The 143,761-nt window shown below is 48.2% G+C and overlaps 2 protein-coding genes across 6 annotated transcripts; one reads left to right on the top strand and one right to left on the bottom strand.

The window, feature by feature from the left end:
• Positions 1–55,647: 55,647 nt before the first annotated feature.
• Positions 55,648–106,863, bottom strand: POLR3A (RNA polymerase III subunit A). Its single transcript, XM_081105311.1, has 31 exons — positions 106,698–106,863; positions 103,672–103,807; positions 103,271–103,408; positions 102,653–102,824; positions 102,045–102,199; positions 96,604–96,843; positions 96,343–96,505; positions 96,054–96,190; positions 94,208–94,311; positions 93,654–93,795; positions 91,091–91,231; positions 85,196–85,265; positions 84,558–84,685; positions 84,201–84,339; positions 81,494–81,658; positions 78,554–78,726; positions 77,144–77,255; positions 76,038–76,156; positions 74,308–74,445; positions 72,383–72,553; positions 71,413–71,526; positions 67,929–68,015; positions 67,759–67,841; positions 67,068–67,238; positions 65,281–65,374; positions 63,898–63,990; positions 62,701–62,865; positions 62,063–62,227; positions 61,717–61,848; positions 60,541–60,673; positions 55,648–58,115 (listed from the first exon to the last, which is right to left on the bottom strand). Exons 1-31 carry the CDS (start codon positions 106,739–106,741, stop codon positions 57,967–57,969), a joined length of 4,173 nt encoding a protein of 1,390 aa, XP_080961437.1. The 5' UTR covers positions 106,742–106,863; the 3' UTR covers positions 55,648–57,966.
• Positions 106,864–110,368: 3,505 nt separating this feature from the next.
• Positions 110,369–117,990, top strand: RPS24 (ribosomal protein S24). Of its 5 annotated transcripts, none has more exons than XM_081105306.1 (6): positions 110,369–110,450; positions 111,902–111,967; positions 112,063–112,272; positions 113,531–113,641; positions 117,345–117,366; positions 117,908–117,990. In XM_081105306.1, the coding sequence occupies exons 1-5, from the start codon at positions 110,448–110,450 to the stop codon at positions 117,345–117,347; spliced, it is 393 nt and encodes a 130-aa protein (XP_080961432.1). In that variant the 5' UTR covers positions 110,369–110,447; the 3' UTR covers positions 117,348–117,366; positions 117,908–117,990. The 5 variants fall into 5 exon arrangements, with proteins under 5 accessions (XP_080961432.1, XP_080961431.1, XP_080961430.1 ...); XM_081105308.1 differs by lacking the exon at positions 110,369–110,450 and adding an exon at positions 110,710–111,295; XM_081105305.1 differs by lacking the exon at positions 117,345–117,366 and having other exon boundaries at positions 110,378–110,450.
• Positions 117,991–143,761: the final 25,771 nt, after the last annotated feature.

The following is a 143,761-nucleotide window of genomic DNA, read 5'->3' as shown; positions in this document are numbered from 1 at the left end:
GGCTCAAGCGACTTGGGCCCACAGTGAGCACCTCTGCTCTCACAGTCCACATCTGTGGTGCCCACAGGCCCAGCCTCAGGAGGACAGACACACCCACAGGCCTGACACAGCCTTAGGAAGCAGGGATGGCAGCCACTTCCCCGGGACACCCCACTAATGGGATTGCACCCAACCCTGGCTCAGACCCACACAGCACATCTGACACATGCCCTCGATCCCTCCCTACCCCATGACCCATAAGCAGCCTCCTGGCACCGGCACACAGCAATAAGCCAAAGCAACTTGCGAGGAAAACACTCCCTGGTCATACAAAACAAATGCACTTGTCCCATTAGAGAAGTGAGTGTGAAAAGATAAATATATAGAACATAGTCGGCTCCTCCTGCTCCAGCTGACTTGGGAGCACTTTCAACATAAAGTTTTGGTTGGTGACAGGTGTGTGTTAACCCTCAAGATAACACTGTTTTCATGAAGAACCACAAAATGTAAAAGACAGGGATACCCCAAAAATCAAAATAGTGCAATGCACCCATTGACAGGTGGGGAAACTGAGGCTCCAGCAGGTCAAGACTGCCTACCTGTGGGCTCCTAGACTCCACCATGCTCTGCTTGGACACTAGGCCAGTGCACCGTATGAGCACTAACTGTTTACAAGCTGCCACTCCCCACCAAACTGTGAGGTCCCTGACACCAGGGTGTCACCTCTTTAATTTCTGCAGCTCTAGCATCTCTCACAGGGTCAGGCAACCACAGGTGCTCAATAAACGACTGTTGAACAAACAAATGACCCACAGAGGCATCCCAAAGCCACAGGGTCAGGAGCAAACAAAGCTTCCTGTGTCACCTGCTTCCTGCTCTCTTCTCAGACTGGATGTGGCAGGCGCTCAGTAACTGGGGGAAGAACACGACCCTCAGAATGGCAAGGCCAGCAAGCTGCGTGCTGCAGGTTGAGGGCACTGGCCTGGAGGCAGACCCGCTGCCAGCCTGCCTCTGACACGGGCATGCAGGCCATGCCACCACGGGAGCAGCTCCCTCTCAACCTCGGTTTCTTCCTGTCTCACCTTGCCTACCTGCCAGTATCGGAACAAAGAGAGATAACGGGAATATGCAGGGCCCCAAGACAGTGCATGAGTGGGACGAAATCCCCAATGACGACGACGCCTCCTCCACCAGCTCCCTGGTGAGCAGGGAGGACAGACACCAGCAGCCCCACAGTACAAATGGGGAAACAAGGTCCCGAGGCCTCGCCCATCCCTGCGGTGCCCTGGAAACCCTGGTGCCACTCCTGCTCTACCTGACCAGGCCAAGGAGTGGGGTAGGGTTCCCAGGATGCCAGTCCCCCAGGTAGCAACACCTGCCAATCCCACATCCCTCTGGGCAGCCATTCCTGGCTGTGACCTGCCAAGCTCATAGCCAGTCCCCGATGCCACCAGGAAGCACTGGCTGAGGACCACCCCATGCACTGGGGCAGAAGGGCAGAAGTCTCAGGAGCTCAGACAGCCGAGTGAAAATAACCACGCCCTACGGCCGAGAAGTTACTGGCCTGGAGTAAACATTATTGACAGCAGAGGTGGGAGGAGGAGCAGTTTCAGACCCCATCTGCTCCCTGGCCCGATTCTCCAGTCTCCTCTTCCTGACGTGGCCACAGACGGGTGACCGCTACCTTCAGCCATCAGAGTGAGCAGACAACCCTCGGTTTCTAAACCCCGGGCCACTGACCGGCTTTCACACAGGGAGCTGTGGGGCGGAAGATGGCACAGACTGCCGTCTGCTGGTACCCACTGCGTGTGGCCAGGGGTCTCCAACACCCACTTAGAATCTGAATCCTAATGAAATCTGCCAGGTATCTGAGGGGCGGGCACATGCTGGAGGGGTGGCCGGCGTGGGCTCTGGAGCCCCTTCTGTGTGGCCAGGGCACCTTCCTTAACCTCTCTGTGCCTCACTCTCCTCACTGGTACCAGGGGAACAATACAAGTACCTGCCTCCCAGGGTTTTTGTGAGGATGAAGTGGGACAACGTTGGGGCAATGCTTGGCCTAAAATAAAAGCTCCGTTTTCCCTCAGCACAACGTTAACAGTGTCGCCTCTGGGATTTTGTGTGCTTTCTTTTTCCTTCTTCATTCATTACATTTTCTACATAAATGTGCATGCCTTACTGTCAGCAAAGAATAAAGCTTCACGTTTGTATTTCTGAGATGGAGGAAGGAAAACGACTCAGAATCCCAAGGCACCCTTTCTTCCACACACTCAGAGCTGAAGCCGCCCTCTCACTGCCGCTGTTTTCAGGAACCTCCTTGAGGGCAGGAGCTCTACTGCCCAGGCAGCCCCAGCCTCCTCAGCCCCCTGACCCCACACCTCTTCTCCACCCCTGCCTATCCCATTAAATTCGGCCTGGCCTCCTGGGAGAGGACCTCCCTGCTGGCCCACACCCCAGCCGTCCTCCTTGGGACACCAGCTTCCCTGACCCCTGCCCTCCCCTAGCTGGTGCTTGCCCATCCCCTGAGCAAGTCCGTCGAGAACCAGTGTCTGACAGTTCCAGGGGTGAAAAGCTGGCCAGCCCCACAAGGGACAGTCCTGAGGGCAAGGCCACCTCCTTCCTCTGCAGTTTCAAGGCACTCGCCCAAATTCTCTTCTTGGATCCTCGCTACAACCCCATGAGTGGACGAGAGATTCAGGGAAGGGAAGTGATGAGCCAGTCCCACAGCTGGACCAAAGCCAGTCTGATCAATTCTAATCCAGGGCTCATTCCCGACACTGCTGCCCCGAGGGAGGCACAGGGCAGGCCCCCAGCTAACAGACCTAGGGCCACCTGAGCGCTGGCTCCACAGGGCAGCACTGCACCAGCCAAGGTGGCACCTCTCTCTCTGCTCCCTCCCTTCCACCTCCACTCACTGCTCACTTCCCTCCTCCCTCGCTGGGCTTTGGTCCTCCATGACCCCACAGCAGCCATCAGCCCTTCCGAGGGTGTCCACAGCTAAGGAGGCCAGTGACGGGAGCAGGATGTTTGGGGCTTTGTAGAAGATACTGCTGGTTTTTCTGTTTTATGTCAAATGACCTCTAACACTCCAGGCAACAGTACTTAAAAGGGTTGAGCCCTGGGTACTTACAAGAATTTAGCAGGACAGTTTAAAACGTCCAGACTTGGAGGTGTCAGATTTCATAAATCGAAGCAATTCAGAGCATATATGCAAACCACACACTGGGACTGTGGAGAGGCCTCTCACAGCCCAAGTCACAGACCCTGGAAGAGAGATCTCCAGGCCCTGACCGAGTTCCAGGAATTCTAAGACTGTCTAGGGCAGTGGCTTCCTTAAACCAGCGGTCGCCAACCTTTCCAACCTCACGGACCACCAGTGATCCATGGACCACCGGTTGGCGACCGCTGGTCTAGGGGACACTAGTACATACATGTCTGTATCATCACAATGGGTTCTAACAAAGCTGTGTCAATCACTGGTAACCGAGTTTATAATCCATGGTTTTAATAACATTAGCATAACAACCAAATACATGTTTATCAGAGCCTACATTTTAAGAACCGTATAAAAGAACAGAACGGAGAACCCTGAAATCGATCCAAGCCATTATGCTCAATTAATATTTGACAAAGGAGGCAAGAGCATACAATGGAGTCAAGACAGTCTCTTCAATAAATGGTGTTGGGAAAATTGCACAGATACATGCAAAAAAATGAAACTAGATCACCAATTTACACCATACATAAAAATAAACTCAAAATGGATAAAGGACTTAAATGTAAAAATCTTAGAAGAATCAATAGGCAATAAAACATCAGACATGTCGTAGCAATATCTTTACCGATACAGCTCCTAGCACAATGTAAACTAAGGAGAAAATAAACAAATGGGACTACATCAAAATAAAAAGCTTCTGCACAGAAGAAACCATCAACAAAACAATAAGAGAGCCCACTGCATGGGAGGATGTATTTACCAATGTTATATCTGACAAGGGTTTAATCTCCAAAATTTCTGGGGAACTCATACAACTTCACAAAAGGAAGATAAACAATCCAATCAAAAAATGGGCAAAGGGCCTAAATAGACACTTTTCAAAAGAGGACATACAGAAGGCTGAGAGATATAGGAAAACATGCTCAAAGTCACTAACTCATCCAAGAGATGCAAATCAAAACGACAATGAGGTATCATTTCACACGGGTCAGAATGGTTATCATCAACAAATCAACAAACTTTTTGACAAGTGCTGGCGAGGATGTGGAGAAAAAGGAACCCTCGTGCACTGCTGATGGGAATGCAGACTGGTGCAGCCACTGGGAGAACAGTATGGAGTTTCCTCAAAAAACTAAAAATGGAACTCCCATTTGACCCAGTAATCACACTTCTAGGAATATATCCCAAGAAACGAAAAACACCCATCAGAAAGGTTATATGCACCCCGATGTTCACAGCAGCACAATTTACAATAACAGCTAAGATTTGGAAACAGCCTAAATGCCCTTCAGCAGATGAGTGGATTAAAACAACTGTGGTACATCTACACAATGGAATACTACGCTGCTGTGAGAAAGAAGGAACTCTTATCATTCACAACAGCATGGATGGAACTGGAGAGCATTATGCTAAATGAAATAAGCCAGCTGGAGAAAGAGAAATATCACATGATCTCACTCATTTGTGGAATATAGTGAACATAAACTGATGAACAAAAATAGATCCAGAGACACAGAAGCATCAAACAGACTGTGCAACCTCAGAGGGAAGGTGGGGGCGAGGAGGGGAGGGTGGTAAGAGATCAACCAAAGAACTTGAATGCATGCGTATAAGCATAACCTATGGACACAGACAGTAGGGGGGTGAGGGCATGTGCTGGGGGGTGGGAACCGTCGGGGAGAGGTCAATGGAGGGAAAAAGAGACATTGTAATACTTTCAACAATAAAAAAATTAAAAATAAAATGAAAACTCTATAAAAGGCCTGTTTAGGACAATTAGGGAGACTTGAATGGACTGCACAGATCATGTTATTGTTCCCCCACTGAATTCCTTGGGTGTGGTAGGGTGGTGTGTTAGGTAGGAACACACCCTGGTTCACAAGTGATGCCCGCGTCAGTGTTTCAGGGTGAAGTGTCCTGATGTCTACTTTTTTCTCAATGAATCGGGGGGATGGGGGGGGGGGAATGCATGTGAATATATAGGGAGAGAGTCACAGAATGAAAAAGCAAATATGCAGGCTGTTACCCACTGGTGAATCTAGGTGAAGACTATGCAAATATTTATTGTGCTATTCTTTCAACTTTTCTATGGATCTGAAAATTTACAAAACAAAACATCAGAGAGAAAAATAGTACCATTAAAAATTTGCTTAAAACAAAAATTTAGCCCAGCCAGTGTGGCTCAGTGATTGAACATCAACCCATGAACCTGGAGGTCATGGTTCAATTCCCAGTCAGGGCACATGCCTGGATTGCAGGCTTAATCCCCAGTAGGGGGTGTGTAGGAGGCAACCGATCGATGATTCTCATCACTGATGTTTCTATATCTCTATTCCTCTTCTTTCCTCTCTCTGAAATCAATAAAAACATACTTTATAAAAAAGAAAAACTTTAAAGAAAAATAAAATGGTTCATAATCCCATTGCCTAGATAATTCTTTTAAATTGTTGCGATATAACTGTGAATTTGAAAATAGGTGAGTATGGGGGTTTGGGGGCTTAGTGAAAAAGGTAAAGAGATTCAGAAGTACAAATTTGTAGTTACAAAACAGTCACAGGATGTAAAGTATAGCATAAGGAATAGAGTCAATAATACTGTAATTACTAGGTATGGGGCCAGGTGGGTACTTGAAATATTGGGGGGTTCAAATTGGAAAGTATATGATTGTTTAACCACTATGCACCCGAAACCAATCAAAATATTCAATGTAAATTGTAATTGAAAAATAAAATTTTTAAAAATAAATAAATAAAAATAGGTAATACTTTGTGTCCAGCCATGTCTTATCTGCCCAAGAAGGAAAATGTCCTAAGGGAATTTTTTTCTCTTCATAAACCAATGTATAGGCAATTAAGGAATAATCCATTTTTAAAAGTGTACTGTATCATTTCTTAGGGTAGAATGAATTTTTTTTAAGTATGTGATTCCCAGAATGAGGGCCTGTACAAAGATAGGAGACACAGGGAAGAAGCCAGACAATATTATACCAGAATATTCTGGTCCCCTTGCCTGTGGGTTCACCTGATGATGGTGGTGGAATTTCCAGGCGGAACTCACCCTCCATCTCCACTGCCCACGGACAATGCAACCTCTTGGGGCTCCCAAGGCCTTCACGAGTCCTGTGCCTGCCTACCCAGGGTCCAGGAGTGCGGGGCCACCCACCCAAGACTACTCATGACCACCCAGCTTCGAAGCAGCACCTTCTGCAAGGCGCCAGAACAGCCCCCAAACCAGTGACTGAAGGACATGGCTCCGAGCAAACCCCCACACCTCCTAGCAGGCTGCGGCCCTGCGCTTCGCCCGTGTCCTCATCTCTACCTTGCTCCCCTACACTTAGACGGCAATTCCTGCGGACTTGGATTTTCTCAGAGAGACGGGGAGAAAAGGAGAGAGAATGCTGCTAACTTGCTCACTGCGATTGTTAAACTGTCCACAGAGGGGGGGCTGGTGACAGGGTGAAGGAGACAGAAGTGGAGGGCCACCTCTGCAGGGCTGTCCTGGCAGCTGGGGGGACTAAGAAGAGAGGCAGAGAGGCCAGGGCAGGCGCCGAGAGCTTGCAGAGCCCGGTGGCTGCTTATGAAAGCGGGAGAGGGCTGCTTCTCCGCCAGTCGAGTTATCTTTTAATCCAAACCCCAGACGACACCGTCTGGCAGCAGCACAGGAGCAGCTCCTGAGGCACGGGAGTCACGAGGGGCCCTGGTCTCTCCTTCAGGCCAGGGCTTGCCCGTGCTCCGTGCTCCCGAGGCACTGAGGCCCCTGCTCCTCCAAGGCCTACTTCCCGACAGGCCTGTGCATGCCTGGGACAGCGAGGCAGTGGGGGAGGGAGCGGAGGGAGCTGCCGTGCTCTGCAGGGTCCCCAATACCAGATGCAAAGGCCTGAGAAGGGAAGGCACTGGCCCAAGGTCGCTGAGCGGGCTGGCATCGTGCCAGGATTCCGCTTCTACCCAGATGTGGCAAAGAGGGTTGCAGCTCAAGAACACCCTTATCAACTGGCTGTGGTGAGCTGCCTGGGATCCTGAGCAAGCAGCATTCTGGGGCCCTGGGCAGGCTCAGCAGGCAAGAGCATCGCGGCTGAATGGCCCCAGCCCTGCCACTCCTCCATGAACCCTGACAACTCAGGGGCCAGCCTGGAGTCAAGTGCCCACCTGCAGGCCTGACTTCTGATCCCTGCAGTCACTCAGGACACCGCAGCAGCATTCTCCAAGACACTGCGGGCTTATTCCTGCCCCCATGCAAGGTGGTCTCTGCCTGCCTCCGTGAACGTCCATCTCCACCCCCACCTCCAGCTCAAAATCCGCTCCTGGAGCATGTGAGGGAAGAAGGATGGGAAGGAAGGGCATCTATCAGGAAGTCTCGAGGCGGGCAGGAGCGAGTGGCAGGAAACCCGTCTCCTTAGCAGGAGGTGCGGACTCACCTTTCTCCCTCTCCCACAGCGCCCCTGACAGAGCCACCCAGACCCTCCCGGCTCGGGAGCTCACACCTCCAGAGGCAGCTGTCGCATCGCTGACCAGTTCTCCGTGCACGGTGCTCTTCCTCGCGGGCAGCTGAAATCTGCCAGCAGGAACGGGTAGCCAAGCTCAAATCCAGTGGCCCCAGAGGCTGCTCAGTCTCCCAGCACATCTCCATGGGTGTGCCCTCTGGATCCCAACCGCCAGGGGCAAAATCCTGACTCACTGGCTTGATATTCTGGGCAAGTAACTTCCCTTCTCTGTGCCTGTTTCCTCATCTGTACAATGGGGACAGTAGGCCCTCATCTTTGGGTTTCTGGAACGACCCGTGGGACATCCATGTAAGCTCCGAGGCATCCCGCCATAAGTGGTCATCAATGTCCACCATCACGCCACATTGCTGTCATGGTCTGCTGCCCCTCGCCGGACATGCACCCCACTTCCTCACAACCAGACTAGCACTCAGCACGAGTCCAGTCCTGCAGCCTCCTGTAGGGATGGCTGGCTTCCTGACAACACATTTCAAACTCTAGCCTCTCCCCCAAAACCTCCGACCAGAGCTCAGGCAGGCCAAATGGGAGAGGGCGGACAAGAAAGGCAGCTGGGGACCATGACGGGGAGGGTGCTTCTCATCTCTCCTGTCTTGGCCCATGTCTCTGGCCCCACCATCCTAGACTCCCAAAGTATCCTCCACCAGACCACTAAAAACACACAAACACAGAGGCAAATAGATACAATCGTATGAATCCCATGCTCCACAATTTTCCAGGGCTCCCTGTGACCTACGAGGCCCGTCAGAAAGTCTCACCCCAGCCCTGGAAGAAGGAAACATTCACTGAGCATCTCATTTTGTGGCAAGTTCCCAGCTACGGACTCTACACGTATGACACCATTTAATAACTCCCTCCAAGGTAGGTCTTGTTACTGCATCTCACAGGGGGAGGAAGTCAGGCTCTGAAACAGTAAGCGCTTTGCCTAAGCCACACAGCTCAGGAGCATCAGAAGCGGGCTCCGAGGCCAGGACCACCGCCCACTCCCCTCACCCCCCCACCCCGCCTCCTTCTCCAGCTTGTCCCCTCCAGTGCCTCCCGGACCAGGCCACCGTCCAGTCTCCACAGTGGTCGCCAAGCATGCCTGGCTCCTCCTGGCCCCCTGCTCCTCCTCAGGCTTCTCTGCCGATGGTTGGAATAGAGCTCTCCATCACCTGACAACTCCTCACTCTTCAAAGCCCAGCTTTCCTGTGTCTTCTCCATGAGACCGACCCTCAGCCCAACGACTCCCTTCCACAGACTGAACCAATCCCTTCCACAGATGCATAGCAGAGCACAGCTTACCAGTCCCCACGCCAGCAGCTCCCTAACGTAGACCATTCATCTTGTCACCACCGCAGCCCAGCGTGTTGGCTTGAACGAGTGAATGAATGATCTCCCTTCTAGACTTACAGACCAGGAAACAAACACAGTGAGAGGTGGACTTGACCTTTGCAGGGACAGTTGGTAAACAGCAGGTCTAGAGTAGCCTTCTGGCAAACAGTTTATTCTCGGCTGGGTGCACGTGAGCGACCCCATCAGGACTACCAACTCCGTGGCAGGAGGCAGCACCTCCACATGGTAAAGTGGTGGTGAGGGCAGCAGCATCAGGGCTTCTGGGAGCCACACTGCTGCGGGGGAGCCTCTGGGCCTTCTGCACCCACTCCTGGCACTGGCAGGGGAGCCCACATCAGGCTCAGCCCCGGGCCTCCCGGAACTCTCACTCCTGACACAGAAAGAGGCAATCCTGGGCTCCTCTCTGCTGCCAGGGCCTGGAGGGGCCTGCGCCAAGCACACCCTGCTCCAACCGTGTATCAGCCCTGGGTGCCCTTGGGGAAGAGGCGGAAAGATGAGCTCTGCGTCCTGACCCACTTTTTCCAGAGCTCCCTGGCCGGGCCCAGCGAGCTACCTGTCACCTGGGACATCAGTAGGGAAACCATCACACAGGTATTCATAGAGAGCGCACGTCCGCTCATCACAACCACTCTGAGACTCTCGCTTTACAGATAAGGAAAGTGGTGCCGGGGTGGACCCTGAACTGTGCTCTCCTCCCCCTACTGCCTCCCTGATCCCCATGAGCACCCCAGTTCTCCCTCTGAGGAGACAGAACAAACCTGCTTCCCTGCTTCCTTCCCGGGCAGGCTCGGACCCCGAGGAAGTCCGCACACTGAAGATAAGGGCCTCCTGAGCTGGTGAGAAGTGCAGCTGCTGAGACCAGCCCACCCCCAGCCTCTGCTTCAGGAGACCCGGGGTGGGGCCCAGGAGTCATCGTTTTTTAAGAAACGTCCTAGGTGACTGAAGAAGCCAGTCCAAACACCACACCTGGAGAAACGGGGGAGTGACTCAGGATCAAGGACATCAGCCTGGCAATTTGTATCAACAGCCTTCAAAACATCCACACCCTCTGACCCAAGAGCACCACTTCCAGGAATTTATCCTGAGGAAATAAAGACGTGAGCAAAGATCTATGCATAAGAATGCTCACTGCAGCATGATTTATACTGAAAAATGGGAACTCTCTAAATCCATAGAAGGGAACTTGTGACCTACATCTTGCTAGGGCAATACTGTGCACCCACGAAAAATGACTCCTTTTACACTTAAAAAAAAAAATCTATAGTGGTTATCTCCAGTTGGTAATATTACCTTCAAGTTATTTTCCTTTTGATTATCTACCTTCTCTAAATTCTCTATTGTCAACCTGGCTAATTACATAATATTTTTGAAATCACATAACTTTTTTGTTTTAATTACCAGCATCAAACCTACAATTTGAAGCCCAGTTCAGTTAGAATAGAAGGGATTGCAGACAGCAGCTATTTCAACCATGAAGATGACAGAACTCCTTCCCTGCCATGCCTGAAGTTCTACCTGAAGCCCTGAAGCCCTGCCTGGCTCAGTTGGTTGAGCATCATCCAGCACCAAAAAGTCACCGGTTCAATTCCCGGTCAGGGCACATGCCCAAGTTGCGGGCTCATTCCTAGGTCAGAGTATGTGTGGGAAGCAACTGATCAATGTTTCTCTCACTCCCTCTGCCTTCCTCTCTCTCTGAAATTAATAATAATTTTTAAAAACATATTTTAAAAAATGAAAGTTCTACCTGAATACCTTCAGCAGTCTCTTCCCTAGAGCAGTATCTAGCAATTTAAAAGTTATCCCCCATCCTGAACAGGATTCTACCTTCCTGAAGTTAAAATCTCCTGTTTCCCTAACGCATTTGCACTACATGGCATCATATGCCCAATAAACACAAGGAACAGGGCTGTTTTTTTAATTAACTGACTTACAGGATGAGCACCCATAATTTCCCACTATGGCCAAGATGAAAAAGTGGGGTTTTGCGAGCATGGCTGATGCATATTCACAATGCCATGTTTAAGTCAACTCTTGCTCCCCACAATCACCCAGATGATTATTAAAAACACCTGTGTCCCGACTCCATTCATTGTTCCCTGAACAGTTGCCCCACCCCCACCTCACTAGGCAGTAACTCTTTCCTGAGGCCGTTTTGGGGTGAACAACCTGCTTAAAGTTGCTTCTAGTAGTGAGACAAGCAGATGCCTCACAACTAGAAGCTGAGGGATCAAGTGCCACCCAGATACAAAAGGCCTTCCCTCAAAGACAGCAGCAGGGCAGAAAAGTGATGTTTCTTTTCCTCCGTCTCTTGTTTTATTTCCTTTTATTCCCATTTCCTTCCCCTTCTCCTCCCCTGAGCCCATAAGTGACCATTCTTTGGTGTTAATCTTTTTCTTTGTATTTTTGCAAACTGGGTATTGTCTTGTATTCATCTACACACCAGCACTGCGTACTCTACACCTAACTTTTTCACTGAGCTCTGTGCTGTATGATCCATGCCACTGTCACATGTGTCTCATCAGTCACTTGGAGCTGCTTCAGATGACTGCCAGCCCGTCCACCCATCAGCTCTCCCAGGGATGGACACCTCTGCATACCCATCACCAGGGACCGTCCCCTCAGGGACCTGCATGAGAGCCTGGATGGGGGGGGGGGGGGGCGGGGGGCGGATTTCCAGGCTCTCAAGTAGGGTAGAGCTTTGCAGGAGCTCTGCCAAAGGCTCCAGCTCAGCGGCATCAGTAGAGGGGAGTGTCCAAAACCCCACACACCACTGTCCATTGACATCACCCAGCTTTCTGCCAGCCTAGGAGATGGAAAGAAATAGAGCTCATTGTGGATTCTTACCAAACCTACGAGAACCACACATGCTAGAATGGCAAGAAGGGCATTTGCCACAATAAGCTGAGCTGAATGGAAACAATTGCTCATTAATAAGAATCCTCGTAGGGAGCCCTCCCTGCCTTGAGTTGTCACAGGCTGCTGGAGCACAAACATCACACACTGGCTTGCACAATGCCATGATCCCGCCCGCCTGCTCCGGTAGGCAGAGGCTCCTGCCAAGGAAGCCGACTGCTGGGGGTAGGCGGCAATACAGTGGCGCTCTCATGCCACTTTTATTTGCAATCACACGGTCCCACTACCTGATGACTGTTACGCACAGCGCCTACCACATGTGACTGCCATGTGACCTGACAGCACCTGAAGCAGTCTATACCTGTTCAATGAGTCCCAGCAAGGTCAAATTGCTCTCGAGGTTGCTAACCGCTTCCTCTTAAATTTCTGTGCTAACATCAGCACGGTCCAGAAACCAAGAGCCTGAGCCCAGCACTGATCTGCAGACCTCACCCGGAGTGAGGGATACAGTGCGGAAACAAACCAGTCAACCTCTCCCAGAAATCACAACTAAATGTGGCACTTAAATAGCCATGGGGCTGAGGCACTAAGAACAGTACCAATGACTGCTTATGCTTACACAGCGCTTACTGTTTGCCAGGCACTGCTCCAAACACTCTGCAGATAGTAACTCCTGTAATCCTTACCATACAAGGCCCTATTATTATCCTCATTTCACAGATGAGGGAACTGAGGCACAGAGAGGGAAAGTAACTTGCCCAGCGTCACAGTAAGTAGCAGATCCAGGATTTGAACCCAATTACTTGACTTAGATACAGACTCTTAACCACCCTACTAAACTGACTTCCAAGTGACCTGGCCTCCCCTACCTGTTCCCTCACTTGTAAGGTGGAATAAGGACCCCCAAAGGGTTGCTGATGAGATCAAATGAGAAAGTAAATACAAAAATAAAGACAAGGCATCCTGTGAAATAGAAACACCATCTACACAACACTCAACCGGCTCCATCCACCCACCCACTTCCACACCAGCTCTGAGAAGGAGGTGGTATCATGGACCCCAACAGAGAGGGAAGGATGAGGCTTAGAGAGACTATGGACTATGTGAGCGGCATGGGAACACAGCTAGACTTACGCATTCCCGGTCAGCCACCTTACTCCTCAATCCCTCCCCTTCTCCTCCACAAAGAGAAGGCCAGCAGACGGAAACTGGTCTCAAGTTCCCCAGAGGACTCCTGGACTCTGGTTTCTAAACAGCCCAGCTGTAACTCTCAGACTTGAAAGTTAGGAAAAAGATGGCTCTCCAATCCATCTAACAACTGACAGAAAGCTGATCAGACAACCCCCTCCGCCTCCCCCACCCCGGGACTCTGCAAAGGCCAGTCGGGCTATCCCCTCACCCTACCCTCCGCTGGCCACATCCCATGGATGACCCTCCTACTTCATGCCAACTCTGCCACTCCTCTCCAGCCCCAGCTCAGGCAGCCTCAGAGACCCAATCGCAGGAGAATGACTGGGAGCAGCAGCCGGCCGCCCTGTGTCTGCCGGGGGCTGGTTAGCCTAGCCTTGTCTTCCCAGTGCCTGCTGAATGCTTGCCTCCAGCAGAAGCCTGTACTTCCCAAAAAGACCCACTCTCCAGCCCTGGCCAGTGCTTCTCAGTGATTAGAGTGTCGGCCCATGCACCAAAGGGTCAGAAGTGCAAGTCCCAGTCAAGGGCACATACCTGGGTTGCAGGTTCAACCCCCTACCCCAGTCAGGGCACGTGCGGGAGGCAACCAGTCAATGTGTCTTTCTCACACCAATGTTTGTTTCTTTCTCTTTCTCCTCCCTTCCTCCCTTCTATTCTCTCTAAAAATCAATGGAAAAAATATCCTCTGGTGAGGATTAACAAAAAACAACAACTAAGATCCACTCTTCCGAGAATGGATTATCTCCCAAGTCTCCTCCCTTGTTCTGCGCATTGCCTTGGCCAGGCCTGCCTTCCCCCGTGCACCCATCCGGCCTCCAAGCATCTGCCTGCGCCCAGCTCACTGCGGGCTGTCCGTGGGCTGGCCTCACATGCTCTGCGTGATCTGGACTGCAGGCTATCTGCCCCCGCAGGTTTGGGCTTTCCAATGAGATGATAAATTCCTGGGATGCAAGAATCATCTCCTTTTCGCCCTATGAGGCGAGCTGGCACAGCCATGGCATACTCAGCCCCACATTGGGCGCCTTATGTGCCGCGCCAGCTCAGCCAGGTTCGGTGACCCTGAGAGGGGGCGGTGAAGGATTGAGAAAAGACAGACAAGAGAATAAAAGCTGGGCCTGGGTGAGACGCTGTCCTCTCTGATGGAGAGCTAGCGACAGCGCCATGGACTACAAGCCGTTTATTTTATAGCCAGATTCCACGAGGCAAAGTAAGGGTGTGGTCGAGATGTTTACAACATTCTGGTGGGTTTCGATCCTACTCAATTACATGCACCTGAGCTCTATCAAGCTCACATCACTCAGACACGTGGGGCCAGGTGTTCGGACCATAGGTTCAAGCTTACAACGATAGCTGTTGGCTATAATTGCGCTGGGAGGGCTCTGCCCTCCAAGCTGGGACTTGCACGTGGCCATGAGAGGACGGTGCCCTCTCATTAGTCCGAGGCTTGAACCTGTCTAAACACTGTAGCCGCTCTCCACAGCCCTTCTGAGAATCTTACAGATTTTTGCAACCAAAAACACATGCCATTTGCTATAAACCAAAAAATGGAAGGTGAGGAATAGGAAGTCGGTAGGCGAGGCTGTTTACTTCTGGCAGTGCAGGCAGAACAGAGAGAAGAGAGCAACCCAAAATGAAAAGCTTCGGTGAACCATAGGATACACATTGCAGCAAAAGAACAAATCAAAGTCAGGGCGTTTGGTCCGGGCCTATGGTGTTGATCATGGGTGATGCTAATGTCTTTCTCATCTCTACACACTCAGCACTCAGCAGAGCCACAGACCAGGTATATGCTGGGTGGAGGCTGCGGCGGTCAGACAAGGGGACGGCCACCGGAGAGGCTGTGGAACTTGTGCAAGAAGACACTGTGACCAGCTCCTCTGAGTTTTCAGGACAACCTTAACCACAACCTTTTGGGGCACGGGACAACGCTCCAACCAGCTGAGCCACCGGACCAGAGCTGGGTGCCTAGGACAACCTTAATATGAGGGAGGCTGAGGGCAGAACAAGCTGACATAAAATTCCACAAAGCAAAATTCCCTAGAAAGCAAGTTCACTGTTTTGTTCCCTCTCCCTGGGCTCATAACACGGGGAGAAAATATGACAGGATTTATAACAGTCATCTGCCATTTTCTACCAAAAATTAGGTAGGAGAATAGACAGGCGTATGTAGTCTCTCACACACAGCCCCTAAGTCTAAGCTGCTCCAGGTTCAGGTATATATTTTTTGTTTGTTTGTTTTCTGGGAAAAAGACCGAGAACCAGCACACTTTGGTTTTGTTTACTTGCTTGCTTTTTCCTGGATCCAGTTCCCACTGAGGTTGGCGTGTGGGGGTGGGCCCCAACTCAGTGTCCTAGGGCCTTTACCCTCTGATCTTTATTTCAGGCTTTTTCCTCTGAGGCAAGAGACTCGGTGGCGTCATTTTCCTGCCTGAACTCTGTCCTGTGACTAAGCAATAAGAAGCCGCAGCAGTCAGCCCTGGAAGCGTTTTGCTGTGTCACAACAAGAATGGGACGAGGAGGTACCTCCTGCCAACATCAGACCCATTATCTGACTCAGCACTTAAATTCAGATGTCATGACCTAGGTCTGCGTCAAACAGTGCCCCCTATGTGGCAGGTTCTCAGAACACACCTGCTGAATGAATGAATGCTGTGACAAGAAAGGGAGGGGTGTCCAAGGCTAAGGACATGGACATCTCCACGGGGACCTTCACAGGCTGGCCCAGAGCACAGAACAAATGCGGTCTTTATAAAGAAAGTGACAAAGACTCCAAAACCTGCTCAGTCTCTGAGCAGCTGTCGGCCTTGAGCAAGCTGATGAACATCTCTCGGCCTGGTTTGCCCATCAGTAGGATGTGAAGACCTCTTACACGGATTGACAATAGACTTATTTCAATGGTCAGGAATGAGAAGCTGCAGCACAACTCCACGAGCTGCAATGCCCTGCTACTTGCTCACCCTCACGGGAAAGGCTGGTGCCTGCAGAGCCAAGGCCCGGATCAGGAAAAACCAGACTCCCCGCCCAGCCTGGGGCTGGCATAGATGCCTTGGAAAGAACCCCAGCAAGGGCAGAAACCTGGGTCCTGGGTCCAGCTCTGCCAGGGGCATGTGCAGATCCCGGCGGAGTCCCTCTGTGTCTCTGGACAGCTGTTTCTCATTTGGAAAATAGGCAGTTTGGGCAAAATGGTCTCTAAGACCCCTTCCGGCCCTGATACTAAACAGTCTTAAGCTGCTTAAGAAACATAAACAGGAAATGAAAGTTCTGGCCAGCTAAGATGAAAACGAGGTTACCCTGGGTAAGACGAACAGAGCTTCTCGTAGTATTGAGAAGGTCACTGAACTTTTTTATGACTTCTGACATCAAAATATAAAAATCCAGTTTCTTCCCATTTGTTCTCTTATCACATCACTCACCAAGGGCGGGATGGGTTTTCATCACTTTTGGTCAGCAGACTCACAATGGTCAATGATGTACGAGATTTGTCTGGGGGGTCCCAGGCCATCTGAAGGAGTCAGACAGATAACCATTCAGATAAGTAACCTAAAGCTGACTCAGAAAGAGGCCTGAGAGCCGCCTGAGACAGGCCACACCTGGGAAAATGCTGTGGGCACGGAAAACACACCCTGGCTTCAGACAGCCCACAAGGCAGGAGCAGGAGCCCAGGTGATTCTCTCTGATGGTACAGCTTCCCACGCAGCAGCTCCGCCCACCCCACCTGAAGAGCGCCTGTTGGCGGGGCTTATTTATGCATCCATGGCTAACAGTTCTCTTATGCAATGTAGATGTGGGGCCAGCTAGGGACCATGTATGTTTTTAAAAACAGACTAATTTTTCAAAAAAGGTAACCACTCCTCACTGCAAAAGGACCGTCTGATGGGGTTTCACTCCACTCCTTCCCATATCAAGGCCTTGGGACCAAGAGAATGGGTTTTTTATTAGCCACACTGTGGCCATTTTTGAGAGCGTGGGACATCCTGAAAGGAAACCGACAAAGGTGAACAGAGGAAGCAGAGGAAGACAGGAGTATCTCCTGGAAGCACAGCTGCCACCAGTTGCAGCTGCTGTGTCCACCTGTGACTCACCAACTGCGCTCCGGCAAAGGAAGGTAAGGCTTGGGGAGGGGGATAGGGGAGCCCTGTGGAAGCACCTCACGGAGGCCACAGGAGGGGGCAAGCTCCAGGCCCCCACATCTGGCTGCCCCGGCACCTCCTGGTCTAGTTTACGCAGCTGGCTTTTCTGTCAGAGTCCACTTAATGAAAAGGGTCCAATCATAAAGAACATTTACACTTCACAGGTTCCTTCATTTAACTGTTCACAGCAGCCCTGCAAGGAAACTGAGGCTGAAGAGGCGTCCGGTCAGACTTCACAGCCCTTTCTCAGAATAACCACGCTGTGCTCGCCCAGCGTCCACATGGACTCTCGGGGAAGAAGCGTCACCACCTAGAACAGTCCACTCCAGAGCCGGATGGCAATGGCCATTAAGACGAGCTCTTCCTTAAACAAAAGGCCCAGGAAAGCCCTAGCAGGTTTGGCTCAGTGGATAGAGCGTCGGCCTGAGGACTGACGGGTTCCAGGTTAGATTGTGGCCAAGGGCACATGCCCAGGTTGTGGGCTCAATCCCCAGTAGGGGGCATGCAAGAGGCAGCCAATCAACTGTTCTCTCTCATTATTGATGTTTCTATCTCTCCCTCTCCCTTCCTCTCTGAAATCAATAAAAATATATTTTTAAAAAAGAATAGTGCCTGACACATAGTAAGTGCTCAAAAGATGTTATTTAAAAAAAAAAAAAAAAAAAAAAAGGCTCAGGAAAGGGGAGCTGTTAGGGATTATAAAAGAGGCTCAGAGGGCGACATCAACTAAACGCAATATATGCACCTTATTAAAATCCTGATTTGAACAAACCATCTATAAAAGGACACTTCTGAGACAAGGAAAACTGAACATCAACTGGCCATGAGGTGATATTAAGAAAGTATTGTTACTACTGCTGGTTATAAAAATGGTTTCCTTGGTGATGTTTTTTTTAAGGCCTTATCTCTTAAAGACGCTTAAGTATTTTGGGGGGTCGTGATATGCTCTCTGGGATTTGTTTTAAAAAAACTACAGAAAACAAAAGTTGGAAAGTTGGGTGTTTGTTATATTATCCTCTCCATCTCTACCTATGTTTGAAAATTTCAGACTGTAAAGTTTAAAAGGAAAGAAGGAAGAAAGGCCTTTGCTCAATTCTACCTTCCAGTCAGCCCATGTTCCGCTTTCTGGGACCAAGTGCACTCCTTGAGAAGACAAGAGGCTTAACCATCTCAAAGAATAACCATCACGAAACCAGACTTCATTCTTGTCAAGCCACACTGGGGAAACTGAGGCCCAGAGAAGTCACACGCCTTCAGATCACACAACGAAAAAATCTACTGGCCCCAGAATCACATGTGCCCATTTCAGCCGAATTTAAAAGAATGGGAAAGTTTAAGACTTTGGTTCCCCACGTGAGAGAGCGGAGGGAAAATTCGAAAAACAATGCTATATTTAATGTTCCAGTTCCGCGCACTAATGCTGAAGTTCCCCAAAAATGCATTCCTCAGAGCACCAATGTCGCAAAATGCTCAATGAAGAAGGATTCTGTGGTCAAAGCAGTTTGGGAAACGCTGCATAGCAAACCCACTCCAGTGAAGCCCAAAGCCACTGGCTGGTTGGTGTTCTCAGGAGGCTCCCAGGAGAGGAGCCCCTGTGACCTGCTCAAGCCAGCTCTGGTCAAATGCCTTTGACCACAGAACCCTTTAAACGAGCAACACCACTGACATCCCACCAAACCAGTCTTGAGATGTTTCCTGGGGAAATGCTGATCTAAGCCTTTTGAAGGAAAATCATGAGAGCTAGTTCCCCTGGATCAAGATTTAAAACCAAATCGACCCTGAATGGGATAAGGAGGAGAGTCTACAAAACAGAAATAACTAACATACTTCAAGGCCTTTGGGGATGGAGCTATTAGTACTGAAACCCAAAGGAAATGTGTGAACATCCCTTGGCTGCCAGATATGAATACTGCTGGGATTCTATGGTTAGTAACTTCTGGCCTCGAAAGAGTCATAGAAGACTACTGAAACTAAATCTTTATTTAAAGTCCAAAGGAACTGTGCCAAGACTTCCCAAAATAGGTCGGGGGGGGGGGGGGGGGGGCGGGCCAGGATACACAATTTTAGAAGAAAAAGGAAAGAAAATATTGGAACTAAGACTCCAGCCAGGCCATCACCCCCATGTCAAGGAGCTGTGGACAGTATGGCTTTTCTTTAAAACTCAAAACACACAGTGTGGAAATTCCTCCAAAAATTAAGAACTGAATTGCCTCATGAGCCATAATCACCCCCCACCCCCACCCCCGCCACCGGACATATAGCCAAAAGAACTGAAAGCAAAATATCAAAGAGATATTTGTATACAGCATTATTCACAATAACCAACATAGCCAATAGGCAACAGTGACCCAAGTTGATGGAGGAATGGATAAACAAAATGTGGTCTATACATACAATGGAATATTACTCAGCCTTAAAAAGGAAAGAAATATTGTCACATGCTACAACATGGATGAACTTTGAGGACACTGGTAAGTGAAAGATGCCAGTCACAAAAAGACAAATAATGTATGATTCCACTTATATGAGATACCTAGAACAGCCAAATTCCTAGAAACAGAAAAGTAGAAAGGGTTGTGGCCAGAGACTGGGAGGAGAGGAGGATAGAGAGTTTCTGTTTAATTAGTAGAGAGTTTCAGTTTTGCAAGGCGAAAAAGTTCTACTGATAGATGGTAGTGATGGTTACAACAATGTGAATTACCGCTGAACTGAAAGCTTAAAAATGATTAAAATAGAAAATTTTATGTTATGTATAGTGGGCCACAATCCTATATAATAAAAGCCTAATATGCAAATCGACCAAACAATGGAATGACCGGTCGCTATGGTGCGCACTGACCACCAGGGGGCAGATGCTCAACACAGGAGCTGCCCCCTGGTGGTCAGTGCGCTCCCACAGGGGGAGCACCGCTCAGCCAGAAGCTGGGCTCATGGCTGACGAGCACAGAGGCGATAGTGGGAGCCTCTCCTGCCTCCACGGCGGCAGCAGCAGCACTAAGGAGCAACGAGCTGAGTGGTAAGGAGCAGCGAGTGGGCGGGTGGGTGGTAAGGAGCAAGGTGTCCCAGACTGCAAGAGGGATGTCCGGATGCTGGCTTAGGCAGATATCCCCCGAGGGGCCCCAGACTGGGAGAGAGTGCAGGCCAGGCTGAGGTACTCCTCTCCTCCTGGTGCACAAATTTTGTGCACCGGCCACTAGTTTTAAATAATAGAAAAAAATGGTTCAAATAGTAAATGTTATGTTATGTATATTTTACCACACATACACACAAAAAGCAAATAGGTTATTACCCTTTATATATATAAAAGCCTAAGCAACCAAACAACCGAACGACCAGTCGCTATGACACATGCTGACCACCAGGAGGCAGACGCTTAACGCAGGAGCTGCCCCTTGATGTTCAGTGTGCTCCCACAGCCAACCTCCCATGGCCGACCAAACTCCTGCATCCCCTCCCCCTGGCTGGCCAACCTCCTGCAGTCCTGAACAGCCCCAATCACTGGCCAGGTCAAGGGACCCCACCTGTGCACAAATTCATTCACTGGGCCTCTAGTGTGAAATAAACATCAAGGTCAACAGTCACCTCCCAATTACCCACCAAGGGTTTAGATCTGGATGACTGACATGAAACATTCCAAACAACTCTGTTTAATTTAAAAGGTTTCTGTAGCACTTTCATGAAACGCTCCCAAAAAGATCAACAGAGACACACAATTTAGAGATAAGCAATCTGCCTCAGGTAAAAGATGGAAAAAAGTTGCAATATCCCAACTCAATTCACCTTAAAATTCCTGCTGCACAGACTGACAGCAGCTCAGCCCTCTTGCTCTATGTGGCTCCCATCTTCCCGAAGTTACAGGAAATTACTGAAGAGCCCTCACACTGGCCTGTAGAATATATAGGTGGTTGGAAATGAGGTAGAATTAAAAAAAAAAAAAAAAAAAAAAAAAAAAAAAAAAAACTATGACAAAATATTTCTCTGCTGCTTACTTTTTCAGGAAATAGAAAGCCAGGGTATCAAAAATCATTCAACACTAAGGTAGAAAACAGCAATCATGGTACAGAGCTGGAAGAAGCCTCAGAAATCTAGTCCAACCCTATCACCAAGCCTCCTTGGACCTGATGCCTCCTTGGAAGTGCTGAGGATCCCACAGGACTGAGCCCGTCCTCAGTCATGCTAAACTTCTGGTTTTCCTGTTGTACTGAAAACACACACATATACACACAGAACACAAGGGCCAGGTAGTTAAAAAGCTCATCCAATGTCAAGATATTGCAAAGTTAGGAACAGATACCATCCAAGACTCTTTCGAGGACACCGAGCTGACATTCAAGTTCCAAGTGCAGAAAGGGGAGGGCTCTCTAATCCTACAAAAGGCTCCATGTGGCTCCTGGCAGCCAGCCCCACAATGCCAGTACCTGATGGGTGACCTTGGGAACTTCAGACACCAAAGTCACACCACCTGCTTCCATCACAGACATACTGTGGGTGGTGACATCTGTGTGTGCATCTGGGACTCACTGTAGCCTTCCTGCACTCCCACAGCCTTCTGCCACTGTGAAGTCACCACTTAAATGATTGCCAGGGGGAGAGGGAGGGTGGAGGTGAAGAGGGCATAGAGGGAATAAATGGTGGTGGGAAAAATACAATAAAACAAAAAAGAAATCTGCACATATTTCTGAAGAGGATCGGGTCTTACGCAGGATCACACCACACATTGTACACACAGCTGACTAGTCATCCACTCAATAGAAATACACCGAACACCTATCTTGGGCCAGGCTCTATTCCAGGCATTAGGAACAGAACAGCAAACTCAGCTCATGGAGATGACACTCTACTCTCGGTGACCCACAGCCACAGTTAAAGCATCCCTGCCATCTGTTCAGCACAGTTTACAAGGAACTTCCCATAACCCTCAGAAACATCAGGAGAATCCCGGGTTTCTGGTTCTAAGGCTGGTTCTGGGCTGTATTGCTCACCACAGTAACAAATGTTCCTCCTTTTTTCTTACCACGGATTGTCAAATAGCATAGTGAAGTAGTTATTGTTTTATTTTGTAGAGTAAGCTCAGAAAGGTTAAATGCCTTGCTCAAAGTCTAAAACCCGGTGAAGTCTGCCCACCTCCCCACCGGCTGTTTTACCTGCACAACATCCTTCCCGCTCTTCTTCCTTTGGAGAACTGCTTCTCCCCACTCTAAAGAACCAACCACAGCATCCCGTCACCCAACCCTATTGGTTGGGTCCACTGCTGGGCCAAGCTTAGTCCTCTAGCCCTGGCCACAAGGCCTGGGCCTCATACGGACACATGACCCTTGTCAGGCCAATTGAAGTCCTGCCAGGAGACTTTTCTGCCTGGACTAACTGGATAGAGCTCCCTCCCTTCTCTGGTCAGGGGCTGTGAAGATGGAAGCCCAGAGGCTGGGGACCACGTTCTAGGAAAAGAGTGCGGCATTCAGGATCAAGCACCCAAGCACCAGTTTCCCCAATCCATCCCAAGGTTTTGAAATATCATATAATAAATTTCTCTTTTCTGCCTAATACAGTTTGGGCTAGTTTCTGTCGCTTGCAAGAGGCACCCTGATCTAAACCAGAGAGAGAGAAATAAAATCTGCCTTTCTCTTAGAAAACTCCTCTCAATCACTACTTCCGAGTTCCTCCACCTCTTCCTCTCACATAACACGATTAAAAGCAAAACTACACTGGTTGGAACTTTCATTTATGTCACTGTCCCTGCTGACCCTCCAGGGCAAAGTAGATGAAGAAAAGGTGGCTGGTACCTAAGTGAGTAGGGAGAGAACAAAAGGCCCAGGTAACCTCTAATGAATAATAAATAACCCACACCTGACTATCAGCAGCCACCTGCACCTGTCCTGCTGGAAAAACCTGGCAGGGTTATCCCTTTAAGAAAAATTCCTCCAGCTCTAACTTCTGACAAGTGCACAATGCCTGAATTCCAAGAGACGTCCAAACCCCTCGCTCGGCTAGCCATCGTGGTCCTGCAGATTAGCTCTGCATCCCCTGCGGTACTCAGGCTGGCCTGATTCTGCAACCTGAAAACACACTGCTCCTCTCCAGCTATGCCCACCACCCAGAACATCCTCCTTTCCTTCTGCGTGTCCAAGTCCCCCTTCAACACTCAGCTCAGGCTCCAGTCCCTCCAGGAAGCCTCCCCCAGCATCCCCAGCAGCTGCTGCTGTCTCCATTCTCTTCACTCTGGTGAAGCCAAATCAGCCAGCTCACTAGGAAACTAAAGATGAGGCATCGAGGGGAAGAGAAGAAACATCCAGCTCGGAGCACACACTACAGCGAGCATGTCAAACTTGCAGCCCGCGGGCCACATGCCTCGTGTATTTGGCCCGTGTTAGCCTTTGAGTTTGACTTGCTTGCAGTACAGGGACCAGCGGCAATCACCAAACTCGGCCACTTCTGCCCCACAAGGGAGGCCTGCCGCGGGGAGCCCTCCACATTGAGGGAATTAGAGCCCCTAGGTGTGGAGGAGAGTATTTGGGAAAGCATGTCGCATCCAGAGCTTTAAAAGGAGGAAAAGGCCTGCTTGTATTGTATCACTCAACTGATCTGTCTCATAATGTCACTCTCCTGAGTGTCCCATTCCCCCAACGAGGCAGTGAGCTGCAGGCTGGAATTACATCCTACGCACCCCTGTCTCTAGCTACACCCTCTGGCCTCGCCTGGACCAAGCACAGAGCCAGGCACTGCAGTCCTCTCCGATCACATTCGGCCCTCCCAGTGGCTGAGGCAGGCAGTGTAGTACCCTTAGCCCCATCTCACAGATGAACACACTGAGGCTCACAGCCAGGAAGGCCCTCACTCCAGGAACAGACAGTAAATGTTCCTCAAGTGAGAAAACCCAGATGTTAGTAACTGAATTCAAAGGTGGGGGGGGGGGGAGGGACTGTGTGGGTTCCACGTGAACAAACACGATCCTGGTACAACTGTGGAGAAACCCTCCAGGCTGAGCCACCCAGAGGGAGACAACAGCTCTCTCCTGGCTCTACCACCAGCGGGGCAGAGACATCACTTCCTCCTTGCAGACCCATACACAGGGACAAGGAAAGGCTCCATGAGCCCAGGGGTCCCCAATACAGGAAGTTCCTGCCATTACAGAGGGAAGGCCAAATCAGGTAATAGGAAAAGGTGTCCCCATCACAGAATCAGGAACTGCTTCACCTTGACTCCAGCTCCTCTTTGCCCTGCAACTTCTGTCCTGTCTTCACACTCAGGGATGGGGGCACAGAACCCCGCATAACGCAGGAAGGCATCACTCATCTCACTGGGGTTGCCACAGGGTTAACTGAGATACAAAAGCAGGCAGTGAGATGCCATATGCTGAACAGCAATGTACTGTCTATCTTGATATAGGAGTCCCCCTGCCACCCGAAATAAAACAGCACTGTATTTTCTTAGCCGCTTTCATACTCCAAGCCTAAACATGGTGGGTTATAAATGTCCGGGGCTCTAACTGAGCATGAGCAGAACAGATGGGTTTGCTGTGCTCACCTGCCCAGCTTCCTCCCAGTTCCAGGGCCCAGGTGGGGGGCTGCCAGACATTGTCTGCCTGCAGCACAGCAAACTCCCACAGCAAACAAGTGCCAGGCAGGGGATGGGCACTCTGGGCCAAAGAAGCCCTTAACTGGGTGGTGGCAGCACCTCCAATATAGAGACGGTGACAAAGGGACCTTCCCCTGACGCTTTGGATCCTTACAAAGCCAACTGCTTCCTCTCAGGATCCCACAAGGGCCTTGCTCTGAGGCCGACCCATGGCAGAGCCGTGGGCCTGCGTGCAGAGTGGAACTGCTGGGAGAGCAAGAATACAGGACACAGTACTGGATTCCCCTGACTTTGGCTCCCTAGGGCTGAGACGGGTACATCCCCCACCCCTCAACCGCTTTTATGCACTGAGCTTTGCCCCGTAAGGGCTCCCTGGCTAAAAGAAAAAAAAGTTGGAAAACCACTGCACAGAATGTCATCCTTTACACAGATCCCAACACTCTACTGCAGCGGTTCTCAAGCTGTGGGTCGCGACCCCTTTGGCGGTCAAACAACCCTTTCACAGGGGTCGCCTAAGACCATCCTACACATCAGATATTTACATTACGATTCATAACAGTAGCAACATTACAGTTATGAAGTAGCAACGAAAATAATTTTATGGTTGGGTCATACATGAGGAACTGTATTTAAAGGGCCAGAAGGTTGAGAACCACTGCTCCACTTGCACATCATGTCACTTCTCCCCCGGAAGCTCTAGGTGGCATCTTGTCACACCAAATGCTACCCTATATTTTTTCTAAAGTTTTAACTAAAATAACTTGCCCTTGAAAGTTATTTTTCTGAGGATTCCATGACCCTCTGCAAGGCTATAGAACTCTGCATTGTAGTAAAAGGAGGGTCTGAAATCACTACCCTTGGACATAAAATCCAAACTCTCTTTCATTCCTTCCTCACAGGTTGGGAGCAGCTCCTAGAACTTTGGTCCCGTGAGACCCCATCGTCTCCACCAGGCAAGGCAAAGGGGGGACCTAAGTAATGGCAATTCACCCCTCTACGCCAGATACTACGGCTAGCACCGATTCAAACACACCCCAGCAGGACTTGACTCTGCACTCCGACTTCTTGGATTCCGCGATAAACCTGCTCCTTCAAAGACAGATAAATGGAAAGACAGGCAGAAAGATAAAAGCAATTTAAAAGAAAAAAAAATTACCGTAATGAGATTTCCCTCTGTCCTTATCCTTCTTGGCATCTTCAAAAACACCCTTCCAAGAGAGGGCTGGGTTTGCCCAGAAACTCAGATATGATCATAATTGGGGGACAGAACACAGGTTTGAGGGGTGTAAATGCTAGAGACTCAGCAACCCAGAGTGGAGACAAAAGGGCCACCAATAAAACGATATGCTGCGTGGCCAGCCATTTAGTCCCTCTGTGTGTCAGTTCCCTTCACTAGGAAAGGTTGAGGTCCAGAGGGCCAGTGTACATCAGAGCTGTTACCGAGAACAGCTTATAAAATCATCCCCTTAATAAGCGAGGCATTTAACAGCCTTGTAAACGGGTCTCCTCAGCCTTGGGCCTACAAGTTGCCAAGGGCAGTCTTTTGGTCCTTTCGATTCACTCTTAACACAAGGAGACATAGAAACGGTAGCACTTACCGCTTCCTGGCTCCGAACAAGTTAAATAAAACCGTAGGTCACAACTGGAAACTACTTTGAGCATTTTAACCACTCCAAGCCAGAGTTTTCTCTCTGGCAAGGTAAGAATAATAGCTCACATAGTAACAAACGCGATAAACCAGTGTCCCTACCACAACAGTAGGTGCCTAATAAATGCTCGTTCTCTTCCTTCCTCACTGCTACTACACCTTCCTGGAGCTTCCTTGTCTGAAATACTGGCTTTCCACACTCCCCAACCAGGCCAGTCCAGGCCTACCACTTGTCACAAATTCCCAGCATAACCCCACACACGTGAAAACTCACAAATCCGTCACCCACCACCCAAGGGAACCAGCACCAGCCTTCGCTGTCGCACAGCTCAGCACTCACGGAGGGATCTGAGCCCCAGCAGCCACTACTAGGATTTTCCCATGGTGCAATGCAACTTCCCCAACTTTTCCGGGCCCACAGTTTCCAAAGAAACCTAGCAGGCATTGTGCACAATCAACCACAAGTTTGGGCTAGCAAACGGCTTGCGCGCTGGGCAGAGGGAGCGGAGAGAGCCAGAAAGAGAAAGGGCACCAGTGGTCCCGAAACCAGGGGGCAGGGACCAAAAGTCGGGAATCGGGGTCCTGGCCCCGGTCCCAGTCTTCTTGCCTGTTTCCTGAACTAAAGGCGAACAGAGGCTCTCCAAGGACCGGTGGGTGGTGAGGAGCCTCCGAAATGGGGCCGACAGACACCCCTCCGCGGTCCCCAGGAGGCTGGCCCTGTTGGACTCGGTGGTCTCGGGAGGACCCTTGCAGCCCTGGCCCCCGAGTCCAGGCCTGCCATGCGGGCATTGTTCCCGGCCCGGGAGGAGGTGTGAAGCGGGGTCCCCGCAGCTAAAGGGGGGAGGCTGTCCCCGCGGCCCGCGCCAGGTAGAGCCGTGGCCCTCGGAGGGGCCGGAGGGAGAGGTGGTGGCAGGCGGGCCGCCGGGCCGGGCGGGTCGCACACTCACCGGCGCCCTCGGCGGGCTGCGGCGGCCCGACGACGCCGTTCAGGTAGAGAATGGGCAGCAGGTGGGGCTGTGTCTTCTCCAGCGCCGCCCGCAGGTCCGGGAAGTGGTCTCGCTCCTTGGTCAGCAGCAGCTGGAGCAGCAGCTCCGCCTTGGAGCCGCCCGCCTCCGCGTCCAGCCGCCGCCGCTCGCCCGGGCTCAGCGCGCCCGCGGCCTCGAGCAGCCCGAGCACGGCCTCCACCTCCGTCATGGCCTGGGCCAGGCTCTGCTGACACTGGGCGAGCAGCTCCCGGCGCTGCGGCTCCATGGCGGCGCGCCCGCCCGCCGGGCGGCTCCGGCTCCGAGCGCCCGCTGCAGCCTAGCGCGCCGGGGCCCGGGGGGCGGCGGGGGCCATGCGCGGGGGCGCGGGCGGCGGGCCCGGCGACGGGCGGCGCTCAGCGGCAGCCGCCTCCCGGGCTCAGGAGCGCAGCCATGTTGGCTGCGGCGGCGGCGGGACTGGAGGAGGAGTAGGAGGAGGAGGAGGAGGAGACGGAGGAGGAGGAGGAGAAGGAGGCGGAGGTGGAGACGGCGGCCGGGGCGCGCCCGAGGCCGGGCTCCAACGGGCATGCTCCCTCCCCCGCGCGCCGCCGCGGCTCCCTCTGCCCCGCGAGAGAACTCGCCCGACACCCCGGCTCGGCCCTCCCCAAACCAGCTCCCAGCTCCCAGGCCCCCGACGGCTCAGGCTCGGCCCGGCGCGTGCGCCCCCGCCGGTCCCCCACCCTGTCCCCTACTCCGGGCGCTCTGGCCGGCCCCGAGGGGTGGGCAAGGGAAGGGGTGCTCGCCCCCCGACGGCTCAATCGCCTCCCCTAGTCCCCCAAGCCCAGGTGCCGCAGGGGGTGAGAGACACGGATTTAGGGGCCACGCCCGAAGCCGCAGGAACCCCCCGCCGCTTGGGCCAGGCACACGGCCATGCCTCATACAACTGGAGACCCCCTCAAACAAAAAACCCTGACCCCGATGAAGGGTCTCCTAATATGAGAACTCCAAAATAAAGCCTGGAGACAACTGAGGGTGGATGGACATCTCCAAATTAAGACTCCCATTGAGTCTGTGAGAGTTCCCCGCCTCCAAAGAGCACTTATGTAGAGACTTTCCCAATCTAATCCCCCAAATTTCGGTTCATCAGGATCTTTCTCCTCACCCCCATTTGAGATGGGTTGGTCCCCAGAGTCTAACGGGGTTTGGATGTGGGGAAGAGGAGGGCATGTGTTCCTGGGTGAGGAAGAAGGCGTTGGGGGTCTGCTGTAGAGCCATTAATCTTTTGGGCAACAGAGGTGCTCTCCCTGCTAGATGTCACCCCCAGATTCTAGCTCCTCTGGGGAAGAGGCAAAGCAGTGAGCTATGGAAACCTTGCCGCTGTGATGCCCTCAGTGAGGGTCTGAGGTCCTGCTCCGTGTCTTCTGCCTCCCAGCACATACATACCACTAACTTCAGAGGACAAGGTCCTTAGAAGCTGGAACCCCACTTGCTTGCTCTCAGTCTCCTCACCACACTGGTGTACAGTGGGATCCCAGGGCCATTGCAACCAGGGGTCCTGAGCCTTGGGTTCATAAGCTTCAGAGTGTCAGGGAAGCTTTTAAAGTTATCTGAACTTTTCTGTGGGTAGTTACGTATATTTCTAGGAGAGAGGTCTGTAGCTTTGATCAAACTCTTTAAGGGTCCCCTGACCCCAGATGGACTCCGAAATGGCAGAAGGAAACTATTTTAAGCTGCCTCCCTGCTCAGAGACTCTGGGCTGCTGTGGCTGAGCAAGGCTCCAGGAGAGGAGAGGCTCGTGCACGGGCACAGTGCCTGGAGTCCAGACAGGTTCCTTGGCTCCTGCCTCCTCCCCCTCCTGCCCCTGAGAGACGGTTCCCCCTTCTGGCCGCGACTTCCCTTTCAGCAGCCACAGAGCCTAAATCATCCCCAGAGGCACCCATCCTTCCAGACACACCTGGACCTCTGTTCTTAAATGGATTAACTGGAAATCTAGGGGGTGGGGGGAAGGTGAAAGGATGGGGGGGGGGGTGTTGAGACTAATTTGGTTTATGGTTAGAACCAACAGTAAGTCCCCATCCAAGGCAAAGGGTCCCTGAGGCAGGAGGGGCAGCAGGGAGGCACAGTCCCCAGTAACCCCGAAAAGGAAGGTGGGGAGCGTGTGTGTTGTCCCTGGAAGCCTTCCCAGGAAGCCAACGCTGAGGAAGTGCATTTGCTAAGAGTGCTTTCTCCCAGGGGCTGCGCAGTGATGGACACTACTTTCAACAAACCCTTTATTGGAAACTCTGGGGCTTTATGCAAAACATAAATTCTGGAGGAAATAGTTTACTTTAGGGATATATTCAACTTTAAGGTCCCTTGAACCGGTGATTTTGGTATGACCTTGAATTCCTGTTGCATTTTATACCCTTCAGGGCACCTTTCCACACACTGCATTCTTTGTGCCCTGTTCTGGGTTGAATTGTGCTCCCCCTCTCCCCCTAAAAAAGATACGTTCAAATCCTAAGTCCCAGTACCTGTGAATTTGACCTTATTTGGAAATAAAACCTTTGCAGATGTAATCATGCTAAAATGAGGTCATAGATTATGATAGGCCTTTATCCAATGACTGGTGTTCTTGTAGGAAGAAGGGAATTTGGATTCAGGCACACACAGGGGAACCACGTGAGGATGGAGGCAGAGGTTGGACCACTGAGGAATGCTGGCAACCACCACGCGTGGAGAGAGGCCTGGCCCAGATTCTCCCTCAGAGCCCCCAGAAGGAACCCACCCTGCGAAATCGGGGGGTTTGGACTTTTGGCCTCCAGAACTGAGAAAAGTTCATTTCTGCTGATTTAAGCCCCGTGCAGTTCATGGTCATTGGTTATGGCAGCCCCAGGAACTGAACACAGTCTCATCGCATGGGGGAGGTATGAAGGACAGAGATGGGCGTCTCATTTTACAAATCCCCCTGTCACATCACTCTTTCACTAAGAATGTCTCTGTAGATTTACCCTTCTTTTCTGCTTCCTTCTGCTCTTAGGAAAAGAGGGTCTCTCTTCCTTGAGAATAGCCTTCCCACACTCTGGATACAACCCCTGTACCCTACGCACACTCACACACACACTCTCACACACACAAACACACATTCATTCACTCATACACACACTCACTTTCATACATTCACACACACTCTTGCCGGAAGCCGGTCCATCCTTGCTGCTGGACACAGTCGTTGCAGGGAAGAAACATCTGCACAGCTTATGTTTCAAGGGACCTGGTGTATATGGCATACTGTTCTTAATATGTTTGCTCCCCTTCTTAGCGCTATGTGTTTTAACTAAGCTCACCTCTCTGAAAAAGGTTGTTTCCCCAGGTGAGGATTTTTTCCTGGAGTTAGGGATTAACAGGACTAAGGAAGAGAATAAATCAGTGAAACCCATTAGTGTTACAGAAATACCATGTACTACTTATGAAGAACTTGGACTAAGACTGTTGGCAATAAATTTGGGACTTGTTGGGCCCACATCCCCAGAGGTCTGCCCACCAGGGAAAGCACCAAAGCCTATAACCCTGGAGACTCACTGACACAGGGCAGTCCCAGGGAAGGCAACCTGGGAGGCTGGAAGGACATAACCTTTACTGGGTAGGATAATCTCCTTCAGTCACTTCCTTGTGGTTTATCAGTAGAGCCCTTGGAATAGCCCTTATAATGGAACACAGAGATTCACCTAGACAGGATTAAACTCAACAGAACTAGATTAACAAACGCCCTAACCTTTGGAATAGAATTGATAGGATTAAACTCAACAGAACTAGATTAACAAATGCCCTAACCTTGGGAATAGAATGGATAGGACTAAAATCAACTGGTATAAATACAGATGTAACAGGACAATAAAGAACCGAACCTGGCTGGAGAACCTGGCAAAAGAACCTCGCTATGCTGATCAACTGAACGCTGTCTCCGTGTCATTCCTTCTTCGCCGACTCTGTCCACACCTTTGGGAACCCCTGTGCCGGAAGCCGGTCCATCCTTGCTGCTTGACACAGTCGCTGCAGGAAAGAAACATCAGCACAGCATATGTTTCAAGGGACCTGGCATATATAGCATACTGTTCTTAATATGTTTGCTCCCCTTAGCGCTGTGTGTTTTAACCAAGGTCACCTCTCCGAGAAAGGTTGTTTGCCCAGGTAGGAATTTTTCCCTGAAGTCAGGGAGGGGATGCCTCTCCTAGAAAGGTTGTTTCCCCAGGTAGGAATTTTTCCCTGAAGTCAGGGAGGGGATGAAACTCCTTAACTAAGTGCCAGGCGGGTAATTAATCACTTTAACTACGAATAATCATGCTTAAGCTACATAATCTTTACTCCCTGGAATGGAGATAAGAAACGCCCTAACCTTTGGAATAGAGATTGATAGGATTGGAATCAACTGGTATAAATACAGATGTAACAAGACAGCAAGAGACAGAAGAGAGACAGAAATTGGCACAGAACCTACACAGAATGTTCTCTAGAGACAGAAGAACTTCGCTGGAGAGAACATGGCAAAAGATCCTGGACAGAAACTGGCCTCAGAACCTAGAGACAGAACCTAGCGAGAGAACATGGCAAAAGATCCTGGACTGAACCTGACTACAGAAATTGGCAAGAGGACCTGACTAGAACCTGGTGACTGAACCTGACTGGAGAACCTGGACAGAACCTGGCTGGAGAACCTAGCGAGGGAACATGGCTACAGAACCTGGCTGGAGAACCTGGAGAACCTGGCTGGAGAACCTAGCAAGAGACCATGGACACAGAACCTGGCTGGAGATCCTAAACAGAACTTCACTGGAGATCCAGACCAGAACTTGGCTGGAGATCCTGGCTAGGCTGCTGATCAACTGAACGCTGTCTCCATGTCATTCCTTCTTCGCCGACTCCGTCCACACCTTTGGGGACCCCTGGACCCGCTGGGGTTGGACCCCAACATAACCCTTTGATTCAGAGCCCTTTCTCCACATTTCAACTTAGATGCTCCCTGCGTTAGGAAGCCAGCCATGCCTTACCAGCCTCCTCTCAAAAGATCTAGATGTCTCTGCTCCTTGCTACCATTGCAACTTCTTACCTCCCCTTTATTAACACTGATCAGTGTATATTGTTAAAATAGTTCACTTCTCTATAGCCCTCTAGTAGACAGACAGCCCCCCAAAGATGTCCATGCCCTGGTCCCCATAATCTGCGACTATGAAATATGTTATATGACTAAAGAAACTGCAGATGCTATTAAAGTTACAGACTGAAGGAGGGAGACTGTCCTGGGTTATCCAGGTGGATCCAGGATAATCACATGAGGCCTTAAAAGCAGAGAATTTCTCAAGCTGGAAGCAGTAGAAGCAGAAGTCAGGGAGAGTCCAAGCAGAGAAGGGCTTGACTTGCTCTGAGAGGCAGGAGCCCACAGGCAAGGACCAGAGAGAGGTGCTAGGAACGAAGGCCTCTGCAGCTAACAGCCAGCAAGGAAACAGAGACTTCAGTCCTACAGTGCAAGGAGCTGGGTTCTGCCAACAGCCGAGCGAGCATGGAAGTGGATTCTTCCCACAGACCGAGGAGAGCCCGGCGGGTCAGTACCTTAATTTCAGCCTTGTGAGACCCTGAGCAGCCCAGCCAACTGCACCTCTGACCTACAGGGCTAGGAGATCCTAAATGTAGGTCGTTTTAAAGCTCTGCGTTGGTAGAAATTTTGTTATGGCAGCAAGAGAAGACTAGCAATCCCCAAAGACTAAACTCTGCAGGGACAGGAGCGATAGTAACTGGTCCACTGTCAAACCCCCAGTGCCCACCATAGCGCCTGTCACTTGGTGAGCACTCCAACCCGTTAGGTGGAGGAAGGGAAACCTCCTCTCCCACCAGGACTGGCTTTGGGGCGAATTACTTAAGACATCTTTGAAAAACAGAATCCAGTCCTCCACCAGCGATCGGGGGTGGGGGTGGGGGTGAAGAGAGTGCGGGGGAACACGTTTTCAACCGAGGATGCCTAAGAAACTGGGCCTCCTCTGCAGGCTGAGTGACCTGGGGCCCCAGGGGCCTCTGATCCTGGAGTTTATGTTTCTAACAGAAAAGCAACCGTCGTCCTGCTGCTTAGCTCCACATGTGCAGTTCCTCTGACAGTAAGCAAAGCAGTCTGCAAGAGTGTGTGCACGTGTGAGCATGCATGTGTGCACATGTGAGCATGCATGTGCACCACAACAAAGTGTGAGAGCCTCATGGGCAGGAGTGGGCCTGTGCAATGTGAGTGCGGGTGTCTGTGAGCACAAACTGTGTTACTTAAGAATACTTGGGCCCTGGACGGTTTGGCTCAGTGGATAGAGCATCAGCCTATAGACTGAAGGGTTCCAGGTTCGATTGCAGTTAAGGGCACATTCTTTGGTTGCAGGCTCCTGGCCCTGGTTGGGGTGCATGTGGGAGGCAAACATTTGATGTACATCGATGTTTCTCTCTCTTTCTCTGTCTCTCCCTTCGCTCCCTTTCCCTTCCACTCTGTCTAAAAATCATTGGAAAAATATCCTCAGTGAGGATTAAAAAATAATAATATTATTTAAAAAATAAATGGAAGAAACAAACAAACAAAGAATACTTGGATGTTTGTGAGTGAGGAAGCAATTCTTTCTAGGGTGGTTCCCCATCCTACCCTGGACATTGCAGGTTGCCCAACATTCGAGATGTGACATTTAAAAGGATTTTGTTTTTTTTATTCACTCATCTGCTGACGGGCACTTGGGCTGTTTCCAGATCTTAGCTATTGTAAATTATGCTGCTATGAACATAGGGGTGCGTATATTCTTTCAAATTAGTGTTTTGGGTTTCTTCGGATATATTCCCAGAAATGGGATCACTGGGTCAAAAGGCAGTTCCTTTTTTTTTTTTTGAGGAAACTCCATACTGTTTTCCGCAATGGCTGCACCAGTCTGCATTCCCACCAGCAGTGCACGAGGGTGGCTTTTTCTCCACATCCTCACCAGCACTTGTTGTTTGTTTATTTTAAAACTGTGGTACACAGTGGAATACTACTGGGATATTAAAAAAAAAAAAAAAGAAAGAAAGAAAAAGGGAGTCCTAGCTGGTTGGTTCAGTGGATAGAGCATTGGCCAGGCAAGGGCACATGCCTGGGTTGTGGGCTCAATCCCCAGTGGGGTGTGTGCAAGAGGTAGCTGATCAATGATTCTCTCTCATCATTTGCATTTCTATCTCTCTCTCCCTCTTCTTTCCTCTCTGAAATCAATAAAAATTTATTTAAAAAAATAAAATAATTTTTTAAAGGGTATCTTACCTTTTGCAGCAGCATGAATGGACCTGGATAGTATTATGCTAAGTGAAATAAGCCAGTCAGAGAAAGACAAATACCATATGATATCACTTATATGTGGAATCTAATGAACAAAATAATTTAACAAACAAAATAGAAACAGAAGTATAGGTACATAGAACAGAGTGACAGTTGCCAGAGGGGAGGTGGGGTTGGCGGCTGGGTGAAAAAAAGGTGAAGGGATTAAGCAAAATTCATATATATATATATATATATATATATATATATATATATATATATATCACAGAGACACAGACAACAGTATGGTGATAGCCAAAGAGGAAGGGAGGTGGGGGAGCTGAAAGAGGGCAAAGGGGGGATAAATGGGATGGAAAGAGACTTGACTTTGGGTGCATGGTGCGGTGTGCCCAGGATGTTTTGTTGATTGTACGCTTGAAACCTGTATGGTTTGGTGAACCAATGTCACCCCAATAAATTCAATTTAAAAAACTAAAAGAATAAAAATAAGAGTTCCTTAAAACAATGAACTCCTCCAGGATACTGAAAATGAAGTACTATTTATGAAAATGCCATGTTTCCCACAATTGTTTCGGGCTGCTCTGCCAATGAAATGAACCATACCTGTTTAGAAAAAAATTAGTTTACACTTGGCTATTGGTAGCTTCTCAAATCGTGAAGACATTTTTCTTCCGGACTACTTTTGTTCTTAGTTCAGGAATAGCCCAGAGGCAAATGCCCTAAGATTTTAAAACAGGACATCTGAGAGGGCTCATGTCCAGTGATGAATCTTGCTCAGAGTACCCAGACAGGGCAAAATTCTGAGTTCAGAAATTCAAAGCATTTGGGAACCTTAAAATGGATTAATTAATGATTAATAAATAATTAACTAATTATTGAATGCCTACTGTGAACCAGGCACCAGGCGAGGCCCTAGGACAGTATACCACCTCCTTTTATCAATGAAGAGCCAAGGAATTGCCCAAAACCACACAGAAGTGGGGCAAAGATTTACACTCATCACCTAAATTCGTTGCTCTTTGTCCTGGAGTGAGGCCCTCCTTTGGAATCCTCAATTTCAGTCTTCATTCCTTCTGGATACCACCCAAACTGTCTGCAGCAACACTGCGAGGCTAACACCCAGCTCCTCCTCCCTCCCGCCCCCCATTAAAACACTCCCAAGGTATAGCTCTTCTACAGAAACCAGTTGGAAGCCATATTTGGAAAGGATCTGATACTAACTGATCACTTCCTGGTTACTTCTCCCAAAGGGTTGGTAGTTTGACAACAGTGAGGCTGAACCTCAGGTCTGAGCAGCCATCTGGATGAACCCTACTGGGTCAGGACTAGCCACATAGTCTCAATCCATGCTCCATCCATTCTTCAGACCACAGTGCTACTTCTTCAAGAGTCTTTGCAAGCTCCCCATTGCCTGCGGGTCCTCATGCAGCTCCTTGGGTAGATATCCAAGGCTTGCTGTCTGCTAACTTTGTCTCCTCACCTCCTCAGTGCTCCAGTAACCTACCCACTCTGCCCTCCCCTTGGGAGCCCGCTCCTTCTGGCTCCCCTGCACCTACCCGTACAACCCCCTCGAATGCTTTGGGGCCAGGAACCACTCCTGCTGACTTTACCTGTTCCTCCCCAGAACTAGAGATGTGCTTACACCTTGAATCTCTCTCCCCCATTGCCATTATTCATTTCTTTGCATTGTTCATAAGTTTCCCTGGGATGTATTTCGCCACCCACTGGGGACAGTGGCCTAGCACTGCTCTTTCTCTCAGATCCCTCGCAGTGTGGCTAAGATAGTGAAGACCTAGAGTGGGCACTTCAGAAATACTTGCGATGGGAAGAACCCAGGCAAGGGGAAGTGGGGCAAAGCAGATCTCGTCTCCTCGAGGCCTCAGTTTAAAGGTCTTTTCTTCAGAAGCCCACCTGTCCTGGTGTCTTCCCAAATGATCACAATTGGGTTCTATTCCCTCTGAGCAGCCATTTTTCCTCCTGGCACTCATCACACTTTACCTTATTTCTTTTGTGACTGTGTTGAGTGCCTGTCTCCCACTGACTAGAAGCTCCACTGAGCACCTATCCAGTTGACCTCTGCATCCCAGCATCCAGTCTCAAAACTACCTGTTGGAAGAACAGATTAGAGAAAGAGAGGACATACCTGCCTCTGTGACTATAATTGCACTCAGGAGCTCCCTAATGGAGCACTTCATCTCTCTAGTATAGACCAGACTTGCGTCTGGAAGGACCCGTATCTGTGGGGTTGCTACAACCCCAGCCACAGAGCAAACTGGCGGTTCCCTTTTCCTGCGTGTTAAGTGCATGCCAGGCCCTGTACTGAAGGGTTCCCCTGCAGCATCACGCCCAGAGGTACGACCATCAGCTCCGTTTTACAGATGAGGGACCTGAGGCTCAACACTCCTACCCCTCCAAGCCCCGCTGGCTGTGGTGTCTCCCATCTTTCAGGGGAGAGGATCTGAAGCGCAGGGAGTGGCCCAGGAGCCTCAGAGATCTTTTGAAAATGCACCAAAGCTACCCCTGCCCTCAAGGGAATGAAACCCAGCTGCTGGAGAACAAACTGGAAACCAACAGGGGTCCTGTCTGTGCAGACACAAGTAAAGTCGATGCTAACGGGTCCGTGGGCCTGGTCAAGCCAGAAACAGCATGTTAGAATGGACAGTGCTTGGGGACTCTGGTTTGGGTTAGTCAGAAACCCATCTGTGCCCAATCCTTGCAGGGCATTCAAAGTCCTTTAACCCACTCTTTCAATTGTCTCTCCCCTCCACAGAGTGGTGAGTGGCGGTACCGATGCCTCAAGTCCACATGGAGCTCAGGGAAGCAGCCCGCTCAGGCCCACGAAGATGGGAAGTGAGGGAATCAGGGGTAGCATCAGCAGCCTTAGCAGCAACTCAGGTGTGGGCACGGCCAAACCTCGTTTGTGCAGATGTAGCAGCTGGAGAAACAGCTGTGGGTGAAACGCTGGCCTCCAGTGTCCAGCTGGGAGCACCAGCTTTCCTGGGACGCTCCTTGGTGGGAAAGCCCCGCCAAGGCTGTTCCCCTTGCCAACAGCCTCCAATCAGAGCACACCCCAAGTCCTCCCCTTTTCTACCATAAAACTTGACCACCCCACTAGCCACCGAAAAGCAAGCCATAGTGGCTGGCTCCCTTGCTCTGAACTCAGAATAGAGAGCCTTCGCTTATTTTCCTGTGGGCGACCTTCATTTATTTCCACCTCCTCATTGTCTAATTGCTTTGTGACTCAGTTTTCTTACCTGTAAAATAGGATAATAACTCTGGGCATAAATCTTTGGGAAGGAAACTGCCTTGGATTGTGGGGGAGCTTCGTAATGTTACCCCCTCCCTGGGTCACCTCTGATCTCAATCCAGCTGCCACATAACCGACGTCCCTCTTGTTCTTAGCACACCTGAGTATATCCACATGTCCAGCCCCTTCTTTCTTCTCAAGAGAGGACCCTAAAGCACAGGCAGGGAAAGTGCCTGTGGAGGCCTCTGAGAAACCAGTCTGTCTCCAGTTTCTCCCCACGGGCTCCCAGACTCCAAAAGCAAGTACATGAGCCTATCAGGAACTCCACAGGTGTCGGCGTATACACATGGTGAAACGAAGCAGGCTCCAGAGAGCGAAACACACCCAGGAGTGAGTTACCAGGAGCCACGGAAGCATCCCAACCAGCGCAGGTTAGTCGTGGCCTGTACGGAACTCTGCCCTCTGCATGCACGCTCCCTCCTTGGTTTCAGGGCGCCCCTCACAGCCTCCAACCATCTTGCATTCAAGGAGGCTGGCCGGCTCCAGAGAGGTCCCTTCGCCTTTTCTGAGGTCAGCTTCACTCAAGGCTGCCCCACCTTCTCACTGTCAGACAAAAGCGAGAACACAATGGTCACAGTTACCATTCTTTTTAGCACCACGAGGTGCACTATTTTAATAGCTTTGCATGTCAACTATTAATCCTCAGAACAACCCTCAAAGTGTGTACCCTTATGAGCAGGTCCACTTCACAAACAGGGATGTCACAGAGAGTCAGGTGATTGCCCAAGGTCACATGACTAGCAAGAACAGCAATGAAAAACCAGGCCCAGAGCTGAACTCTTCCCGCCTCACTGCACTGCCTCTGAATGTTTTCCGGTTAACACAGATGCTCATAGAAGAATCTTTGGGGTGTTTTAAAGTTGGGAGCAAGATTTATTGACGTTTCAGAAAAATGCTGGGTTCTATCTCATTCGTTTCTGGTTCACTTTGGATCCACAAACATTCGCTAACCAGCAAGAAGTTGGAGAGGACAGAAATGAATAAGGCCTTCTCTACCTCGGCGGGTCCAGCACTTCCCTGGGCATGAAGAGGCCGCCCTGCTAGTCCTCCCCCCGATCATGCCAAGGCCTCCCAGGTGGTGGGCTGTGTCTCACGTTCAGCAGAGAAGAGGGCAGGGTGTACGTGTCACTGGACAATACATGGGACACCAGAGGGGTGAATTTGACATCCGGATTCTTGGGTCCCAGACCAGACCTGTGAAGCCAGGCCCTCCAGTGCAGTGGCCTGAGAACCTGCACCCCAGATGACTCTAACCCAGCTGTGGGCAAACTACGGCCCGCGGGCCGGATCCGGCCCGTTCGGCTGTTCTATCCGGCCCGCGGAGCTGAAAGAGCGGAGGGTTCTCTTGCTCTCCCCTCCGCTCCTTCACCAGCAGCAGTGTTAACATGTATTAGTTCACACAAACACTCCATCCATGCTTTTGTTCCGGCCCTCCGGTGCAGTTTAAGAACCCATTGTGGCCCTCGAGTCAAAAAGTTTGCCCACACCTGCTCTAACCCATAGTCTGGGAAACAGTGACCCCAGACCTGGGACTCTCTGAAGTCCCTTTCTAGGGACAGTCAATGCAGACTGTATTTTAAGCTGGAAGAGCTGCACACCGACCTGTGACCTGCATCGGGCCCTAAGCAACAATCCCCAGTGCTCGGTGGAGAGGGGACAGAGCCGTGGGAAGGCTCCTCTGGGCCCCCAGGTGGATGCTCCTTTAGCCTCACCTGATTAGGACCCAGGCCCTGAAGGCGCGGGGCCAGATGAGGCCAGTTGGTGGAGACCTGTCTGCCCCCCACTGCACTGTGAGCTGCAGGAGCAAAGAGGCCAGGTTTGTGCATTTTTATTGGTTAACTCCCTCCTGTCACTCTCTCCCTCCCTCTGACACTGGGACTTTCAGTAATTGTCAGCTGAATGAATAAATTAATGACAGAGGGAGACAGACGTGCTAACAGCTAACAGTAATTCGAGCAGAACGGAGTAAGTGCTAAATGGTGGTGGGATGAGTCATTACTGCTGACAGGGAAGGAAGAGGGAAGAGGCATTCATCCTCTCCCCTGAGCTGTCAAAACAGACTCAACTGCCTCCCTTCCTGTCTCCCCCACACTGGGGAGAAAGCAGAATACGCATGCCCGGAGGTTAGATTAACTCCAAAACAAACATCCACATGGCCACCCCCTCTCCCACCCCCAGAGTAAGAAGTAGAACCTGGCCTGAACCCCAGAAGCCTCCTGCGTCCCCCTCCATGACAGCCCGTCACCCCCTCTCCCCTCCTCCAAGCTCTGTGCTGAGTCTGCTGTGGCCCATTTTCTTGCCTCTTTTTGTAGATTGGCCATGAACGTATGCGTCGCTAGATAACGCATTGTCTAGAGTTGCCCGGTTGGGATTTTCTATGACTGCAGTTTCTTCTGTGGCCTGCAACATGATGTTTTGGAGGGTTGCCCGTGTAGATGCTTTGGTGGTAGTTCATGCCTGCTCATTGCTGCTCATTCGGCTCTGTTATGTGAACACCCCTCATCCAATAACCTGGTGGTTATTGGAATTGTGTCCAGGCCCCGGTGATCACTAACAATGCTGCTGTGTGTGACTCCTAGTCCCTGGCACAGGTCCGCTCCCGGGTTCTTACGCTGCTTAATGGTGCGGTTCCTTCCATGTCGCTCCCCGCTCTTCTGCAGGAGGCTCATCTGCTTAAACTCCCTTTGGCTACTTGAGCGCCAGCATTCACGTCGACATCCCAGCTAAGTAGGAGGAGAGAAAAAGGACGTTCATCACCCTTTTTGAATACACTTTCAGAAAATTGTACAGGACACTTCCTCTTATATCCCAGTGGCCAGACTTAATCTCATGGACACAACTACCTGCACCTGATCCTAGAAAATGTAGCCTTTATTCTTGGCGCCCTTAATTCCCCCTAAGACCTGGGAGTTCTGTCATTTAAAGACGAGATAATGGATCTGTAGGACAATGACCACTCTCTGCCATAGCTGTCTTTGCTCACAAGAGAATTTCCAAGCAGTCTGCCTAATACTCTCACTACACAAACGTACACGCATTACATATCCCACAACACAAATGCTGGTGAGTCATAGGCATATTTTAACAGGCCACGGCCTTAAACATTGATAAGTATATTCACATCGTCGTTCAACTAGTCTCCAGAACTCCAAATGCAGCCGTCGCATCTACATTTCAGCTAGCAAAAAGGAGAAAAGAAAAAGAAGGTTTCATCACTCTTTCTGAATTCACTTTCAGAAAATTCTGCAACACTGCTCACCTCGGAAACTGTGGTGCCCACATGGCCGTGTTAAAGTGAGTTTTCCCTAGTCTTTCATCTTCCAAACCCGAAACTAAACCCATTAAGGACAACTCCTCCTTTCCCTGCTTCCCCAGCCCCTGGCATCTACCCTTCTACTTTCTGCATCTATGAATTTGACTGCTCTAGGTACCGCATATAAGTGGAATCATATACTATTTGTCTTTTTCTGACTGAGTTATTTCATAAACTCCTCATGGTTCATCCCTATTGTAGCATGTGATAGGGTTCCCTTCCTTTCTAAGACTGAATAATATTCCATTATATGTAGAGACCACATTTCATTTGTCCATTCACCCATCAGTGGACACACTGAGTTGCTTCTGCCTCTTGGCTTTGTGCTATGAACATGAGTGCACAATAACTCTTCAAGACCATACTCTCAATTCTTTTGGGTGTATGACCAGAAGCATAGGGGTATTTGCTTGGTCAATGGTAATCCTATGTGTAATATTTTGAGGAAGCCCATATTGCTTTCCACAGTGACTACACCATTTTACGTATCCACCTACAGCGCATGGCGGTTCCCACGTCTCCATAGCCTTACCAACACTTGCTATTTTCTGTTTTTTTTAATTTTGTTTTTATAGTCATCATCTTGAGTGTGTGATGTTTTACTTTTTGAAAATTCTTGCTAAAAAAAAAAAGCTCGGCCAGCGTGGCTCAGTAGTTGGGGCGCATGTGTCCCAGGTCAGAGTACATGCCTGGACTGTGGGCTTGATCCCCAGTCGGGGGCATGCAGGAGGCAACCAATCAATGATTCACTCTCATCATTGATATTTTTCTCTCTCCCTTCCTCTCTGAAATCAATAAAATATGTATTTTTTAATTTAAAAATAAAAACTCTTGCTAAATGAGCTCAGACCCTGACATATCAGTGTTTATGGAGTGAATGAATGGATGAATGAATGATGAATTTGACCACAACTGGATGAGGTAGTTTTGGTTTCCAGGATATGTTCTATGAAGAAATAGTTTCCAATAGGTTGGTGTCTTGTCCAAGGTCAAAAATTTGAACTGCAAGCCCACACACCCTGTACAGAACAGTTTTCCTCTGAGCTCTAGGGTGTGTTCCTGCCTGCCAGGCCCCAAAGGCCCACCTTCAACCCTCCTGGTGAGCAGCTCCTGCGGGTGAGGGCGAGGCAGCTCCATCCTAGAGTCTCCTCTCCCTTCCGGTTCCATCTTGCACAAGGAGAACAAATCCAAGAAAAAGAAACCTGCTGGCTTGCAAAATCCAGTTACCCCAAGCTGCGCCCCCCTGGGTGGGGGGCCCATGAGGGATGCTCTGTGGCTGAGGAGTGGGCATAAGCCCAGCCAGCTCTCCCCTCCCACCCAGCTCTCAGTGGGGCAGAGCGAGTCCAGTCGCAGTTCAGCAACACTCCCAGGCCCACTTGAAAGCTGAAGCAAGTGACTGCCACTGCAGGGCAGGGTGAGAACTCCTCCGGATGCCTGCAGGCTTATGCTGGGCTGACTCACTTCCTCACCTTAATTCTCCCCTAATACCTTCCCTTTCTCCGCAGCTTTACTCCCGGCACCACTGTCTGAGTGTGGAATGTCTGGTGAAGCTAAGCAGGTGGGTTGGCTGCGCTGTCTGCCCAGATATTACAGGCCTGACCATGACTGGGAGAGAGGATGTGGGGGGCGAGAGTGGGGAGGCGAAGTAAAGCCAGATTGTCTGCTAGCTCTGAAGTGCAACCTAACCCCTCAGCCAGTTTGATTCTGCAAGCCTGAGCACATGTCATCACCTCCAGGCAGGAGTCCTGAGGGCCGGGAGCAGCTGGAGGATGGAGCAGAGGATGGAGAGGAGCAGAGGAAAGGGTGGGGAGCCATAGGGTTCCAGACACTTCCATCCCATGCTGCCTTCCCTGGGGAAGCTCTCATGTGCCATCCCCGGGGGAACAGGGCTGCATCCTGAAGGTCAAATTTAAAGGTTATGTTATGTGTGTAGGTTTCCTGGACGAGTCAGAAGAGGTCATGCTACTAGCCTGGGTCTGCCTATTTGAGGAAGTACCACTATTCCTCTCCCCTATGCTCTTTCCTTCCCTGTCTACTACTAAACCATTCTTTTAGGATCCTGGATTCTTCATCTCTATCTCCTTAGCATTGCTTCCTGAATCTACCTGCCTCAGCGTGTACATTGTAAGAGAGAAATTAGAGCAATGTTTTAATTTTTTTTAAAGTAATTCATTCATATAGCTCAGAGTCAAATAGTGGTGGAATACAGGAAAAAAGAGCCCTCTCCCTCATCTATACTCCTTCAGTTTTTATGACTCATTCTTTTGGTGTTTATCACAATTCCCTAAATAATGTAGTTGTATTACTACTTCATGATTTTTCAGTTTTAGGCACTACTGATTGTCTTTCTCATTCCAACAACCCACTCACACTTCCTGGCCCCCATCCTCCCCACATAGCCATGTAGTAATTTGGTTAGAACAACAGTGTTAGAGCAACAGACAGTGTTTACATTATTACCACCAGGTAAACACTATTTCCATGTGTTTACACAATAAGCCCTGGGATGGACTATGATTACTTCTCTTTTCATGCACATGTTTTTATTTCCCCTGGAGTTAATAATTATCGCCCCTGCCCCATTCACTTAGTTTTCTTTGTACTCAATGCCAGATTCTTCCAGTTATTGAACTCTCCCCTCAGTACATTCAGATGACAGTCCACCAGTTTTATTTTCTTGACGACATCTCTCCTGGAGCTTTCTGACTTAGTTTGATTTAGGCTGGCTGCCTTCTAGGCTTGTTGCATTGTGTTCAACCTGCAATATATCCACTAATATCCTGGGGGATTCTCTTTTGTGTCAGGTTCCTGATGTCTGTGTTTTCTTGGTTTAATACTTTATTTTGGAGAAACACATCCTCCAGCATCTTCATGAGTCCATGAAAAAGATATTTTAAATCTCAAATGACTAAAAATGTCTTTCTCTACTTTCAAACTTGATTGATAGTTTGGTTGGGTATAAAATTTGAAGTTGGGGATAATTTTCCTTCAGAATTTTGAAAGCATTGCTTAAGTGTCTTCTAACTTCCAGTGCTTCTATTAGACAGTCAAGACATTCTAATTCCTGACCTGTTCCCCAATCCATTGGGAAACTTGTAGAACCTCCTGTTTGTTTTCCGTGTTCTGAATTATAGTGACTTGTCTTGATGTATGTCTATTTTCATCCATTCTGTCAGCTACTCAATGGACCCTTTTCATCTGTCCTTCAGTTTTGAAAAAATTTCTATTGTACTTCTTTGATCATTTCCTCCACCCCATTTTCTCTGTTTTTGTTTTTAGTTTTTTTTTTTTCTGGAACTCCTATTATTTGGAAGGTGAGCCTCCTGGAGAAGCCCTCTGATTTTCTTATCGATTCTCTCCAACTTTCCATGTCTTTTTATTACTTTCTAGGAGATTTCCTCAATTTTCTCTTCTAATACTTCTATTGAGTTTTGGGGGGGGGGGGAGGGGATATTTTTTATTTTTAAGAGCTCCTTTTGCCTTTTTTTTCAATATATTTTATTGATTTGTTTTAAGAGAGGAAGGGAGAGGAAGAGAGAGAGAGAGAGAGAGAGAAACATTGATGTGGGAGAGAAACATCGATGGGTTGCCTCTCACATGCACCCTGACCAAGGATCAAACCCACAACCTGAGCATGTGCCTTGACTAAGAATCAAACTGGCAACCTTTTGGTGCATGGGACAACACTTCACCAACTGAACCACACTGGCCAGGGCCCCTTTGCCTTTTCTTTTCTTTTTTTAAAAAATATATATTGATTGATTTCAGAAAGGAAGGGAGAGGGAGAGGGAGAGAGAGATATAGAAACATCCATGATGAGAGAACATCATTGACTGACTGCCTCCTGCATTGCCCCTTACTGGGGATTGAACCTGCAACTCGGGCATGTGCCCTTGACCAGAATTGAACCTGGGACCCTTCAGTCCACAGGCCGATGCTCTATCCACTGAGCTAAACTAGCTAGGGCCCCGTTTGCCTTTTGAATGTTCTGCCTTTAATAAACAATGATATTATGCTCTTGTTTCAGCTTATATGACATGTATAATATCACTTTCTAAGGATATATTTTTTTAAAATATATTTTATTGATTTTTTACAGAGAGGAAGGGAGAGGGATAGAGTGTTAGAAGCATCAATGAGTTAGAAACATCGATCAGCTGCCTCCTGCACACTCCCTACTGGGGATGTGCCCGCAACCAAGGTACATGCCCTTGACCAGAATCGAACCTGGGACCTTTCAGTCCGCAGGCCGACACTCTATCCACTGAGCCAAACTGGTTAGGGCCTCACTCTAAGGATATTAACTTATTAATGATAAGTTTTTTGTTTTAAGATTTTTTTCTTCTCCCTGACTAAGCCATATTCTTCAAGTATTTTTGTGGCTGCTGTCTTTTTTTTTAATGTCTGCCTTTCATGTTAGATATTTTTGTCAGATGTCTAATGATGTTGGTTTTCTGAATGGAAGCACTAAAGAGCTGATTGGAAACTCTGAGCATATGGCTGGAGCTTTTCGATTGGCTGAGCCATTTCATTGGTGAAGCTGTTACCAGCATCGTTAGGTCTTTGCTGGGTGGGGAGCAAGTCAGATTCCCCAAGCACACTTTTATTCAGCCCCTGGAGTGGCAGTGTCCTGGGTTGAGTGCATGAGCAGGCTGGAGCTCCGCATTACCGCTGTAAATGTTTGCTTAATCCCGTGCTCTCAGTACAGAGCCCTATGACTAGCTCAGCTAGTAGTCCCTCCTCTAGAGACTGTCTGGTTTAATTTCTCCTGAGAATAAATGTTTAGTTTTCCACTAATTATCTAGGTGATAGAATAGGAGAGGCCATGTGGGATGTCTAATTTCTTCCTAAATTTTTAAACGATTTTCTTGCCAAAGTCTCATACATCAACCAGGTGGGGAACCCTCCTGTTTGGAGCCCTCCTGGGACTTGAAGAACATTCAAAGATCAGGATAGAAGAGACCTACAGTCAGAAGATCAAGGTTATAAGCTGCCATTTACTCACTGGGTAGCCGCTGGTCACTCCTGGAGAAGGAGACATTGTGATTGTCAAATCAACCTCTTGGGGAGGCTGGTGACTTAGAGCCAGGTGGAGCTGGCCCATTGGGATGTTGTTTTTTATAAATTAGGAAAAGATGCTTGTTCTTCCTAACTGGTCCACAGCTTGGACCAGAGTCCCTGCTCAGGCCCTTGGCACAGCCCCCTGTGCAAACACAAGTAACAGTATATACAGCACGATTGTTTGAGGCCCTGAGGCAGCACAGCTGGGAGCCTGGGTTCATGGATCAGGACAGTGAGGCATGTTGGTGAAGGAGTTTGCCTGAGGTCATAGAGGGCCAAGGCAAGCTTAGAGCCCAGCAGAAGGAGGCCTGCCTAGCCGTTTTGGCTCAGTGGATAGATTGTCAGCCTGTGAACTGAAGGGTCCCAGGTTCAATTCTGGTCAAGGGCACATGCCTAGGTTGCGGGCTCAATCCCCAATGGGACGTGCAGGAGCAGCCAAGCAATGATTCTCTCTTATCATTGATGTTTCTATCTCCCTCTCCCTTCCTCTCTGAAATCAATAAAAAATACATTTTTAAAAAATCTTTAAAATAAAATGTAGACCTGAGCCCAACTGGTATGGCTCAGCGGTTGAGCATCTACCTATGTACATGGAGGTCATGGTTCAATTCCCAGTCAGGGCACATGACCGGGTTTCAGGCTCTATCCCTAGTGTGGGGTGTGCAGGAGGCAGCCGATCAATGCTTCTCTCTCATCAGTGATATTTCTATTTGTCTCTCCCTCTCCCTTCCTCTCTGAAATCAGTAAAAATATATTAAAATGTAGACCTGATATTTCTTTAGTTGTGGTGAGATTGTATGTTACTCACACTGCAGGGCCACACCAGGAAGCACCAGAGTCAGTCAGGAGGTGGGGGTGGGAGGGTGGGGGGCGTGGGCAAGAGTCTTTATTTTGATTTTCTCATGAAGGATGGACAAGGCAAGGTGAGCAGGTTTCGGATGGGCTGGTCTGAATAATTTCAGTGGGCTCTGGGGTGCAGGAGCTGTCCCTGGTTGTCAGTACCTGGCCCTGGGGCGGTTAGGGCAGGGGACTAGTGACCCAAAGTACAAGAGCCAGATAAAAATGGTGGTTGGGGTACGGGCTCCCATTTGGTTAGTTTACATGTGGAAGATGTGCTCAAGGAGAGGCCTTCACTAGTCCTAGGAATTGACTGGTCCTGGGAGAGGCAGTGTCTCCAGAGTCAGCAAGCCTGAGGCCAGAGCATCCCCGCAAAGGCATGCTTCCTCCAGGGCCAATGCTTCGCCCAGGTTCTGAATCTCTTTGCCACCCTCCTTCATACTTTCTCAATGGCTTTCCACCTTTTCCTTTTCTCTTCTTTGGGAAGTGGCCCCCTTTCTCCAAATGGAATCTCGAGGCAGCCCAGGTCGTTGAGACATGCTGCTCTGGCCAGGGGCATGGGACGGGGGCGTGATGTAGAGCCCAACCACTGGGTACCCACTCATTACAGATGCAGCCTTAGAGGCCCTGCTGGCCTCCCTCCAAGAGAGCAGAGGCGGAGGATGTGAAAGGAGGCCAGCCAGGAGGCTGGACCTAGAGCAGCCGCTCAGTGGTGGTGTGACCTTGGGTAGTACTTTCCCTCTTGCTCTCTTTTTAAAACAGCTTTACTGAGATACTAGAGGCCCGGTGCATGAAATTCATGCACTTGCGGGGGGGGGGGGCCCTCAGCCAGCCTGCACCCTCTCGTAGTCTGGGACTCTTCGCTCCTTACTGCCTGCCTGCTCGCTGCTCCTTATCACTTGGCTCACTGCTCCTTAGTGCTGCTGGAAGTGGGAGAGGCTCCAGCCACTGCAGCTGTGCTCGCCAGCTGTGAGCCCGGCTTCTGGCTGAGCAGTGCTCCCCCTGTGGGAGGCACTGACCACCAGGGGGCAGCTCCTATGTTGAGCATCTGCCCCCTGGTGGTCAGTGCACGTCATAGCGACCAGTCGTTCTACCGTTTGGTCAATTTGCATATTAGCCTTTTATTATATAGGATCATTCACATACCATACAGATCACCCATTTAAAGCATACAATTCAGTGTAATTAGAATATTTAAAATATTCAGAGTAATGCATCTATCACCAAAATCAATTTTAAAACATTTTCATCATGCCAGAAAAAGAAACCTCATGCCCAATTTCCCATATCTCAGCCCTAGGCAGCCACAAATCTACTTCCTGTCTTTGTAGATTTATCTATTCTGGACATTTCATATAGATGGAATCACTTTACTATTATATGTGGGCCTTGGTGAATGGCTTCTCTCACTTAGCGTAATGTTTTTGAGGAGCATCCCCATTGTAGCATGTGCCTAGTACTTCATTCCTATGTATGACTGAATAAATAATATTTCATTGTATGAATATACCACCTTTATCCATCTATTGTTGGACATTTTGGTAGTTTATAGCTTGCTATTATGGATAATACTGCTATGAACATTCATGGACAACTTTTTGTGTTAACAGATGTTTTGAATTCTCTTGGGGATATGCCTAGGCATGGACTGGGGTCATGTAGTAAATCTATCTTTAATCTTTTGAGCAACTGCCAGAGAATTTTCCAAAGTGGCTTGTTATGAATTGAATATTTGTGTCCCCCCTACCCCAACCCAACTCATACTTTGAAGCCTTAATCCCAATGTGATATTAGGAAGTGGGGCCTGAGGTAGGTAATTAGATTTATCTGTGAACTGGAGGCTGGAGCCCCATGAAGGGATTAGTTCCCTTGTAAGAAGAAAGACTTCGGAGCTTCCTCTCTTCACCATGTGAAGATCCAGCAAGAAGGCAGCCCAGCCATTGGCAAGCCAGGAACTAAATCGGCCAGCACCTTCATCTTGGACTTCCTGGTGTCCAGAACTGTGAGAAAATATGTCTATTATTTAACCACCCGGTCTATGGAATTTTGTCTGAGCTGTGACTTGACTGCACCATTTTGATCCCCGTCAGCGGTGTATGAAGGTTCCAGTTCCTCCGCATCTTCTCAAACACTTGCTAATGCTCGACTCTTTGTTACAGCCATCCCTTCATCCTAAAGGGGTGCAGAGGGCCTCATGGCTTGGGTTTGCCTTTCCCTGGTGGCTCCCCTTCCCGCCCTGGGCCACAGCCTCCTCCTCTGTAGACAGAATTTAGAGGTTCTTCACATTCTAGCCTGACATTCTGAGTTCTTTTTTGTTTGTTTGTTAATCCTCACCTGAGGATATTTTTCCATTGACTTTTAGAGAGAGTGGGAGAGAGAGGGAGACAGAGAGAAACAGCGATGTGAGAGAAACACATTGATTGGTTGCCTCTTGCATGAGCCCCGACCAGGGCCCGGGCTGAGGAGGAGCCTGCAACCAAGGTATGTGCTCTTGACTGGAATCAAACCCAGGACCCCTTGGTCCTCAGGTCAACACTCTATCCACTGAGCCAAACTGGCTAGGGCCATTCTGAGTTCTTTAAGTGTTTCCTTTAGAGCCCTGAGGATCCACTGCTGGGGATGGGGACTAGGGAGAGGAAAAGGAAGAGAAGGATTTCAATACTGGTTCTCAGAAATCCTTCTAAAGAGCCATAGTCACAGAATGTCTGCAGTCAGTAGGACTTTTGCCTTCATCCCGTTGAAACTGCCAAACTCCTTTACCGGTGAGGAAATTGAGGTCCAGAGGGGAGACAGTTACTAAAGGTGCTCAGCCTGCGACTGTGGCCACTTTCTGGACCACAGTTTTGCCATTTGTGTGATGGGAATAATTTCTACCTTCTGGGGTTGTTTCAGGATGTAACTACTCTGTAAATAACTTAATTTTACTTTTGGAATAATTAGTATGTCATACCTATGGTAAAGAAATTCAAACAGTATACAGAGAAGCATACAATGAAAAGTACGTTTCTCTCCCCCGCCCCCTTCTCTGGCCCCACTGTGACTGGTCTGCCTCTCCCCTCAGATTGATTCCGAGCACACAACTGAAGCTATTATCACCCGGGGCCCTAGAGTGGGTGGAGATCATTAACTTGCTGCCTTTCTAAGCTGGTCTTTCCCACTCTGCCCCTTCACCCCCCACCCCCACCTACACAGAACCGTGGGGTTCCCTTATTTGTCTAGCTCCCCCTTCCCCAGCCTCCTCCACCTGGTAATGATTTCCTAGAGAGTCTCCCAGGGGTCTCCATGGGGACGTTTCCTGCTCCGATCTCCATGGTAACTCTTCAGGTTGCCATGGTGACACTTAAGTGATTATTTGGAGGCCCTTAAATAAATCACCCATGGTGGTATATGCTAGAAGCATTTGGCTCCAACTCTTCTGTTCGGGGCCAGGGTTGGGGCCCAGGCCCACAGGCAGAAAGGGGAGGAGGCGGGAGGAGGCTGTCAGGGCCCGTTGCCCTTGGTTCTGGCGGGGAGAGGGGCCCTCTCTGGGCAAAGGTGGAATTGAGCCTTTTGGGAAGTGGTGCCTGGACAACCAGTCGGGGTTGCGCAGTCCTTGGAGATCCTGCAGCCAGGAAGGCACCCTTCATAGGACTGTGGGCTCAGGACGGGGCAGCTGCGAGGAAGCCGGAAAGTGACTGAGCAGGGATTCAAACCAGGATCCCTGGGCTGCAAGCCCTCACTGCCTGGGCCTAACTGCTGAGAGGGAGTTTAAGATGGAATCCACTCCGTTTACTCAGCCAATATTTTAAAGCACCTACTGAGTGTTGGGCACTGTGCTAAGCATTGAGGATGCTGCAGTGAATAAACAAAAATAGCCTGGCCGGTGTGGTTCAGCTGGTTGAGCATTGTTTCATGCACCAACAGGTTGCCAGTTCGATTATGGGTTGCAGGCTCGATCCCCAGTATCGGGTGTGTAGGAAGCAGCTGATTGATGTTTCTCTCTCATCACTGTTTCTATCTCTCCCTCTCACTTCCTCTCTCCCTAAAAGAAAAAAAAAAAAAAAACATTACAAAACCAAAAATACCCGTCCTCATGGAGCTTACATCCTACTGGGGGAGACACAAGCAGCCCCATAAGTAATAAAGTACAGAGGCCGGATGGTGGTTTAAGTGTTCGGGAAGGAGCTAGGACTGCGGGATCGGCTGCAGCGCACAGTCATAGGGGCTCGGTCCCTGGGCAGTCACGGGGCCAGCCTTTGGGACAGTTCCTGAAAGGGAGGAGGGCGAGGTAGACTTCATCAGCGGGCCGGCTCCTCCCTGGATTCTGGTAACACTGCTTAGTGATTTTCAGGCTCCAGCTTCCTGGAGGCCTCACACCACACAGTGAAGCAGACAGGCCTGGCTGTTGACTCTTTCAGACGGGGGAGCTGACAGCAGGGGGGCAGCATGCCGGTGGCAATGCGGCTCAGGCGGAACTTGCGGGTGATGACCAGAACTTGCGTCTGGGCTATCTTAGACCAGGACCATTTCTGCCGGACAGTGGACTTATCACCAAGTCTGCAAATTCATACCTACGCCGGCACTGTGTTAGACTCTGACACTGTTAGAGGTGAACATATCGCTTACGACTTACGTTGTACACCCGGGAGACTGGGGTAGTGTGCCTGGGGGATCTGGCTGATTTTCTTTCCAATGTCAACCTCAGGTGGTTATGATAGGCTCCCCTGACCTGTATGGGATGAGTGGTCATGCTCATTCTCTGGTGGTGAGCAGACAGAAGGGCATTTTTCTAACCCCTGGCTTCCCAGGAGGCAATACCAACTCCAGGAAATGGGGAAGGTTGGAAGCACAGGTCCAAAGCACAGGGTGTACAGTGTGGATTCCGCCACAAAGCTTCCTAAGAAGGCGGTGAGACTCGTCTTTCTACACCAGGCTCTCTCTGCCTTAAAAAATAATGTTTTTAAAATCCTCGTCTGAGGATATTTTTCCATTGCTTTTCAGAGAGAGTAGAAGGGGGGGAGGGGGAGAGAGAAACATCAATGTGAGAGAGACACAGCGACTGGTTGCCTCCCACATGTGTCCTGACCAGTGGTGGGGAGCCAACCCGCAACCCAGGTACATGCCCTTGACCAGGAATTGAACCCTTGACCTTGCGGTGCATGGGCCAACATTCTAACCACTGAGCGACACTGGCCAGGACTCTTTTTTGTGTGAATTATCTACTGTCAAATAGGCCTTGGATTTTGGGCCAGGTTAACAGGCAATAGAAAATGACTGCTGGACAGTTTAAGACCCCAGAGGCCTCACTGGAAAGTTCCTTGGACAGTGAGTGATTTGTTCAACCTCAGGTGGCTCTGAGTGTCCAGCTTCAGGAGGCGCAGGAGGCCCTGGACACTCTGGAGCTTGGGCTCAGCTCAGACTTCAGTTCAGCTTCTCAGGAGGACAGGACTGGCCTCCTGCTGGTGGCTCTTGGCCCTTGGAGGGTCCAGGCTCCCTCCACAGGGGCTCCCTGCACACTAGTCCCTCTGCCCGGGGCACACCCTTCCCCTTGCCCTTCTCAGCCTCCAGGTATCAGCTTCAATGCCACCGCCTCACAGCGTCCTTCTCGGTCTACCCAACCCAAGCAAGCCTCCTCGCTTCCTCTCGCTGAGCTCCTCCTGGGCTCAGGCAGCCTGCAACCAGGTATTTGTTTGCTCTCTCTTGCACTAACCTGCTTTCCAGCCTGAACACAATGCCACTGGCCACATGCGGCAGCTGAGCGCTTGAAACCTGAGATGTGCAGTTAAGTGTGCAACATACACTGGATTTTGAAAACGTAGTATGTAGAGTGTAAACTAGCTCATTCATCATCTTTCTACTGATAGTTTGGATATGATGAGTTAAAGAAAACATGTTAAAATTAAGTTCACCGGTTCTTTTTAAATGAAGACACGAGAAAATTTAAAATTCCATCAGTGGCTTGTATTGTATTTCTGTTGGACAGTGCGGTGACTGGATTAATTCTAAAGAAAAGAGGCAAAGGAACTGTTTGTCACTCTATACCCAGCACCTGGTATTGGGCCAGGCTACAGTAGGTGAGCAATAAATAGTGTAATTTATTGAATAGCTTGACAGTTATATTTTCCATCAGCCCAGATATATTTTGAACAGTCTGCTCAGTGAATGTGACCTAATTTAATAGTCAGTTTATTAAAAACAACTCAGGCATAAGAGTTGCAAGAAACAGGAACAAAGGGAGCAGGAAGGGTCAGGGTCTCAGTCCCTCTTCTGAAGGCGCCTGGGTCCTACCTGCCCCAGCACATCCTAGTTCCGAGGGGCTTAGGGGGACATGCCGACCTTTGTCAAAAAATAAATTAAAATCCCAATACGCCAAAGGCGGAGACAATTGTTCCCCACTTCCTGTTCCTTTCTCTTTGCTAACAGAAGCCCCTGCTTTTAGATAAGCACACAGCCGCCCAGAACCCAAACATTTTTCAGCCTCCCTTGGAGCTGGGCTTCGCTAGTGCTGGCTGAGGGGACATTAACACGGATGTCAAGTAACTTTGGGGAAAGGTCTCAAAAGCTATGGCTTTCTTCCCCTCCTCCTCTTGGCTGGAATGCCGGGACTCCACCTGCTACCTTGGGCCATGAGGAATGAGGCCGGGATCATACCCTGGGATGTGGGAGGTGAGGCTGAGAGGGACCTGGGTCCCCCACAGCTTTGGAAAACTGCTGTCAGCCCCGGAATGCCCCCTATTGGCCTTGTATCAGAAAGTCTTAGGCATTTAAGACTGTTAGGTTTTTTGTGTGATCTGATCCTGACAACAATACCTTTCTCCCTGAATATCTGGTGTCTACCTGCTACCACTCAGCTCCTTTCAGAACAGAACACTCAGAACCAAGTCAGTTCCAAGGTGACAGGATGTTTTTTAGCATCAGATATTGATTTAAAAAGAACTGGAAATACCCTCAGAAGGTACAACAGAGCACGGAGTGAAAATAAAGTCACCTCCACCAGTACCCTAGTCATCTGTTTCTATCCGGAGGCAACCATTATTACCAATGTCTTTACATAGTCTTCGCTGACAACTTTTAAATAGCTTTTCCTTTAAGAGACAAAGAAGTTAAGTTCCTCGTCATGGGACACCCTGTTATATAATAACCTTATATAAATATCCATATCCATCTCTCTCAATAAAAAAATAAACCACCTGTTATTTTGGTCTTACTACCCATAAACCTTCATTTGAGGTCACTTTTGCTCTAGGGCTCAAACTTAAGTGCTCAGGCCTTCCCTGGCTCTCCTGTGTGGTGCCAAACACTGAAACCTACTCCTGAGCAGAAGTGGGCAGGGGTAAGTCGGGAGGCCTGATCCCCAAGGCCACAAAGCACAGCTCCATCTGGAGGAATTGAAAAGGATTAGAATTGGGTTTTACTTGTGATTTTTAGACTGTGTTTTTTAGTAAAAATAGTGATAATCACATAATAAAAATGCAAGCACACTTAATGAGTGTATGCTCTGTGCCAGGTGCTGCACTAAGACCTTATATGCACAATCACATTGAAACTGACCCTGAGTTAGGTACCCTTCAAAAGCATTCCTATCTTATGAGTGAAGCCAAGAGAGGTTCAAGGTCACCAGACAGAAAAGGGAAGTTGGGATTTGAGTTCCAATAGTCTGATCACAGAACCCAGGCCTTTAACATGATGACTGCAGACAGATGGGCAAGTCCCATGCATGCAGGGACTGTCCCTAAGGGCCCAGCACACTGCTGGGTATGGAGCAGAAGCTTAACCAATACGCATGGTCTTAAACACCACTCACTAACACTGCAAGTATGCTGGGGCTGGGGAGAGGATGGTAGCACGCTTTCCCAGGGTCTGCAGGCTGTCCTCTGCTCAAGACACATGCTCTGGCATCCACGCCCAAGGCAAAGAGACCAAACTGGGGGCTTAAAGGGTTCTGAGGGGAAGGTTGGAACCTGGGGCGGGGGGTGCTCTGGCTCAGAGGGACCCTAGTGAGGCCTGGAGTGCTGAGCCTGCCCACAGGAACCAGGCCCTAGATTATGCTACAGGCACTTCTTGCCAAGTTTGATGCAGAACCACTTTTCTCTACCCCCTTTGCTGAACTATTTTAAGATGCATCTGTATCTAACGGACCTGTTTTACTGCTGTATTTCTAGTTCTTAGAGCAGTGCCTTAGACATAGGAGGCCCTCATTTGTTGAATGAGCAGTTGAGTTGGCACCTGGTCCTGGCCAGGTGGCACTTCCAGTACTTAGGGGCACTACTGCCTCCCTGGCTTTGAATCAGCTCCGTCACAGGGTGGGGCTGGCACTTACTGCTGACCCAGCACCTGACAGTGGGCTTGCGGCAGGGACACTGGTTATTTTGAGTCGGAGCCTGTACATACCCCAATCATCTGCTTCACAACCCACAGCAGCGACGTCCAACATTCTCATTGTGGCACACATTAACTACTAAAATGCCGTGGCACACCAAAATATGTATTTTTTTTTGCCGATCAGACAGAAAAAAATGGTATAGTTTTGATTCATTCACACCAAATGGCTACTGTTGTGTTGACTGTTGTCATTAATTTGTCGCTCTAAGGCAGCGGTTCTCAACCTGTGGGTCGCGACCCCTTCGGGAGTTGAACGACCCTTTCACAGGGGTCGCCTAAGACCATCCTGCATATCAGATATTTACATTACAATTCATAACAGTAGCAACATTGTAGTTATGAAGTAGCAACGAAAATAATTTTATGGTTGGGTCACAACATGAGGAACTGTATTTAAAGGGCCAGAAGGTTGAGAACCACTGCAAAGAGGTCAGTGCTCCTGACTAAATGGCCAGGCATTGCCAGCTTTACAAATTCCTGCAGCACACCAGCTGAAATTCGCTGACCTACAGGATGAATCGCTACAGTTTTACGTTTATCAATTTTTCCTCTTTTGAGCTTTGGTAGAAAAATAGAATTCTGCCAAGAGAAAGCAAAAATTTAGGAAAAATCATTATACAGTGTCAGGTTCAATCAGACATGAATCAGTGTGAATGCACATGGATAAACCCTGAAATGGAAACACACCATAATTTAACTGACACACACTGAAACTCTGGGATGTTCCTCCGCTCAAAGTGCTGAACACAGCAGGGGTGGTAATGGAGTCAATAGCTATTTTAATCCTTTGTAAAAGATAAAAGAGAGCAAACTGCTAGACGGATGACTAGACAGGAATATGTATCTGTGAATGGCTGAGACAGAATATACATGTTTTTCTTATTTCTTCCAAACAGGCCCAGACTAAATCCTAACCTATGGAGCTCACTCTGGAGAACATACTGCTGTCTGGTCTTCAAGCTCTGTGCTCACTATAAAGTCTAGTGCCCAGGGCAGGGAGAGGATTCCGTCAGGGACAATTTCACCCCCACCTCCCCATGGCACACACAGCGGGGAGCACACAGCTCCCAGCCAACACCGCCTGTGCCCGTGGTCCCAGCAGGCGGCAGTACCTGAGAACCAGTGCCTGCAGGACCCCTCACTTCTCACTGGGTGGTGAGCTCCCTCGCAGAACCCTTCTGTTCTGAGACACACGCTGATCTACACCCAACCCCTCTGCAGCCATTGCAATCCCGTCCCATGGATGTGTCAGCCCCCAGAGCGCTCCCAGGTGGCCAGGGCTCCTGGCAATGCGTCTTTGTTACAGAAACACACGACTGCCGCCATCTCTCCTCCCCATTTCAAGCGTGTGCCACACAGAGCAGAGTGGGTGCTGCTGGTGTTCCCTCCCGCCATCCTATACTCCAGAGTCCATGAAACCCACCTGTGAGGTGCAGTCACCAGCAGAGGGCGGCCTGGCACCAGCTGACCCACCCCATGTGGGCCTTTCCCTTCCTGTCTGGGTGACCCTTTCACCCCTTACAGCTGGCACCTGCTGCCACTGCCCTGGGGCACGTCTCAGGCCACCAGTTCTGCACCTGTCCCCTGAGCGCACAGGCGATTACTTCAGGAGGGTGGGGAAGCCATCCAGGGAGTGCCGGCAGCTCCAAGAACACTGACAATCCCACCCCAGCAGGCCCCGAGCGCCGGCAAGGCTCCCGTGGGCCTCGAAGAATGGGCCCCCACCTCTGTCACAGGTAGAGTGACAAGGCAGTGCCACAACCTGAAGGAGCTGGAGGCAGACGAAGCAACGGGGTAACCAGGGCACGAGAAAGCGTTTCAGAGCAGCTCGGCCTCACGACAGGCTCAGCTCACTTTCCAGCCCCAGACAGTCTCATTGGCTCAACCAGGTTTTCCAGTGACGCTTCAGTGCTGGCTTCCTTGGTTTCTAAGCTGCTGGGTTTCAAAAGTAAAACCAAATAACAAAAAGTCTAACTTTTTCAAACGGAACAAATAAATAATAGTAACAATATTTACACAAGTACATCACACCGCGAGTCGGGCAGGACCGAGGGGCGGAAAACCTGGGACGGTGCCCTGGCCCTGGGGCTCAGGCCCGTTCCTGGGAGCCACTGGACAGACAGGTGAGGTGGGGATGAGTGAGGCCTCCTGGCTGGGGCTCCTCGTGTCAGAGAGGTAGAGTGGGCGGCAGGTGTGGAGAAACCTCAGCTGTCCTGGCCAAGCACTGTGGGTGGTCAGGGTCACTGGTGAGCTGCTCCTGGGGTGCAGGGGGCCTGCCCTGGCTGCTGGCATGGTGGGGACATCAGGGCCTCTGTTCCAAGGAGCACAAAGCCGAGGCAGATGTTGGTCGCGAGCCCCTTTCTAGACAAGACAGGAGCCAAGGGCAGAGTGGTCCCCTCTTCCCGGGACTATGTGACAAGGGGGATGTGGAATTCCTTTGTGTCAAAGATCAGGGGCCTCCTGGGAGGGCTCGGGTCCCTGTTGGCCTTGTGAAGCAGCTTGAAGAGCCCGGTTCCAATGTTCATGGGGATCCCCATGATGATGCATTCGGACACCCCTGAAACCAACCAGAAGGAGATTAGAGAGCTTCTGACACACAGTGGGTTGTCAGGACAGAAACACTGCTGACGTAGGAGCCAGAAACTGGGATTCAAGTCCCGGCTCCACGACATATCAATTGGTTGAACCTGGGCTGGTCACTCTACTCCTCATCTATGACAGGGGATGCTGCGAAGTGCAGGCTGGCACTGTGCTCCTCGCTGGTGGAGAGATTTACACTCGGGGGAAGGGCAGTGCCTGCCCACAGTCCGGCTCCCAGCTGGATTGCTCAGTGGTTCTCTCCCTTAGCAAGGCTGGTGAAGGATGCACAGGGAATCCCGAGTTCGCCATCCAGTGTTTGCTCAACTTAGGCCCAGAAGAAAAGCAAACAGGACGACATGGTCAGGTGATGATCCCTGGAAACAGCAACAGCAAGTTGTTCACTGTGCTCAGCGCCCAGGCCTGGGCCAGGCTCGAAGGTGGCCCCAGCCTTGGGAGAGCACAGCTCTAGCCGGGGACACTCAGAAGGCGGGGCTCCCTGGAGGGCCACAGAGTAGGGAGGAGGTGCAGATTCTTTCTCTGAGCTCCATTTCGGCTTCACAAGATCCAGTGTTGGGCTTTGCAGCCGGCTTCTGGCTCTAAAACAAGCAAGTGTGTGCCTACTACATTCTGGGCTCGGAGCTATCGGGAAACCAGAGAGGCAAACAACCAAACTAAAACCAACATGCGGTGAGGACAACATTCCGTTACGATGTGTAAAGGACCAGGAGGAGAGGGGAGATTTCACAGTGGGAGTGGGTGGCTGTGCCAGGCCCCAAAGGGGTCAGCAGTGGAGAGAGGGGCAGTGGATGGGGCCATAGGAAGGCAGCAGGGCTGCAGCACAGGCCCAGGGCCTACATCCTGGGGGCAAGGTTAGGGTGCTGGGTCTTAGGGGCCTTGTCAAGCACAATTGCTCTTTTTTTTTTTTTTTAATATATTTTATTGATTTTTTACAGAGAGGAAGGGAGAGAGATAGTTAGAAACATCGATGAGAGAGAGAAACATCGATCAGCTGCCTCCTGCACATCTCCCACCAGGGATGTGCCCCCAACCCAGGTACATGCCCTCGACCGGAATCGAACCTGGGACCTTTCAGTCCACAGGCTGATGCTCTATCCACTGAGCCAAACCGGTTTCGGCAAGCACAATTGCTCTTACCTTTACCTTGGCTTTGCCTTCTCTGCCCCAATCTCTGCTTCTTTTTCTTTCTTTTAACCCTTTACTATCTTAAAGAATTATGTAATTCCTCTTTCCCTTTATCTGCAACTGATGCCCTTCGAGAGGAAGAGTTCATCTTAGTCGTACACTGACTGGGGCTCCACTTGCCCATCACCTGACCCGTGTGGCAAATCCACTCAGGAGCAGGAGGCGTTGGGAATGGCCACTAGGAAGCAGAGCTGTGGAGGCGGCCAGGCCTGGAATCCCTGTGGCTTGGGGAGGCTCCTGAGTCTCCTGCGCCCCAGCCCCTCATGAGTTCCCACCCCGGGCCTGCAGGATCTCGGCATGAGAAAGGCTAGCGTAAAGCAGGTACTTTGTAAAGGACCAGGAAGAGCCATGTGGGCAGCCGGGACTTTGTGACAGTTCCCCTTCCTTCCTCTCCCAGGCTTCCGGCGGAGATGCCCTCTGTGAATGGGGGATAAGGCCAGTGCAGGGCAAGACTCCGCAGTCGGCAGGGATGGCAGGTTAGTTAGTTTTTTCTTACTTGCAAACAGTTTGATACCTACACCTTACAGAGGTACCGAGATGCGGGCATTTAAGGTGCCCAGCACAGGGGCTCCACAAACTTAAAAGGCAGGCTGAATGCCTCTGCCAGGGAGTCAGGACAACAGGGAGTCCGGGCACTGCCCCTCCTGCCAGCCTTGCATCACAGAGGGTGCAGGAGCGGCCTGGCGACGTCAGGGGCTGGAAAGGTTCCTGCACACGCAGGCTCAGTCTTTTCTTCTTGGACCAAAAACTGACTGTCCTGACAGAGCAGCCTCCTAACAGATGTGGGGGGTCGTGGGGTGCTCCAGTCAAGCTTGGGAGATAAAAGATCGACTGGTTCCAGCCCCATGACCTGTGACTTTACTCTTAAAAAACAGAAGCTCTGCCCAAGCTGGTTTGGCTCAGTGGAAAGAGTGTTGGCCTGCGGACTGAAGAGTCCCGGGTTCGATTCTGGTCAGGGGTACATGCTGGGGTTGCAGGCTCGGTCTGTGCAGGAGGCAGCTGATCAATGATTCTCTCTCATCATTGATGTTTCTATGTCTCTCTCCCTCTCCCTTCCTCTTTGAAATCAATAAAAATTAAACAAACAAACAAAAAAACCAGAAGTTCTGCCTGTTCAGTGTGTTCACTCCCAGAAAGCCCCAGACAGGGTCTAAGCTGCAAACATCTGAGGCCTCTGATGATGCTCTTGGAAAACCTACCACACACGGAGTCCTTCTGCCCGAAGTAGGCGGCATCGAAGAGGTGGTCAGCCGTCTTCTCGAAGGAGGCCAGCATCAGCACACTCTCCTTCATCTTGGCCAGGCCAAACCTAGTGATGCCCAGGACTTCACCCTGTCAAGGGAGACACCTGTCAGACTAGCACCCCTGCCACTACTGAAAGCTCAAACCAAACCGCACCCACGGCACCTCAACAAAACAAGCAAAAATCAGCCCAATACAGGAGTTGTTCAAGTCACATCCTCAGGTGTGCGCAGGATCCTAACAGCTACTGTCCCACCCGCCTGTGAGGCTGCCAGCCACTGGCAACACGGATCCTTACACTCAGCAGCAGGGCCCGTGGAACAAAGAAGTAAGAATCTAGAGAAAGGAGAGCACTTCCTGAAGATGTTCATTACGTCTCGAAGACTTAAAACTCAACTTAAAAACCACAAAGCAGGGATAGAGTTAAGTACATTTAGGTGTTTTCACTCCAAGAAATATTCTTGCCACCATTAAAAAGTATACTTAAAAACTATGTAACAACAAGGGAAATATAACGTTAAATTTAAAAGGCAGCATAAAAACGGCAGGCCCGCTGTTTACTGCAATTGCAGAAACATAATATGTGCCTCCAGAGTAGACGGCAAGGGGGAACTTTAGAGCACAGCCTATACTCCACGTGGGAGAGGCCATTCCTCCCACCGAGTGCCTGGACCGTCCGAGTGCAGCACAGGTCTGAATGGGAAGCGTCATAAAAACCTGCTGTCCTCTAGCACTGCTAGAGGAGACATTTCTTGGGAAGAGAAAAAATACATAACAACCATCCAACCTCAGTCCCCCACGATCATGTTAACTTAGTCTTTTCCTGGAAATGGCTACAGAAGTGTGATAAATGGGTTTAATAGGGAATAAACACCTCGGTTTGCCAGGACATCCCGGCCTTTGGCAATAGCTGGCTTTGCTTTAGGATATGATTTCTACTAAGAATAAAACCATTCTCCCCTCATACAGTGTTTGTGCTGGAGTTTTACCAGAACACCCAGCCTGCCCGCCAGGCCTTGGTTTTGGGGGGATGGTGATGTCTTATTTTCTCGCAGTGGCCACCACAGCAAGTACTCCGCGTCTTATAAGCAGGCCGGCCGGCTTCATTCTCCTGAGACTGGGCCCCCACGCACCTTGTAGGTCATGAGGTCGGAGAGCAGCATCACGTGCCTCCGGTCGATGCTCATGCCGTGGTTGACCATCGTGTACTGGATCTCATTGATGATCGTTGTCCGGGCAGCTTCAATGCCCAGAGTTTTCTCCACCTACGGAGAGCCAGGGTGAGCGGAAGCAGCCACTTCCAGGTGCCACATCCCCCCTCTATGCCCCCCTCTGCCCTGAAGGTTCACGACAAGCCCTGCGCCTTTTCCAGAATCAGCTCTTGAGTGGTAGACCCAGAGCAAACAGCTGTCCCAGGAGCGCCAGGAACCAGCTGAGGGAGACAGGGCGCGTGTGCGGGGACCCGGGTGTGAGCAGTACCTCGTAGGTGTTATTGGAGGTGGTGCGGGTGCCCTTCACACCGTGAGTGGCCATGACCGCCCGCAGGTTGTCGCCCTCCACCAGGAGCTTGTACTTCTCCTTCCCACTCTGCTCATCGATGTGGATGACGGCTCTGGACACCTCTGGGATGCCCTGCACCACCACCTGGACCCAGAGACAGACGTTTGAGGCCCTGCAGTGCCCATGGCCCCCACCACCCAGGCAGCCTCAGAAACCACAGCCACAGAGAGGATGTGGACGTCGGGCCCTGGTGTGTTCCCGGGAGCACCCCGTTCTCAGTGGGGAGTATCAGTGACGTCCACGCCTAAAAGTCCTGCCCACTGTTCTGAGGTCCAGGGAGAAGGCAGCAGTTCAGGAAACCGTGTCCTTTCCCATGGTCCGTTTTAGGAGGGAACAGAGGAGTCTAACAGACAGAGCTGGCATGACAGTACTGAGGAGAAAACACCGACTGATTCCTTAGGAGTGGCACAGGAGGAGGAATGGGTGCCCCCTCAGTCTCAGGAGTGACAGGACTTAGGGTGCTCTGGGGCCTAGATACGGATGCTGGAGGTAAATGCATCCCTTTACAAACCTCCCAGCACTTGGCTGGGGGGGCCTGGGGGCGACTGTCGCCTCACCTTGGGGAGGTCCTCCTTCAGGAACTGCAGCACATAGTACATGGAGCTCTTGCTGTTCTCACGGGGGGTGACACACACCACGGCCTCGCCGTGAACAGCCACGTCGCCCGGCTTCACTCGGAGCTTGGACATGCAGATGGAGTACCGCACCGTCTCCGCGTTCACCTGCGGGGGCCAGGGGCGGCCGCACGCCCAGGGCATTACTGACGGATCGGAGCCTTTGATTCCAGTATTTCTCAGCCCTTTGTCATCGTTGCCCCTCTAAGAAGTCTTTTCAGGCATTTTTTCCCCTAATCTCTCTCCCCACCATGAGATTCTAATACTAGAGATATACTGTATTTGTTTACGTACTGTATGTATACTTGTGCTTTATTTATAAAATAGTTTCTTTTTATAGTCCCTCCACACCCCCAGTGGAAATGCACGCTCAATTCATGGCAGCATGCCCGGGCTCCAGGGGCGTCTGGGAGTGCGAGGTTGGTGGCCAGGACAATTTAAAAGCATCAGTGCCACTTCCCCTGTACCGACCTCACAACTACTCGTATCTACACTCCCGGATGCGGCCCTGCTCTTGTGCTAAAAGGACAGAGGCAGGTGGCCAGAGCCAGCCTAGAGAAACCCTGACCTGGAGAACTGGCTGCTCAATCTGGGTCATCGTTCCCATGAACAAACACATGGACCTGGTACTCGAGAGAAGGGACACAAAATGTGTGAAGACTAGCATAGATTTTAACTACCTCGAGAGGGAGGAAGGTGCCAAGAAGTTACTCAGTCTGCACCCCGCCTCAGTCTGTCCCTGAGAAAGGCTGATAATCGTTCAACCATAAATGCCAATATGGTAAGCAAGGTTAACCGCCCACCCAAAAACATTCACTGAGCTAGCCAGGTGCCATGCTGGTGCTGGGGCCACAGATGTGCAAGACAGACAGCCAGTGCCCCTCTAGACACTGGGAAGACTGACAAGGAGACGGATTATTGCAATACTTGTCACCATGACGGTACGGTGGCCTGCACAAAATTTCAACTAATTTCCTGTGTCAGGTCAGGTTTAGAAAGAGACTGTGAAGGTGCAACAGATTCACACAGAAGCACCAAAGGCAAGTCTCTGCAGCGCGTCCTGTGCTGGGTCCCACTCACCAGCACCAGCCTGGGACTGACAGAGGGCGACTGCCTCTACACATTTAGTTAACGACTCACTTCCAGCCTCAGAAGTCTAATCCGTTCCAGGGAGAGCTTGACGAGGATAAAGCAGTCGTCGGGAAGGAACACTTCTTCGATATACTCTGAAATCTGTAGTGCCAGAAAGACCGGTATGTTAATCAGTCACCTTCCCTTTTTCTAAGAGCATTCACTGCTTGTTTCTTTATTAAAAAATATATGTTTTTATTACACAGAACCTACACAGAACCTAGAGACAGAAGAACTTCGCTGGAGAGAACATGGCAAAAGATCCTGGACAGAAACTGGCCACAGAACCTAGAGACAGAACCTAGCTAGAGAACCTGGCTGAAGAACCTAGAGACAGAACCTGGCTACAGAACCTGGCTAGAACATGGCAAGAGAACCTGACTAGAACCTGGTGACTGAACCTGGCTGGAGAACCTAGCGAGGGAACATGGCTACAGAACCTGGCTGGAGAAGCTGGAGAACCTGGAGAACCTGGCTGGAGAACCTAGCAAGAGAACATGGACACAGAACCTGGCTGGAGATCCTGAACAGAACTTCGCTGGAGATCCTGAACAGAACTTGGCTGGAGATCCTGGCTAGGCTGCTGATCAACTGAACGCTGTCTCTGTGTCATTCCTTCTTCGCCGACTCCGTCCACACCTTTGGGGACCCCTGGACCTGCTGGGGTTGGACCCCAGCATGTATACAATTCTGTATAGTATATAATACTTAAAAATAGTAATAAATAGCTATGGGACTGGTTTATGTATTCACTATAAAAAATATATATATGTTTTTATTGATTTTTTGAGAGAGAGAGGAAAGGAGAGGGAGATAGAAACATGGATGAGAAACATCATCCATTGGCTGCCTCCTGCACGCCCCCTTCTGGGGATTGAGCCCACAACCCAGGCATGTGTCCTGACTGGGAATAGAACCTCCATCTCTTGGTTCCTGGGTTGACACTCTACCACTGATGCACACCAGCTGGGGCTGTTTCTTGTATGTGTCCTGATCAGGGATTGAATTCGCCACCTTGGCGTTATTGGATGCTGCTCTAATCAATTGAGTTACTTGGTCAGGGCCTGCTTACTCTTTTTTTTTTTTTAAGTTAATTTTAGAGGGATAGGAAAGGGAGGAGAGAGAGAAACTTCGATTTTGTTGTTCCACTTATTTATGCATTCACTGGTTGCTTCTTGCATGTGTCCTGACCAGGGATGGAACCTGCAACCTTGGTGTATCTGGATGATGCTCTAACCAACTGAGTACCTGGCCAGGGCCTGCTCTCTCTTTTCTTTGAAGGACATAGAATAGTGTGGCCACACCAACTGGCATACCCACTGCACCTGGTTTTTATATTTCCTTGCAATACTATTGGTCTAGTTTTCTCATTATTAAGGGATTTCTCCTTACCTCTCCCAAGAGAGTTTTCTCAATTCTCCCTTTCACGAGGCGAGCGTAATCTGCATCCTCATCCTTGTCTAGCTGAGCCGTGATGATTGGAGTGCTGTGAAACGTAAAGCAAAAACAACGTCAGCACGAGAAGTATGCCTGCTTGAAGATGGCTGCTTTGTTAAATCCGCACACAGAGCAACTGCAATTTATTGAGCGTGTGCTGTGTCACGCTGCTTCCTCAGACATTCTCATTTATTTTTTTAAAATATATTTTTATTGATTTCAGAGAGGAAGGGAGAGGGAGAGAAACATCAATGATGAAAGAAAATCACTGACTGGCTGCCTCTTGCACACCCCCTACTGGGGACTGAGCCGACAACCTGGGCATGTGACCTTGACCAGAATCGAACCCGGGACCCTTCAGTGCACAGGCCGACACTCTATCCACTGAGCCAAACCAGTTAGGGCCAGACATTCTCATTTACATTTACTATTTTGGGCGCCCAAGAGGCAAACCACTCTACCAGTGAATGAAATGCTTTTCAGGAAATTCTTTCTGACCAAGTGCACCTACCTCTTCCTCTTTGGTCCTATTAAGTAGTTACTAGTAATTTAGTTCTGTTCCCCAAGTAAATTGGCTCTTTGTGTATTACAGCTTCCGCCATCCTTTCCCCTGCCCCATAACCTGCTCTCCAGGACACCTCCAGCTCCTCCAACACCCGCTGTCCTGGCAGTGTCCCCTGAACACACACTCCTGGACGAGACTGACCCACCCAGAGAAGGCAGGCGCTCAGAGCCCCTGCCACCGTGGACGTCTATAGTTGCCATTCTACAGCCAAGTGCAGCTTTCCTTCATTTAATGCTGTTTTTATTCAGATCACAGAGGAATCATCATTCTGTCATCAAATGTAACATATTTCTATATTTCTAGTCTCAGATCATCTACAAATCCTATCATGAAATCACGTGGGAGTCACAGCCCAAATGGTAGACACATCAGTCAGGTCTGGTTAGGCTGGGGATATAACATCAAAAATCTGAAACCTGCCCGGCTGCGTGGCTCAGTGGTTGAGCGGCAACCAATGCACCAGGAGACTGCCAGTTCGATTCCTGATCAGGGCACATGCCCAGGTTGTGGGCTCAATCCCCAGCAGTGTGCCAGGACGCAGCCAATCAACGATTTTCTCTCATCATTGATGTTTCTATCTTTCTCTTCCTCTCTCTCTAAAATCAGTAAAAACATATTTAAAAAGAAAAGTGAAACCTAGCTCTGATTGGGCTGCAGAATGGTTAGCGCACTGACTTGCGCACCGAAGGATCTCTGATTTGATTCCTGAGCATGATTCAAGAGGATGTACCTGGGTTGCAAGTTCAATCCCTGGCCTTAGCCAGAGCATGTACAGGAGGCAACCAATCGATGTGTCTCATATCAATGTTTCTCTCTCTCCCCATCCCTTTCCCCCTTTCTAAAAAAAGGGGGGGGGAAAGATCCTCGGGTGAGGATTAACAAAAGCAAAAAAGTATGAAATCTACACGGACACATTGCTGTCATTTTTCCAGCAGTTTTTTAGGTTTCTCTCTTTCATGTGACCAATGGCCATAAAGAACCACTTTTCGATTTTGACTGTATCTAGTTTCAACTAATTTTTTCCCAACGGGTTTTTGAAAAACTAAAGTATGATTAACACAGGCATGCCACTGAATTTGAGATACTGCCCATTTAGATAGCACATATGACAAGAGATCACTGCTTCTGAAAAAAAGAGGCAGGCAGTATGGGAACAGAAGAGAAACGGAGGAGGCACCTGATGGCTTTGGAAGCGTTGATGATCTCTTTGATGCGGGGCACACCCAGGGTGATGTTCATGGAGGCCACGCCTGCGAAGTGGAACGTCTTCAGGGTCATCTGGGTGCCCGGCTCGCCGATGCTCTGGGCACAGAGTGCGCCTACCGCAGAACCGGGCTCCATCTGTGCCCTAGAAGGGAGATGTGGATGGAAAGTCCAGTAAAACTGCCAGGGAGAAGCTTCTGTTTACTTCTTTTCAGCAGAAAAAATGCCTTCAGGGTCAGGAAGGAATTGGCAACGAGCTTAGCTGTGCTGGTGGCAGAGGAAGAACCTGGCATAGATCAGTAATAGGTGCGTACAGGAGACACGATGCCCAGAAGGGCCAGATATTGAAACTGTGTGGCTACTTGTGGTCAACGTCAACAGGCAATGACTGGGCCCCAATGTCTATTGCCTGAAGAAGATATGACAGCCTGCTAACAAATGGAACTGAAGGTAGAGACAGGAGGTGGCACCTGCCAAATACATATTGGTAGTTTCTCTGTGGGGAAAAAACACTTGGAAATTTCCTTGCAATTCCACATCTTGGAGCATCTGTCTACACAGACTATCATTAAGTGGTGCTGGTGCAGAATCTGTTTCTGTGGGCCAAAAGGAAGGATCTGAGACCCTGTGACTACCCAGTAGTCTAAGACAGTGAGCATCCCTACCTCATGTACTTGTCCCTACAGGTCTCCAGAAACTTTTCTATTTGGGTGGGGGTGATCCGGTCCAACTGGTACAGCACCCGGGGCTGGAAGAACAAAACCAAGTGTAGAGTTAGGGCTGGTACCTGAAAATACCCAAGTGTCCGCCCTTCCACCTGGGAAAGGCCACTTACCTCTGTTGTGCCATTATCATTGATGCCGTATTTATCTCTGGTTTTCTTGATCTTCTCAGAAACCCCCTTAATGAAGTTCTTTATTTCCTGAATGATTACACAGCAAATATCAGTAATTCAGATGATATGATGTGTTTTATAAACTTCAGTACTATGCAAGCCCATCATATCACTAAAATAGTTAACAGCTAAATGTATACTTTAAGGGGTACAACACAGATAAAGTTCCTACTACAAAATGTTTCCCCAAGGGATACACCCAATCATCCACATCCTGGACACAGGGCTCACTGGTTCAGATGTTTCTAGGGCCTTTTTTCTCCAATGATGCTTCAGCAAAGGCCACACCGGCCACTTTCCTGGCCCTGCCATGTCGCCCTTACACTAGGAAAGCCTTCTCACCTTCCGCTCTCCCTTTGCTCTCCTGGCATACACACTGCCTCCATTTATACAGCTCAGAGCAGGCAGAAGTGCACTGTTAGACTTAGTCTCTAGACTGATTGATTTTAGATTTTCTCCTGAAGTCCTTATGATCCATTTAAAAACTAACAAGCTAGAGCACAGCTTTGCAGACATTATGTACATTTCAAAGGAAGCACCCCCACACTCCACTTCACCTCCTCTTACTCTCACCTTGGCCTCACCCCCTCAGTCTCCCGCTCCAATCAGACATTTGGAAACCGGTCTCAGCTAGAATTGAAACTTCAGTATATTTGCTATTCCTGCTGTATTTGAGAACAGTACTCTCAAAGGATAAAAAACAAAAAAGGATGTTGACAAAATGGAGCAAGGAAGGTGAGAAGTACATCATGAGGAGGGCAGCACTGGAGACTACAGACCTGCAGCAGTTTTCTAGCAACCCTCAAAGGGGAAAAAGCCCATCTGTTTTACAGCTGACAGTGTGTCTGTGAAATAAACCCAGCTTCACGGTCACTCCAGAACCAGGACCAGCCGGCACCTCCTCGCGTGTGCTTGCGGAGGGGTGTGCTGCACTGTAACAAACTGGCCCCTTCAGAGTGCTGCTCCCAGGGGGGTCACACTTGATGGGACTGACGCAGAGCACTTCTCAAATGAGCCGACAGCACCCACCACGCAGTAGCCCTCACCCCTGGTGTGACTCTGCCTAACGGAGTATTCAAAGGCAGCACGCCCGGTGCCGCTGCACTTTTCCTCTGTGTTATCCGTGGAAGGAGCCTCTTCCACATTGCTGGTTCCTCCCCACCTTCTTGTCTAGCCGCTGCCATATCCTTTAGGCGCCATGGTCGGCAAACTGCGGCTCGCGAGCCACGTGCGGCTCTTTGGCCCCTTGAGTGTGGCTCTTCCTAAGCCGTAGGAGTACCCTAATTAAGTTAATAACAATGTACCTACCTATATAGTTTAAGTTTAAAAAATTTGGCTCTCAAAAGAAATTCCAATCGTTGTACTGTTGATATTTGGCTCTGTTGACTAATGAGTTTGCCGACCACTGCTTTAGGGCAAGCTCCTGAGAGCCCTCTTGGCTCAGATGCTGCCATTTGTCGCCAGGTGTTAAAAGTGCCCCACCTGCCGGTGCAGGGAAACTGGAAAGAGAGCCTGTCCCTGGGAAGACCGGGCACTGTCATCTGGAGGAACTCTGCACACACAGTAGAGGACCCACCTAAAACCACTCCCAGCTCAGGCACTGGAAACGGACCTTTAGCGGCCGGCCACCCACAGGGACCCGCTTCCAGCGGCTTTGCTGAAATGACTTTTCTTACACAAAAGTTAGACATTCTGGAGGTTAAAAAAAAAATCATTTTGCAGAAATGAAAACTGAAATAAGCTACTAAGAATTCAGCTGAATCAACCCATGCATACTACAGGGAACTCACAACACGGCAAATGACAGGCGATTAATCACACGATTAACCAGCAGTTAAGTTCTCACACTCACGCCACAGTAGTCTGTGAGCAGGGGCACCAGCCTCTGGCAGGGCCAGGGCTCAATGCCACTCAGGAGCCGCCTCCGCTGCCTCAGCTCTGGCAAGGCGAGTGCCAGGACACATCTCAGAGGCGCAGACAAATCTGTCTGGCCAGTGGATTTTGAACCCTCTTGGCAAAATTGAGTTCACCAGATTGTGAGCCACTGAAGGGCAAAGACATGTTTAGTGATGTTTGTGTTCCCAAGACCTGCAGTGTGTGACACAGTGCTGCTCACTGGCTAAATAAACACCGAGGTCAGAGGTCACCCATTAACCCTTGTCAAAGACAAGCAAGGGGCCGTCCAAAGTGACGCACAGGGAGGCCTGCTTGCCAGCCCCGGATGAAGGGCTGTCATCTCCAGTGCTGGCAAGCGGCCGAGTGCTGCTCGGCTTCACCCCTTTATGCTCAGCAGTCGCAGCATGCCAAGTGCGTTACCTCGTTATACTTCTCATAGCCTGTCTCAGTTAAGGTCTTCAGGGATAAACAGAGAAATATATAAGTAAATATAATGATGTAGAAAAACAAAATCACAACTCTAACTTGTTAATTAAAAAAAATCTACAGAAAAAAAATTAAAACAAAGGCACCAGGCCTAGCCATACTCTTGTTTTAAACATATTAAATTCTGTAAGGTTCTTTTTCACCGTTCACTTCTCAACACATGAAAGGAAGAAGTGAAGCTTCCTTAACTGAAAGCATCCTTGCACTTTCACTCTGTGGCTTTTCAAAATGTTTTAAATATATTTTTACTGATTTCAGAGAGAGGAAGGGAGAAGGAGAGAGATAGAAACATCAATGACGAGAATCATTGATTGGCTGCCTCCTGCACGCCCCCTACTGGGGATTGAGTGCGCAACCTAGGCATGTGCCCTGACCTGGAAATGAACCATGACCTCCTGGTTCATAGTGTGACGCTCAACTACTGAGCCACACCAGCTGGGCATGGCTTTTATTTTTGATATACTGCTGATTTTTTGCTGCATTTGAATAACCAATCAGTACAAACAGGAAACGATCGGTTCCTGCATTCCTTTGCTTTGGGTCATCACCACATAAAGAGAAAGGAGCTGCTTAAATGGGTGAGTGACATTAAAAAAACAAAAACAAACAAAAAAACCTTTAAGAGTGTGCCCAGGTACCAGCTCTCCTGAAGAAAAAGGAGGGCAGACTCCATGGATCCCTGATCCATACCGTAGTAGGAGAAAGAGCGACTTAAGAGGATACTGAGACAGCCCCACTACCAACACAAATGACTGGGATTCAGAATGAACAAGGAAGAGCTGGTCCACAGGAGGGGATTGCAGGGTGTTGACGGGTACGGTTACACACAATCAGTTCTCTAGCTAAAGCATTTTCCTTCAAATAGGAAAAAAAGCCACAAACTAAGAAAGACATGAGACAAATTCTTCACATTGGCTGCAGATGTTTTGCCTCAGCCATTCTTTAACTTTTTAAACAAAGAAACACTCTTACACAACTCCCCCCCGCCCCCCCCCAACTCATGACATTCCCCAGTGGCCACCACTGTCTGGTGGTGTCTTACCTGCAGGAAGCTGTCCTGGCAGCAGAGGAACTCGTGCTTCTTCATGATCGACTCGGTGCTCAGGACCAGTTCGTTTTTACTGAGTGCAGGCTCGCTCTGACACGGGAAGACTGCCTCAAGTGTTAAAGGACACAGTATGAGGTGGCGGGCGCAATGGAGAAGGGGGCAATATTAAATGAAAGAAGCTACAAGAGACAGGATGCTTAGAGGGATCTTCGAGCAACCTGTGATGTTTTTCTCCTTCAAAACAAGTTTTAGATCCTACTTTTAATATGAAGGTGGAAACGGTAAACTGATACTCCACCTACACAAAGACTTCTGGGTACTGTCACATTGCTCCCAAACTTCGACCCAACCCCGATTTACATTAATAATACAAATTGTTGTTTTAAAAAAATCCCAAATATGTTAAGAGTGAAAATATTCCTCCACCCTCAAGCTCAAAGCATTTCCCCAAAGACTTAAGGGCTACATGTCATCCTAACGCACAGGCAGACCACTATGCATCTCAACTCTCCTCCACTGATGGTCTGCCCCTACCACAAACAGTGCTGGAAAACACCCTCGGCACTCTTAGATCATTTCTGCAGGGCTGGTTCCTCTATGAGGAACTATGGGAGCAGAAGGCACCCACATTTTCATTCAGATCAGTACTGTCAAACCACCTTCCAAAAAGGCTGTTCTAAATTATGTGAAATGTAATTGCTTTTCACACCCATGACTTATAACACTGGCCTGTTACATAGAAACCAAAGCCCTCTTCTGTTGGCATTTGATGACTAACACTAGACTTTGAAATTGAGAAAATATTTTCCTTTAATATTGGAAAACTTATTCAGAGTAACACAAAAGGAAACTACTAAGCCAGTAGTTGGGTAGATATGACTGAGCATTAAACTGTGTGTGATTTTCCAAAGGGCACCTCCATTCTAAAGAACACTCCAACCCCAGATATAATACTAAATCTTACTTTGATGTTGTCCAGAACCCTTTTAAACTCCAAGGGCTCATCTTTTCCCTCCATAGCTGCGGGATCTAAGCCATCTCCCCCGTAAATGAACTGTATAATATCTCCCGTAGAGCTTCGGACTGTCAAATCATACTGTGAACAAAGATCTTCAAGGGACTTCACAAGCCTTCTCTAAAGGGAACAAAACAGAAAACAAAGACCAGTCACATGTGCAGAGGATAAGATTTCCAACTATAAGTTTCAAGGTTACTAGCCCTTTAATCACATAAAAACATTTTATAAGAAATCCCTTAAAAAGATTCCCCTAACCCCAAAATGAGGCCAAGAGTGCCTCTCTAACCTGTCCAGAGGGATTTAGAATATGCCCAACCTCCAGCACTTTAGTGTGTTTTAGAATACCTGCAATTTAAACCCCATCTACCCTGAAGGACTATGCAAACACTGTTTTCCTAACCTGCTGTGCCTCCTCTCTCTTTCTCCCTAAGGTATAAATTAATGCAACAGCTCTGCATTTCTAAACACAACTTAATCTCGGACCCCCATGGACTTCAATATGAATTACAGAGGATCGGGTAGAGACCCTCTTCTGGGACGGGGGAGGAGAACAGGGCCAGCATTGTGTCTGACCCAGCAGGCAGCAGCCATTTCTCAAATCTGCCTGAGGAACACCTTCCCCCAGCAGAACCCACTGCAGCAGCAATGTGATGGTGGCTCGTGCATTAGGGAGACAGAACTCTTCCTCCAGGCAACTTCAAAACAAAAATCCCTCATGCCAGAACCAATTTGTTCTAGGTTAACACACTGCTCTGGGAAATCCATATTCTACTCCAAAAGGTAAAGAGAGAAAATAAAATCAAAAGACATCTGGCAAGAGTGGTAAAAGCATTTCAGTCCTTGGGCTTTTGACAAAAGCAGCACACTCCAAAACTGAAGGGCAATTTCCCATCAAAAGATGATTAAAAGGGAAGTATCAGTAATGACACACCACACGAGGCACAGACGAGGGTACAGAAGTAGGTATCTACGGGCTGGAATTGATTTCACCCTCAGCGGCCCTGTTTGTCTGGCCCACTCGTTCACATCTCTGGATTAGCAGCCCTGGTTGCCAGTCTGCAAAGGGCCATGCTTCTCAGACTGGTATCCAGTGGGGAGACAGAGGACACAAAGCTACAGGAGTTCATGGTCCAGCAACTTGGTGTTATAATAGGTAAAAGCATTAAAATTAAACATACAAACATATATTATGGAGTACAGAGAAGAAATGAAAATTAGACCGGAAAAAAATAAACAAAACAAAACCCTTGCTAAGGATTTTTCTTTCTTTCTTCAGTCTATGGAAGAACAAGGCAGGAATGTGTTTCCACTCCTCTGCAGCAGGGGTAGAGGGAAGTCTGAGAAGCACAGGCACAGGAAACCTTCTAGTTTAAATTAACCCCCTGGACCTGTTATCCTACTGTACACACAGTGGAGAGCCTTCCCTCCCAGCTCCCCTGCGGGCACCAAAATGCCAAAATAGATTCCTGGAGCCCATTAGAATGATACTAATAATGTTACTTAAATAGCTGCAAAGTGAAGCAGAGTCCTCTCAGCAGACAGGAGGGATGCCCTGCCACGCCCATTTGTGTGCATTAGGAAACAGGCTCAGTGAGGTTCCATCGTTATGTCCCAGGATGCACATTCTCCTCCCAGAGAGCCTTGGAAAGTGTGGCTCTGGCCTGGTCTTGATCACTCGAGGTGCACAGGATTTGGAACATTAACATTAGCCTTTTTATTGTTTAATTTCTTCTACATTTCTTAATTTTCCCTTTTTATTACCAAGACTGGGTATACTTTAGCTTGTGTACAAAATATGTAAACACTCAGCAGTCAAAGTCCACAGAGCTCTGTCCTACTCTGTTGTTAATGGCCTACATTTCTTCAATTACCTGCATGTATCCCGTTTCAGCTGTCTTTACGGCCGTGTCGACTAGACCTTCCCGGCCAGCCATTGTGTGGAAGAAAAACTCAGTTGGTGTCAAACCAGAATAAAAGCTATTAGCCACAAAGCCTTTGGCAGCTGGGAGCTAAAGAGAAGTAGAAAAAAGAAAAGAAAAATCAAACAAAAAGAAGTTCAGGGTCCATTCCAAACCTCATTCACATCAGAAAATGCTACACCTTCCAGCTAGAAATCCCTGGCCACTGCACTCTCCTGAAGTGGCGGGCTTTGCATACCCTTCCCTAAACGAGAAATAATTTGGCACAACCCATCCTTCCCAGAGACAAGGAGGGTGAGGTCCAGCCAGGGCCGGTGCTGGTGCCAGTGGCAGGCAAGTGGCTCAGGAGAGGAAACCAAAGCCGGGGCTGCCATCCATGGAGCAGGCGGGCAGCCAAGGACCTCGGAGGGCACTCTCGCTGCAGCAGCCGGCCCGTTCCCTGGGAAATGATGAGTCCCTTAAAGACACCTTCCTGGGCCAGGAACACAACCATGGGCTGCTGATGTTTATGGGGCTCACTTGGGGTGCTGAAAATGTCCTAAAATTAGATGATGGGGATGATCACACAATTATGTGAACATACTTACTAAGTCACTGAGCTGTACACTTTGAATGGGTGACTATGACATACCAATGTATTTCAGTGACACTGTTAAAATACACACGTGTAAAACACCATGTGAAATGGCCAAATAGCCTTTGGTCTGGATAGGTCTATGTTCCTTAGAGGACAACTGAGATGAACAGACCAACCTCCCACTTCTTTATGGTGTTTAAGGGGCAGCTGGTGGACTCAGAGACATTTCTAGGCAAGCAGACTTCCCGAAGTCTAATCTAGCACTGGCCTAGGGACCGAGAAGTCTGGATGCCCTGGCCTCTCCTCCCAATTAGTCAGCTGCCCTACAACTCTGAGCCTGACACACACAGGCAGGTGCCATTCCAGCGATCACTTATCTGCCTGACCTCTGGTGAATTCTGACCTGGGGCAGAGGACCTGCATTGTTCCTGGGGCTACCTGGTGCAGAGACTCCAGACATCTCAGGACAGCAGTGCTGTCTGCCTGGGAGGGCTGAACAGAAATACTCCAGTTCCAAGCGGCAGGAGCTGTTGGGCTCCACACCCAGGATTTACTGAGGGACCAAGTCTACTTTAAGTTTTGGAACTACAGGTTTAACAGCTGCTGCCCCTGAATCCCAGAACCTCAGCACAGGTTTGCCTCTCTCTGCTTACATTAGCGCCCAAACCACAGGCTAATAGAATTCAGAAGACATTTAGGAGCTGAGTTTGAGAATTCCAGAGGGAGAACCTGAAATTTCTTGGTCGGTTTTAGTGTGGTTTATACTATTTAAAAATCCTTATACTTTTATGTAAATCTCCCCCAAATAAGCAAACAGATTGAACATATATATATATTCATTTTGATTACTTAAGCTGGATGGGAACCTGAAAGCCTCCTCCTCGGAGAGAAACTTCAAAGGGGGCATTGTCCACGTGTTACAGCTCTGAGTTAACAAGGCTCCTTCGACGCGAGCTGGTTGGGTTGAAGAGGCAATAAGGACCCTGAGCAGGGCCCGCCCTTGTGCGCCACTTGTACGTTGGTTGGCAGCTGCAGAGCTTCAGTTACTCTCTTCTGCACTCCAGACGGGCGCCCTTAAAGTTCTGCCTGACCCTCCGCGGCTTACCTTTGAGTGTTTTTCAAAGTGAGGCAAGGACCTGTTTTCAAAGCCATCAGGCACCCGGGAGCCACTGATGGCTTGCTGTCCCACACAGGCAATCATCTGTGATATGTTAATGAAGGAACCTGGGGAAGCAGGTCAGGATGTAACGTCATTATGACACAAACTAACTGAAGTGCGAGCAGATCCGTGGAATAAAACAGGAAGCAGTGCAGCCCAGCCCCTTCCCCACAGTAAGGTCACAGCCTAGGGGGGAGCTCAGGAACAGGGCACAGCCTAGGGGGGAGCTCAGGAACAGGGGAGGCCGGGCGAGGGCTAGAGGTGCTCGGGAGCAGCAGGCACGTCTGGGCTGGAGGCAAGACTTCAGGTGCCTCTTCAAGAGCAGCCAGGTTAGACTCTGGAGGACATGACGACTCAGACTTAAAACGGGTGGGGGAGGAATCCCAAAGTGGGGGCGGGGGGGTGGGAAGCAAAGACACAGGAATGGGAAAGGGTGGGGCAAGTGCAAGGAGCAAAAAGTAGAATATTGGGGTGAAAGGCAGCAAAGTTAAAGACTTTGAACTTTATCTGTAAAACATTTTCAGAAATAGAGGAAGCATGGAGGTTTTGAATTTGCGCACAGCATCATGAAATCTAATGTTTTAAGGTCCTGGGTAGGTGTGAAATTAAAAGCATTTTGCTTCATCACTAAATACTATATATATTATTTTTTAAAAGTTGTTTTAAAGTTGCTCAAAACATCCTCAAACTCAGAAACCCACACACATTACCCAGAAGTTCCTCTAGAATATTAAACTCCCCAAAATGCAAATAGTTATTTCTCTATATACAGCTGATCCCTGAATAATGTGAGGGTGAGGGGCATCAGCTGCTTGCAGTCAAAATCCACATGTACCTGAAGTCAGCCCTCACATACGTGGATTCCCAACTGTGGATCGAAAATACAGTTGATTTTTTTTGTTTTTAAAAACAACATATGAGTGAACCTGATTTAAAAAGATATGCCTTTATAAACAAAAGGTCTGTTTGAAGTTATGATTCCTACATTTTCCAGAACAGAACCAGCCAGTCCATATGGACAACACAATGATGGCGGCGGCCAGAGCACTCACCTTTGGAGCCGCATAGAGCCATGGTGAGGGGACTGTTGCTCTTGTCCAGCTCCCGGAGGCAGGCGCTGCCCGCATGGTCTCGGATCACCGACAGCTCCTTCAGGATCAGAGCCTGGTGGGAGAAAGGGAGGTGTGGGAGTGACCCTCACTGGCTCTGCTGATCACAAATGTACAATTTAAGGAAATTTGAAAAAATTTAAGATGTCAGATTTCCAAAAGATAGAGGTTTCAGAGCCTTGGAAGACCAGTATGCCCTATATGTACAGACCAACAGCTTCCAGAAGGTTCCAAATCAGTGTGTTAGGTAAGGATGATTAGTAACAAAACCCCGAGCAACCCTTTCATTGGCAGTAAGGAGAATGCACGTGGCTGTGTGCACAGAACCACACGACACATATCAGCAAGTCTATCACTGTGCACACACATGCCTGAGGAAATGTGCACAGTGGAAGACAATGCCTGTACTATTTATAAAATGTGTCTAGTTTTTCTTGCCAAGAACACATTTGAACTCCCACAGTGAACCGTGAGATGAGGTGACTCCCCAGGAATGCTCTAGTCCTCCAGCTCATCCACACTGTCCTTCCTCAACTCCCAACTCAGGAGGCTGAGTCACTTAGGGTCACGGTTCCAGTAAAAGTGAGTGCTGCTGCGGCCTCAAGTAATCCTCTAGATGAGAAACTCCCATTTTCCCCCCCTGCCCCCTCTTTAAGACTTATGTGAGCTTAAGACTGAGCTAGTAATAGTAAGGTGACTACCTCACACAGCCTTGCTTTAAAATTCACTTCATCAGAAAAGTTCTTACTGCTTAAAGAGCTTTTCCTCTGGAGAGCCAGGCAAACCCCGCTGAGACAGACTGCTGACCAGGCTGCTTCAGAGAACACGCAGGGCTCTCAAAGGATGGCTGCGATTCTGACTCTGACATGTGCTGGTCCTGTTCTCAGCTAACCTAGTTTCCAAGGGGGGCGGGCGGAGGGGCAGCACTCTGGTACATGACGCTTGATATAATTTTCCATCTTCTGTACCCAAGTCTCTTTCAAAGACCATCCATTTAAACAGTGGCAGTGCCAGCCTCTAGGTGAAGGATGTGGGAAACAGATAGGGCAGAAGCACTTTACCAGCTCCAGAAGGGCCAAGTGTGATTGATGTCTGAACACAAGCAGCCCGGGTGGCCAAATGAACAGATAGGGCTGTGTCTTCACCACCTAGAATGTGACAGCTGAGCAGGATGTAAGTGGCCTGACTGAAGGCTCTACCCTCATTGAACACACACAAGCAGCACAGGGCCAAGACGAGGCTGAAGCCACTGCCTCTGCTTCCCTCTCCCCTCTGCTACCTTCTCTCTATGGCTGACAGCACATCCCAGGAGCACAAAGAGGCGGAACTGATCGGCCGAAGAGCCAGACTCACCTCCAGCGTCTCCTCCGCAGTGCAGCCAGGCTGCTGCTGCAGCTTGCCTGTGTTTAGGGCTTCGATGTACTCATCACATTTTTTGTAGCCAGCGTTCAGCAACTCATTCTTGGCCTTTAGCAGTCCTTGACCAGGTGTGACGTCACCAATCCCAATTGAGAATCCACGGTTTGCTGTGGAATAGTTGATAGGTAAAGCAAGAAGAGAAGGTTAAGAGATGGATGTTAGTCAAACTACTATGTGGAAACAAGTTTATACCTTCAGAGAATCTGTCATAATTAAATGACATTAAAACTTACTGTATCAAACAAAAAACTTACTGTACCAGTCCCTAGGGAGTAACACAATCTGGACTAAGACTCACTTCTCTCGAGTGGGGAGCACGGCATGTCCCCCCTGCCTAGGGAAAGTGCCCTCTGACTTCTGGTTCTCGGATAGCATCGTAGGGACTTAGATTTTGCCTCACGCCCCCAAATACTGGTTTCTCTTTTCAGAAATCATCCCAAAACACAGAGAGCAAGAAACAAATGTAAACCCCACCTTGATGGAACCATGCACCATCAATAACCCTAACCCCAATAGATGTAGAAAGTGAGCAGATGAGAGGTCGGGAGTAAGATGCCTACAAGTGGCTTATGGAAATGAGGACCAATGGAAAGGCTCCGAAACTAGATCACCAGGCTCTGCAGATGCTAGAGCTGGTATATGTGTTGTAAACAGAGAAACCCAGTGTCAAGTCTGCACATAAAACAGGCCCGGGGCCTTAGCCCTGTGGAAGATGGGAGTTTACTACCCAAAAAAATGCAAGTAGAGAGAGTCTGGTTTGGGAGATACAAGGTGTAGACAGGTGGGAGTGACTGACAATCAGGCACTAAGGGAAGGTCTTCATATTCCACGGCGAAGGTTCCTTAGACCCTTTCCCTGTCCAGCTCCCAGAATCCCAGCAGCCAGGTCTCCATCCTAGGGAAGGAGGTTGAGATTGAAAGACATCTCTGGAGAAAAACATGACTAATAGGGATATTGGGCAGTTCCTCAACCAAAAAGCTGGTTTCCAGCTCAATTAATAATCTCAGAGATCTATTAGCCAATCAGCTCCATTTCCAATCAGTGTTTTTGTGCCTCACTCATAAAATATGAACGACAGCCAGGGAACCAGATATTTGAGGAACCTCATTACCATGAAAGACAGAGGACAACACACACACAGAAAAAAGAAACTAAAAGGATATTCAGGGAGCAAATAAAATAAACTGAGTAATTTTCTCTCACAGTGATAGAGAGGATATATCTGGGGAGCAAGAATAGGAAGCCTTGCCCTAGACTGTTTGGCTCAATGGATAGAGCATCAGCCTGCAGACTGAAGGGTCCCAGGTTCGAGTCTGGTCAAGGGCCCCCGGCCCTGGTTGGGGACATGCCAGAGGCAATCAATTGATGTTTCTCTCTCACATCGGTGTTTCTCTCTGTCTCTCCCTCTCCGTTCCACTCTCTCTAAAAAGCAATGGAAAAAATATCCTCGAGTGAGGATTAAAAAAAAAGAAAAGGAAGCCTTAAGAAAAAAGGAGCCTTGCCAGTGTACCTCAGTGGTTGAGCATCAGTCCAGGAATTAAGAGGCCACTGGTTCGATTCCTGGTCAGGGCATATGCCAGGGTACATGCCAGGGTTGTGTTCTCCAGTAGGAGGCATGCAGGAGGCAGCTAATCAATGATGTTTCTCTCTCATCAATGTTCCTATCTCTCTATCTCTCTCCCTTTCTCTCTCTCTAAAAAAACAAAAAACAAACAAACAAAAAAATCAATAAAAACATATTTGAAAAAAAGAAAAAGGAAAGAACTACCTGAGGATAAAAACAGTGGTTGGAAATTAAATATATGATAGTGAAAAATATGTTTAAATCAATAGGATTGTTAAAAGATAATATGAAATCAGAAACAAAACATAAACAAGGAAAAGAAGATTAAATCAGAGAGAGAGTCAATCCAGGAGCTCTAGCAGGCAATTAAAGAACGAGGAAGTAAAGGAGAGAATATTATCAGAAAAATCTATAATAATAAAAGCGTAACATGCTAATTAGACCGGACAGCTGAACGACCTTCTGGACATCCTTCCAGATGACCTTCTGGATGAAGCCAGGGCTGTGAGGGCTGAGCCCCTTGCACGAATTTCGTGCATCGGGCCTCCAGTAATACAAATTTCCAGAACTGAAGGACAAATAATTGTAGATTGAGAGAATTTACAGAGTGCTCAGCACAATGAATGGTAAAATACCCATATCAAAGATGTACCATTGTGAACTTTCAGAATGCCAAAACCAAAGAGAGGATTCTTAAAGTTTCCAGAATAAAAAGACAATTCAATACAAAAATTTGGGTATAAGAATGGAAATACACTTTAATAGCAATGCTGGCAGCTAGAACAGAATAGAGCAATGTCCTCAGAATTCTAAGGTTAAATAATTTTCAATTGGCAATTCTATACCCAACCAATGAATCAATCAAGTTAAGAGTAAACTAAAGATGTTTGGGGGCAGTAAAGATCTGACTCATGGCAAGCTCAAAACATGAGCAAACACAGGAAATAGAACAGTGCCAGGGTAGGAGGGAAATACTGAGAAATCTGGTAGGGCTGAATCATGGAAGGCCCAGAGGGTACAGTGAGTGCACAGGAACCTTGGAAGCAGCCCACAAAAGGCTCTTTATGTAACACAATCCTATCTGGTAGGCAACAGGGAGCCCTTATAGATTTGAGAAAAGATTGAAAAGCAACGCAAATGTGCAGCCCAATTAGTCAGTATCACACTCATTTCACTGAGGAAAGCATAATGTTTAGCTTGGAATAGATATGTATATGTGTGTGGGGTGAGAAGGGGGATGAAACAATAGCAGAAGAAACCCCTAAAACCCAGAAAATATGGCATTAAAATGAGGATGCTGAGATACTCACAGAGGTAGACAGGAGCCAGCCTGGCAAGCCTTGACATGGCATCGGCAGCTTCATTCTGTCCCCAGTCTCGCAGCAAAATGTAAAAAATATTGTTCTTGGATCCTGATCCCAGTGTTCCTTTGTCCATGCTGCCACTCATCAGCTCACTGTTCTGGATAGTGACATCTGCAAGGATAACAGTGACTATGCATTTAAACAGGAAATTAATACACCTTTCTCCATTCCAAAAAGTATTGGAGGTAGTTGAGAAAACTTGTTTCCATATTTAAAGTTAAAGCAGAGCAAATGGAAATTCTCCTCAAAAAGAGGAATCTAGTGTCTTTTAAGAAGCATTAAAGGCCCGATTAGTTACCTTATAGTCCTAACTCTGAAATGTACTAGTTAGCCCTCATTCTCTTCATCTGTGAACTGTGAAAGACAACATCAAGCACTTGCCATCTCTATGTCATGGGGATATTTTGGGCATCAATGACATCGTGTATAGCAAAGTTCTTTTAACCAAAGTGTAGAGCACTGTGTTGTTCGTCTAAGACAGTGGTCCGCGAACTGTGGCTCGCAAGCCACATGCGGCTCTTTGGCCCCTTGAGTGTGGCCACAAAGTTTCAATCGCACTGTATGTGCGCACCCGCATGTGGTATTTTGTGGAAGAGCCACACTCAAGGGGCCGCAGTTTGCCAACCACTGGTCTAAGATATTGGAAACTAACAGGGGCACCACTGTGAAGAGCTTATGTAACCAAAAGAAGTGAAATTCTCATCTAGAAATAAACAAAACACAATCTAAAACATCAAGCTAGCCCTAGCTGGTTTTGCTCAGTGGATAGAGCGTTGGCCCACAGACTGAAGGGTCCCGGGTTTGATTCGGGTCAAGGGTACATACCCAAAAAACAAAAGAGGCAGAATAAAAGAAATTGCATTAAATGGCAGGCTCCATCCCCAGCCCTAGTCCCGGGGGCGGGGGGGGGGGGGGGGCAATCAATCAATGCATCTCTCTAACATCAATGTTTCTCTCTGTGTCTCTCCCCATCCATTCTACTCTCTAAAAAAAATCAATGAAAAAATATCTTCGGGTGAGGATTAAAATAAATAAATAAATAAATAAATAAATACCATGATGCTTTAAAAAATAATAAAAACCAAAATAAAACAACAAGCCAAAATATCTAAAAATCCTGGGAGCATATTTTCAAAGTAATGATTATAAATCTGAGAAAAACCAATGCTCTACAAAACATTTCACCTTCATTACAAGACAGCAGAAACCTTGACCTTCAGAGAGACTCCACAGAGTCCTATAGATCCATTTCAAAAGGCCTTGCTACAAAGCCCATTCTTTTTTTTTTTTTTTTAATATATTTTATTGATTTTCACAGAAAGGAAGGGAGAGGGATAGAGAGTTAGAAATATCAATGAGAGAGAAACATCGATAAGAGAGAAACATCAATCAGCTGCCTCTTGCACACCCACTACTGGGGATGTGCCCGCAACCAAGGTACATGCCCTTGACTGGAATCGAACCTGGGACCCTTCGGCCCGCAGGCCAACGCTTTATCCACTAAGCCAAACTGGTCAGGGCACAAAGCCCATTCTTGTTAGCAGCCTAAGATAGACTAAGGAGCTCATGCCAGAAAGGAAACACTGGCTCGATGGCACTGGTCTGTAGACCAAACTTTGAGTTGCATTCGTCTACATGACTCAGTTGGCTTGCACTTAAATAAATCTCACTGTTATCATCTGTTCTTCATGTTATCAGAAAATTCACTAACCAGGTGAGGCAGGAAAAAACTTCGTATTTTTTTGTTATACGTTTTAGTCATACTTTTAGTCAATGAACACATTTTTTGGACATAAAATAAGAAATTCTTAAGCAATAAAATAAAAAAAAATAAAAAATGAAATTGGATGCCTTAAGTACTGAGACTCTGGTTGATGAAAAAAACAACAAAAAACAACTCAAAAAAACAAGAGGCAGAATAAAAGAAACTGCATTAAATGACAGACACTAAATCAATGTCAGCTCAATAAATTTAATTAAGACAAAAAGGGGAGGGTGGGGGGGGAGGGGGGGTAAGAGATCGACCAAAGGACTTGTATGCATGCATACAAGCATAACCAATGGACATAAGACACTGCGGGGTAGGGGAGGCCAGGGGATTGTCAAAGGCGGAGGAAAAAAGAAGGCATATGTAATACCCTTTGTAATACTTTAAGCAATAAAACAATTTAAAAACCAGTCACTTAAGACAAAATGCATGTGTTAAAAAAAAAAAATTCTAATCACTGGCCCATGTGTCTACAGGATCTCTACCTTAGAGAAATAGAAAATCACATCTGAGCCCGGCCAGCATGGCTCAGTGGTTGAGCATTGACCTGTAAACCAGGAGGTCACGGTTCAATTCCCAGTAGAGCACATGCCCAGTTTGTGGGCTCGATCCACAGTGGGGAGTATGCAGGAGGCAGCCAATCAATGATTCTCTCTCATCACTGAAGTTTCTCTCTCTCTCCCCCTCTCCCTTCCTCTCTGAAATCAGTAAAAACATATTAAAAAAACACACCAAGAAAATCACATCTGAGAGGAGAATCATCAGCTACATTTCCCTGAAGAACAAATTCCCTGCCTCAGGCTAAGGCCTTAGAGAAACACTGAATTTGCTTTTCTGAACCCCCCCCCCCCCCCCCGCCCCTTTCCACCGTTTGCTTTAACTCACAGGAATCATTGACACAGAGGTCTTCTCCTTTGCCACAGTACTGCTTGCCCTTGGTACGAAGGTTGGCCCTCACTGGATTGTCATCACTAGGTCTGAGGATGACACTGAAGATCTGCTTTCCTGTCCACAGGGTGACAGGCTGGAGGAAAGGAAGGCAGAGCATCAACTGGCCAAGCCTGGTCTGGACCACCTTTCATGTAAATAAGACAAGACTACAGCGATCACATGCAAGCCCAGCACCGGCACGGGTACATCCATATGGGGATGGACACGCACACACACCTGTGTACACACACACACACACACACACACACACACACACACCTGTGTACATACACACACAGCTCCTGCACAAACCTTTAATATTGTAGGAGGCGGGAGACGAACTTTAATTTTCTCATCCTTGCCCACCAGTATTGAAGCAATGATTTGGCATGCCTTGGCTCGGTCAAAGAAAGTGTCCTTAAGAGTAAGGAGATAGGCACCTAAAAGTGTTAAACACACACACACACATAAAGGAATGAAACTGAGAAAATCACATTTCAATTTTAAAGTTGAGATTCCTACCAGCATCTCCTACTGATGTTTTTATCTCTCTCTCCCTCTCCCTTCCTCTCTGAAATCAATAAAAATATATTAAAAATAAATATGGGCTATTACTTAAAAAGTGACAAAACATACAGCTGCTTACTGGCTCTCCCCCTCCAGCTAGAATTTAGGCTCCATGAGTAAAAGGAGTTTGATTTACTCACTGCTGTATCCCCAGGGCTTAGAAACATGTTTGGTCTATGCAGGAGCTCAACAAATGCTTGCTGATTCAATGAACAATCAACCAATACAAAACATCTCAAAAATAAGTTCACAGTTAACCTTAGTAAACAAACAACAGACTGAAGCACAGGCAATTAAACAGCTTCGCAAGTCCTCATATAAAACCATTGTGAATGAGAAACATTGTTCCACAGCCTCCTTTTAAGTGAATTTCACAAACCCACCTGTTAGAAAATCCTGAATAGCAGCAATTAGTGGTTCTCCATTCCTTGGAGTTACAAGATTTGCTTTAGTCTGAAGGAAAAATGGATACAGTAGGTTAGCCATCCTTGGAGGCATGATGCAGTCCAAAGATCTGCATGCCAAGGCTGAGAAATCGAAGCCAGGGGCCTTAATCCCAGCTTTGTCACTAATTTCCAGTTCCTCATCTGTCGAGCAGAGAGAAGAAATACCAGCAAGGCAGACCTCAGAGGTTCCTATCAGCACTAAATTAGTAAAACACCGAGTTAAGTTGTTTCAGATTCCTGTAAAGAACTCTGCCATCTAAGACTTTATTGTTTTTAATAAATGCACTTCTCGGAGGGAACCAAGATGGCGGCATAGGTTAACGCAGGAGTTTGCTGCCTTGAACAACTACTTCAAAAGTGAAACCAAAAAACGGAAGGGACATCACCCAGAACCACAGGAACGCTGGCTGAGTGGAAGTCCTACAACTAGGAGGAAAGAGAAATGCATACGGACACTCAGAGGAGGCGCAGTGCTGAAGTCAAATTCTGAGGTGCGGAGTGCGCGGAGCGGGCTGGCGGCGGAGGGCGCGGTTGGCGTTTTCAATCGGGAGGGAGTCGCAGACTCTGAGCTCCAGATCCGGGCGAGTCTTTAGGGACCCAGACTCAAACGGGAGAAGTGGGACTGTCTGGCTTCGGTCAGAGCGAGTGCAGCTTTCTCTCCGAGGTTTGCAGCCATTGCTGGGACTCAGAGAGGCAGAGCCCCTGGGGACAGGACTGAGAGCCGCCATAACTGCTCTCTCCGGCCCACCCTGTTGATCCTGTGCGACCCGCCCCGCCCAAGCCCTGCACAGAGGCATTTGCCGGATAGCCTCAGGCAAAGGCTAGATTAGCACCTCCCTAGAGGACAGACGTTCTCTCACTGCAGGCACAGCTGATTCTCATAGCCACTTGGCCTGGAGGTCAAACCCTCCCTGGTATTAGCTACAACAATCAAGGTTTATAAGACTGCGCACAAAGACCACTAGGGGGTGCACCAAGGAAGCATAACAAAATGCGGAGACAAAGAAACAGGACAAAATTGTCAATGGAAGATATAGAGTTCAGAACCACACTTTTAAGGTCTCTCAAGAACTGTTTAGAAGCCGCCGATAAACTTAATGAGATCTACAAGAAAACTAATGAGACCCTCGATCGTATATTGGGGAACCACCTAGAAATTAAGCATACACGGACTGAAATAACGAATATTATACAGACTCCCGACAGCAGACCAGAGGAGCGCAAGAATCAAGTCAATGATTTGAAATGCGAGGAAGCAAAAAACACCCAACCGGAAAAGCAAAATGAAAAAAGAATCCAAAAATGCGAGGATAGTGTAAGGAGCCTCTGGGACAGCTTCAAGCGTACCAACATCAGAATTATAGGGGTGCCAGAAGATGAGAGAGAGCAAGATATTGAAAACCTATTTGAAGAAATAATGACAGAAAACTTCCCCCACCTGGTGAAAGAAATGGACTTACAGGTCCAAGAAGCGCGGAGAACCCCAAACAAAAGGAATCCAAAGAGGACCACACCAAGACACATCATAATTAAAATGCCAAGAGCAAAAGACAAAGAGAGAATCTTAAAAACAGCAAGAGAAAGAAACTCAGTTACCTACAAGGGAGTACCCATACGACTGTCAGCTGATTTCTCAACAGAAACTTTGCAGGCCAGAAGGGAGTGGCAAGAAATATTCAAAGTGATGAATACCAAGAACCTACAACCAAGATTACTTTATCCAGCAAAGCTATCATTCAGAATTGAAGGTCAGATAAAGTGCTTCACAGATAAGGAAAAGCTAAAGGAGTTCATCACCACCAAACCAGGATTATATGAAATGCTGAAAGGTATCCTTTAAGAAGAGTAAGAGGAAGAAAAAGGTAAAGATACAAATTATGAACAACAAATATGCATCTATCAACAAGTGAATCTAAGAATCAAGTGAATAAATAATCTGATGAACAGAATGAACTGTTGATTATAATAGAATCAGAGACATAGAAAGGGAATGGACTGACTATTCTTGGGGGGGAAAGGGGTGTGGGAGATGCGGGAAGAGACTGGACAAAAATCGTGCACCTATGGATGAGGACAGTGGGTGGGGAGTGAGGGCGGAGTGTGGGGTGGGAACTGGGAGGAGGGGAGTTATGGGGGGGAAAAAAGAGGAACAAATGTAATAATCTGAACAATAAAGATTTAATTAAAAGAAAAAAAAAATAAATGCACTTCTCCAAAGAAATTCACTTCTACGAATGAGTAGTACTGTGTCATCTTTGAAGTGAATCAATTCCACACTTCTTCACAATGATGGCAAACTGTTCAATTTCTCTTGAGACAAAAAGTTCTATCAACAAACAATTAAGTAACAAGATTTAACTAAAATTCAATGAGTGCCACATTGAGCAAAAAAGGAAGCTGTTGTCCAACACATGGGTAGGTATACAGAAGGTTCTGGGTCAGAGTGCACTGCTCAACTCTTGATGCGGACTTCTGGCCTCCTCACCCACAGTGAAAGGCCCTCCAAGACAGAGACCTTGCCTGCCTTCTTCTGAGCCACTACCCAGAGCAGTGATCCGCACCGGGGCAGGAGACAGCTGCTCACTTCTGGTTAAGAGAATTTCTCTGGGGTGGACAGCAAGTGGTCTGGGTGGGAGTAGGTTGCGCAAGCCCATATGTGCACATTTTGGAGAAGTTTCCTGGGCAATTTGGGCCACATTTAAGCTAGAGCCCCACCTGCTCCAGGAGACAGGACTGCTGAGTCAGTGCAGTAGATCAGCAGTTGCCAACCGGTAGTCCACGGACCACTGGTGGTCCGTGAGGTCCAAAAGGCTGGCGACCGCTGCAGTAGACAACTTTCTCATAGAAACTGAGGGATTTGTCCAAATAGTAATTATGGATTCTTCCACCCAATATTCTTGAAGCCTGCGTTTTAGTGATTTCATTTTTAACCAATGAAATATGTTGTTATAACAAAATGTCTAACAAAAATATCTATAATAGCAAAGTCAATGGCAAAGTCTAACTGGCTGCAGGCTGATAACTATTATCACTAGTAACATTACTTTTTAATTATAAAAATAAGATATATCCATTATTAAAAAATCTAAAAACATAGACCATAAAAACATCAAAACTCAATGTGTCGAACTGCCAAGCAAAAGCATCTACTGTTTTAAGACTTAGCATATAACCCTTCCAACTTTTTTTTTTTAATATATTTTATTGATTTTTTTTACAGAGTGGAAGGGAGAAAGATAGAGAGCTAGAAACATCGATGAGAGAGAAACATCGATCAGCTGCCTCCTGCACATCTCCCACTGGGGATGTGCCTGCAACCCAGGTACATGCCCTTGACCGGAATCGAACCTGGGACCCTTGAGTCCGCAGGCCAACGCTCCATCCACTGAGCCAAACTGGTTTCGGCTCCAACTTTCTCCTATAAACATTTTTACAAACATATAGGCAACTACTTATCAAACAACTATGTATACAACTATGTCATCATTTTTAAGAGAACACAAAGGGTTTCATTGTATGGATGTGACACAATTTAACAAAACCAATTTCTTTTCTGGGCACTGCTTGTGTTCTGTGATTGCAAATAATTAGCAAGTCTAATTACTTCCTCTGGAGAGGTTCCTAGAAATGAGAGTGCCAGTCAGGAAGAATGACTGTACTGACCTATTCACCCTTTGACTATAGGAGCGCAGAACAAGAACTCATTCACGGCTATCCATCCTCCACCAACCACGCACCCATCAACCATCTTGTCCTCTCGTTATCAACCACCAATTCCCAACACAGCCCTCATCACCACTGCTACAGACACTGAGGCACAGGAGAAAACAGGCCATGTTCTTGTTTCCCCAAGTGTGATGGTACCTTTGCAGCTGCTGCTCTTCTGCTTGAATTATTCTTTCCCTGACAGACACACTGATCATTCTCCCACTTCTTTCAGAACCTGGTTCATGTTACCGTTCTAGTGGTCCTCCCAGACTATCCTAAAACAGACCCCCTCATGCTCTTTCATCCTTACCCTGCCTGATCCTTTTCTTCCTAGCACTTATAACCATCTGACATTTTATATTTGTTATTCTGTATCTCTCCCCATTCGAATAGGAAGGAAAGCAAGAACTTGACTTCCCCACTCACTGCTATGTTCCTAGAAGAGTGCTTGGCACACAGTAGTGCTCAATCAGCATCAACTAAATCTTTTTAATAGGCCGAGGAGTCCAGAGAAATAATTCAAAAGAAGACTCTAAATGCACAAAGATGACCCTTGAGGGACTAACTCTCAAAACAAAACAAGAAAAGCACCTTAAATTTTTAACACCAGAGGGAAGATGAGTCATGGTGTGCTAACGTGGTGAAATGCTGTAAAGCTATTATGATCAATCACGAGGACTCTACAGCAAGTTGGTATTTATAATACGTTAAGCAGAAAAAAGGAAAAGAAAGGCTATTTAACCATCACAACAACCATCTATATTCATGAATAAGGAACAAACTGATTAAGGACGTGGAAATAAAAGAAAGCTGTGATGTGTAGAAACTCTACCTTATTTAAATAACTTCCATTACTTTGCTAGAATGTTTGAATAAATAAGAATCAATGTTTCAAAAAAGTTGAAGACTTCAGTCTATTTTAGCACATAAATTTCTCAGAATTATTTAATTCTCCAAAGGATAATTTAAACATGTATAAACAATATCTGATAAATTAAATATTTCATTTATTACAAAAGATATATCACCCAGCTAGAGTGGCTGAATGGTTGAGCTGGATGATTCCCAGTCAGGGCACATGCCTGGGTTTGCAGGTTTGATCCCCAGTAGGGGGCATGCAGGAGGCAGCCAATCAATGATGTTTCTCTCTCATAGATGTTTCTACCTCTCTATCTATCCCTCTCCCTTCCCCTCTCTCTAAAAATCAATAAAAACATATTTTAAAAAACACAAAAAGATATGTCAACTCCTGCCATGAAAAACTCTAGCAAAGGCTACGAATGTAGCCCCTGCTTGCTGTCCCACCAAATCCACACGGACTTTAATATTTAATAGATCTGCTTGCAGAACCTAATCGCCTTTACTTGAGAATCAATACTAACACCATAAACCAAAATAGATTAGAAGAATCGTACCAGAAATAGTATTTTTGGAGGAAGGAACACTTAAGACTACAAGATACATCAGTTCATAATACAGAAAACTAGGATACTAGAAAAAAGAAAGACCTAAGTTCTGAAAACCCAGCAGGTAGGACCATTCAGTTTAGGAGGGAAGAGCCTACCCAGCAGGCACCTGGACCATGTGCTCTGGCGGGTTCAGGAGCGAACAGCACACACAGCGCAAGAGTTAGAGCCCAACTGTGACTCCTCAGGACCAGGCACCGGCCTCACTCATCACCGGCCTTCCCTGGCACCCAATGGGCACTCCTTACCCGTTAATAATAAAATGGTGATACGAGTCATTACAAAAACGACTGTTTAGTGTGCCCTCCAGAAGACAAGGAAGTATTGCTACATTTTGGGAAGGTTTCCATTCAGAATGTTCAATACAATATATTGGTGCTTAAAGAATCTTTAGCTATTAGAAAATCCATGTATGCAGAACCATCTTTTCCCACGATACCCAACAGCTGATTGCTACACTCTCTCATCTTTTCATAAATGGTGCTCACATATCCATTTTCTCTCAGGAACCAACCTTATAGGTCAGGAAACATCAACTCCCCCCAATAAGCCCCTATCACAGACACCAACTCACACACTAGAAGGTGTTTCCCAACGGGGCCCGATCCCTTTTCCTACCCTCATGGAGCTGTAAGCTGGGCCGCCCCACTCTACGTACCCCCATTAGAACAAGGGCCTCTGCTTTAGCTTCTTCTGTTTGTGGAAGATGAAGATTCATCTCATCGCCATCAAAATCCGCATTGTAGGGTGTACACACACACTCGTTAAATCTGAAGGTCCGATGGGGCTTGACCCTGGCCTGTGGAACACAAAACAAGAGGAGGGCTTAGTCACTGATCCAAAGCTTCTTAGTTATTAAAAAACTAGAGGCCCGATGCACGAAATTCGTGCAAAGGACTAGGCCCTCGCAGCCCTGGCTTCGTCTGGAAGGTCTTCTGGATGGTCGTTCTGCTGTTCAGTCTAATTAGCATATTAGCTCTTTATTATATAGGAGGATGGCTTCATGGAAAACCGGAAAATGTAGATTAAGAAAATAAATCTCTAGTGTGTTCTCTCAAGTGACTCACTCAAGTGTGGACTCACTCACCATGGCCAATGTGGGAACTTGTTTTACCGCTGGAGGCAAACACCAGCACTGGAGCCACATGAAGGCCCCCGGCCCATGACATCACAGTTTGATATCAGTAAAATTTATGGCAGTTAATTAAAACACACAGACTACATAAACTGATGAGTTTATAATGACAATGAAGGAAGAGAAATCCAAAATAAGCAAATAAAGAATCTAAAACAACCGAATGGGAAGTAACTGAGCACCAACTTTTTACTTCCCAAACTGACAATAAAGGAAAAAGAATTAGGTATTTAGGCTGCTTTTCCTTTATGAATTGTATTTCTAGACAAGCAGATAGCTCTACTTTTTTAGTTCAAGAATCCTTTGTAGTAAATGTGAAATAAGTGATTAATTTCACCATTTTGCTGCCCTAATGAAATAATGTAGGCAATGATCATAAATGAACAAAACTATTAGCAGAAAGGTTGATGAGGAGCCTTTCAAAGAAGACATCAGATGAATCCTTATACTTTTCAGCTTAAGTAAGAATGGGCCCTAACCGGTTTGGCTCAGTGGATAGAGCCTCGGCCTGCGGACTCAAGGGTCCCAGGTTCGATTCCGGTCAAGGGAATGCACCTTGGTTGTGGGCACATCCCCAGTAGGGGGTTTGCAGGAGGCAGCTGATCGATGTTTCTCTCTCATCTATGTTTCTAACTCTCTATCTCTCTCCCTTCCTCTCTGTAAAAAATCAATAAAATATATGGAAAAAAAAAAAAAAAGAAAAGAAAAAAAGAATGGGACATTCAGATAACATGTGCCTCTTCAAATAAGCCCTCTTGAAAGTAGCCGGCACCCCCCACAGTCATTCTTGTCAAAAAGTTGAACCTGCATCTGATCACGTCTTGGTAGCTAATTTCCAGTTTACAGAAATACAAGGAAGAATGAAGAAACACTTAACTCCATACCTATACAAACTGAGAGCATGGGACATTCTCTAAGACAAATAACATGGTTTTTTCAACAATGGCATGACAATTTAAAAAAGGAGGGAGGATTGTTCCAGATCAACAGAGACCTTAGATATGTATCATCCAAATGTAATATGCAGACTCTGCATCCTGATCCGAACAAACTAGCTGCAAGTTTTTAGTTTGTTTAGGGAATCTGACTGTGAACTGGGCACTAGACACTGACAAATAAAGAGTGACTGTTCGTTTTGTGAGGTGTGACAATGGCGCTGTGGTTACTATGTGTGCCTTACACAGTAAACTGAATACACATGGAAAAAGACATAGCATCTGGGTTCATCAAAAAAAAGAGGAAGATATACAAGTGAGGCCAAATCAAGAAAACTGAATAAAGAGGATGGGAATATGAGAGTTCACAATAGTATTCTTTGAGTATTTAAACATTTCTTTTAAAAAAATGTTCCAAAGATAAGCAGAAGCTTCTAGAAAAGGAAGGCTTCTGTTTCCCCTAGATCCCATAATCATATCCTCATAAATCATAAACTGCTGCTTTGGTATTTCACTGTTAGGCAATATATTCACAAACTACTGAAAAATGGAATCCAGAAAAACCCGACTTTCAGAGCTTGTTTAAACACTGTTTACAAATGCTCATGGTTCAATGGCTTTGAAGATGGGAGAATTAATGAATATTTAACAAATTAAAGTTGCACCTCATTTCCATTTTAAATTTCCAGAAAAAGAAACTGCTGCTGTTGCAAAACGGAATCACCAAAAAAATATGGTTTAGGGTCTTAGTTGGAGGACTACTGCAAAGAAAAATATTTTAAGCATTTTTAGTTTCTTAGTTAATATGCTAAGTTAAATCAAAAGTCAATTTTTTTATCATATCTATTTTACATAAGTTTGTGCACATATATATGTATATATTTGCAAGTGAAATCATGCTAGTCACTTTCACACTAATTTTCAATTAGTTCCTCTCTGTTTAAGTGTATGAATGTTACATTATAAATATTAAAAACATTAAAAAAAGCTTGAAATTTAAGTTTCCCTCAAATTAAAAAGTGAGAGAAAAGGAAAAGCAGGTTATGAAAATCAGAGATTACTGGCAATTTTAATTTTAGAAGTTTGGAATTTAGCATTGTTTATAGCATATTTCCACTCCACAGAAAATAAGACCAGAACCGCACACTCACCAGGTGTGCCATGATGCTCAGCTTGTGCAGCGAGGGCTGCCGGTTGAACAGCACCACATCCCCGTCTATGAGGTGTCTCTCCACAATGTCCCCGTACTTGAGCTCCTGAGCCATCTTTTCCCTATTTCCATATTTCAAAAACCTGCACACACAATAATACACATGATATGTGAGAGCAAGGTCTCCTCAGCAAGTTTCTCCCCGTTCATATCAGAATTCAAATTCTAAAATGATCATATTTCTTCACTCTAAGGTGCCCCCCAAGGCATCAATTTAACTATGACAAGCTGATCGTAAGACACAGGTTCATTTCTCCCAATGTGCTTTGTCCACCTAGATCCAGTATCTCTAAATGCTAAGAAACAAATGAACACTTCACGAATATTCAATCGCCAAATGGGGCAAATGGTATACCTAGACTCACTGCAATTTAAACACATACTTTCCACATGCTAAATACCCCAAAACTGTACTCAGGACTGCATTCTGTGGCTAACCGTGGCAACAGTGACCTTGGTCATGAGATACACCGAGCCAGACTGGGAAAGCGTTACCTTTTCATCTGTGTGTGTCTCTGCTGAATGAAATTGGCTCCTGGGTGAACTTCAGGTCCATTTTGAACCAGTTTCCTCAAAAAGTTAATGTTTGCTTTGTTTACCTGCAGGACCACAAAGAGATGCTATTAGCTTATAGTTCCTATACTTCTACTAGTTATTCAATACACTGAATTGTGCCTCAATTCACTTTCTTTGTGTGGTTCTAGGAGGGAGAAAGGCAGCGCCCTGTGCATCCTGCTGCCTGGGGTCATGTGTGTAATGACAATGGACTGGCATACAGGAGCCCGGGTTCTAGTCCAAACTTGGTCACTCACTCATGGATGACACAGCCAAGTCCTTCACTCGCCTTTGGTATCCCCATCAGAAAAGAGCGTGGCTGGACTGATCTGTAGGAACATTCCAGCACATACTGTGATCTTCAAAAAGGTGGCCACTTCATCTGCCATGATTTACCATGGGCTTCTAAGGTTTCAAAATGGTGACACTAGCACAGAGGCCCTGGTCTGCAACACTGTCCGACAACCTGTAGGACTACAGTCTCCTGGAACACCCATCTCAGAGTAGGAAACTTTGAATCATCAGAAACTCAACTGAGGACACTTCCTATAAGTTTTACCAGAACCGTCTATGATCTGGCCAATTATGAATCTCAAAGGCAAAGCCAATTAATAGCCTCCTGATATTGGGCCTTGTACACGCCAGTTAAAAAAGGGTACCGTGCATTTTACACTCATGGTGAGTGTGCACTGAGGTAGAGTGGTGCAGCTTTTCTGGTTATGCATCAATAACCTTAAAATACTCAAAGCCTTGACTCAGTGATTCTAAGGTTTTAAAAATAAAAATTCACCCCTCCCTGGCCAGTTTTACTCGGTAGATAGAGCATTGGCCTGCAGACTAAAGGGTCCTGGGTTCGATTTTGGTCAAGGGCACAAACCCAGGTTGTGGGTTCGGCCCCTAGTGGAGGGGTGTGCAGGAGGCAGCCAATTAATGATTCCCTCTCAACAACGATGCATCTCTCTCTTGACCTCTGAAATCAATAAAAATATATCATATCTAATAAAGCAGGAATATGCAAATTGACCCTCACACCATCGCAAAAGATGGCAGCACCCATATCCAATAAGGAGGGAATATGCTAATTGACTGCCCTGCCCTCAAAGATAGCAGCACCCAGTCCCCTCAGCCCCCCAGCCCCCTAGGGCCAGCCCGAGGCACAGGCAAGCCTCAGATGGTGGCTGCCCAGCCGCCCAGGGCCGGCCCGAGGCTCAGGTAACCAGGGCCGGTGAGGCTTGCGCTGCTGGCAGTGGCAGCAGCAGAGGTGTGATGCGGGTGTCGCCTTCCCCAATCTCCAGGTCGCTTCCCGCCCCCTGAGGGCTCCCGGACTGTGAGAGGGGACAGGCCGGGCTGAAGGACCCCCACTCCAGTATATGAATTTTCATGCACTGGGCCTCTAGTGTATATAAAAAATTCTTTCACTTAAAAAATAAATAAAAATCCATCCCAAGAAAATTAACTGTGTGTGGTGTTTATCATTTAGCTCCTCTAAACCATGAGGTATGAAGCAACATAGAAAGATGTTAAAGATGATAGTACTTGGGAAAGAAGTTGCAGAACAGTACATTTAATATATCTGTGAGTACATACACAGTTCTGCTTGTACTACATATAGCGATGCATATGTAAAATATGAAACAAACAGGAAAGATACCTATACTAACACATGCCAAATTGTGCATTGAGGGGGACTACAGGGGATTTTCCACTGTCTGTTGTTTGGCATCTTAAACTATAATGTAAAGGACTGGATTCGAAAGACAGAATCAAGCAGCTGAATGGTACTTACTTTCTCAGGAAAAGTTAGAATTTTGGCCACATGAACTGGCACAGCTACCTCATCAATCCGGAGGTTGGGGTCAGGTGAGATGACAGTTCTGCCAGAAAAATCCACCCTCTTTCCTGAGAGGTTGCCTCTAAATCGACCTAAATAAATAAAAATGTGTCACAGGTCTCCATGGCACAAGGAAAGTCTGTGATCCCTAATTAGATAAGCTGGACATGCATTTGAAAATAAGCAAGCACGCAAGCAAGCAAAGGCAGTCAACTGCCTCCTGCACATTTTGTTGGCAACATACCCTGTTTTCCCTTCAGGCGTTGGACAAAACCCCGGGTCCATTTCTTGGGCGCCATGTTGAGGGGGATGCCTGAGAGCTCACTGTTGATATAGAGGGCACACTGCAGCTGCAAGAAGTCCCAGTCTTCCATGATCATCTGGGTCTTGGCTCCTGATATCCGATGCTAAAAAGGAGCAGAGAAAGAACAGAAACGAGCCTCATCATCTTGACTTTCTTGCTCATAAGTGTTTGCATAGAGATATGCTAATGGGAAGCACTGACCTTTTTAATGACATCATTTAGGAAAATGATTTCTGTCAATTTCATCGTCAGATCATCTTCATTGGTGCCAGACTTCAAATCACTCACGACGGAGGGTCTGATGCACAAGGGGGGCACTAAAAGTCGCGTGAGAATCAAATCGGAGGGCTTTCCAGCTTCTGGGTTCATCAGAAGAAGAGGAACATCTTCCGCTGGGATTTGCTTAAATAAATTCAGAACTACTAAGGGATTCAAGTTTTCCTATGGACAGGAAAGAGGTACATTAATTTCCATAGCTTGAGCAAGGGCTTACTCTCCATACTCTCTAGCCTATTCACCACTTAAAGTAAGTGTAAGTGATGACAGATTTCTGCTAATATGCTATATTGTGAGAGCCCTTAAAATATGCATGCCTTTTATTCCAATTATTTAAACCAATAATTCCACTTCCCATAATTATTCCAAAGGGGATGATTAAAAATTAACATAAAGATTATGTTCACTAAAGCTGTTCTTAATAATGAAGTTGGAAACAGCCTGACTGACAGGTTACTGGCTAGATAAAATCATACATCGAACATTAAGAAGCCATTAAAAAAAAAAAAAAGACACTCTAGAATGCAGCTATTGCCATGAAAGATGTTCACAAAATACTGGTAAACGAAATAAGCATGTGTACAATATGATCTCCTTTAGGATGTACATCTATACAGAAAAGCGGAAATGGAAGAGTTTACCAAGGTTTTAACAGTGCTATCTTTCAGTGAGTGGAATTATAATTGGTTTGCTTCTGTTTTTACATTTACATTTTCTGTAGTGAACTTACATTGGTCTCTATTAACTTCATTTAATAGAAGTGCCATGCTGTAACAACTTACTCATAATTTAAGAACTAGGCAAATTATCAGATAGTCAAAGATCAAAGGGAAGAATGATCAGTTTGTGTCTTGTTGCTGCTTATTGATTTTTCTTGGAATCAAAGAGCACGTGACTGCAAATATATGCTAAATGCAGAATTTGCTCTGCATAACTTAATGAGAAGGGGAAGACAGTTAAGGAAGAAATGTATGAACAGCTACTGCCCTCAGAACAGTGCCGCAAAACAAACTTACTGCCGTCCCATCCTGGAGGAAATGGCAGTGAAGTCGGGAGAAGGAAGCTTTTCCAATCCACATCCTCACCCGAAAAAGAAATCCCTTCCTCAGTTTCCCTGTCTCCCAGCAATGGGCACCTCACTACCACCTGCAGCAGTTGGGGAGGTGGGGGAACCTAGAACTGTTCATAGCATTCTAGGAAGGGGATGAAGGCCAGCCTTCCCCTGGAGTACCAGTCAGTACTAGACGAGAGCATCATGGGCTGAAGGCCGTCAGGAGGGCAGGAGGACTGGCAAGAGTCTGGAAGCCATTTCTCTGTGAGAGCAGCTACTCCAAGAGTGATATCCCAACTGCCTCCCTGGAGGCACCTGGAGGAGGCTGCTGACTTATTCCGCTCTCACCGGGAAGCAGAAATCAGGGACCCATGAAGGCAGCAGAGAAGGACTGTTCTGCACAGGGCAGAGCATCCTGGCGGCTAGAGCTCTGGTGTGGGCTGCTTTTGGGTGGTGGTGAGGGAACATGTCCGGCAGGATCGCAGCCAGGGCAGCCTGTCACCCAGTCTGCCAGGGACATCATGGAATGCATTTCACCTGGTGGGGAGACAAGCCTGATGGCATCTAAGGAGGTACTTTTGTCTGCAGGTCCACCAACCCCTGGATTTACATTACAATCGGGAGTGGACAGACAGTAGTCTTCAGGGGATAGAGTCCAGAGGTTCAGTTCAATTCCTCCATGGTGTGTAACCCAGACTCAATCACGCTGTGCTGCCCATAAAGACACAGGGTTCCTTTCCTGAAAAGGAAATGAACTAGGGCCAGCTGATGATCTCAGGGACCCTGCCAGGCTCCAAGCACCAAAACTGGCATCAAACAGGACCTCAGAAACATGGATCTTGTTACGGACCAAGCTTAAGCAGAAGAAACCACCAAAAGCACATGACAGAGCACAACTGTTAGACAAGACACAAAAGTTGTACACATGAGGAGGCAAGGCTGAGAGCTCAAAGGGGGTCCAGACAGCAGAGCAGGCTGCACAGAAGCAGCGAAGGCTGGGAATTCTGGTGACGCCGAGGAGGGAAGGGAGGCGTCATTAAGCTGAAGGGACACTGAGTCCGAGCACAGCAGAGGTGGGAGGAAACCTCACCTTTATCACGATTGTTATTACAGGACTGTTAGAGGCAGTGGAAACTACTGCTGCAACTGGGCCACATGCTCTACACTCTTGTATGCGTTAGATACTGTGCTAAGCACTGGATCTGGAATCATCTCCTAATCCTCTCGAAAGCCCTAAAGCAGATACTCTTGCAATCCCTGCTCTGTAGCTGAGGATACTGAGGTACAGGTTGGGTCATGTGTCTGAGATCGTGGAAATAATAAGGAGCGAAGCTGGGCTCTAATCTCAGGTCTGTCTGACCCCACAGACAAAGCTCGTAACCACTACCCTAAACCACCTCTAGGGTGTCAACCCGGGTAAAGTGGAGTGGGGGCACGGGGAGGTGGTGGCAGTGGGCGAGTGTCCCAAGGGCCCAGCTTAATGCACCAGATAAGTGGAAGGGATCCTTCCTAGGCCAAGTCACGTAGGAGACTTCCAAACCAGATGCCTCCGGTCCTAGAGGAGGACCACCCTGTGGAAGCGTCAGAAGAGCGGTCCTAGGCAAGTGAGGACAGTGCCACAGGTTCTGGGCAGAGAGGCAGCAGCGGAAAGTGCCAGTGAGATGCCAGGGAGGCTGATCTGAGAGCAGCAGAGTGACTACAGGGGATCACAAGTAAGACCACATTCAAGAAAGCCCGGGCATCCTCATGCAAACTGACCACGGCTGCTTGCCAGGCTTCTGACAGCTTTCTGCCTCGCACACCCATCTCCACAGTGGCGGGTCATCAATTCCTGTCCACTCTTACTGTACACACTGACTCTGGCCTCAGGCTCCACCATCACTACCCAAGTTCAGGGTCGGTTTCCCCTTTCTTCAATTCAAGGCATAATTATACATAGGAAATTGCCCCAATCTTAGAGATTTTTAAACCTCTACATGCGTACACCTGTGTGCATACATACCACCATTCAGATCAAGATACAGAGTATTTCCATCTCTCCAGAAAGCACCTGGCGCTCCTTTCCCAGCCAGCGTCTCGCCCTCACCACAGGGTAACGGCTCTCCCAACATCCACTCCCACAGATGAGCCCCGCCTGTTTTTGGACTTGATCTAAATGGGTCGGACGCTAGGTACTCTTGTACACAGCTTCTTCCTCGCAGGACTCTGAGAGTCAGCCAGGATGTGAGTCAGGAGTTATTTCTTTCATTGCACTATATTCACTTGTATGGACATACGACAATTTATTTATCCTCCTGTTCACAGGCATTTGGGATGTTTCCAATTTTGCCTTTTACTAATAAAGCTGCAAGAAACATTTTTGTACAAATATTGTGTACATACATATACACTCATTCTGAGTATATACCTAAAAGTAAAATTGCTAGACCACATGTAGGTTTAACTTGATAAGAAATTGCCAAACTTGTTCAGAGTGGCGATAACATTTTATACTTCCACATCAATGTGTCAGACCCTTCCCTACACTTGGTTTTCAGTTTTTTTACATTTTAATTTTTCTGGGAAGGTGTGTGTATATTTTAATTAGCATTTCCCTGATGACCAATAACATTGAACAACTTTTCATTTACTTATAGGCCATTTGGGTACATCCTTTTATGATGTATCCAAATGGCCTATACAACTTTTCGGCCAATTCAAGTCTTGCTCCCACCTTTTAAAATTAGATGGGTTTTGCCCAGCCAGTGTGGCACAGTGGTTGAGCATTGACCCATGAACCAGGAGGTCAGGGCACATGCCCTGGTTGTGGGCTCGATCCCCAGTATGGGGTGTGCAGGAGGCAATCGATCAATGATGCTCTCTCACCATTGATGTTTCTCTCTCCCCCTCTCCCTTCCTCTCTCTGAAACCAATCAGGTCATTTTTTTCCTTAGTGATTTGTAAAAGCTGTTTCCTGTGTTCTGGCAATGAGAGTCCTTTGTCAGGATTTAGGAATTGTGACTTCTCCCAGTCGAGACCTGCCTTTTCCCTTTCATCCTGGTGTTTTCTTAAGAGCAGCCAGGTGTCTTGAAACTTCACCATTTATTCATCATTTCCCTCCCTGCTCAAAACCTTCAGTGGCTCCACACGCCCAGAGCATAAGGCCCTCTGCCCAGTAATATCAGTTGGCCGTCATGGGCCTGCAAGCCAACTCCCTGGTAAGAGCTCCCGCTCCCTCCTCACTGCCATCCTGGGCAACGCAGTCCTGGAAGTGTATTGTGGGATAAAGTACAAGGTGGGGCAAAGCAGGCTTAGTTGTTTGTATGGACAATAACACAATCATTAGTCGATAATAATACAAGAACAAACTGTTTTGTGTCCTCAAAGCTGTAATCCTCCTTCGGCATGAGCTAATCCATCTGAAGAACTCGGAACAGGGTCAGTGCGTGCCAGCAGTCACTGAACGTGAGGTGCTTTTCCATCGCTCCCCGGTCTTTCAATGAGAGCCTCCGCCTCAGCGGGAACCTAGGCACTGTGACCTGCACGCCCTGAGCTCAGTGCCCGACTCTCTAAGCCCACTGGCATTTACACCGGATGGAACCACACCTTTCCCAGTCTTCCCTAACCAAGTCCAAAGTGACATTTTCCTCCCGATTTCCCACTGAACTTACTGTCCTTGCCATTCTTGTGAGTCAGCACTGCGGCTATGATATTAGTTCTCTTTTCACAGATGAATGGCTACCGACACATCTAAACTGTGGGATCCTTGAGAGCAGACCCAGTGGTGGCAGCTCCTGATGCTCCCCCACAGGTCTCATAGAGTCTGGTACTCAGCAGCCACTCAACTAATTGGTTAGTTTCATATAGTATCAATTCTCGACAGTCCTATGTGAATTAAGAACTAATCAAGCTCAGAGCAGGGTAAAAATAAGACACTTCATAAGATTCTGTTGGTCAAATGTATGCCAATAAAAGTAATGAAAATTACCTACAAGTTCTTATGTCTCATTATCCCTGTGAGAAACAGGATTTCTCAGTCTGTGCTCTGTACAGCTATAATTTTACAATCTTTTACAATAAAAATATGACATGTTACCTGGACAAAGGAAAATTTGTTAGTTACAAGACCAGTCCACATTAGGCTTAGTGCTAAACACTTGTCACATGAAGTATTCTTGGAGATCTAACTTAACTGAACTTCGCATTTTGCAAAACGTGCGCATATCAGAGGGTGGAGAGACAGAACGTGTGTAAGACCTGGGGGAGCAGGGGAAGCAGAGAGAGCAGGTGGAGCAGGGGGAGGCAGGAAGAGGGCAGGCATGCACATCAGACTCACCTGTGCCCTCCCCAGCAGGGGCTCCACTTCTTTGTTGTGCTCGATGGCCGTTTCAAAAGAATGAAGGAAATTCGATACGATAGGATCTACCACTTTTTTGTTGGTCTTGTATTTCTCATGAATTATCTTCAGTAAACCACACTTCTTTACAGTACCTGTAGGAATTTATTACTAAGGTTAAATAAAAGGTTATTAGCTAGGCTGGCCTGAGGTTGCAGCCTGGTTAATGAAGTTACTGAAATTGGTACAGCAATGAGAGATGAGATGTGCACCCTGGCCGGGTAGCTCAGTTGGTTGAGTGCTGACCTGTACACCAAAAGGTTGCAGGTTAGATTCCTGGTTGGGGTGTGCACAGGAGGCAGCCAATCTATGTTTCTCTCTTTCTCTCTCTCTAAAAAAATCAATTAAAAAAAAAACACCCCAAAACATATCCTCCAACAAGGATAAAAAAAGATGAGAGGTGCATTTCCTAACAGTGCACCAATTGCTAGGCTCTATAGCCTAATTTGCAAGAAAAAAAGTTGACTGAGAAACACTGCATAAAGCTAATAGGCTAAACAGAATGAGTGGAAAGGGTTACTGCTGAACCTTTCCTGCGTTCTGCTCACCATTGAAAGCACCACAGTGATGGCAGATGTTTTTCTTTCGGCATTTATCAGAGATTTTCTTCTTCAGCCCTCGCTTCTGGAGGTAGGTCAGGCCAGGCCTCTTGAGATAATCCAGAAACTGCTTCTTCTCCTCCTGGGACAGCATGATGTGGCAGCAGGTTTTGCAGATCATCTTTTAAAAATTAAACAAAACAGATAAAGGATAAGAGGATGAAAAGCCTTCTTTTTAAAATGGCACCCCCACGCCTTGCGAGGACACGGAGTGACCATGCACTGGGGGACCTACAAGATCTGCATGGAGGCAGCCCGAGCTCATGATAAAGCTAGCCAATCAGAGATGGCTGGTAGGATCTTTAACTTTTTTCTCTCTGTTGTTCTGTATGACTTGAATTATTATTTTATTATCTTTTATATTGCATAGCTACCACTTACTCAAGGAAATTTAAAGAATAAAGAGTCCGTAAGCAACTTATTTATTGAAGATAAAATATTATGCGCTTAGTATAAAAATTTTCCCTAGATGTGTCTCCCACCTCTCACAATTCCTAAGATCACTCCAATGTCCCTAACTGATAACTCCCAAGTTCATGCCTGGGACAGGAACACACACGCACTCACCTGCAAGATGCCTATGACGGCTCGGAAGTAGCCCACGTGAAAACAAGGCAGCTCCAGGTCAATGTATCCGTAGTGGCCCAGGCAGTCAGCCAAGTTCTTCCCACAGGTTTCACAAGGACGGTCCTTCTCACTGGTGCCCTTTGGATAAAAGCACCCCCAGTAATCAATGAGGACCACCGGATAGCAAAGTGCGGACCAGTCCTCACCGGTGGCCCAGTGACTCGGAATCAGAACCACCCGGGAAGCTAAAGTGTATTCCCATCCAACTGACCGCAGGCTGGGGGCTGGGATGGGTGCGCAGGGGAACAGGGGGTGTGGAAGGAGGCCCTGTTTCCATCCAAGTGATAAGTCACCAGTTTCAAGTCCAAGCACAAAGAACCCGGAAGGCGCAGGGGTCTTACCATCCTGTGGTCAAGCACCCCGTACAGCAAGGGGGCGTGGTTGTTGTCCTGGCTGTACAGGTTCTTACTCACAACCTGGATGTGTGCCTGCTGGCGCATCTCCTCGGGTGACTTCATTCCAAAACAGATGTGGCTTCTGGAATGAAAAGAAACAGGGGAGCAATTACATCAAAACCACCTACCAAAAACGGTGATTACATCTGTGACCCACCATAACCAACCACATCCTCCCATCTCTCTATAGGCTCTGCGCCCCATTATTATATATTAAGACCTCTCCCATTTTTCCTCGGTAAGCACCCTTCATCCCTCTCTATTCAATGAAGTGGGGCTCACCGAGGTCACCCGCTGGTTGCTCAATCTAGTGAGAGCATCTCCCAGCTGCCGTGCTTCCCTCATACCTTGAAATACTGTCTTCTCATGGCTTTGGTGACCCCACATACTCGGAGCTTTCTTCCCTTCTCTGGCTGATGCTTTGTGGTCTCTTCTACTGCCATCTCTTACATATTGGCATCGCCCCCTACCGGGGCTGCTACCCCTCACCCTCTTTTCTGTTCATTGTACACGTTCCTCCTGAGTGATTCTGGCACTTGAGTATATGTTGACATCTGTCTAATCTCTAGCTGTCGGCCAGTTATTTCTATTCAGCTGGAGGCCACACAGACACCTGTTCTGGACACCCATGCTCAATGCCCTACAGGCACCTCAGACTTGACGCTTCTAAAACAGAACCCAAGACTTTCTCTCCCTGATCTGTTTCTTCATTCACTTTCCCCCCAAATTGGGGATTAACAATGTGCCAGGCACCTCCTGAGGGGCTGAGAGCACAGATTACATAAGACAGACAAGGTCCCCTGCCAACATGGAGCTCACAGTCCAGGGTAGACAAGACAGATAATAAACTGATCCACAAGTTGGAGTAAAAGTAGAGAATGAAATGATGTGAAGGGGTAGAGTTTAAGGAGCCGACTTTATGTTGTGTGGTCAGGAAGTTCCTGTGTAAAATGGACTTTTAAGCTGAGTTTTGAATAAGAAGGAACCAGCAATAAGATGATCCGCTGGCTGAGCACTTGAAATAGAGCATAAATAGGGCAAAGGTCGCAGGACCAGTACAAGCTTGACATTTTCTTTCTTTTTTATATAGATGTTTCATTTTACTTACAGATTTGAGGGAGAGAGAGAGTAGTTGTTCCACTTACTGATGCATTCATTGGTTGATTCTTGTATGTGCCCTGACTGTGGATCAAACCTGCAACCCTGTGTGGGTACGATGCTCTAACCAACTGAGCTACCCGGCAAGCCTGGCATTTTCAAGGAACCAAATGCAAGCTGTGTACTAGAGCACAGAAAGCTAACGGCCCAAGATGAGGCCAGAGAGGTCACATGGGGCTCGGGAACTATGATAGGGAATTTAAATGTTAGTGTAATGGAAAGCTGCTAGAACAGCGGTTCTCAACCTGTGGGTCACCACCCATTTGGGGGTCGAACGACCCTTTCACAGGGGTCACCTAAGACCATCGGAAAACACACATATAATTACATATTGTTTTTCTGATTCATCACTATGCTTTAATTATGTTCAATTTGTAACAATGAAAATACATCCTGCGTATCAGATATTTACATTACGATTCATAACAGTAGCAACATCACAGTTATGAAGTAGCAATGAAAATAACTTTATGGTTGAGGGTCACCATAACATGAGGAACTGTATTAAAGGGTCACGGCTTTAGGAAGGTTGAGAACCGCTGCTCTAGAAGATTTTAAGCTGAAGTGTCAGGGATGTGATTTGCATCAGAACAGTCGCTTGGGTGGATTTGTGGGAAGAGATTACATGTGAATAGAGGCGGGGATTGGGGTGGGTGTGAGAGGCCAGGGCCCACTGGGAGAGACAGCCTGGAAGGGTTCATCCAGATGAGGCACTTTCCCATTCCAGGGAAAGGAACCATCCACAGGGCCGACCAAGCCGGAAACTCTGTGCATCTCATTCCTCCCTCCCTTACTCATCCTGACCCGAAGCCCCTTTGGAACCCACTTCCCTCCAATGGCCCTGCCGCCCCAGTGCAGGCCAGCATCCCCTGCCCGATCCCTGCCCAGGCCTCCAGGGCCACCCCCTCATCCTTTCCCTCTGAACCACGAGACCTTTCAGGACTCTGATCAAGCCTCTCCGCTGCTCAGTGAAAACCTTCAAAGGTCCCTCCCTGCCTGCGAGATGACTCCGGACACACGCTTCCTTCTCATCGCCCCCGTCCCTCCCCACGGTCCCGGAAGAAAGCTGCCTCGTGGCTTTCTGCTGCCCGAACCCTTCTCACTCGGGGCTCCCGGAAGCCCCTGTGCCCACCCTTGCCGCTGCCCTGTCTGCCTTCCGCAGCTGCACCGGGCAGTGAGGTCTTGATTCCCGGCCGATCCGCAAGGCCCGTCGCTGGGCCAGCACACAGCGTCTTCCTCGCAGATGCCTGCTGCCAGGACGGGGGATTGTCGTTTCCCGCTGGGCGCTCTGCGAGGGGCCGCGGCTCGTAAAGCAGCCCTGGGGGAGCAGGCCCGGGACTGCTGCCCCGCTCCGAGGCTGCCCATCCCGGGGCGCAGCGCTCTAGCGGACAGCCTGTCCTCCCGGGCACGGGGCCTCCCGCCCGGGGCGCTGCAGCAAGACCAGGCTGGTCCCCGCCCGGAGGCTCCCCACGCTGCCGCGGCGAGAAGGTCGCGGGGGTCAAGGGACCACGGCCTGAGCTCGGGGAACGCGAGCCCTGGCCCACGGCGTGCGATCGCAGCGCCCAGGCCCACGCCCCTCCCGCCCGGCCCCGGCCCAGACCGGCCTGCAGCCCCTCGGTGCGGAGGGCTCGCTCCGGGTCGGGATTCTTGGACCCGCCGGGTTCTGACCTCTGCCCAGCCCTTCGGCTGACTCCCAGCCGCCCCTTCCAACTGGCCCTCACCTCACACCCTGACGGCCCGGGACCCCTCACCTCGGGCCCCTCCGCCCCTCCGCCCCCCTCTCGCTCCCCGTGGCCAGTCTTGCTCCATCTTACATTTTCTTGGCCACATCCGTCTCCCGGAACTGCTCCTTCACCATGGTGACGGCTGCCGGGGCAGCTCCCCGGACTCGGGGGGCTGGATTAGGTAAACGAGGTTCCCCACTCCTCCGGGGATGCTGCTACAGACACAACCGCTGCAGCCTCTCGGCCACCGTAAAGCGTCTCACGTGGCCGCTTCCGCTTCCGCTTCCGCTACTCGCAGGCCGTCTGTCAAGAGAGGCTTCAGGGACACCGATTCTTTTAGTTCTACATCCACTGCCATCTTGTGGCACCTCCTTGAAATGGCAGGGAAGCCGGGTCTGTATTTATTTTTTTAAAAAATATTTTTATTGATTTCAGGGAGGAAGAGAGATGGAAACATCAATGATGATGAGAGAATGATTGCCTGCGTCCTGTACACCCCCCCTCTGGGGTTTGAGCTCCTACCCTGCCAAGGACTTGAAATGTGGCCAAAACCGGTTTGGCTCAGTGGATAGAGCATCGGCCTGTGGACTGAAAGGTCCCAGGTTCGATTCCAGTCAAGGGCATGTACCTTGGTTGTGGGCACATCCCCAGTGGGAGATGTGCAGGAGGCAGCTGGTTGATGTTTCTCTCTCATCGATATTTCTAACTCTCTATCTCTCTCCTTTCCTCTCTGTAAAAAATCAATAAAATATTATTATTATTTATTTATTTTTTTTTAAAAAGGACTCGAAATGTGACCTCCTGGTTCATAGGTCGATGCTCAACCACTGAGAAACACTGGTCGGACCTGCTCCTGTATTTTCAAAGTCCCATTTCTGCTTCTTTTCTCCAGGTCATCTGACACAGGCGGAGAAGCTACAACTCATTGCCTCAGGATTTTCAGACAAACAGAGAGGCATAAAAGAAAAAATAGTGATTATCAATCTTAATAGCATCTTAAGTAAAGTCTCAAATAGTTTAAGAGCGTTGGAGGCTGAAATGAACCCTCCCAAGGAACAAAGGGCACCATCTGGACACCCAACAAAAAAATAAACAAGGCAGAAAACACAGCCACACAGGCTCCTCCAGTTCACAAAGATACTTTGCAAAAGAAGATGATTAAACTCATGTTCTTGGTTGCAAAAACAGAAGCTGAAAGTGTCTGTTTAGAGTGAACAGTGAGCCACGATGAGCTAGGGAAACAAGATGAAGAGAGAATAGGAAGGAAAGATCATTTATGTATTGAAATAAATTGCTTGCCTACAGTCTGTGGCAACCCGTGGGAGGTGATTAATATGACATCTTAGTGCACAAAACTACTCAAGGAAACCACACCATCACAGGACTCAGTGCTACAGAACCTGAAATTTCTTTACTACGTTGAGAAACTGTTATAAAGTGGATCAACAATCTTTACATTTTATGAAGAGATGCTATCTAAATTTCAGACTCCATGAATCCTCACCAGTAAAACAATAATGTGGCAGACAAAAAGCAAACCAGATGTTCCTAACCGATTTCAGCAGTTAATCACTCATTGTATCTTTGAAGTAATGTTGACAATCCTATACCAACAAGATCTGATGAGTGACTGGAGGGTAAGGGCAAAGGTTCTGGAACCACAGGGCCTCCAAGTTGTGTGACTTCGGGAAAGTTGTTTAACCTTATTGTGTCTCAGTCACTTACCCATTTATAAAAAGGGTAGAGTAGGTACCTGTAACATAGAAGCTCCAATCCCGGGAGTGCCACACTGTTCTTTGCTAGTTGACAAAACCATGAGGGGACCAGAGGGGAAAGACATGGCCTTTATTTTTTTTAATTTATTATTTTTAAATATACCCCCATTGATTTCAGAGAGGAAGGGAGAGGAAGAGAGAGAGAAACATCAATGATGAGAGGGAATCATTGATTGGCTGCCTCCTGCACGTCTGACCTAGCCTGCACCCTGGGCATGTGCCCTTGACCGGAATCACACCTGGGACCCTTAAGCCCGCAGGCTGATGCTCTATCCACTGAGCAAAACTGGCCAGGGCAAGACATGGACTTTATTACTTACACAATGAGGAAGACCCCATGGCCTCCAAGGGAGTGAGTGTCTGCTCTCAGTCAGGGTTGGATAGGGGCTTAACTAGACGGTAGGGGAACACCCTGCATACAGGCAGGACAAAGACAGAGTCTGGTGAGGTTTTCAGCTGTCAGGGTTCAGGCAAGGCCCTGGGGTCTGTGCCGATCTGCTTCTTGTGGCCACTGGCCAGGTGGACACTGTTCCACTGACTGGGAGGGGGAATTGGGCTATGTCTTTGATTGACCCCACAGTGCCCTAATTTTAGGGTTGGTGGGATGGTTAAGTGGTATAATGACTGTAAAAGTAATTAGAATGTAACAGGCAATCATTCAATGAATATTAATTATTTTTATTATTCTGAAGCATACAGGAAAGCTACCCTCAAAGCCTGCATCCTGGTCTCCTGGTCTGCACTAACCTTTGGGAAGTTCTTTCCTAATGCCTCTCTTTGAACATCCACACGTATATTCTTTATCTTTACATGTCTCTTTCACTTTGAATAACTAAATTTCTGGATCAAGCAAGTACTCATTAAAAGCTCATTTTTTGTAAGAACTAAGATTTGCAGAAAAAAAGTTATTTATTTTTAATAAGAACATCAACAGATGGCAGAGAGAGAGAGAGAGAGAGAGAGGGAGAGAGAGAGGCGGGGGGGGGGGAGGAAGAACATCAACAGAGAATCTCACAAAAATGCTAATTAGCAATAAATCAAATCAAAACAGTCAGTTTGAGCACTTGAAATAACAAAGGTTTTGAGTCAGGGTTTCTTCAGTTTCTTTATAAAATAAGGAGACTGGCATACGATGTCTTCCAGCTTTACCAACTTGTAACTCGGCTGGATGTAATTTTTTCTTTTTGCTTATTTTTCAAACTTTATTTTTCAATTACAGTTGACATTAGCTATTATTTTATACTAGAGGCCCAATGCATGAAATTCATGCAAGAGTAGGCCTTCCTTCCCGGGGCTGCCGGCATCAGCTTCTCTCTGGCACCTGGGACCTGGCTGTCTTCCCTCTGGCCCGACTTCGACTTCATACAGAAGGACATCCAGAAGGACCCTCAGGTCTAATTAGCATATTACCCTTTTATTATTATAGATTATTATAGATTAGTTTTAGGTGTGCAGCTTACTGGTTAGTTCCCACCCCCCAGTATTTCCAGTACTCAACAGGCACCATACATAGTTATTGTAATAATACTGGCTATATTACCTATGCTTTACACCCCCTATTTTGTTAACTACCTATTTGTACTTCCTAACCCCTTCACCTCTTTTACCCAGTCCTCCAACCCCTCCCCTTTGGCAACCACCAGCCCGCTCTCTGTGTTCATGAGTATGTTTCAAATTTGTTTGTTCATTAGATTCCACATATAAGTGAAATAACATGGTATTTATCCTTGGCTGGAGTTCATTTAAACTGTAACTTAGTTTACAGAAATTTTAAGTAGGGATAATTCACATAGTAGTGAATGGAACTGAAATTGAACGCGTGCTTACGTAGTCAGCACTGAAATGTTCCACCTCCTGATTGGTTAGATGAGAATTCTGGGTGTGGCCAAAGATGGATGAGGCGGGGCCTCAGGCACTTCCAATCCGGCATTGGCGTGGTCAGCCTCGCGGTCTGGCCACGCCCCCACGCCGCCGCCGCCGGGGTCCTTCCGTACGCGTTGATATGATTGGCCGAGGAAGAGTGGCTCTCTTTTCCTCCCTGGCTGCTTGAAGACCAACCTTCATCATGGTGAGTCTCCCGTGCCCGTCCCGTCATCCGCTGCGTATCCGAGCCATCCGTTGCCCCCCGCTCCCGCCGTCCGCGCTACGGCCGCCCGAAGCCCAGTTGCGCTCCCTTGGCGTGCCGGACTGAGGCCTGATGCCGAGGGCCCCGGAGCCGCCGGCGGGGTGTCCAGGCTGCGCTGCCGACCGGGACACGCCGGGCGTCCGAGTCGAGGGCCTGGGGCGGAAGGGAGGGAGCGGTTTCTGCGTTTGTTGGCTTCGTAGAGTTCAGAGGATCGGGTGGCGTGAAACACTTAGAACCCACAGTCGCAATGCGGGACAGGCGGTTTGCGGGGGACGGCAGCCCCCGGCGCGTTGGGGAGAATGAAACCGCTGTCCCGTGCGAGCCAGAGTGTTGCCAGCTGCCGGGGCCCTCGGGGATGCCGCTGCCGGGGACGGGAAGCAGCCCCCCAGGTTGTGACTAGTGAGGTCCGGTTTTTATTAAGTCCACTCCGCTTTGCGAGCCTTCCCCCTGGCCCTTGACTTCCATAATTAGATACTGTTGGAGTGAGCTTCGGTGTGGTTTTTCAAACAAATTGAAATCGAGCAACCAGACGTTGTTGTGTGAAAAGCATTCCCCCTTCTCCATCACTTTGGTAAAGTTTATTTTGGTTTGCAAACATGCTAAATGTCCACACCCCGTGGTACTTAGAGCTGTTGGGCCATTCAGAAGGGAATCGGGTTTTCTGGGCTGTCGAGCCGGTCCCTGAAGAAGGGTAGGTGCATGCAGGCGTGCAGCGCTGTCAGGTTTGTGCAGGAAGCTGTCGGGTTTGTGCAGGAAGTTGAAACGCGGAGCGGTGACTGAAGCACTTGGTGAGTCCAGGTTTAGTCCAGAGAACGTTCTCAGCTGGGGGCGACTTTGGCCTTAGAGGGGACAAAGTCTGGAAACATTTTTGGTTACAACTGGGAAGTGGGGATGCTCTGGGCACCTGGTGATTAGAGGCCAAGGTCGCCACTAAAACATCTTAGAATGCTTAGGGCAGCCCCCACAACGGGACTTCCTGGGACCACGGTGTCCTAATGCAGAGGTTGAGATACCATGCCCCATCCAGGTGGTGCCCACACCGAAGGGAAGGAATACGGATTCCCACGCAGCTGCCGGCTGCCTTTTCTTGGCACTTAGCTTGTGTGTTTGGGTCCTGTGAGCTAGGCCCACCGTGGTAAGTGGGTTGGGAGGCAATGGGAATTTGGGACTTTTTTCTTTGTATTGAAGCTTTCCTGTTAGGAGTCCCTGTGGCTCTTGAGCATTTGAAATGTGGCTCCTGCAGCTGAGGAATTGCATTTTAAATGTTATTTAATTAACTGTCCACATATGGTGAGTGCCTACTAGTTTGGACAGCGCAGTTCTAGATCTTGGAAAATCACAACAAGGCCAAGAAAAGGTTGAGTAGTTTTATTAACTCGTATTACTGTTTTTAGAATGACACAGTAACCATCCGGACCAGGAAGTTCATGACCAACAGACTACTTCAGCGGAAGCAAATGGTAAGGAAGGGGCACATCACAGTTTGGTTAACTGTTCTCCTTTTTTAAAGGTGTGTTACATTATACTAAATACTAAACTCGACATTTCCTTTTAGGTCATTGATGTCCTTCACCCTGGGAAGGCAACAGTACCCAAGACAGAAATCCGGGAAAAACTAGCCAAAATGTATAAGACCACACCGGATGTCATCTTTGTGTTTGGATTCAGAACCCACTTTGGTGGTGGCAAGACCACTGGCTTTGGCATGATTTATGATTCGTTGGACTATGCTAAGAAAAATGAACCCAAACACAGACTTGCAAGAGTAGGTATCTTCGTTTTGTTACAGCTGCTGAAGACATTTTTCAATAGCATTGTATTGTGGGTACAGTGAAATAAGCAAGAGCAAGCAGTCGGGGGAGGGACAACATACAGACCTAATGAACTCTTAAGGGGTTAAGAGAACCCCTTGGTAAAGGAACAGGTAGAGTCTGCAGCATTTGAGGGGATAGATTTTGAGCTGGGTCTGGAAGGGCAGGTAAAGTATTATTCCTGGGGATAGGAACTAGAAGTGGGGGTGAGTTTGGAAAGATAGGTTGTTGCCAAATAAAGTGAGATCCTTTGTACCAAATGTCTGAATTTGGACTTAACTCCCATAGGTAGCCAGGAGCCAGAGTAGTATTTGGGTAGTAAACTTAACTAGCAAGTAGATTACTTTTTTTTTTTTAATTCTCACCTGAGGATATTTTCCCGTTGATTTTTAGAGTGGAAGAGAGGGAAAGAGCGAAATATCAATGTGAGAGAAACATGGATTGGTTGCCTCCTGCATGCACCCTGACCAGGACCAGGGTCTGGGCAGGGGAGGAGCCTGCAACCGAGGTACATGCCCTCGGCTGGAATCAAACCTGGGAACCTTTAGTCCACAGGCCAACGCTCTATCTACTGAGCCAAACCGGCTAGGGCTGGATTGTTAGTTATGTCTATCCTCTGAAGTCCTTTTTCTTCTTGCTATTAGATAAATCTTACAGAAGAGCTGTGAGGGAAATTATTGTGGCCTGGTAGATAGATGTTACACTCTTTACTGGGTGCTGGGAGGTGTTGAGATGACATTGAAGCCGAGATCCTTGTAAAGATATGGAAGTAGTCTTTTAGGCAGCAGGAACAGTAAGTGCAAAAGTGGAGAGTGACGAGGAGTCGGTTATAGCAGTCTCCATGGAGGGTGGGTGGAACTCATGGAAAAGGCTCCTTTGTCAGCTGGGAGTAATCTGGAGATGAAATGGAAGAGACTCTGAAGAGAAGGCAAATGTTGGGGAGCCTTGTTAGCTGTAGGTTCAAGGCTGGACAATAATAGCCGAGTCCCCTGAACTTACCATGCAGGGAGTGTTGAGTGGACCTTTTTTTCCTGTGCTATTTATACTCATTGTTTCTTAACTTAAATCCCTTTCTGTTCAAGTATTAAATGCACTTGAAAAGTTTAATTTGGGGAGTTGTATTTATTGAGCTCTAGCCTGGTCCATTTTCCTACCAGATTAGTGGGTAATGATGCTTTGCAAATAACCTATATACATTCCTTTCTCCTTCAGCATGGCCTATATGAGAAGAAGAAGACCTCAAGAAAACAGAGAAAGGAACGCAAGAACAGAATGAAGAAAGTCAGGGGGACTGCAAAGGCCAACGTTGGTGCTGGCAAAAAGGTATGGCGCATCAAGGAAAATACAGAGGTGTCAACTGCAGGTCTTTAGTTTCTAGAAAAAAGGGGCTTTGTTTTCTTTAATAACTTTTCTTAATGTTTCTTCCCTCCCACTACTTCTGGATTACAGAAGGTAACGTATTTGAGAAGCTATAGAATGTAGTATCCTAACACCACGTCAGTAGAGTAGCTTCTCCCACAGTAGCTTTGCCACAGCTCACAGATTAGCACAGCACGGGGGCCACATCGGTTCAGTGATCACCCTGGTGGGCGCCTTGTAAGCCCAAATCGGGTTTTTTTTAATATACTTTATTGATTTTTTACAGAGAGGAAGGGAGAGGGGTAGAGAGTTAGAAACATAAATGAGAGAGAAACATCCATCAGCTGCCTCCTGCACATCCCCCACTGGAGATGTGCCCACAACCAAGGTACATGCCCTTGACCGGAATCGAACCCGGGGACCTTTTAGTCCGCAGGCCAACACTCTATCCACTGAGCCAAACCGGCCAGGGCCAGTCCGGAGTTTTCATTTTACTAATTGGCACAGGCTCACCAGGATGCAGATCTAGTTTTCTGAGACTGAACTTACTTTAAAATGGACAACTGGGTTGAGAAGCAGTTGAATCAATGTGGCCTGTGTTCTGGCATGCTGGAGAGGCAGCTGAAATCTGAACTGTTGACCTCTCCAGTTAGCCAAGACTTCAGTGATTTTAATGATGAGCAGCTTTTTACCAGCTTTGCCTAGCTAATTCTAAACAGTTGAATTAAGGTGTTGGGTTGTTAAGTTAACAAATAATCAAGTGTTCTGTGAACTTTTTTTTTTTTTTTTTTTTTGCCTTTTCCATCTTGGATTTCTTGTTCATCAGAAATGAAGTGTCTGGCAGGTACAGAGATTCTGAGCACGGTGTGGGATGCATCACCTTCACTGAGTTTGCTTTGATGCTTTGCATGTTGGCTTTTGAACAATAGAGTTTCACAGTGTGGTTTATTATAACACCATTAGAGGCCTGATGCACACAGTTCGTGCAAGAGTAGGCCTTCAGTCCCCCAGCTGCCGGCACCAGCTTTCCTCTGGCACCTGGGACCCGGGCTTCCCTCACAGCCCCGCCTTTGTCCGGAAGGTCGTCTGGAAGGTCCTCTGGTCTAATTAGCATATTACGCTTTTATTATTATAGATTGCTATGCTTTAAGATAGTGTACTGTGAACAAAGGAGGAAAGGTTTTAATCACGCTTATTTTGGAAACTCAAAAATGCATGTTCCGGTGTGAAGTGGAGGAAGGTGGATATCCTACTTCGTAGGCACCCTTTACCTTCACTTGGAAAGCTGTGTCTCAGAAAGTTACATACTCAGGAAATGGCTTTACTTAACACAAGGCTTGGGAAGGGTCCTCTCCACTTATGAGCAGTCTTTTCCTTGGGGACTTGAGAGACATCCATTCTCTGCAGCTCTGATAATAAACTGGCCCAGGAAACTTGGCAAAGCTTCTGTCCTGGGATCATCCACTCAAAGCTGCCTTTTATCATGCCATTGTTTTTTACTCAACTTTTCATCTGATATAAATTCTAAATTTATTTATTGAATTTTAGAAAGAGGAATGGGAAGAGAGAGAGAGAGAAAGAAACACTGATTTGTTCCACTTATTTATGTATTCATTGGTTGGTTCTTATATGTGCCCTGACCAGGAATCAAACCTAAAACCTTGGTGTATCAGGATGACACTTCAACCTGCGGCTCTTTGGCCCCTTGAGTGTGGCTCTTCCACAAAATACTGGCTCTTCCACAAAATACCAACTTCTGTGCATGGGCTATGAGGTTTCAATCGCACTGTACATGTGCGCCCGCACGTGGTATTTTGTGGAAGAGCCACACTCAAGGGGCCAAAGAGCCGCATGTGGCTCGCAAGCCGCAGTTTGCTGACCACTGCTCTAGCCAACTGAGCTACCTGGCCAGGGCTGATTTTATATATATATATATGTAAAATATTTTTATTGATTTCAGAGAGGAAGGGAGAGTTAGAGAGAGAAGCATCAATCAGTGAGAGAGTCATTGATCAACTGCCTCTTGCATGCCCCTCAGTGGGGATTGAGCCTGCAACCTGGGTGTGTGCCCTGACCAGAGATCAAACCATGACCTCCTGGTTCAAAGGTCAGTGCTCAACCACTGAGCCACGCCAGCTGGGTGGATATATTTTTTTAATTAAAAATTTCTCAATATAATTGTATATTCACATGAAAGCCTTTGATGAATATGCTTTTCCTACACATACTTGGTCAGAATGGTGCAGTTCCCAATTTTAAATACATTTTGCATATTTGAGCAGTGTAAACCAGTTGTAACGTGACTGAGCTTGGGCTGGGAGTAGTAGGATTCTGAAACGGGTGGTCACTGCCCCTGTGTGCTATGACCTCCCCTTCTCTCCCCCTAGGCCAGGCAGTAAACGTGTTCTGCCTGCACAGAACTCAGATCACACTGACTTCCCAGCGCCATGGTTAACGTTGACAAACTGCCAGAGCTCTTATACCTACCTGTTGACAGTTTCTGGAGATTGCAGAAAAGAACCAGTCTATATTTATTTGTCTTCTGATCTAGATCTGAAGGATGTTTAACAATTCTTTTTTCTTCATTTAGCCTGAGTCTCATGTGTTAGTGCTCAGTGGTGACAGGTACAGAGGGGCTACCTGTGGGGACCTGAGCCATCACTGGCCTACTTCAAGTTGTACTGGTGAATTTCACTAGCACTGCTCTGAAAAGCCGCCTGGAAAATGAATGCATAAATGAGCACGTGCATTTTATTTTTTACTTAATGGTTTTAGAGAGAGAGAAAGGGAGAGAGAAGAAAACATTTATTTGTGACCCATTTAACTTTGCATTCAATATTTGCTGCTGTCCTGATTGGGGATCTAACCCCCAACCTTGGTGTATCTGGATGATGCTCAATCAACTGAGCTACCCCGCGAGGGAGAGCAAGCACATAACATTTTTTGACTAAAAAAAAAAAAAAAAAAAGTCAGGCATATTAGTGTTCCTATTATTTTAGTTTTTGTTTAGGTATTGGAATTGGTATTTGCTTTTTACCTTTTGAGTGCAATGAATTATTTTAAATTAAGTAATACGTAATCTCATGTTTGAAGAACATTTGAAGCATTTTTACCTTAGCTAAATTCTGCCTGTTTTAATATTAATTTGCACTACTTTTGTTAGCTGTGGATGGTGGCTTTTAAAGTATTGAGTTGAGGCACATTTTAAAAGACTTGCTTGATCATTTAGACCTCTCCCATTATGGTTCCATTAGACTTTAGTCTGGGGTGATTACCAAGTCTGCCGATGGTGCTAGTGTATAAGGGTGCCCAGCGCAGTCCATGTTGCTGGGCAGAGCAGAGGTATGCCTACTTCATCTATAAGTCGGCAGTGGCAGCCTGGGTTGGGATTAGCGTTGTACTGATCTCTTCATTGTGAAGTCATCACGCCACCTTGTTTGCATAAGAGCCTGAGTAATCAGGCAAGGTATTCTCAAAAATTGGGAGTAATAAAATCAGTGAGTGTGTCTAAGGAGTGTTCTATATACATTCTGCAAAGAAGAGAATGATCATCTTCGAGGTATCTGATTGCATGCACGTAAATGCAGATTATTTTGGAGTTTAAAAGGGACTATTAATGAATGTCTCTTCCCCCTCTTCCCTTTTCCCTTCCCTGCCACTGATTCAGTGAGCTGGAGATTGAACTACAGGTATATATAATTCAAGCTTTTCATTTAGAGCACTAGACTTCTTCATTTACTGACACAGTAATTTAAAAGTAGAGCATGCAAAGTAGATGTAGAAGTAGATTTACAAATGTGTTCAAGAGTTGTGTTTTAAATACTAATAGTGACATGGCTTTGTTTTTAAAATTTAGTAATATTTAACTCATTGTTTGTTTGTTTCCTAACTTGAATGTTCTATTTCTTTTTTATTTATTTACTTATTTATTACATTTTTTCCCCTTTATTGATTAAGATATTACAAATGTGTCCTCATCCCCCCAATGTCCCCTCATCCCCCCAATCCTGCCCTCACCCCCTGTTGTCCACATCCATCACTTATGCAAATGTTCTATTTCTTGATGTTTACGTTGTGTCGTGATCATACAAACCTAATGTCATTCTAGGTTACTAATAATTGTTCTGCATGAATGTCATTAATTTTGGAGTTTGTTGACGACTTTGAACTTGAATTTTTAAAGTTCCGTTCAGCAGTTGCTAACTAAATTTTTTTTTCTTTGATTCACAGAAGGAGTAAAGATTCTTCGGTGACTTTATCTGTGATGGTTGTGCAGATTTTTCATGAGAGGATTAATAAACTGTAAACTTTTATGTGTCTGGTTGTTTGATTTTTACTGGGAGTGTAACTAGTCTTCTGTTTATCGGACTTAAGATTGCTGCCCCCAAGTTCACATGTTCCATTAATCTAATTCACTGAAAACGTGGTATGATGGGGTGGCGTTTATCCTTCCATTTAACAGCACAGAGACATCAGGTTAGAGAATGGGCAACATGGGAGCATGCAGGGCCAGGAGTGCTCATTTACTATTCGCCATCAGTATAATGGTGTTTCTGAAAGAGACACCTAAAATCTGATTCCTTTTTGTTCTTTCTAGAATCCACTTAGTTCTTGTTAACTGAAAAGATTATTTGCTGGCCTCAATGAAAATCAAAATTATTAGGTCACATTTTTATTCTGACTAGGATCAAAATTGTTACCTGTGTATTGTAGGTTTATGCTTATGGGTTAAGTGAGTGGTATTATGAGTGGGGAATTTTTTGCTTTGTTAATCCACCTGAGGCTATTTTTTCATTGTATATATATATATATATATTTTATTGATGTTTTACAGAGAGGAAGGAAGAGAGATAGAGAGTTAGAAACATCAATGAGAGAGAAACATCGATCAGCTGCCTCCTGCACATCTCCCATTGGGGATGTGCCCGCAACCCAGGTACATGCCCTTGACCGGAATCGAACCCGGGACCTTTCAGTCCGCAGGCCGACGCTCTATCCACTGAGCCAAACCGGTTTCAGCTTTTCATTGGTTTTTAGGGGGGGAAAGGGGAGACGGAAACATCAGTGTAAGAGACCCATCGATTGGTTACCTCCAGCATGCACCCCGATCAGGACCCTGGGGATCAGAACAGACCCTTTGGTGCATGAACACTCTAACCACTGACCCACACCAGCCAGGGCTGTAGAGCTTTGTTAACGGGATGTGCTCAGGGAGAGCAGTTAGTAGCCATAACCTCTGGAGAAGGGAATTGTGATTAGCTCTGCCTGGGCTGGGATGTTGTGAAAGTCACAAATTGGCTGTTTTTGTAAGCTTTTAAACATGCAGAGCATTTTGAAAGGACAGATTTTACATAAAAATCCAGATTCCTAGCCTCTATCTGGAAGTATCAGCTGGCCCTTCCTGCCTGGGGCACTTGGTAGTTTACAGGTGGGCTAGGAGCCTCAGGACAGCTATTTGCTCTCCGGTTCCCATGGCCACTATTGCAGCTAGCTTGCACCCTCGTCTCCTGGGGGTCTTGTGTCCCCTCTGCATGCTCCTTACACCTTGTCCAGCTGAGTGGGCAAGTCACTTGGTCCCCTGATTGGGTTTAAATTGGGGCTCCCAAGGGTATTTGGTCTGCTGACCTGACACACGAGGTTGTTTTGATGGGCAAATGATGATGCATCTTTGAAACAAGTGCTAAGCAAGTGTGACTGGAAGCAGGAACTTGCAGAAATTCTCATTAAATTGTAGGCAATTGTGTTATTGAACTTCAGGGTTCTTGGAGATTCAGCACTTCCTTGGCCCTGACAATAATCAGACCACACTGCTGCTGTCAACAGGCTTTGAAAGCCATAAAAATGCAAGGTTGCAACAGGGAGAGCACATCTCCCCCTTCAACTTGCTACTAGCTGGGGGGGTGGGGGTGGGGGTTGAAGCTTTGGGAGAGGTAGCAGGAGTCATTAGAGGATGGTGAGCAGCTAGAGGTGGTTCTGAAGCCTGAAGAGTCCAGTGAAGAGTGGGGTGCTTTATAGCTTGCCTTAGAACTACACCCCTGAATTCCTTTTGTAGCTGCACATGCCAGATTATCGGGCACCTTTTAACGCTCAGCTTTCTTCCTCGAAAGCTGATTATTTTGGGCTACTTGAAAGGCAACATCTTCTCCCCCCCCCCCCACGCCCCTTGATAGCTCTCCTTGCGTCTCCCCCTCTCCAGAATCCAACTCGCCATGAATTCCTTACAACTTGGGCTTCTAAAGTGTAAAATCTACACCATTCTCCACCTCTGCACCAGCACACACCACCTCTCCGGAGTTCCCTGGCCACCTTCTGCACTCCTGTTCTCTTCAGTCCTTTTCTCCTGCAGAGAAGGATCCTCCCACAACTCATGCTTTTTCGTGTTAAAACTTTCCTGTGATGTCCCAGTACTCTTAGAATAATGACCAAAATTTTACTATGGTTCAGGAAGATTCTGTTCCCCAAAATCTGTTGCTTCCTGCAACCAACCCCTGCCTCCAAGCAAAGTAGTAATGGAAAGGTGAGGGAGGGAAGGGGGGTGGGGAGGGGAGTTGGGCTTCGGGGGCAGCCGGGGAGGATATGTGTGTGGTGTCACCACAAGGGCAGCTGGGGAGAAAACGGGATGACAGCAGCAGCAACCAGTCCTGTGAGTTTGCAGCATTGTCCCCTGGCAGGGCCCATCCTCCTAAGAGCCAGACTTGCGGGCGAGGAAAAGCAACATCTTAAATACATCATACTCTTGGAGCCGAGGCAGCTGCTGTTAACTCTATAAACTATCTCCTTTAATCTGCACAATAACCCTAAGAGGTCTTAACCAGACCCCTGTTGGAGAGGGTTTCGAGCCCCACCACCTAAGTGATGGAGCTGAGATTGGACTGCAATTGTATGGCCCCAGAGTCTTTGTTGGGCACTTACTCATTTACTCAAATATTGAGTAGCTGTTTTCTGTAGGACATATAGTGGTATCTATGACTCATGATTTATAGGCCTACTATGTGCTCAGCAAGGTGTCTGTTGCCAGGGGATCATTGAACAAGTTAGATGGCCGACTGAATTCCCCATTTATTACTGAGCTGTGTGCTAGTCCCTGTCCTGGGAGATGGATGAAGGAGCAGTTCCTCCCCTCAAAGCTCACAGTGGGTTTAGCAACTTGAAACAGTCTTAAGACCTGGCTTCTGCTCCTTACCAGGAAGCACCAGACAGTGCGTAATTGTGTTAAGTTATGTCATAGGGATCCAGAGGCGAGAGGATCAGTGCAGGGGGCTGGTATTGGCTGGCTTCTGAGAGAACACCAAGTGGGGCAAGACACGTGATTGATCTGGACACAGGAGCAGGGGTCTCACTTGGCGCCATGGAAGATGGGAAGGAACACGGGGCTGGGAAGAGCAGGCAGCTGTGGTGTGAGGCAATTCCAGTCGTTCTGCTGAGGGAAGAGGAGACCAGATTGGGGCGGGTGGGAGCAGAGCGCAGGTAGGCATTTTCTTATCAGTGAGCCGAAGGCCCTGTGGTGACTGGTGGCTTCCAGCAGCTTGCACAATGCATCTCTGGTAGGAGAAATTCTGTTTCAAAAATAGACTTCAGGTTGGCTGCCAGAGTACAGAGGCATCCCACTTTGGCTCGTTCGTGCTGACAAAGCAGAGGCTTCCCTGAGTTCTCGAGCCCTAGTGTGGGTCTAGGGAGCGAGCAGACTCCCACACTTTCATTTGACCTTGCACGCCCACTCACCTCTAAATGTCTGTAGGCCAGACATTGCAGCAGTGAGACCCCCAGAACAACAAACTCCACGGTCTGGTTGGGAGATAGGGTACAAGCGAGGTTCTGGTGGGAAATGAGACAGGAGAGCTCATCAGCGAGGTGGTCAGGGAGGACCTGCTATGCCGAGGATTTCTCTCCAATAACGTGGTTGAATGAATCCGCTGGAGAATTAGATGTTCAGCAATGGATTGAGTGTCCTTGGCACATGCTGAATTCCTCTGCGTGGGAGATATTTGAGCTGTTGGGCTGCTCACCATGTATGTAGGAGAGGGGATTTGCGCAGGAGGTTAGGGGTAGATGAGATGGAATCCATGCAGTTTAGCGTGGGAAAAAGCTAGACCGGCATCTGGAGACCTACTTTCTGACCCCTACCCCTCCTCCAGCCAGCAGGGGCCATGGAATTGGCAAGGGACTTCCCTTTTTTGGGCCTCCATTTCCCTGTCTAGGTGTGGTACAAGGGCTAGATAAGTGGTTCCCAAGCCTGGCATGTGGGGGCTTGTTTAAAATACAAATGCCCAAGGCCCCTGGTCCCAGGAACCCAAGCATCTGAAGTTGAACAACTTCCAGATTGGTATGCTGATCAGCTAGGCTAGGGAAACGGAACTGAAGAGTCTGAGGTCCCTTCTGCCTATGAGAATTGTGTGTCTCTAAGCAGGAGACCTGGTCTCTGGCCACAAGAAGCTGGCATATAAACAGCGATAGTACTATTACTTCTGCTAATAAAATAGTGATGACAGCAGAATAGTTTTCTAGGTGCCAGGCACATAGTAAGCCTGTTGTGCAAACTATCTTATTTACCTTCTATAACTACTCTATGAGGGAGGTACTATTCTTATTTATTTATTTTTAAAATTTGTATTTATTTTTAAAATATATTTTCTATTGATTTCAGAGAGGAAGGGAGAGGGAGAGAGAGATAGAAACATCCATGATGAGAGAGAATCATTTATTGGCTGTCTCCTGCACACCCCCTACTGGGAATCGAGCCTGCAACCTGGGCATGAATCCGTGACCTGAATGAAAACCGGGCCCCTTCAGTCTGCAGGCAGATGCTCTATCCACTGAATGAAACCAGCGAGGGCTCTTATCCCCATTTTATAGACAGAGATTGAGGCTCAAAGAGGTTAAGGCACTTGGTCAAATGACAGAGCTTTGACGTTCTGTGACACAGCTCTGGACACTCTTGGAACTTCTAAGGAGCTTGTACTGAGTTTTGATGGTTGCAGAGAGATTAGCAGGGCAGTGCTTCTCCCAAAGGGGTCCTGAACAGGCAGCATCAGCAACTGGGAACGTTTAGAAATGCAGGTTCTCAGGCCCACTCCAGAACTAATCACAAACTGAGGGTGGGGCCCAGCAGCCTGCATTTTAACGAGTTCTCCAGGCGATTCTGACGTGGGCTGAAGTTTGAGAAAACTGAGCTAGGGGGATCGAGGGGAAGGCAGTCCAGGAGGGGTAGTTATGGGGACTAGAAAGGGTAGTGCTATACCCCATCGCGGACCTTCCCTTTGGCGGAATAAAGAGGGCTGATAAGCCTCACAGACTCCCACGAGGGGGCGCTGTGGGCACAGGCTTGGATGCTGCCTGCTTTGTTGTCAGGGCTGTATCCTTGCGGAAGCATGAAAAAAGCCTGCTGCCACATCAACTGGAGAGGTCACTTTCTTCTTAGAGAAGGTCTAATGGGGGTGGTAATCTTGTTTATAGGATTCAGCCTTCGCCGGGAAGCTGAATCTGCAGGGCTTGCTGCTGTTCACATGTGCGTGGCGATGCCCACCCATCCGTGCTGCAGTGTCTCTGCAGAGCCTGCGCGCACGGCATTCTCTTGTAGCGGCCCAGCCAGGGGCTTGCAGTTTCTTGGGGAGGAAGAAGGCTGGAACCCCAGCGGCCAGCTCTGCTGCAGCATTCTCCCTGAGGGCGACGCCTCTGTCCTGTTCTTGGACAGTCTGGGTGGGGACCAGAGTGCTGGGGACAAGCCTGTCTTCAAGCCTCACCAGTGCCCAGCCATACTTGAAGGTCTCATGCACCCCCGTCTCTGGGCCCCAGTTTCCCACTCTAAGATAAGGGCCTGGCTCTGAGAAGGTGGCTCTCAGCACTTCCTCTATGCCAGAGGTGGAGAACTCTTTTCTGCCAAGGGCCATATGGGTATTTATAACACGAGCCCGGCAAAAGTATCATCTTAAAAATTTGCCTGCTATATTTGGTCAAGCATTCAATGAACTCATCCCTAATGCCTTGGCAGGGCCAGACCAAATGATTTCGTGGGCCTGTGGGCTGGATGTGCCCCACCCCTGCTCTACGCAGAGAAAATGCTTCCCTCGGGAGTTGAGAAGGAGATAGACTGGTCCTACTTGAGGAACTCGGATGGCAAGGCCAGCTGCAAGCATCTGTCTCCCGTATCCCTTTAAGTAAGCCTCCGCGGGGGCTGGTGCAAGGCAGTAAGGTGGAACCTGGCAAATTGGATTTTTAAAAAGTCCACATCTTTGGACATCAAGGATTTGCCTCTATAGATTTCTGTTCTGCGTTGCTTGGCGGGAGGAAAGATTTACACCCTGTTCTCTCGGCTGCAGTGTATATTTCTTCTGGAAATACAGTGCTGCAGAGGGAGGGGCTGCGACAGCGAGGGGCTTCAGCATTCCTCATTAATCCAGGGGTTGGCGTCCTGCCCCTCACGGTGGCCGCTCTGCCTGGGCCGTTAGTCTCTGGAACGATGAATTCAGAAAGCTGTAGACATGTGGATCACAGAGCCAGGGGATTAGAGAGAGGGTCTGCTCCAGCCCTCTGCCGGCTCCTACTGTCTATGATGATTCAGGTGATGGGGAAAATAAGACATTTTGGGGGCTAGCAATCTGAATCTGTGCAGTAACCTAATGGACATTCTTGATAGCCTATAATTAAGTCACTGCCCCTTTCTCCACAATCTGGTCTTGCAAAACCTGTTTACCTAAGTACTCCCATTTTATAGAGGCCATAAACCATGGCCAATACACAACCCCCAGAGGTTACCAGCGCTGGTGCCAGGCCAGGCCTTCAGGTGTGGTCTCATGGCCCCCATCCCAACACAAAGCCCACAAAAGGTCCAGAATTCCCATCCATATTTGGGGGACTAAGAAACCAAAGGGTATAAAGGGAGAGCTTCCTCCATATTGGTTTGCTCAGGATTTGGAGAGAAACAGTCTCCCCTGAGTCACTGTACTAGTATATGAGAAATATCTGAAAATGAATGGGTTTTTCCTGTATCTCCAAGTACTCCTGTGTATTTTTCAGTCGCCTGGTAAATTCTGTAACACAGGGAGTTTGGTTAGAAATGGCCCAACTGGCAGGCAAACACCCTTGAGTGGCAGCTCTGCTTGGGGAGGAAAGTGAAACAGGATGCCTCTTGCCTCCAGGCCTCCTGGCAGAGGGGAGGGAGCTCTTCAGTTGATGTGGCCCCTCCACGGTGCATGCAGGTAGCACTGCATTTTCTCTGCTTACGGATGAGACCACTGAGGCACAGAGGGGTCAGATGCCCCCCCCCCCCCCGTCCCTCAGCCTTTTGCTATTGAGTTGTGTGAGTTCTTTGTACATTTTAGGGGTTACCCCCCCTTACCCACGATATTGTTTGCAAATATTTTCTCCAGTTCAGTAGGTTGGCTTTTCATTTTGTTGATGGCTTTTCACCTTAAGCTGGAGCCTCTCCTGACTCCTGATGGCAGGTGAGCCATTGGCTACTCAGGTGCCATTTACTTTTTTATTTTATTTGAATGTTCTACCCTTAGGTTTTTTTTTTAAAATTTCATTGGTTAATAGTATAATGATTTGATATATGTATATATTGTGACATGATTACCACAATAAGTCTAGTTAACATTTATTATTTCATAGTTACACATTTGTTCTTGTGATAAGAACTTTTAAGATCTATTCTCTTAGTAACTTTCAAATGTACAATACAATATTTTTTAATATATTTTATTGATTTTTTTAAAAAAATATTTTTTATTGATTTTTTACAGAGAGGAAGGGAGAGGGATAGAGAGTTAGAAACATTGATGAGAGAGAAATATCGATCAGCTGCCTCCTGCACATCTCTCACTGGGGATGTGCCCGCAACCCAGGTACATGCCCCTAACCGGAATCGAACCCGGGACCTTTCAGTCCGCAGGCCGACGCTCTATCCACTGAGCCAAACCGGTTTCGGCTTTATTGATTTTTTTACAGAGAGAAAGGGAGAGGGATAGAGAGTTAGAAACATGGGTGAGAGAGAAACATCGATCAGCTGCCTCCTGCACACTCCCCACTGGGTATGTGCCCGCAACCAAGGTACATGCCTTTGGCCGGAATTGAGCCTGGGACCCTTGAGTCTGCAGGCCGACGCTCTATCTACTGAGCAAAACCGGTTAGGGCTGTACAATACAATATTGCTGATTTATTCTCTTAGTCATTTCTAAGTGCACAATGCAACATTGCTAACTGTACTCATCATTCTGTACATTATATCCCCAGAACTTATAATGTGAAATTGTCCCTTCTGACCACTTTCACCCATTTCACCCACCTCCACCCTTCCCATGTCCCCCACCCCTGCTTCTGGCAACCACCAATCTGTTCTCTGTTTCTATGAGTTAGTTTTTTTTAGTGTGTGTGTGTGTGTTTAGATTATGATTGCATAATAATAATATTTGTGTGTGTGTATGTGTGTGTGTGTGTGTGTACACATATATTTTCTTTACCCATTTCTTCTTTCGTGGACATTTAGGTTGACTGTTGTAAATAATATAGTGAACATAGAGTGCAGATGCCTTTTTGAGATCCTGATTTCATTTCCCCCACATATCCATTTTTAATTTTTGGAACAACCTCCATACTGTATTCCATAGTGCACCGATTTACCCACAGTGCACAAGTGTTCCCTTTTCTCCACATCCTCACCACCACTTGCTATCTCTTGTGTGTTTTTAAAAATATATATTTTTATTGATTTCAGAGGGGAAGGGAGAGGGAGAGTTAGAAACATCAATAATGAGAGAGACTCATCAATCAGCTGCCTCCTGCACACCTCACACTGGGGATTGAGCCCGCAACCTGGACATGTGCCCTTGACCGGAATCGAACTTGGGACCCTTCAGTCTGCAGGCCAGTGCTCTATCTACTGAGCAAATCCAGGTCGAGCTCTCTTGTGTTTTTGATGATAATCATTCTATCAGGTGTAAGGTGATATATATATTTCATTGTGGTTTTAATTTGCGTTTCCATGGTGATTAGTGATGTTGAGCACCTTTTCATGTACCTATTGGCCATTTGTATGTCTTCTTTTGGAAAAATGTTTATTCAGTTCCTCTGCCTGTTTTTTATTATTTTTTTAATTTTTAAAATTTTAATTTCTCTATTACAGTTTACATTCAGTATTATTTTGTGTTAGTTTCAGGTGTATAGCATAGCAGTTAGTCATATACTTTACAAAGTGTTCTCCCAATATTGCTGGTATTCACTTGGCCCCATAATAGTTATTACAATACTATTGACTGTATTTGCTATGCTGTTCTTTACATCTCTGTGACTATTTTATGACTATCAACTTGTCCTTTTAATCCCTTCATTTTTGTCATTTAGTCCTCTAACTTTTTTCCCCTTTTAAAAAATCAGATTGTTTCTTTTCAATTGAGTTGTGTGAGTTCTTTGTACATTTTAGGCATTAAGCCCTTATCCATGATATTGTTTGCAAATATTTTCTCCCATTCAGTAGATTGCCTTTTCATTTTGTTGATGGCTTCCATTGCTGCACAGAAGCTTTTTAGTTTGATGTAGACCCACTTGTTTATTTTTGCTTTTGGTGTAAAATCCAAAAACATCGCCACCAAGACAGATGTCAGGGAGCTTACTGCCTACGTCTTGTTCTAGGAGCGTTCTGGCTTCAGGTCTTACATTCGTGGCTTTAATTCATGCAGTTGCTTTTTGAGGATGGCGTGAGATAGAGGTCCAGCTTCATTCTTTTGCATGTGGCTGTTCGGTTTTCCCAGCACCATTTTCCTCCTGTTGGTAAGGTTACAAAGCACTCAGCGCTGTCCAGGGAACGTCTCCATGCCGTTCAGCTCATCGCCCTGTGCCGCCTCAGTGCCCTGTGCCGCCTCAGTGCCCTGTGCCGCCTCAGTGCCCCTGGAGGCTGAGTGCTGAGAACGCCTTCAGTTGGTGCTCTCTGGGATGCGTTGTCTTTGGTTTAGATCAGCGGTCGCCAACCTGTCAGACCTCGCAGACCACCAGTGGTCCACGGACCACCGGTTGGCGACCGCTGGCTTAGATGGTGTGTTAGGTAGGAAGCCTTCAGCTGCAAGTAACTGAGAACTCACTGACCTTGACCAATGAGGACATTTATTTGCTTACATAGAAGCTTCTAGATGCATAGGGACTTCAATTGGATTGGTGCAGCAGTTCCACAACGTCCCCAGGACCTAGACGGTTTCTCTCTCTGCTTTTCACTCACAGTGTTGGCTGCGTTTTGTAAGACGGTTGCCAATTACAGAGGGAGCCAGCAGGGCTGGGACTAGGGCGAGGCAATGAAATGCCTGGGACGTGGAAGCTAAGGAGGCATGATGTCAGGGAGCTTACTGCCTGTCTTCTTCTAGGAGCGTTCTGGCTTCAGGTCTTACGTTCGCGGCTAATTCATGCAGTTGCTTTTTGAGGATGGCGTGAGCTAGAGGTCCACTGCATTCTTCTGCATGTGGCTGTTCGGTTTTCCCAGCACCATTTCCTTCTGTTTGTAAGCTTACAAAGCACTCAGCGCTGTCCAGGGAACGTCTCCATGCCGTTCAGCTCATTGCCACTCGGTGGTACAAGTGAAGGGCTAGCACTTTCATGACCCCAAGGGTACCTCCCACTACACAGGCCTGGCCCTGGGGCTCCTGGCCTTCCTGTTGGTGGGAGAGAGACTGCCTGCCTTCCTGCCTGCCTGCCTGGCTTCCCTTACAGCAGGCTGCACTGTAATGAGTAGGCCCCCAAAGGCGCAGGGCATAAACACAGCACACATTTCGTGTTAACTCTCCTAATAGTCCAAGGCAGGGTGGTCAGGGTTGGCAGGAATCTTTCCTTCCAGGTCTCCACGGAGGCCTGACCAGAAGTTTCTGTTCCTGTTCCAGTGGCTGCGCCTTAGCCTCTGCACACCTGGCTGCAAGGGAGGCCGGGGAACGTAGGCTAGCTCCAGCCCAGGCACAGGTAGGAGAAGGGTTTGGGGACACGGGCCGGTCGTTGCCATGGCAGAAAGAAGTAAATGGGTACTTCACAGGGACCCTCAGACAGAAGTCTCTCAAGCAAAAGGGGGAGTTTATTGGAAATCTGGGCGATGCCAACCAACCAAAAATATAGGCAGTGCTGGCGGCCTTCCTGAGATTGGGCCTGGAGAGTATTCCAGTACAAACCAGCTTCTCCTCCTTCCTCCTTCCCCTCTTTGATGCTCCTCCACTCTATTTGCAGCCTGGCTATTTTTGCCTTTCTTTCCATGGCCACCACACCAGGCTTCCCATTAGTTCCTATTGAATGCATCCAACAACATTAATTAGACTCTGCATCCTACTTGTTGCTTCCTGGGAATGGGATGCTGCCTGGCCCTGCCCAGGAGAGGGGTCTCCTCCTGGTCCTGCCAGCTCATGGGTACCATTTCCACTGACCTGTGGCTGAGGGAGCACTTGCTGAGAAGGGGGAAGGGGGTGGCTGCTAATGTGGCCACAGCAGCTACCCTCATGTTGCTAAGGCTTCTGCCCTATCGCGTCACTTAAAAAAACAACTATTTTTAAAAACTTTATTTAAAAAGTAGCTTTATCTAATCTAATCTAATAATAGACAAACATGGTAATTGACCGTACCTTCGCTACACCTCCCATTGTCTAATTAGTGTGATATGCAAATTAACTGCCAACAAATATGGCGGCTAATTTGCATACTGCAGTCAGGGTGGGCCAGCACGAGCCGCCATCTGGGCCCCTGTGTGCCGCCTATGCTCCGCCCCCAGCCGGGACCCCCGTGTACAGCCCTGGGCGGGCGGGACCCCCATCTGCGGCCCTGGGCGGAGGGGCTTGGCAGTGCAAACGGGCCACCTAAGCCCTGCCCCCAGCCGGGACCCCCGTGTGCAGCCCTGGGCGGAGGGGCTTGGCGAATGGGCCGCCTAAGCCTCGCCCCCAGCCAGGACCCCTATCTGTGGCCCTGGGCGGGCGGGACCCCCATCTGCGGCCCTGGGCAGAGGCGCTTGGCGGTGCAAACGGGCCACCTAAGCCCTGCCCCCAGCCGGGATCCCCGTGTGTGGCCCTGGGTGGAGGGGCTTGGCGAATGGGCCGCCTAAGCCTCGCCCCCAGCCAGGACCCCCGTCTGTGGCCCTGGGCGGGCGGGACCCCCATCTGCGGCCCTGGGTGGAGGGGCTTGGTGGTGCGAACGGGCCATCTAAGCCCCGCCCTCAGCCAGGACCCCCGTGTATGGCCCTGGGCGGGCAGGACCCCCGTCTGCAGCCCTGGGTGGAGGGGCTTGGCAGCCGATCGGCGAGGAAGCCCTATTCTTGCAGGAATCCTCCTGCAACGGGTTTCTAGTTGATATATAATTCATATACCAAAACAATCACCTTTTAAAGTAAACAATTCAGTGGGATTTAGATATTCTTACAGTTTTGTAACCATCACCACCACCTAATTTTTGAACATGTTTGTCATGCCAGAAGAAACCCTGTGTCATTTAGCAGCCACTCCACATTTCCTCTGACCTCCACCCCCTGACCCTGGGCAACCATCCATCTCCTTTCTGTCCCTATGCATTTGCCTATTCTGGACACATCTATTGTGTATAAATGGAATGATAGAATATGTAGACTTTTGTGACTGGATTCTTTCACTTAACACAATGTTTCTAAACTTCATATTGTAGCATGTATTAGTACTTTATTTTTTAAAAACAGCCTTTTGAGATATAATTCACATGCCATAGTATTTACCCTATAAAGTGTACAGCTCAATTGTTTTCAGGATGTTCACCGGTTGTGAAACTCTCACCAATAGCTAGTTACGGACATTTTCATCACTACATAAGAGGAAACCTCTTACCGGCGAGGGGTTTCTTCCGTTCTCCATCCTTCCTGCCCCTGACCGCCATAACGTCTATAGGGATTAGTCTATTCTGGACATTTTATGTAAATGGAATCATACCATGTGTATGATTTTATGCCCGATTTTTTACACTTAGCATAATATTTTCTAGGTTCATCCATGTTATGATATACTACAGTACTTCATTTCTTTTCATTGGCAAATAGTATTCCATTATATTTATCCATTCATCAGGTGATGGACATGTGACTATTTCATTATATGAATATACCATATTTATCCATTCATCAGGTGATGGACATTTCAATATTCCATTATATGGACATACCATATTTACCCATTTATCAGTTGATGAACTTTTTGGCTATTAAAGATAATTCTGGGGCCCTAGCTGGTTTGGCTCAGTGGATAGAGCGTCGGCTGCGGACTGAAGGGTCCCAGGTTCGATTCCGGTCAAGGGCATGTACCTTGGTTGTGGGCACATCCCCAGTGAGGGGCGTGCAGGAGGCAGCTGATCAATGTTTCTAGCTCTCTAGCCCTCTCCCTTTCTCTCTGTAAAAAATCAATAAAATATTTAAAAAAAGGGCACATGCCCAGGTTGCAGGCTTGATCCCCAGTAGAGGGCATGCAGGAGGCAGCCAATCAATGATTCTCATCATTGATGTTCTCTCTCTCTCTCTCTCTCTCTCTCTCTCTCTCTGCCGGGGTCCAACCCCAGCAGGTCCAGGGATCCCCAAAGGTGAGGACGGAGTCGCGAAGAAGGAATGACATGGTGACAGCGTTCAGTTGATCAGCAGCCTAGCCAGGATCTCTAGCCAGGATCTCCAGCCAAGTTCTGGTCTGGATCTCCAGAGAGGTTCTGCTTAGGATCTCCAGCCAGGTTCTGTGTCCATGTTCTCTCGCTAGGTTCTCCAGCCAGGTTCTGTCCAGGTTCTCCAGCCAGGTTCAGTCACCAGGTTCTAGTCAGGTTCTCTTGCCAATTTCTGTAGTCAGGTTCAGTCCAGGATCTTTTGCCATGTTCTCTCACTAGGTTCTGTCTCTAGGTTCTGAGGCCAGTTTCTTTCCAGGATCTTTTGCCATGTTCTCTCCAGCGAAGTTCTTCTGTCTCTAGAGAACGTTCTGTGTAGGTTCTGTCTTCTTTCTGTCTCCTTCTGTGTCTTGCTGTCTTGTTACAACTGTATTTATACCAGTTGATTCAATCTTATCAATCTCTATTACAAAGGTTAGGGCGTTTCTTATCTCCATTTGAGGGAGTAAAGATTATGTAGCTTAAGCATGATTGTTCGTCGTAAAAATGATTAATTACCTGCCTGGCACTTAGTTAAGAGGTTTTATTCCCTCCCTAACTTCAGGGGAAAATCCCTACCTGGGGATTCAACCTTTCTCAGAGAGGTGACCTTGGTTAAAACACAGCGCCAAGAAGGTGAGCAAACATATTAAGAACAGTATGCCATATATGCCAGGTCCCTTGAAACAGCAAGCATGGACCAGCTCCCGGCATCTCTCCTTTCTGAAATCAATAAAAAATACTTTTTAAAAAAGAAAAACAAACTCTCTTTTTGTTTTTTTAAAAAAAGAGATAATTCTGGGGAGTATTTGAGATTTTGCTCCTCAGCATATGTTGTCAGTTTTGTTCAAATAAACTCTTATAAAAATGCTATTTAGCCCAGTTGGCATGGCTCAGTGGTTGAGTGTTGACCTATGAACCAGGAGGTGACGATTCCATTCCTTGTCAGAGCACATGCCCAGAGTTTTGGGCTCGGTCCCCAGTAGGGGACATGCAGGAGGCAGCCAATCAATGATTCTCTCTCATCATTGAACTTTCTATCTGTCTCTTCTCTGTCTCTCTCTCTTTCTCTTTGAAAGCAATAAAAATATATTTTAAAAAATTCTATTTAAAAACGTTCTGCTGTTATGTGCTATTTACAAGAGCCAAGGTGTGGGAGCAACCCAAATGCCAACAATAGATGAGTGGATAAAAAAGCTGTGGTGCGCGAACACGCATGTGCACATGCACACCCAAACACACCAAACAAAACCAAAGTGTGGCCAGTGTGGCTCAGTCAGTTGGAATGTCCAGTATACTGGAAGGTTGTGGGTTTATTCCCTGGTTGGGGCTCACACAGGAGGCAACCAACTGGTGTTTCTCTCTCATATCAATGTTTCTCTCTCTCTCTCCCCATTCCTCTCTCTCTCTCTCAAAATCAATAAAAACATTTCTTCGGGTGAGGATTAAAAAAAAATTATGGGCTAGATTTTGTGTGGACATATGCTTTTCTTTTCTCTTGGGTATATACCTAGAGTGGAATTGGTGGGTGAGAGTGGTTACTCTATGTTTAACATTTTGAGGTGCTGCCAAACTATTTTCCATAGAGGTAGCACCATTTTATGTTTCCACCAGCAATGTCTGAGGGTTCTAATTTCTACACATCCTTGTCAACACTTATTATTATCTGCACTTGGATTTTAGCCATCTAAATCGTGTGAGGTGGTATCTCATTATGGTTTTGATTGGCATTTTATAATAACTAATGTTTTTGAGCATCTTTTCATGTGCTTATTGACTATATATCTTCTTTATAAATGTCTATTTAAGTCTTTGCTCTTTTAAAATTAGGCCATTTGTCTTTTTATTGTTGAGTTGTAAGTGTTCTTCATATATTTTACATATTAGACTCTTGTCACATATATGCTTCACAAATATTTTCTCCCATTTTGTGTGTTTTCTCACTTTTTAAAAAAAATATATTTTATTGATTTTTTACGGAGAGGAAGGGAGAGGGGTAGAGAGTTAGAAACATCGATGAGAGAGAAGCATCGATTAGCTGCCTCCTACACACCCCCCACTGGGGATGTGCCTGCAACCAAGGTACATGCCCTTGACCGGAATCGAACCTGGGACCCTTCAGTCCGCAGGCCGATGCTCTATCCAGTGAGCCAAACTGGCTAGGGCCTTCTCACTTTTTTAAAAGGCAAAAGTTTAAAATTTTGATGAGTTCCAAATTATCTTTCATCACTCATGTTTTTGAGGTTTTATCGAAGAAATCATTGAACTCAAAGTCACAAAGATAGTTATGTTTTGCTTTATGAGTTATACAGTTTTGGCTCTTTCATTCAGGTCTGTGACTCACTTTGAGTTAATTTTTGTACGGTGTGACAGAGGCGTCTGACTTCGTTCTTCACATGTAGCTACTCACCTGTCCCAGCCCTCTTGCTGAAAAGACTGTTCTTTCCCCACTGACTTGTGCTGGCACCTTGTGGAAAATCAGGGGGTTATGTTGCCACTTCTTGGGTTTTCTGTCCTTGGAAACTGCTGTCAGGGCTCCCATGAGACTTTGAATGTAACAATAATGCATTTCTTTCATTAATCACCTCCTATTCTTATGCCAGGCACATTATATATATCCTCTTTTGTCCTCACAACAGGTTTGCAAGGTTTAATGGCAGCAAGTGTTATTGTCCTCAGCCCAGAGATAAGCAAATTGAAACTCAGGATTTCAGCCACTTGCTAAGGGCTGTTCAGCCAGTGGCACAGCCGGGCCTTGAACTCAGTCAGGGTGGCTCCAAGGCCTCGGCTCGGCTGTTTACTGTGGTTCTCTGCTCCCAGGAGGTTCCACCAGCTTGGACACCCTTTCTAGGGTTCTTGGGGTGATGCCTGGCCAGACACATGTGTGGCAGGGGTTATGGTCTGAAACCTAAATGTCAATTATGACTTCACAGTTGATCTGGATGTGACAGAAAGCCTTCGTAGGAAGCGGGCACCCAGAGGGACACAAGGGTGGGCCCTGCTCTGTCCTGTCCTGTCGGCCACTGCTGGAGGTTGTGTTAGATTTGGAAGCCATGAGCTGGAACCCATTCAGAAAGGAGCACCAGGGTGGTGGCCTGTCTTCAGGTGACGGCCCGCCTTCGGGTGACGGCCCGCCTTCAGGTGACGGCCCGCCTTCGGGTGATGGCCTGCCTCCAGGTGGTGGCCTGCCTTCAGGTGACGGCCCGCCTTCGGGTGATGGCCTGCCTCCAGGTGATGGCCTGCCTCCAGGTGGTGGCCTGCCTTCAGGTGATGGCTTGTGAGGCCTGTTTGAAAGGCCTGGAAATGAGCAGATAGAGGTGCACTTGGTTAAGGGCTACCATGTAGGAAAAGGTAATGCTTGTTTCTGATGGTGGAAAGGATGGCAAAGTGTCTTGGTTGGAAAGGAATACTTTTTTAAAAAATCAGTTTGGCTCAGTGGATAGAGCGTTGCCCTGTGGACTGAAGGGTCCCAGGTTCAATTCCTGTCAAGGGCATGTATGTACCTTGGTTGCGGGCACATCCCCAGTAGGGGGTAGGCAGGAGGCAGCTGATTGATGTTTCTCTCTCATTGATGTTTCTAACTCCCTATCCCTCTCCCTTCCTCTCTGTAAAAAATCAATAAAATATATTTAAAAAAAAATTAGAGCTAATGGAAGAAGGCAGGGGCTGCTTTGGGGAGCATTGTGCTTCCTGTCACTGATGACGTACAAGCAAAGCAGAGTCTAGCCGCTTGCTTTGTGGGATTGCTGGGGAAGATCGTTGGCCTTCTGTGAGGTGAGGTCTGGGGATTTTTTATGGTCTCCTTTGACCCCCAGAGGCTGAATGTGGTGCTTCTGGTTTTGCCAGAACATCCTGTTCATGCAGCTGGGATTATTCCCAGCTCGGATCTGTCAGGCCTCACTGATCCTGAGGGCTAAATTTGGAATTTAATAACAACACTTTGGATTTATGTAGCCTGTTTCCTTGGAGGCACTGCATCTGTTATCCCACTAACTCTCATCACACATCCCTGGGCGGAAGGTGAAGGAGGTGAGAGGAGAAGGGATCTCTCTCTGGGTTCCTCACATCCTGAAGGTGAGAGCAGGTGGCTGCATTAGGAGCAAGCCCGGGAGTGGCCTCGATCACAGCTCCTCAGGCTTGCCCCCCAAAGTACAGTTTGCTTATTTGGTAAGGCGTGCATCTCCCAGCTGAGGCTCATGTCTGGGGCACAACACTGTATATTGGTGACCTGGTTCCATAAAACGTTTAAGGCACATCCTCTGTGCAAAAGGCTCCAGGTCGACTCTGTCAGGAGTGGGAGCGGGTGGGCGCGGAGGTGAGGAAATGAAGTCTGAGCCCCACGGTGAAGGGAAGACCCATGTGTTCACACTGGCTGGCTGCAGGGGGAGGACTTGCAGAAGTCAAGGTCCCGAGGCAGCAGGAGGGGTTTCTCAGGGAGGGCATCTGAGCTGAGTTTGGAAAGAGCCCTGGAGAGAGCCCCGGACTTGGGCTTGCAGTCTGGAGCTCAGGCTTTGAGGCTGGTTTTCTACCTCCTAGGCAGGTAATGTGGGCAAGGTCCTCATCCTTCTGGCTCACTTTCCCAGGGGAGGACTCTCGTACGGCCTCTTTCAGGCTCTAAGCCTGTGAGCTGAGTGTTGTTGCACGGATGGCCTGAGAGCCAGGTCATGCAGCGGCGGGGCTGTGGACTAGCTCGGGGAAGAGCTGCTGGAATTGCTGAAGGATGAGCCCAGGTGGAAGGAAGGTACCCCGGAGGGAGGACTCTGCTTGGGCAAGGCACATTGGCTTGGGTTCTTGTCTACTTCAGCCATCCTGTTCATCATGTCTACCTCTACTCAGACTCATGGGCACCTGGCTTTTTATCCCTCCCAAGCCCTTTCCCTCCAGGCCTTGGCACACGTTTTTCAGGCTGGCACTCGGCGAATCCCAGCCTATAGTGGGGCCACTCTCGCCTGGACTCTGACTGCTGTTAGTCTTCCAGGCACCAGGCAAGTGGGTGGGGCTCAGAAACCCAGGGCCACGGACTACAGCTGGGAGGTCCCTGGAAATCATCTGGGGCTATACTCTTCTTTCCTCTTTGCATTTGAGGGAATTGGGGCTCAGAGTAGCAAGCCCAGTGAGACATTTCCCAGGAAGAGAGAAGGGCAGGTGACAAGACCTAGAAGCAAGAGAAAGCGGGTCGGTTTGTGGAAGGTAGGGAACCAGGACCGGGGAGTGCACGGACACGTGGCTGCAGGGCCAGGTGGGCCAGAGGGACCGTGGCAGGCTTCTCCAGGTCAGACTGTAGCTGGAGGGCGGGGGCAGCCACTGGAGGATGTCAAGCAGAGGACTGGCGCTCTCAGGCTCTCCTTTTACACAGGGCACTGGCCAAAACCATGGGTTCCCTGCCCTGCCCTTCCCCGACGGCTGTCCCCACCGTGTATGGCAACTTCGCACTCTGCTTGCTGGGGCTGAAAACCCTGCAAATGGCCTCAACTCTTTTTCTCACCCCATGTCGAATCCGCCCTCTGCTCTTTTGGCTCTTATTTCAAAACTAGGGGCCCGGTGCACGAAATTTGTGCACTGGGCGGCGGGGGGAGGAAAGTGTCCCTCAGCCCAGCCTGCCCCCTCTCACATACTGGGAGCCCTCAGGCGTTGACCCCCATCACCCTCCGATCGCCTGATCGGCCCCTTGCCCAGGCCTGACGCCTCCGCCAGAGGTGTCAGGCTTGGACAGGGGACCCCCATCTCCCCCCCATCACTGGCTCTGGCCCCTGCCCAGGCCTGAGGCCTCTGGCCCAGGAATCATGCCTGGGCAGGGGACCCCCATCTCCCTCTGATCGCTTGCTCCACCCCCCGCCCAAGCCTGACGCCTCTGACCCAGGCTTTAGGCCTGGGCAAGGGGACCATCATATCCCCCCAATCCCTGGCTCTGCCCCCCACCCAGGCCTGATGCCTCGGCCAGAGGAGTTGACCCTCATCACCCTCCGATCACCAATCACCGTATCGGCCCCTTGACCAGGCCTGAGGCCTCCGGCAGAGGTGTCAGGCCTGGGCAGGGGACCCCCAGCTCCCCGCGGTTGCAGGCTCCGCCCCTGCCCAGGCCTAACGCCTCTGGCCTAGGCTTCCGGCCCGGGCAGCGGGGACCTGCAGTGGCAGCGGGGGGCGCCGCGATCGTGGGCTTCGCTTTAGGCCCAGGCAAGGGACCCCTAGCTCCTGGGACTGCCAGCTTCGACCGTGCCCAGCTCCCATCGCTGGCTCCACCCCTACTTCCTGCTATCACTGGCCAGGGCGGCAAAGGTGCCTGATTCTCTGATCATGGCTGGGGGGCAGGGCAAAGGCGGCCCCAGGGCCACCTTTGCCCTGCCCCCCAGCTCTTAGCTCCCCCCTGGGTTTCTGATCACTGTCAGTGGCAGGGGGCTTCTTCCTGCTTTCCCTTTCGCCTCCCTGCATTGTGCCTACATATGCAAATTAGCCGCCATCTTGTTGGCAGTTAACTGCCAATCTTAGTTGGCAGTTAACTGCCAATCTTAGTTGGCAGTTAATTTGCATATAGCCCTGATTAGCCAATGAAAAAGGTATCGCAGTATGCCAATTACCATTTTTCTCTTTTATTAGTGTAGATGTGTCAAGCATCTGACCACTTCTCACCACCCCCACGGCTTCTTTGGTCCAAGTTCCCGCATTTCACCTTTTTATGCTGAGATCCCCTCATGTGCTCCATTGCACCTCTGCTCCTCGGTCTCTCCACGCAGCAGCTGGCATGGTGCGGTCAGTCCTGTGTTCAGAACCCTCTGTGGGCTGCACAGGCCCCTCAGTGAGACACCGAAAGGCCCTCTGTGATCCACGCGGCCCAAGATCAGGTTTCCCAGCCCCCTTCCAGTCACTGGCTCTGCCCCCAGCGTCTCAGTCCTGTTCCTGCCCCAGGGCCCGTGTATCTGTCATTCTCTCTGCCTGGTCCCCTCTCCCCCCAGCTCACCCTGTGGGTCATGGTCTCCCTTCCTGTGGTCTTTGCCCAAGTTTTACCTTCTGAGGGCCATCTTCTCTGACCATCTTATCAAAGGTTGTAGCTATCCTCAGATTTCCTTCCCAGCTTCATTTTTCTCTCCCTGTCACTTTTAAAACTTTCTTGTGTCTTGGTTGTTTCCCCACTAGAAAGCTTCATGAAGGCAGGATTTAAAAAAATTTTGTACGTCTTTCTAATTTGTTCTTTGCTGTATCCTGAGCTCCTAGAGCAGGGCCTGGTTCTCATCAGGATAGATAAATGCTGTTGCTGAATGATTGGCTGACCAAATGGTGGCTGGGGGCAGCGCACAGGCTGGGGGCAGGGCCGGAGTGGAGCAGGGAGACAGCTGGGAGGCTATGGCAGGGGAGATGGGAGGTGACAGGTTCTTGTATACAAGACGCCAAGGCTTGGAAGCGCTACCCTGGCTGCGATGCGTGAGCTGTCCATTGAGAAGAGTTTTTAGAGTTAGTTTGTCCAGTTCTCTCTTTGACCACATGGGGAAACTGAGGCCACAGAAGGAATTCCCCCCTTAGTTAGGGACAGAACCCAGTTTTTCTGACTGAGCAGGGCCGCTGGTGCACTCAGGGCAGGCTGAGGCCTGTCGGGTGACTGAGGACATGCATGAAGTGCTTTTCTCACTTGGGGTGTCCAACCTTGGGGTGTAAGATGGCCCCTGCCCCAGGTGCTGCCAGTTAGGTTGGAAGCTGAGATGTCTGCTTAACAGTTTGTGTAAAGAGATCTTGGAGGATCTCCCAGTAGCCTCACCAAACATCCATTCTCTCCCCTCCCACTCCCCCAACTTGTCTGTGCAAGGACTTGCCCCTGGCTAAGGTGACTGAGGGAGGTTGGGCCAATCAGAGTTGCCAGAAAGGCTTCCTTCAGTGGCTGGACCTGTTCCAGGTCGTGGGAAGTGCAGAAATGAGGATGGAACTGCCACAGGCACTTTGCTACCAGGAGGGAAGCCAGTTTGAGGGAAAAATTTAGATTTGGAGCCGGGCAGAGCTGAGAGGACAGCAGGGAAACAGCCAGAGCCCCACAAACCTGCCCGAAGCACTCGTTGTCCCGGCCCCCAGTTATGGGCCCATTACATGCTGTCTGCCGGTTAAGTTTGAGTCGACTTTTCTGTCCTGCTCATCAAAGAGGCCTAATTGTATCTGGGTGGGTCACTGGTGACGAGGGGCATGACTAGATGGTGAGGACCTTGGTGGCTTTGATGAAGTGACTGCCACAACCCTGCCCAGTCCCTGCTCCTCTGAGAAGCCTCAGTCCTGCAGGCCCGGAGGGCTAGTGCCGGGAGATGCTCTCAGCCATTTCTCCCTGAAAGGGGGCCAGCTTGGGTGGTCCTCATGGTTTCTAGCACCCCTGGGACTGCGGGAGCAATCTGTCTTAGAGAGTCACTGGCTTGTTAACCTTTGCCCCCTATGGACACATGCCTCCTATGGACTCATGCCCCCTATGGACACATGCCCCCTATGGACACATGCCCCCTATGGACACAGGCTCCCTATTCATGCCCACTATGGACTCATGCCCCCTATGGACTCATGCCCCCTATGGACTCACGCCCCCTATGGACTCATGCCCACTATGGACTCATGCTCCCTATGGACTCATGCCCCCTATGGACACAAGCCCCCTATGGACTCATGCCCCCTATGGACTCATGCCCCCTATGGACTCACGTCCCCTATGGACTCATGCCCCCTATGTACTCATGCCCCCTATGGACTCACGCCTCTGCTGGAGGTCTGTGCACAGGTCCATGTGGGAGCCTTGCTGGACCCCAGGCAGCTGCTTGCCATCCCCATGAGGACCTTTACCTTTCCTTTGCCCCTGAGTGGGCTGCTGACCAATGGGCTCCTTCCTAGAGTTTTATAAAATGCATAAAAATGTGAATTTAAAGAGAATTTTGTAAAATGCATAAAAACATGAACTTAAAGAGAATTTTGTAAAATGCATAAAAAACACGAACTTAAAGAGAATGTACCACTCAGGTACATTTAGCAAACTATTTAAATTTTTCTGACAAAGTCCCATATGTTTTTAAAACATTTCTTTACTTATGTGATAGTAATAGTACCTTGTGGCCGGTCTAATAACTATAATTCAAGGTAGTGGTAGAGAGGGGAATGGGCATTTGGAGGCATCTGTAATAGCCATGATATTATATGAAAATACCCGTGATTTCTGTTGGTGACAAAGTTACTGGAACTGGTCAAACTGCTGGGGTTTGTTGTCTACATTCATAATTGAAAAAGGTTAGAGGTTAGTGAAATAGAGATGTGACCCCCACCCCATCTAAGTTCATGGCCTCCCTGCATTCTATCCATGAACCTCATGGGCCCCAAGTTAAGAACCTCTGAGTGACAGATAGTTGTAAAAAAAGAGCAAAATCCCTTACACACATGCACACATGCATGCACACACATGTACACATGCACACACATGCGCAATGTGGATGTTATACATCTATACACTTCCCAGGATCCTCATACTGCATACAGAGCTACAGAAGATCCCTCCTACCTCCCCAGTGAACCTGCAATGCATGCACAGACATGTACAGCTGCAGGCACATCCAGACACTGATAGATGTGCGTACACACATACGCATATCCATGAGTGCACAGCCCCCCACAGAAGTGTATACTCATGCTCACACTTACACATTGCTCACACACAAAAGCATGTGGACACGCATCTTGCTCTGTACCCAGAGCCTCTGTATAAATACATGCACAATCCTAAGTCCCAGGGTCGGTGAGCAGAGTCCCGGGCTTGGCATGGCCAGGGCTTGGCAGTTGTGCATGGGCAGAAGAGGTCAAGCTCATGCCATTGGACATTGCTGGCCAGTCCCCCAGGCATCATGGAGGCTCAGTCCATGAGGATGAGGATTCTGTCCAGTCCACGCCCAGGGATTTGTAAACCAAGGAGCCAGGAGGCCTCGAGAGTCTCCCCTCTCTCCTCAGTGAAGTCCTAATCCCCCAGACGGGTGATGGGGGTTTGGGTGATGTCCTGGTGCCGCCATAACTGGGTCTCCAGGGAGCCCTCGGCTTGGGCTCTCCGAGCTGGTGGGGGCAGCGGGCCGTGGGCCCAGTACCATGCAGGGGTGTCTTCAGAGGAAGCATTCTTCATTGGTAATGAACACTTTGTCTGGAGAAACTAATGGCCCCACCTCCTATTCAGTTTATGTAAAATAAGACAGGCCATATGTTGGTGCTTTCAGAGTTTGGGTGTTTAAATTAAATGTTGTTTAATGAATATTCAAACCCATTTGCTTCAAAGTTGTGCTCAATGTGGTGGCAGCTTTCTCCCCCTCCTTCCTCGCAGCCCCCACCCTGCTCCGGTACCCAGGGTATTAAGCCATTAGAACGGGGTGTGAACATCCAGGCATCTGTCTTTCAACGGAAAGTTGGATATTAAAATGCTGCAGCAGATGACAGTATAAATAAAGACATACAGTGAGAGGCTCGTCTGGTTAGTTTTTTGTTTGGTAATTAAGACTAAGGAGGTTTTGACTTAAGTTCTGTCTTCCTGAGACAGAGGTGGGGCCGAGAGCTCTGCACCTGTCCCCCGTTCCCTTTGCCTGGGAGCCCAGGGAGGGCCCGCATTGGCCGCCGTGGAACTGGTTTATTGACCAGTGTCACTTGGTGGCACAGGGACGTGGGATGGTTTTATTTTCCCTCCAGTTGCTCTGAACTCTGTCAAATTCCCGTTACCATCAGCTCCAGAGGAGGTCATAGCTTTATGGCCACTGGAAGACCAGGCTTGTTCAAAACTGCCTGCTCACGCCTTGGCAATGGTAGGCCAGACCTGTGCTCGGGTGGTGGGAGTGGGGCAGGGTGATGCTTGCTCTCCACTCCTCCTCCCCTGCAGAGCCTTGAACCTTCTTCAGGTGTGGGGGCAAGGATGGTGGGCTGTGGAGGCGGGCTTCCCGTCTCTACCTTGGCTTCCATCATGGCTGAGCCGGAGGTCTCTGTGCAGATGGCAGCTGTGTCCTTGGGCAGAGCCCAGCACCAGCGTCACCGAGGACGTCCCTAGACAGAGGCAGCATTCTCCCTTCAGCCCCACGAATGGGCAGCCATGTCTCCTTTTAGGGTGGGGTGCTGCTTCCTGGGCTGTCCCCGGCTCCAGCCCCTCCCCTCCCCTCCCCTCCCCTCTGCACCTCCAGGTGGCAGCACAGGAGGATCTGTGATCCTTCAGTGCTTCGGGGCCATGGGGTCAGGGGTGCAGATACCCCCAGTCTTCCTTGGCACTGTATTGCCTAGCCTTCCTCATGCTGCTGGTACTGTGGGCTCCAATATGCCTCTGCTTGCAGAGAGCTCTAGGGAAGTTCTGTGCTCAGGTCTCTCCTCAAGCTCCAGGTGCCCGAGGCAGCCTCAGCCACACTCCCTCCCGAGGTTCTGTTCCTCTCCCCTGGCAGTGTCGGGGTGGGGCTGCAGATCTGGAGCTCAGCAAGTGCCCAGCTGGGGAGGGAAATGCCAGCTTCCCCATCTCAAGGCCACCCACCAGTTCTATGAGTGATTCTCTTGAGCCCCTCGTATCAAAACAACGTGTTCTCTACACAATCAGTTCTCCCAGTGGCCCTCTTCTTTCTCTCCCCTCCCCAGTCTTTACATTTAGGGGGTGGGTGAGAGAGAGGGGGGTGGCATTGGGGTGGGGTCTGGTATTACAGGGCCTGGGTTATTTCCTTCTTTATGAACCCTTTGGGGGTGTCTGCTGGTGACTCTTTAGATGTGTGATGGTGAGCCTCTCATTGCTCTTAGCTCCAGTGGCTAGTTCAGGGGCCCCGGCAAAGATCCTACTGACACCCTGTGCCACATTTAGAGGGAGGGCTTGTGTATGGCTGGGACAATTTTAGGAACATCCTGTTGTTTTCCGTCCTCTTCTCCTACCCGCTAAGCCACCTTCCAATCCCCCAATGCTCAAATGTTCCCATGCCTCTAATGATCACCTCCCTGTGGGATACCCCATTCCTCTGTCACCAGCCCTGAGCCCCCTCTGGCTCTGTCTCTACTTGGACATCCCACAAAATTTCATTGCGTTTATACCCAACGTCCTCATCTCTTTCCCTTCTCTCCTGCGCAGTCCAAACCAATGTTTTCTCTCCAGTGAGAATTTAATCAACAAGTACTTAATTGAGCAGCTACTATATGGAGATCCAAGGATGACCAAAAATGGTGCCTATACTCTGGGAGTTCTTGGTCCATTGGGGGCCAAAGACCTAAGGAGAGACTCTTGGTATGCAATGGTAAGAGCTAAGTCAAACATGTGGTTGGAGACCTCTTAGAAGCTATTTACTAGCCTTCGAGTACATGGGCATTCAGGAAAGGCTTCTGGAGGGGATGACCTTTGAGCTTAGTCTTGAATTGTAGTGACCATCAGGGTAGGAAATGCAGGAAGGGCATCCTAGGGAAATGGATAGCAAGAATGAAGACGGGGGGGGGGGGGGCATTGAATAGCACAGGGTGTGCTGAGAACTTGGAGCAGTTCTGGGTCTAATGTGCTGG

The sequence above is a fragment of the Myotis nattereri genome (genome assembly GCF_964212035.1).
Source record: "Myotis nattereri genome assembly, chromosome: 13".
NCBI classification, from domain to species: domain Eukaryota; kingdom Metazoa; phylum Chordata; class Mammalia; order Chiroptera; family Vespertilionidae; genus Myotis; species Myotis nattereri.
Note: the sequence above shows the minus strand (reverse complement) of the source record. Positions and strands in the feature narration are given on the sequence as shown.

Bases quoted from the DNA above. Each gene is read 5' to 3' on its own strand.
- POLR3A (XM_081105311.1), bottom strand. From the start codon at position 106,741: ATGGTGAAGGAGCAGTTCCGGGAGACGGATGTGGCCAAGAAAAT. The intron at 62,866-63,897 runs GTGAGTCGTTAA...TGGCCCCCGCAG, and splicing joins TTAGACTTCTGAGGCTGGAA to GTGAACGCGGAGACGGTGCG. The intron at 61,849-62,062 runs GTACTGCTCACA...GGCTCTCCGTAG, and splicing joins CCTCCAATAACACCTACGAG to GTGGAGAAAACTCTGGGCAT.
- RPS24 (XM_081105304.1), top strand. The intron at 111,968-112,062 runs GTAAGGAAGGGG...ATTTCCTTTTAG, and splicing joins TACTTCAGCGGAAGCAAATG to GTCATTGATGTCCTTCACCC. The intron at 112,273-113,530 runs GTAGGTATCTTC...TTTCTCCTTCAG, and splicing joins CCAAACACAGACTTGCAAGA to CATGGCCTATATGAGAAGAA.